This window comes from Pteropus medius, unplaced genomic scaffold (genome assembly GCF_902729225.1).
Source record: "Pteropus medius unplaced genomic scaffold, Ma_sr-lr_union100, whole genome shotgun sequence".
In the NCBI taxonomy this organism is placed as follows: domain Eukaryota; kingdom Metazoa; phylum Chordata; class Mammalia; order Chiroptera; family Pteropodidae; genus Pteropus; species Pteropus medius.
Window position 1 is genome coordinate 31,041,548 of NW_024354500.1, and position 144,179 is coordinate 31,185,726.

Consider the following 144,179-nt stretch of genomic DNA (forward strand, 5'->3'; position numbering starts at 1 on the left):
ATTTCCTTCTATAAAGCATTGTCTATTAAACTATCAGTTTGAATGCTTCCATTTTGGAAAAGCATCATGATGAAACATGGAATTTTTATGGCCAAAAAATAAAAGTTTAAATTTTTCCAATCTTCAAAACTTTTCTGAGTTGCAAATATCTAACTTTGTTGTATTACTGCTAAAAAGTATGCATGGAAAACAAAATTAAGACAAAGATTCTTTAGCATAAATGAGCGGGTCACCATAAACCTAGTTGCCTTAAAAACATAAACAGTCTTTTGAAATCTGCAGCCATTGTGTGAAATAGGTTCTCTGTAATCTGGGTCTTATCCTTACCCTGAGCTGGGTCTATGTTCTATTAAAATCATTTTTCTTTTATTGGAAATAGGTGGCCACAATGGAGCATTATCAAAATTGATTACAAGTGGCATTTTCTTACTTTTTTACTCACACTCTTGTTTACTCGTTACTTAAATGTCTTACATTTTCTTTGGTTGTTTGTTTTCTTCACAATTCTAAAAACAATTCTTCAGTTAACTCTGAAGTCGATGATTGTTCTATTTTAATAATGTCCCTACTAGAGATATGATTATTTTCAATGGTTGAAATACTATGTTTTCTAGCCAACTTTGTAACTGTCCCATATAAATCTGATCCACTTCTGCATGCATTCTTTCTTCTTTTCCTGAACATTGGAGAACTTGGTGTTTAGATGTCATATTTCTGAAAATTAATTTTTAGTATAAATTTGTAGGACATTATACTATGTGAATAAGCCAGTCACAAAAGGACAAATACCGTATGAATTCTCCTATATGTGGTATCTCGAGTAGTCAAATTCACAGGGACAAAGAGTAGAATGATGGTTGCCAGGGGCTGAAGAAAGGGGGAATGGGGCATTATTGTTCAATGGGTAGAGAGTTTCAGTTTTGCAAGATAAAAAAGTTCTGAAGATTGGTTGCACAACAATGTGAACATCCTTAACACTAATGAACTGTATACACTTATGATGTTACATGTATTATACCACAATTTAATGTTACATGTATTATACCACAATTTAAAATTTATATTAATTTTTTAAAAACTACAAAAAACATATAGCAATATATATGTAGCCATATAAATATTAACAATTACAAATAGCAGAATATTAACACACCAGGTTTCCAAACATATTGGTTAAAGAAGTAGTAAAAAGAATACTTTTTAATATAAAGATATGAAAAACAATGAACTACTTATCACTATTTTAAGTAAATAAAATTTAAAAGATTCCTGATAAGTATTTTTTTTTTTGGTTAAAAAATTTTTAAATAAAATGTTTGATTTTGATCAAGTGTTATTTCTGAAAAGTAAAATTATATTAATATATAAAATTTATATATTACCTAAGTGTTCTTAATATTTTTAAATCACACAAACATGTAGTTTTAATCAAACTTTTCCTTTTACATTGTAGTATTATAGACTATAGCTCTATGAGAAGGACTTGTCAGCTTCCGTCATGTGAGAACCGTGATCATGACTGTCAGAAGATATTTCTTTTACTTCCTTACACCTGCACCCTCAACTCACATAACTCTCAGGGTCATGTAAGTACAGGGTCAGATTCTGTTTTAAATTTTTATATTTTGTTCATCATGGATTTTTGCATTGATTTTGATTTTTAAATGTGCATTAATATTATTTATCTTGATTATTGAGTGTTTTGGTTCACTTAATTCTTGTCTGAGGTGAGTATCCCATTTGCCTCACTCTAATCCTGGCCCTGTTTTATTTTAGGGGTGTACCACACAGTTGGTTTGTCCAATTGAAGGTGAATTTTGTGTTATTTCAAGTTTGAGGTTATGAATACAACTAGCTGCTATAGATATTTTTATAAAAGTTTTTGTGAAAATGTACATTTGCATTTCACTTGAGTAAATAGATAGGCATAGAATTTCTTTGTTGTGTATAAAATGTGCATTTTACTTCATAAGAGACTGCCAAACTGTTTTCCAAACTGGCTGTAACATTTTGTATTCCCACCAACAAATTATGAGAGTTCCAGGTGCTCGGCATCCTCATCAGCACTTGATATTATCAGGGTATTTTTTTCTATTTATTTGAGTCATTCTAGTATGTGTACAGTGGTATCGCTTTGTTCTTTTAATGTGTGCTTCTCTAACGATTATGGTTTATCCACGTAGTGTTTTATAGCATGGGCCAAGTAAGAATATGGTATATAAACATGTGCTGAAAAAGAATATGGTATAGTATAATCTTTTTTTGTATACATAAACATATGACAACTCAATTGAAAGTTTTTAGAAGAGTATATAGAAATGCTAACAGTGTTACCTTTAGGAAAAAAAGAGAAGAACTTTAGACAGTTTGAATTTTTTTTATAAGCATGCTTTACTTTAATGGCTAAAAAAAGGTTTAAAAATCAATAAATAAATTGTCTAACCATTATACTGTATACCTTAAACTAACAAAATTTTTAAAAGGAAATAAATAAATAGATAGATAGATAGATAGATAGATAGATAGATAGATAGATAGATAGATAGATAAATAAAATCTATGCTTCTTAAACCCCATCAGGGGAAAAAAAAAAAAAAACCTCAGCAATTTCCTTATTTCCAGAATTGTAATCAGTCACATTCCTAATGCAGAATCTTAGACACGCAGAGGCACGGAGCAGGAACTCGATGGGATCTAAAGAAATCCCTGTGTCTGCTACAGGTAGCTTAGCACTTCCCGAAACTGCAGCCTGCAGAGAAGCAGCTCCTCACAGATGTGCCAAGGCAACATCACCTGTTCTAAGACAGCAAGGGAAAGAGGAAGGGCCCTGACAAATAAATTTGTTTCTTTTTACCTAGAGAAGTCAAAACTATTTCACCAGCTTCATCTGGAAGACTTCCACCTTTAGCTCATAGCTGAAACTAAGCCACGGGGCCACCCCTGCTGTCTGGGGAGACAGGACTATAGGAGTCATCAATAGCCATTGGGTCACCAACCAACTGTGTCTGCACACTGGGGCATTACGCATACTTGAAATATTGGTGTTTTTTAAATGCTGTCCAAGAATATCTGAAATATGGCTTTCTGAATGCCTATTTACAAATAACATTTAAAATTAGTTAGAAAAGAAACGAGTATGCCAAAGAAACATAAAACAAAGAAAATGCTTTTTCATGAAGATAAGTACAATTGTTCTTATCAGAAATATTTGTGGAAAATATTTTATTCATACTAGTATTGTAAATTTGTTATTATGCCATGTTGGGCCCTCTTCCTTTCCCCCTATTCTGTGAGAGTCTGAGAATAGAAGTATATGGTTACCTGAAAATAAGAACATTGCAATTCCTGGACATAAACAAAAGCCTGCTGTGTTCACACTGTGATATATACATTAAACAAATAGAAAAGTGTTCCTGCTAGAATTGAATCTTGTGCCAGATTGTGTGGTTCAAGACACAGTATAGAACTGGACAGCCACTATAGCTGAGGTGGGTCAACAAATTCTCCTCATAGGCAAGTTCTTTGCTTTGCTAATAGAGCCTGTGTCCCCTTCTTTTTCTTCCCACTTATTTCCAGGACAATGCTTGTCTCAATTCAATAAGCATAGAGAATGACATTTTAAACTCTTTTCTGGCACCAGATCCCCTATAAGAATAGAAAACTATAACTTGTATATTCTTTCAGCCACAAAGAAGGGGATAAACCTTCCTCCATCTTACCCTTTATTCTTTTGGAATCAGAAGTTCTGAGAAAAATTGTATCTCCTTAAACCAGAGGCTGGTCAAAAAGTTTTGTCCATGATTTAAAGAATGAGTTTGCACCAATGAATAGTTTCCAAATAATTTCTCCCAGAGAGGTCAGCCTTCTTTTGCCCTGGAATAGTCACATGAGTGACATTTTTGGGCAAACACAGGACAAGAAAACAGGCATTGTCCTGGGATTAGGATGGAACCCAAACTTGTGTTTCAGTCAAGCCTGAGATGCTTGTTATATAAAACTGAACACTGGGGACACAGTGGATCATTTTGAGTGAGTTCAGGGTCTTCTGAGAGGCAAGAAACTGAAGTTTTAACCAACTCCAGTTTCCCGATATGTCATGATAGGGAGCAATCAAGGTGGATCAGGATGACTCCAAAATTCAATTAACTCTACGATAGCTGAGGTTCAGGTCAAGGTCCTCAGAGTCAGTAGGGAAGGAATGCATTAAACATAGATCCTGCTGATGCTTGAATTCCTCCTGACCAGCCAGCAGGACATGGCGTTTGTGATGCAAGAAACAGAAGCTGAGCATGAGAGGGAGCTCCAACTCACTATCAATGAACTGAGGTGCCAGGAGTTGACTAGGAGGCTCCATTTCAGAGTGGACCATCATCATCAGTAGACTGGGGAGGATTCACTTTTTCTGTAACAGTGTGTGTGTGGTGGGGTTGGGAGTAAGGAGAATGGCAGCAGCTGCCGTATCACTTGTGAAAGTTAGACAAAGGACCCTTTCAGGCTTTAGAAGTACCGCAGTGCGTGGGGTTTTTATTTCAACAGTTCATAGAAAGGAACCTGAAAAGGGGACTATTAGACTCCCCATTAATGTGGCAACTGGCGTTCTCACGCTGTCTTAAACTCAGAATGAAAATGTAAAGGAACGTGATGAATCGTACTTAAATTCATGAGGCAGGTAAATCCAGTTATATCTATAACATAACCCTTCTTGGAAACAATATTTGAAGCAATGTCAGAGGCATAAATTCATGGTTAAAGGCATAGCATAGACTTTGAAGCCAAACAGGCTAAGACCAATTCTAGTTCTACCACTTATTTGGAAGGTAATTTCAGGAAACATCAGAAAGGGAGTAAAGAAATAAAATAGAAAAGAGAAGGAAGCTGATAAAGGATATCAAGTCAGCTAACACAGCGGGCAATTGGAGCACAGTCCTGCTGGAGAACCCCAGGAGATACAACAGAGCACACCTCAGAGCTGTCCTAACCAAGAACTAGGAAGCTGGGGTATTTATCCATCAATTTCTATCCACCATTGGTTCAGGGCTCTTCTTCAAGGAGTTAATTCTCTGACACTCTAGCTTGTCCCACGTGCTGCTGAGCGTGTTCCAAGGACCATAATGAAGCCCTCAGATAGAGAACCTCAGGTTTTCACAATAAGCGGGCTTGAGCATGTAGATCGGAGTGCCAAGGGGTATCATAGTGAGCTACTGACCACATCAGCCACACGGAAACAGGACTCACTTGAAAGTAGTTCAGAAAGCACTTTCAGAAACATTACCATGTTTTACCTTCACTACGAACCTAAAAGATAGGTTTTTATATCCTCATTTTACAAGAAATGAAATTGAGTATATAATGTCTATATATAGACATTAAATGACTTGCCAAAGTCACAGCAGGAACTTCAATTCAAATTTTCTCTTTCCGAACACCATTTTTTAAAAATCAACTACAGCAAGCTGTCTTATAAATTGAGCTTAAAAGGATGGAAAACTATTCACCCATGAGAATAACCAAGCCACCACCAGGCCCAGCAGCATGAGAGCTGTGGAGAGCTGTTAAAGAAGTAGAGTCCACTTTTGAACAAGAAGGTGAAGAAAATATTTAGAGTCTGGGCTAATATTGTAAATATATTTGGTGATAATGAATTGTGAATTCCAGAGAGAATGTAGAAGGGTTTTAGAAGTTGAGGGTGGTGGTGGTTAGGAGGTAGAGGGGGGCGGTCATGAGGAGTGGGGAATAGAAAAAGGGAGCAAAGAAGAAATACAGTGTCCTGTGAAATTCTCATGTTTGTCTCTTTTCCTGTCACCTCTCCTCTCTCACTTCACTCCCATCATACTGACCTCCTTGCTGCAATTTGACCCCTCCAGCTGTTTCCTGCCCAGGGCTTTTTCATTGGCTGTTTCCTTTGTCTGGAATGAGCTTCCCTCATTTAGCCACTTGACTGAATCCCTTATTTTCTTCAAGACTTTGCTCAAACCTCTCCTTCTCAAGGAGGTCAAACTCCCCTGGCCACCCTATCCAGGCCATATCATGTCCTGACCATAGACCTAACCTCACACTCTTGATCTCCTATTCTAATTTTTCTTTCCTCAACACTTATCATCTCCTACTTACTATTCAGTTACTCATTTACTGTGTGTATTGTGTTTCCCTCCTTGTATAAATGTAAGTTCTACAAAGGCAAGTCTCTTTATTTGTTTTTTTGTTTCTTTTTTCACTGATGTATCCCAAGCACCTAGAGCAGTACCTGGTTGGTGGTGACTGCTCAATAAACATACGATGAAAAATGGAAGAATAAATGAATGAATAAATGCCAACATTCATATAAGCCCACAGAGGAACAATCAAAGTGCCATTCCATACCTTCACCATCCCACACCTAACAAGGCCCCATGCTTCCAAAGAGAAAAATGAGGCTTCATTTTCCCTATTTCTTGCACTCCACCCCTTACACATTTCCCATTCTCCTAGCCCCAGTCTTTTCTCCTCATTTGGTCTCGCAACCAGAACACTCTGCATTTTAAAAGTAGGTGTTTTCTCCTCAGTTTACTTTCGAACGTTAGTTCTTTGCTTGCCTCATAAAGCAGATGGTAACAGTTTATTTAATAACTGGACTGTTTCTCTCTTTTAGACACAGTGGATGCCATGAACCATATTTTGCTCTTGGTATTATTTGTCAAAGAGAAGATGAGATTTGCTATATGGTCAGCATTCGTTCTGGACACTGCCCTTATAGTCAACACTATGTTTACTTTGATATATTCACAGTGAAAATATTTGCTCCAGTTCTAACAGTCGAGGTTAAAAGATAAGGATCTGAATGAAAGAAAAGGATAGAAAGTGGCCTGTGTGTCAAATGCTGGGGAAAGAACAGAGCTACTGGCTAGAGAGTAAGAGAATCTTATTCTAGAATGAAATCACTGGTAAAACAAAACAAAACATACATCAAAGCATTTAAATAGTTCTAATATGTAAGCTGAGAACTAAAAGTTATATTTCATGGAGCAGCATTCAAAATTGCCATGCACCCTGGTGAGGGTTGTAGTGTTGAGTTTAAAATTTGATTAACTAAAAAATAACTAGCTCCATTTCCTGAAACCTAAAATCATAAGCAATTAAATATGTGAAGAACATAGAAAATACACAATAAAGAAAAATCCTCAGAAACTTTCACTTTTAGTCTTTTTTTAATCATCCATTATACTTTTTCTCACAGTTTTTTCAAGGTATAATTGACATATTATATTAGTTTCAGGTGTATAAAAATGATTCAATATTTGTATATATTACAAAATGATCACCACAATAAGTTTAGTTAAATCTGTCATCATACATAACTATAAAAATTGTTTTTGCGATGAGAACTTTTAAGTTTTATTTTTTTAGTAACTTTCAAACATATAAAACAGACTTTTTATCTATAGTCGCCATGCTGTACATTATATGACTCATTTATTTTATGACTGGAAGTTTGTACCTTTTGACCACTTTCGCCCATTTCACCCACCCCTATCACCCCACCTCTGGCATCCATCAATCTGTTCTCTGTATCTATGAACTGTTTTTTTTTTCCTTTAGATTCCACATATAAGTGAGATCATACAGTATTTGCCTCTCTCTATCTGATTTATTACACTTAGCATAATGCCCCCAAGGCCCACCCATGTCGTTGCACTTTCAGTCTTAGAGTTAATAATCTTGTATAGAATAAACAGAGCCTAGAGAACTCCACAGGACACCAAAAAGTCATTGACAGAACTGTATCAGCTGGCTAAAATATGGAGAGATGGCATAGCTAACAAGAGGGGTCATCATGTTTTGTCCTTCACATCAAATAAACACATGAGGACAGAACAGTTCAACATTACATATTCAGTTCTCCTAACCATTTATCCATCTATCTCAACACTTTGATTGCTTACTAAAGGGCTAGCAAATGAGCTTAAAGTTATTGAGAAAAAAGAAAGAAGCAGCTCCTGGCACTAGGAGTTCCAGTAAAGTAGAAAAGGTTAGTCAGGGAAAGTTTCAGTAAAATGCAGCCAGGGCTCAGAATCACTGGCTTGTTTGTAATGCCTGCGTCAAAGTGAATGAAAGAGTAAACACATCAATATTTCTGCAGCATTCATGTTTTGTCACATTAATTTTCTTACAGAGCCTTCGTATTTATGTATTTATTTTGATCCAATTACTTCTTTTTTCACTAGTTTATAAATGTACCATTGGCGGAACAAAAGAGGTTATATCTTTATTTTCTTTATATTTTATTTTTTAAAATCCCCTCCACGAAGCAATTAGGATTTTCAACCTTGGCTCTGAATTGCAACAATAACAAAATAGTCAAGACACTATTCCATTGATTAAATAAATGCCTGCTTTATAGATAAGAAAACTTACATTCAGAAGCTTGCTCAAAGTCACCCACTACCAAGCCTAGAAAGCCTTTTTTTTTTTAAATCTTTTTGTTCCTACTTTATCTAGAAAAAACATGGGAATTTCCATAATGCTACATTATTCTGGGAGTGGGTGCCATGTTAAACGATTGAAAATGACTCAACCTGACCCTGTCCTTACGGTACACGGTCGGCCCCAGCAAGAAACTTGTGAGCACAGATGAAAGAGATCAAAGTGATAAGTGCAGCATTTGATAGAAAAATTTAGTTAAAAAATACAAGCAAGTCAGTAGACAACATTTGAACCTGGTTAATTTATGCTTAAAACTGTACTAAGTGCTTTCCCACTATAAACTCTAAAAGCAGTTAAGGAAAGAGTTATTACTGTAGTGACCTCACCTTTAGAAACAATAGGTTAAGGATAAGACATGGTACGTGCTAACCGCCATGTCTCACTTCTAGTTAGTTATCTGCTAAAAATTTATTAACTACAGGGATTTACTGGCCGGATCACTGCCTATAGGTACAAAATATTTTAACAATGACGCATTCTGCTTCTGTACCCCTGCTTGCTTACCCACCTCTTAGTTATCAGTTAATGAATGGAGGAGATATAGTCTTTTGTGTAAAGATTAAGGATGTGGGGGATGGAATCGAGGGCTTAAAACCTTTGTGCCCCTGCGTCTCGGGGCTGCTCCTTTGCAAGGACAGCCGCCGGCTAATAAACTGTCTCTTGGACTAGAGCACTCGAGTTGGGCCTGGTTATTTCGGTCACAACAATTACAATGCTTCATCTAAGACTTTCTCTTTATTTGGAGTTTATCTGGAAATTCCTGGAAAATGATAACTTGATTATATTACTACTTTTGAAATGACAAATGAGCAAACTCCTGAGGATTTGCAATAAAATCTAAATCCTTACTATGGTAGACTCCATGGCCTTTGCTCCATGACCACATCCTTCTTGGCCCCACCTCACTGACTAGCCTCTAGCCATGCTGCCTTTTTTTTCCATTTCTGGACTGCATTAAGTACTAACCCATCTACCCATCCCATTAATCTCTTCCCAGTTGTAACAACCAAAATGTTTCTAGACATTGCCAGATGTTCCTCAGGGGCAAAACCATCCCTAGTTGAGCACCACTCCTCTAAGCTGGTTCCAGCTCATCCTTCAGGTCCTATCTTAAATGTCACCTCTTCTAATTTGAGCCCAAATTCTTCTCTGAAGAGTAGGATATTAACTGCCAAAGCACCCTGTGGGTTGGGATAGACTTGAGGAATAGGCATGTGGATTATTTGGGACAGAAGTAGGGATAAAATATATGGTTGGAAATGGCTAACTCACAGCTCCACAATCCATTCCTTGTTTTCTCCTCTACCCTCATCTGCTGAAAAGGTCTCAGAGGATCCCCAAGCCAGTAGATGATGATAACATCTGTGGCAAAGTCTTCAGAACGGACCCATGGCCAAAAAATAATTAAACATAGCCATAAAGATTCCTATATTACTGAAAAGTTGAGTTTATATCAAGATTGAAGTCACAAACTTTGAGTGTCCTGACAGTAGTTCTGGCATAATGTTACAGCAAATTCTTCCTTGTACTTAATTTCACTAGGTGGGGCTGACATAAGCTAGTAAAAATTTAAACCGTTTCTGATTGAGCAACACCATAATGCCAGTCAAAGAGAACCTGTTGACATATCTGACTTACTAGGCTAGAGAGCAAAGAAAAGGAACAATTATCCTTGGCTTCTTCACGGTGAGCAAGCTTTTCTGTAAGGGGCCAGGTAGTAAATATTTTAAACTTTGTGGTCCATGTATTGTCTCTGTTCTTTCTTCTCCTTTTTCTTCTTCTATTTTGCCCTAAATCCTTTAAAATTTCCAAACTATTCTTGTTCCTAAGCCATATAGAAATAGTCACCGCTGTCTCACAGGCTGTAGTTTATTGATCCTGCTCTAAGCCAACAACTCACACATATCCGAGTGATGGCCTTTGAACTAAATTTCAGGCCAAAGTCCATTTATTTTATTTGAGATATTGTGCTCACTGGTAAAATTTTAATTATTCCTGAATAAGCTTCCTAATATTTATGAAAACTCATAGGGTGTTGGTAATTCCTTGAGCTTATATTTAAGATTTTGCATTTTACTATATAAGAGTGATATCTCAATTTTTTAAGGTTTATTATCATTAGTGTGTATTTATTGATTTGCTCTCTATCTGTATCAATCTTGCTTATCTTTTTATTTCCAGAACCATGCACAGCTTAAAGTAGGCATTCATTTATTGTATGTTATGTAGAAAAGGTGAGACAGAAGAATGGATGGTAGTGGAGGGAAGAGGGGAGGAAGAACATTATTGAACACAATAACCCAGGGCTAATAACTAAAACGATTCGTAAGTGAATGACTGGATTTCTTGAAAAACACCTGTTAAATGAGTTGTTGTGGTTACAGGGGTTCTTGACAGGTTTATGAGGAATGTGACTTTAGAAGTTATGACCAACTAGTCTACAGAGCCAGTAGAGATTTCCAAAATTCAATTTGATATCATGTTAATGTACACAATAGCTCTACAAGTTTCCATAAAATGTGAAGTGCTACAGAGTCGTATGTAAAAGTCATTTATTAACAAACTTTAAGAGTCAAGGAAAGAAGGGTGGCAGGCTTCCCTGCAGAGAAATGAGAAGTTTGAGGGCTAAGTGACCACCTGGCTCTGGAAATCACTGAGTCAGTGACAAAGCTGCAAGAACCAGGTTTAGGGTATCCCATCAAAGTCTCCAAAAAGAATACAGTTAAGCCTCCTGGCTGCGATTTCCAGTCGTTATGCAACCTGAGGCAAGCTGAGGCAGTAAACCTCAAATTGTACCAACAATGAAATTATTTATCTCATGGAAAAGCACCTTTCAACTCCAGGAAGCTTCCAAAGCAAGCACATAATGTTTAAGATAATCGAAGCCATATTTTGCTCCATTGAGACTAGGGTATGTGTACAAATTTCGTATTTTCTGCATCAGGAATACCTAGAGTTATGTCTATCAGTCTCAACTTTCTAATTAGACTTAAATGGGTAATTCAGTACTCAACATAGACTTGTTGTTTTTGGCAGAAATATTTTAAAGTTGAGAAATAGCACTGGAATGTTTAAGAGAATTTTAAGTTTGTTACATTTATAAATTTAACATATTGGATTTACGAGAATTATTTAAGCACTTGAGATGGTTTATTAGTCAAAAAATTTTAAAGATAAAGAACTAAAGTATATTAAATATATAAGTGAAGTGTAAAATGTTTGAAGATATTTAATTAACAAATCCATAAATATAACCAAATATTAGGCAAAGACCCTTAAAAGTTATTGCAGAATTTTGTTTGGTTTATGAATAAAGTAAGATTGTAAGCTGAATGTTAAAGCTTGAGGAAAAACTATGATTTTTAATCTGTCACTATAAAATTTATTATTTCATTTGAAAGCTTAAGCAAACCTCTGAACAGTCTGTTCTGCCCTTAAAACATCCCTAAGTACACTGAAAAATTCACTCTCAACATCTTCATCGCCAGCCTTAATTCCTCTGTAGTTCCTCTAATGACATAATTCAGACACATCTCAGAATTTCAGTTCTAGACTACAATTTATCACTGTGCCTATGGGCACTTATTGCAAAAATTCAAATTGATACTTATTGATTTGACATCCAAGGGGTGCTTAATAATTTAAAATCAAGTAATAATTTAAAATTAAGTCATTTAAAACCAAGATATTCTTGTGTAATACCATAAATTCTATAATTGAGATAAAATATAAAATAACTAAAATTTTGAGAAAACAGCCCAAGTTAATCTGCTAAGTTAGAGCTTCTTCGTGCCACAGAAGTTTAGCCATGCAAGTTGGAACTCTGACCAATTAGCACGATACATTCCTTCTATAAGCATATCCTGCCTCCAATTCCTTGAAGTTTAAATTTAGGGACCATTAGCAGAAACACTCCATTTAGAATAATCTGACAAGAGGATGCAGCAATAAAATAAAACCTAAATACATATGATTTCTACAGGCAGTTTTGAGATCATTTTTTTCCAATTTAAAAATATTGTTTAGCATCGAAAAATCATGCTATTAGCTTTGAGTTATTTTCTAGTAGTGGTAGTTTTAAAAGGATAAAATATATACATAATATTGTAATGGGTGTGAACATTTCCCTATAACTGTAGAAGAGCATAGTCATAAAAATTTTTTCCCCCAAAACAAGATTAAAGTACATGAATGGAAGAAGTCTCCAGTTACAAAGTAAAAGGACAGAGGGCTAATCCAATTAGCAGAAAAGAAAAAATAAATGTTAGATACATTTAATTAAAGGCTTTACACCATTTCATCTATAAATATGCTTTCCCTTACTGTAATTCAGGGTTTCTTAGCTATCTAATTCATAATTTTATGTAATTAAGAATAAAAAAAGAATAAAGAGAAACTGTTGTCTTAGTCATCTTTCTTCTTTTATCAGTTCAAATTGACTTGTTAACATATGTCCTCAAGCCAACCATCTCCCTTCTGTATTCTAATCCTATGACTAATAGAAAAGACATAAAGCCCTAACATAAATTTCTCATCTAGGTAAAATAAGGTACTGCCTCCTTTAGCCCCTCTTTCAGCAAAGGCCCTTCTTCTGCTTTGTTCTCACTGGCCACTCACTTCATCAGGAGAAATGTATACTTTGACAATAGAAGTGGACAAAATAAAAGAAGTCATTAAGTAAAAATTGTCACCATTCTCGCTGATCTTATACTATATAGGTAACCAGAACATTTGAATATGGGCTAGGAGATTCTATGTTGAATGGTATTTCATTAATTGAAATATACAGGGAAAGACACATGGCATGTTGATAGTGTCTTGACTCAAGAAGGCTTTGACAACCCAGGATAATACACCATAGTAAGATTCAGAGCAAAGCACTAGTATGACTTTTTAAAAAATGAAAAGAACAATTGAGAAAATAAAAAAAGAGGGCACACTAATACTGATATCTTGACCCAGGTGTGTCCTCAGCTGACCCAAATGAAGAGAAGAGACACTCGTAGAATTTTAGGGAAGGGGATGGTTTATCTTGTCCAGCAATTACATTTTATAAAAGTGGAAGCTGGAACCAAAGAAATTAAGTGGCTATCCAAGGTCACAGAGCCAGTGGCAGAAATGGGCCAAGGCCTAGGTCCCTAAACTTCACTTCACATTACTGTACCAAGTGTGACAGTGAAGACAATGATGTGATAATTTGTGTTATAAAAAGTATATAAACATAGTTTTCTCTGATACTAGCTTGGCTCTAGTAATGAAAACATTTAATGTCAAATGAAGAAGCAAAGATATTTTAATGTATGACAATAATCTGATTGTATTGTAATATAAAAAGAATAGAGTTTTCGTTCAGTGTTTTCTTTCATCTGTGAATGGCAGGCTATTTTTGAGAAAAGTTCAATATAACAATAAACTAATTACAGACCTTTTTTGATGTCACAGAGTAGTACCTACGGAGGTATTGACAGAAAAGAGAGTCCAGTGAGGGTGGAATTTTGAGTGGTGCTGAGGATGCGTAAGGGAGAGAGGATGAAAGCTGCCCTCACCTGATCGGCCCTATCAGGCTTTAAAAACTTTCACACTCATCTTTAATGAATGGAGCTTAAAATGGGACCTAAGCAAACAGGCCAAAGCACACAGACCAAAGGGTCAGAGTTAGCATAAACTTCTGGAAGGGTAGGACCACGACGCAGCCAAGATCAGGCTGACTTAGCTTAACAATCTTGCTTCCTAGATAAAGATTAAAAGATAAATTAGAAAAGATCTGTCTCTAGAATCAGCATCTCAGTCTAAAACACTCATTGCCTATTACCATAAGTCTAGAGATCTATATAAATAGTGTTTTTACAAAAATAAGTGTTTGTTTATATGGCAATGAATGTGAGGCTTGAAAAAAATAATAATTTATATTTAATTATTTAAGTGAATTTAGTAGTTTACACTTTAAATATATTTAAAGGTATTTTGACTTCCATTTTATAAAGAGGACACTGGAACTCAGAAATGTGAAGTGGTTATGTAGTATGTAAAGCACCCAAGACAAATGAGTCTTTAAGAGAATCTGGAGTGGGTGGGGTCAGGGATTATTGTCAGGGCTGCTGCATACACATGTATAAGCATGTCTTATGGTGGGTCCCTCAAGCAGAGCTTCAGACAATCAGTTACTCTATCTTGTGGGACCCTTTGACAACTCATATGAAATGTGTCTCAGAACCTTCCATACAGGTTTGTAAAGTGGGCAGAGTATTTATCCACCGAGCCCTTTCCCCCATTGGTCAACAGTTGCCTCATGGAGCATTATTAATTACCCCCTCCTATCTCTCCCCCGCAGCCCTGCCAGCTCAGTACTCTCACTCTTACACACGTGTAAGTGCCAAGTAGGTTTCTATAAGAATCGTCATGAAGGGAATCACGAAAGCCTCCAAATAGGAAGTGAAAGGCCTGGAGAGGTAGAGAAAGCACTATTCAGTGGCACCTTCGTGAAACTGGATGATGCATGGAACTGGTCACTGTAGCTGTAGCTGGAATAAGAGGTGAGGACAAAAGGATTTGAGGTGATACATAGCGAGTATCCATTACCTAAGAATATTCAGTCAAGGGAATTAGAAGAGCAGAGGTTCATCCTGTGCAACTACCCAAAGGAAGTGGCTCACTTCTCTCATTTATACAAAGATGCCGTATGAGGTAGCAAAGGCCCTGTTTTTTCCTCATCAGGTAATCTTATTTATATTGTTCAAAAATCTAAAACAAACAAAAAGAAATAAATGGTATCCAAATTAGAAAAGAAGGAAAAAAATGATCTGTTTGCAGATGACATGATCTTATATGTGGAAAACCTTAAACACTCCACACACACCTACAAAATTGTTACAACTAATATAAGAGTTTAGCAAAGTTGGAGGATAAAAAAATCAACACACAAAAATCAATTGCATTTCTATACACTAGCAATGACCAATTTGAAAAGGAAATTAAGAAAAGAACACTTACTATAGCATCGAAAAGGATAAAATACTTCAGCATAAACTTAACCTAGGAGGTAAAAGACTTGTACACCGAAAGCTAGAAAAGCTACATTGCTGGAAAAAAGTCAAAGAAGATACAAAGAAAATAAATAAATAAAAGGAAAGCCATCACCATTCATGGATTAGAAGACTTCATATTCTTAAAATGTTCATAGTACCCAAAGGGATCTATAGATTCAATCCTTATCAAAATCTCAGTGGCACATTTTACAGAAAAAGAATAAACCGTCCTAAAATTTATATAGAATCTTAAGGAACTCTGAGTAGTCAAAATAATCTTTAAAAAGAACAAAGCTGAGGCCTCATACTTACGAATTCAAACCATACTAAAATCAACTATAATTAAGATAATGTGGTTCTCACACAAAGATATATAGAGAGACCAATGAAACAGAATAGAAAACCCGGAAATAAACCCTTGCATATATAGCCAAATAATTTTCAACAAGACTACACAATAGAGAAAGGGTAATGCCTTCAACAAATGATATTGGAAAAACTAAATATCCACAAGCAAAAGAATGAAGTTGAATGCTTACCATACACCAGATGCAAAAATTAAGTCAAAATGAATTAAAGACGTAAATGTAAGACCTAAAACTGTAAAACTCCTATGAGAAAATAAAGAGAAAAACTTTCAAGATATTGGACTTAGTGACAATTTCTTGGATATGGCACCAAAAGTATAGGCAACAAAAACAAAGCAGAAAAATGGGAAGACATTGAACTTAAAAACTTCTGTTCATTAAAGGAAGCAATCAATGAAAAGGCAGTCTACAGAATGGAAGAAAAATTTTGTAAATCATATATCTGACACATAAAAATTAATATCCAGAAAATACATCCTTCTATAACAACAACACAAATAATCTGATTTTTAAAATGGGGAAAAACTTAAATAGGGAATTAAAAAAAAAAAAGATAAAGAAATGGACAACAGGTATATGAAAAGATGCTCAATATCACTAATCATAAGACAAATGAAAATCAAAATCGCAATGAGATATCACCTCACACCCACTAGGATAGCCACTGTTAAAGGAACAGAAAATAAAAAGTGTTGATGAAGATGCAGAGAAACTGGAACCCTTGTGCGCAGTTGGTGGGAGTGTAAAATGTTATAGCCATTATGGGTAATAGTGTGTAAGTTCCTCAAAAAATTAAAAATAAAACTACCATATGACCTAGCAAATTCAAAAAAATTCAAAACAGGATCTTGAAGACATATCTGCACACCCATGCTAATGGCACTATTATTCACAATAGCCAAGAGATGGAAAGCAACCCAAATATCCATAAAGAGATGAATAGATAAAGAAAATATGTTATATATGTACAATGGAATATTATGCAGCTTTAAAACAGTGAAATCCTGGCTCCAACCTGGATTAGCCTTGAGAACATTATGCTAAGTGAAATAAGCCAGTCTTAAGAAGACAAATCCACTCATATGCAGTATCGAAAGAAGTCAAAATCTCAGAAACAGAAAGTAGACAGGTAGTTTCCAAGGGTTAAGAGGGAGGGAGATTTAGTGTTTAGTGGTTATAGAATTTCAGTGTTGCAAGATGAAAAAGTTCTAGAGATCTGTTGCACAATGACATGAACATATGTAACACTATTGAACTGTACACTTTAAAATGGTTAAGGTGGAACATTTAACATTATACGTTTTTTACCACAGTAAAAAAAAGACCAAAAAAATCTAAAACAACACCTAAAATAGTTAACTCAGGATTATTAAAGAAATTAAACAATTGGTGAGAATGACTGAAATGATACCTCATGATGAGACTTTTACACAGTTCGCACTCCATAAACATGTACAACAAATTCTAAAGGACATAGAACATGTTTTAATATCTTTGCTCCTCTTCCATAAAATTCTTGGTGAGTGAAGACTAGTTAGGGTTCAGTCTGGTTTCCCTGTATCTCATGATATGCTTACGCCACTCAACCATTCAGGTATCTGCTTCTTGCTTTGGCATCCATTGGAGTGATTTAGGGGAGTTAGCTTTGTTTCTTAGCTTATTCACAAGAAATTCTGTTAAGACTGAGTTTTTATCAGCTGATAATGATGAAAGGCTTTGTTCATTATTGGCTGCAAAGTTCTAGCTGTGAACTGCTGAGCCCTGTCACTGCTGCATCTATGAGATCTGAAGTTATGGTGTCTTTTCTGCAGATCATCATTTCGCATGCTATGACTACATGTGTGTGGTTTTAAACCTTTCCTGGTTGTTAAGAATTACTTCCTACTTGGAATGAAAGCTGGAAATAAATTCCCTGTTGACTGTGTTACTGTTGAACATTCTTCTCCCCTTCTTGCTTCTTGTCGTCCTGCCAGCAGTTGCTTAGCAGTTGAGACAAAACTGTTTCTTCATCCAACATTGTGTGACTCACCATCAGTTGTCCAAAGTGATACATAGTAATAGTTGGTACCAGAACTAAAATCTAGGTTTTTTTCTGATTATACATCAGAAGTTCTCTCAAATATACTACTTGGCTATAGTTATTGGTTATTGGTTAGTAAGTTTAATTTTCCGAGAGTTTTAATTTTAAAAGATTGTTTTCTTTAAGTCACTTTTAAAACCTAATAGTAAAAAAAAAAAACTAAACAAAATAATAAAACTTATTATCACAATTTTATAATTATAGGCACACAGATGAAAATTAGCATTTATTGAGCATCCTCTATTTGACAGACCTGTACATACTTTATCTCATTTAATCCTCAGTACATTGGAAGGTATTTATTGTTAGGTAGGAATTTTCCCCTATACTTTACAGAGCAGGAGACTGAGGCTGAAAGTAGTCAAGTAATTAAAGCATATTTATTCACATTATATCTGGGCTCCCATCCCTCGTTGGTCAATGATTACCTCATGGAGTGCCATACTCCTGCACTTCCAGTTTATGTATCTGTCACAATGTCTCAGTGAGCTCCTGAAGATATCCCACACAGCAAGAACAAAGAAGTAACAAGCTAGCCATAGATATGCAGTACAGCTGAGGCAAGGTATTGCTAGGTTATATCTTCGCATCTGGTTGCTGATGCTAGATGGGGCACAAGAGGTATCCCATAGACACACTAACTACAAACACATCCATATAGTCCCTATATCTTGATTCTATCCCTCATATAGCTCTCAAATTGCATCACCATCTTCTATGGACCTATTGACTGGACACAGTACCTAATAAACGTTTAAAAACATAGGAAAATAAGAATCTTTGGAGAAGATATTCCCATAACTCATCTTTTTTTTCTGAGTTCAAAATGTTAGTGATAGCTACACATGGAGACTTCCAAAAGTGGTCCTCTTGATTTTAATGTGTTTTTTTTTTTTGAGAAAAAAGAAGAAAAAAGAAGCAGTAAAAGTAAGCACTTTTCAAAATTAAAAAACAAAAAAACAAAAAACTATGAGCAATGAAGAGTCGCCAAACAGCTGAAAATGTGATCTTTTATGTTACAAAACTATAATTTTGCCATGTACGCTTGACAGTTTGGGAGCAAAATATGCTAAGTGAATGTGGGGGTGAAAAATTCCAGCAGACTAGAAAAATATCTCTCAAGAATATGCGAGTAGTTAGAAAACAAAAATATGAGTTTCAACATAAGCAATTCAAAGCTAAAATTAGGGAGAGAAAAAAGTAAACTATGCTATTTATATGATTATTATCAGCTATAAAGTAGATATGGAGCTCTCAAAACAAAATGGAGAAATTATTCAGCTGTAGAAATTACTATATATGCAATTGGATAATATTTTTAAATAAAAGAGGTTCACGTACACACACTCACATTTCCATGCTCTCTGACCTTTTCAGATTAAGTCATTCAGAATAGGGGTCCCCAATCCTTAGGCCACAGACCTGTTAGGAACTTGATCACACAGCCCGAGGTGAGCAGCAGGCTAGCAAATGAAGCTTCATTTGTATTTGCAGCCACTCCCCAGCGCTAGCATCACCTCCTCAGCTCCACCTCAGGGCATCAGGCATTAGATTCTCACAGGAGCACCAGTCCCTGGTGCCAAAAAGGTTCAGGACAGATACTATTTGGCAAAATGAAAATAATAATGGAGTCAACTGTTCGGCATTTAGGTTTCAAAAGGCAGGGCCTTGGCTCGTTTAGAGACACAGATTATTTAGAAACTAGTGATGTCTGAGGTTATCCTAGACTTACATCTCCAGCTGAACCACTAACTATTTGTAGCTGTCTGAACCAGGACACATTTCGGAGCAGACCCAGACCAGAACTACCCTTTGGAAAGTGTGCATTAGAGTTTTTTCCAACCCACCGAACTGTGGAAAATAATAAATGTTTATTGTTTTAAGTCATTATGTTTTGGTGTGTTGTTCTGTATAAAAGCTAACTGATATAATAGTATTTTTTCATGTCTTAAAACTGCAGCCCAGTGGATGCAGCAGTTATCTCTACGCTGTCTTTCTTGCCTACTACTCAACCTACTTTAATCAGGTTCCTGCTCTACCATGCCAATGAAATGCTTCTCATCAAGGTCACAGAGAACTCTACTGCTAAATCCAATGGACTTTTTTCAATTTCTATTTTAATCTCTTAGCAGCATCTGACACTGTTTTAACCAATCCTTTAAGCCCTTTTTGAAGTATATTCCTCTCAAAGCTTCCACTACTCTACCTTATTCTAGTTTTCTCGTTAATGTACTATTGGCCAAGCAAGTCACATGACCAGCTTCACATTTATAGGGTAGAGAAATAGAATTTACCTCTTCATCGGAAGATCATAAGTCCACATTGCAAAAGGGCATGCATACAAGGATGAAATAATTTGTGGCTATTTTTGCCATCTATCACAACTGTCTTTTGCTTAATCTACAAAATATTTACTCTAAGAACTTCCTCCTAATTTAAGTTTAAAAGAATCATAAATATAATGAGTCATACATATACCATATATTCAAAACGAAGGTATTTTGCTGCTTCTTTTCTTTAGAGATGGTACTAAAGCACAATGGAGGAAGGGTATTCTGGGGCCTTTGAGCTCCTAACGGGTCGGGTCTTTGCCTGCCTCTTTTCTGTGTCTTCAGTGGTATGGAAACCTTATTTAAATGAATGAATGGTTTGTTACCTAAATTTACTAACATCAAAACAGCAAGGAAAAATGCATAATGAGGGATGCCAATTCTCATCATTCTTGAATTTCATGACATTCTAAGAATAAAAAGGAAAGAATTACATCAAATTAGAATAGACAATAATACACTGAGGCATATGTTTCTGTTTAATTTCATTGGTTTCTAGACTTTGAACTTCTTCAGAAATGTTGTTTATAAATGTTATTTTTTAAAAGGATTTTTTTAAAAAAACAAGCTAGTGCATATTCTTTCAAAGTTCTACATATCAGAAAGGTATTTACTTGCAAAACACATTCATTATATGCTGATACTTGTCAGCCTTTCACTTAAAGAGCTAAAGGAAATGGAACTTGGGGAGGGCAGAAACCTGACCTTCAGAGAATGCATTCCATGTAGGGTTATTCAGATTCTGGCCTTGGTCAGAATCTTCTTTCACAATGGCAATTCTTCCTTCGTTTCACCTGTGGGGTATCAAGTAACAGAATGCTTGTAAACAATCCTTATTCATCACATATGCATCTTTGGTATCAGTTGGTTTAGTACAATAATAAATTTAACTTTGTCGAAATATTGATTTGTTTCTGGTGATCTTTGGCTAGTGGGTTTTATAAGAAACAGTTCCTCAAACAAAAACAAACAAACAAAAAACATTGAAAATGGACTCTCTCCAAAGAGAAAGAAAATGTACCCTACCAAAATGATATAGGAGGAAGTATGCCAACAAGCCTTAAAATCATTCTTCTCTGGTCAAAATCATCATGGGCCTCAGCAGAAATCACTGGACCAAAGAAATTCAAGCTCATAGACAGTGGCTTTTACAGATGAATTTTGCTCTGACTCTTTTTCTTGTTCTCTTGTGTTGGTTCTCTATGGTGTGAAAAGAAAATTGGAAAGGAAGAGAAAAAATTCTCAGTGAACTTATAAAGGAGTTGATTCAGTCTGCAGTAGCAGTTTATTTTACTGTATTCAGATTGTCTCTCCATCATTTCTGTATCACATTCTCTTTCAAGTTCCTGAATCCCCAGATTTCCCTTCAACGCTAATAAGGAGTGAGCTCCATTCTTAACCTCTGGCTTCCTTTACCTCCTTCCCATAACCTCCTGGACCATATCAGTTTTTTCCCTCTCATACTGCTCAACTTGTTCCAGTCCGGTAAAGGGGCATCCATTAGCAGTCTCCTGAGAAGGACAGACTGGCATTGGAAGCCTAGGCACAGCCTTCCAACCCACAACTCTTAGATGGTATTTAATTGCCATCACACACCCTCCCTGCCCCTCTTCTTCCCTTCGTGAACTGAAATGAAGATAGCAGAAGAAGAAGAAACAGCAATTACGGTCTTCCAATAGGACAAGGATGAGCTACAGAAGGCAGTGAGAATGTGGTCTCTAGGTGGAACCTGAATGTTGGTGAAGACTTTAGTCTTACAGAAGGCATGAAAAAGAGGAGAAAGGCCAATACTGTGCTGCTGATGAACCCTCTGACTACCTCATGACCTTTTTCCTCAGAAGGTGGCTGCTGGGGCTTCTTCCATTTGTATCTCAAGTATGTATGACTCTCAGAACAGGAATGCTCATGGCCATTCAATCCGGAACCAACTATCCATTTTAGAGGATCCAGTAAAAATTACCTGAATTTCTGGCATGTGGACAGTGCTAACTTAGATTTTTCCTATTTGTGTATTTATTTGATCCTTTTGATAGGAATTTGGGAATTTGGGAGATGGAGAACCAACAATGATGTCTTGCCAACAGGATTTGCAAAATACAAATTCACTGTTTTCACTTCATCGATCACCCATAATTCTAACATTTGCCATTACATTCGTGTGACTTCCTTTTAGCTCTGAGCTTTTTCAAATTCCTTGACACATTTGACACTGATCATTGTTCCTTATTTATTTATTTACTTACTTACTTACTTACTTACTTACTTACTTACTTGCTAACAAATGCTTATTGAGTATCTTTTACATGCCAGCACTAGTCTGGGTTGTTGGGATAGATACAGCAATGAACAATATAGATAAAAATATCCCTGCCCTCATAAAGTTTACATTCTTGCAAAATCCATTTGAATTCTTTTACATTTCAGTTCTCCCATTCTTTCTCCAACCTTGCCGACTGTCACTTTTTCCTTTTGAAAATGACCCCTTTATCTCTGAATCATATATCCTCCTTTGGCCAAATTCATCACCTTCTATAGTTTCGAATGTCACCTCTAAACACTCCAAACTCCTACTTGTCTTCTGGGATCCCAGATAGTCTTTCCAATTACCAAGAGAAAGAACCTAGAGTGTTCCCCTACTTCCTGGGGTGAAGGAAGTGGCTATGCTTTCACCATCCCACATTATTTTTCTTAAGTCTCACCAAGGAGGTTTGTTTTCCAGGATTCAGATGGAAAACTCTAAATTCATGTTTTATATAAACAGGGCATATACATTTATGTTTGTTCATATAGCATTCTGTTTATGCCTAAAGCCTGATAAAAATAATTATCTAACTGGATTCAACAAACATGTACTGAAAACCTACAATGAGCAAAACACCGTGTTTGATCTGGGGAGGCAAACGGTGGATTTAGCCTAAAGAGAGGGCAGACGAGTAGAAAGTAGTAAAGAATGAATGGATAATTTGACACCACTTTGAAACAAGGCCAAAGTGTGAACATAGAACATCATACTGATGCCATGATATCTAAGGTTCAAGAAGTATCCAAGCAAAAGACAAACAAGCACAGATTAAGAAGATGACTTTGGAGATGATGAAAGAGGGCCAAATTTGAGAATGGTTTGCAGACAAAAAGAAATGGGGTTTTTGGATTGTGGCTGTGAGGATTAACAGACTATCAGAAGTTAGTGTTCAGGAGATATGTTCCTTAAGAGGAACATTCATATCCTTTGTCAAAAAAAATGAGATAATGGTTGAGAATTTTTGATTTGAAGGGTTAAAGAGACCATAAACTTGATATATGGTGAGACTCTGTGACCAGTGAGATTTCTAGAAATTGAGATGCACCAGACAATTGTCATTGTCACATGCACCATGTTGCTGGTCTTTTTTGTTTTTTTCATGTAAAATATAAAAGATTATTCTTGGTTGGTAGAGTAGACTACCTAAGCCATTTCTTCATCTAACTTTTTAATATTTTAAAAAGCAGGGAATCATTATTATAAAAGAAATAGGGCTTATGAAAGGGTTAAGTATTTTTATTTAGATAGTAACATATTTGATATTTTTATGTAACATTTTCAAAATCTGAAGTACTTCATACTTGAATAAATTTCTGATATTTTTATTCATTTTCACTCAATTATTTTATAAGTCCAAAAACTACAATTTATCCCAATCTTTTAAAAAATTTACATTGTACCATTCCTAACATGTCAACCTTAGAGATTTCTTAAGTCAATTTAGCTTGATATTCCCCTTGAAGCTCAGGAGAGCACCACGCCCCATCCTACAAGAACAACTTATCTTTGTTCTCTGGCACTTTACTATTGTCAAAGCACTTTCACACACATTAAATAATTTCATCCTCACAATGGTCCTGTGAAGAAAGTAAAATGGCCATTCTGATCCCAATTTTACAAGTAAGGAAACTGAGGCTCTGACAAGCTAAGTAAATTGCCCTAATCATGAGGCTAGTAAGTTGGAAAAGTCTTACTCTGAGTTTTCTGACTTCTAGTCTTTTGCTCTTTCCACTATCCTACTGTATCTTCTATCTTTCTGTGTCCCCACTTTCTGTACAGAGGGCCAGAATATGCCTGTTTCTATCAAAAAATAATTATTAGCTGTGGCTTAAACGTACCCTTCATGCTACTTTCATTTTCCATAAATGCCAGCCAAACTGTTCCCAAACCTTATGCATGCACGAAAAGTATGAAAACAAAACCTTATGAGCCAGTGACACAGAGATACTAAAAAAAAAAAAAAAAGTCCAAAGTATATTCGTAGATAAATATGTCAACATTTCTCCTCTCTACATTCCTAGACTTTTTTCCTAATGGGAACTACAGTTCTGGGGAGAATAGAATTTCAGGATCATTGTTCATTGTTCTGTGCCTCATGAAAAGATGGAAAGACATTTATTTCTCTTTCTACACATCTCTTAATGAAGGAGTGCAATAGATGGAAGCCATGTGTCCCTGCCTCCACATTCGCTGTTCTCTTTGCCCATCAAAATGTCAAAGGGTGTAAATATTTTTAAGATTCTTGACACATGTTACGGAATCATGTTGTCAATCATGCTTTGATAGGAAGCTGATTTCTCCAGTAAGGCACGTAACCTATTCTGAAGGCATCTGAAACTTTTTCACAGTAAAATGTGAATATCTGGGAGCCAAATGCTCAAACTTTAGTGAATGAATCGAGAGATGAGGAGATTAGTGGACAACAAAAATATAAGGGGAAAGAGGTGGCATAATCAGATAGCATTAACCTCAAAGGCATAGGAAATTTACACGAGGGTGGCCGAGTAAGCTGCAATGAGTTGGGAAGAAGACTGCAAACTGTCCTCGGGATTCCAACACCCAGGGAATATGGGGAAACTAGCAGCCTGCATTTGGGAAGCACTGTCCTCAGAAACAAGCCAAGCTTCAGGAAGGCAAGGAGATGAAGGGGAAAATGGTAAAAAGGCTGAAAGTATAGAAGAGATTGTTAATAATCACTTTGTGAAGAATTCTAGAGGAAGAACAGGAAGATGATAAAGGAAAGAGGGAGAGGGGTAGAGAGATTGGGTCAGAGGAGAGAAATCATGGGGAACTACTAGGAGTAAGGGAGGAGATAAATAGTTAGCGACTTACATTTTAGTGGTGACCAAGACCAATGGGCGTACCAACTTAAATAAAAATATCTTGATGAGACATCAATGTTGACAACTTGAACAGAAGTGGAACAGCAACTATATGAGTTCCTCTGGATGAAAGGTGGGAAATGAGTATATGGCAGTGGTTTTCAGCCTTAAGTGCACCTTCGAATGTCCTGAAGCATTTTATAAAATGCAGATATCAAGACCCCATTCCTAACCAATTAAATTAGAATCTTGGGAATAGACCTAAACACTGGTAGTTTTTGACAACAGTGTTCTTCTTAAGATCCCCAGAAGCAGCCAGCATTGAGAACCTTTCATAAACTACAGGGGTTCTTAAAGTTAGCCAGAACTACCAGCTTCATTGTAACCTGGGAACTGGTTAGAAATGCAAATTCTCAGGCATTGCCCCAAACTTACTGGATCATAAATCTGGGATGGGGCCCCCGCAATCCATGTTTTAACAAGCCCTCTGGGTGATTCTGATGCTTGCTAAAGCTTAAGAATCACTGGTATATGGAGTTGTGCTGGGAGTGGGGCTTCCTGCTATACAAAGGCTATGTCTATAAATATTGCTATGTCTATAAATACCCTTCATGGTCCACAGAAGTGTTGTTTCCATCAGCACTGTATGAGAATTCTCACTGCCAAAATCTTTTTACATGTGATTTTTGGCAACCTGATAGAGAAGGAAAAAAAATTGCCTTAAGAATGAACATTTTTCATATGCTTACAGTTAACATAAAATTTGCATATTACAGTTCAAACTCATTTCTTCGATTTTAGTCTAAAATAAAAATAGATACCAGCCAGTTGTTAGTGAGTGGAGGGGTAAACACAGCAAAGAATTGCAAGGGAGAGTTACAAAGGCTCCATCTAGCCTGCTTTATGAAGAATCATAGGGTAAAGATAGCATTTTAGTTAATAACTAAATATATGAATATATACAATAACATTTGTCCGTGGTCTCTATTTTTATAAAAAGAGAAAGGGAACCACTCTCAAAAAAAAAAAAAAAAAAAAAACTGAGGGAAAGAAAACTAAGAAGAGTAAATTTCTTAAACTAAACAAGTTTAAATATTGGCTGTATATGAATAAAACACACACAGAAATGTGGTATATATTTCCTGAAAATGTTAGCTGTTAAGTGGAAGGGATTGTGTTTCTGTATTCTTTTAACTAGAACTTGGCATATTCGGGGTGGTCCATAAGTTTTAAATAATAACAATTTGCTTTCCAATCTGGCCTCATTTAGCTTCCTTTTTCCCTGTAACATCTCAACTTTCTCCCAGTGCTTAGTTGGCAATTCACTCCAAAAAGAAAGAAATAGGGAGGGAGGAAGGGAGAGAGAGAGAAAGAAAGAGTAAACATAAGGAAGCTAAGAGTAATTGTATTTAGAAAAAAAGCAAAATAAAACAGCTTCTTCAAGGTTGGACTCACCTAACAAATAAGTCCTTTATACAGAAAAAAAAAATCTTCTCACTTCAACATACAGACCATTAATACGTATCTTTATTTCTGCTTACCTAGACTAGTAACTGTTTCCTTCCTCCTTTTAGAGCATTCTGCTGCAAGATTAACTTTCTTATAGCATAATTCAAAAGCTCTCAGTAGCCTATGTCCCACTGCTACCCCATAAAGTACAAACAAGATGTTTACCAGGCACAGGTCACAGAGAATCAGCTCTGGGGAAACTGCAGAAGAGGGAAGAATGCGTTTATCTTAAAAACTGAGAAATCCTTGGAGAGACTGAAAGCCATCATAAACTTTGGGTGGAGAGGCATGCAAAGATGGAATAACAGGTAAGAGAGTGCTGTTAGGTTCTTCTCTGAGTCTCTTTCCGATTTCCTTTGGATCATCTGCCTGCTCCATAACCACTCTGAGTCAGAAGACAGCAACAATAGCCCACAAATGTGGGGGAGACTGACAAGCTGCCCTAAGCACTCACTCCTCTGGTCCTCCTCACCAAGGCCATTTAAGGGATGATGGATCATGTATGAAATAATTGTCTTTTCCCTTTTAAAACTTGAGAGGAGGGAGCAGGAGAGAGGTAGATAGGGTAAAAGGGGTCAAACATGTGGTGAAAGAAAGAAATCTAACTATGGGAAGTGACATTTAAAAAAATAAATAAAAATTTAAAACAATAAAACTTTAGAGAGGAACCCCAATCAGAGGAATGCCTAGTGGAGGGGCAACAGCTGGGAGGTTGACTGCAATTCTGGTGTCTAGAACTCTCTGTCCTGGGGCTTATCTTCTAACCTCTTCTTAAAATCACAGGAAGCAATAAACTAGGGCTGAGCCTTGGCGCTCATCCTGGTACCTGAAAACTCAAGGGGAACATCAGCTCACAGCCATAGTACCTGAGGTTAGAACCACTATAGTAGGAAAACCACAAACTAAACAACATATAGCATACTAAGCCAAAATATTGGAACAAATAGATTAAGAGTTTGAAATAAACACAACCAATGTTGTCAAAAGACATTGGTAATATGAAGCAGGAAAAAGATTTTTAAAAAGAGTCAAATGGGAAGATAAAGTATTAAAAGAAAAACTTGAAAAAAAGTAAATTGGAGATTTAGGAAGCTCAATATAGCCAAAGGATAAATTGTAAAACTAAAAGAGCAGACTGAGGAAATCTCCCAGGAGGAAGAAAAAAGGATAAATAGATAAATATGGAAACAAAAAGTTAAGCAGCATGAAGGATAAAAGCAGACATACTGATGACAAAATACCAAAAATAGGAATCCAAAAAGAGAAAAAAATAAAAAGAGGGAAAAATATTTAAGGAAATTATAAAAATAAATATTTCCAAATTAAAGGAAGATGAAAGAACTCAGATGGAAATAATTGGGTGCCGAATAAGAGAGATTAAGAACCCAGATACAGTATTGGGAAATTTAAGTGCATCAAAAAGAAAGAGAAAATTCTAAGAGCTTCCAGAGAAAAAGAGCATATCTCCTAGAGAAGTACAATAAGTAGATTGGGATCAGATTTCTTAACAGCAAAACTTGATCCAAATAGGATTTTCCAGATATCATTCTGTTATTGATTTCTAATTTTATTTCACTGTGGAATTTGTATGACTTGAATCCTTTTAAATTTATTGAGACATCTTATTCAGCAGACACTTCACCAAAGAAAATATATAGATGGCAAATAAGCACACAGAAAAGATGCTCAGCATGATTGGTCATTAGGGGAATGCATATTAAGCTAGAATGAAATACTTCCACACAGCAACCATACCAAGTGTTGCCAAGGAAGTAGAGGAACTGGAACTCTCATTTCTGCTAGTTGGAATGTGAAATCCTTTAACAACTTTGAAAAATAGTTTGGCAGTTTCTTAAAAAGTTAAACATACACTACCATATGACCCAGCCATTCCACTCCATTGTATTATTCAAGGAAAAAGAAAATGTATGTTCATACAAAGGCTTATACAGAAATGTTCATAGCAAATTTACTTGTAATAGCCCAAACTGGAAACAATCCAAACGTCCATTAATAGGTGAGTAGATAAACTGCAGTATATTCCTAAAAAGGAATACTACTCAACAATTAAAAAGAATGAACTACTAATACACTCAATAACATAAATGATCTTCAAAATAATTATGTAAAACAAGGCAAACAACAAAAGAGTACATACTATTTGATATATTCATATAAACTTCAGGAAAATGCATACTGTGATAAAAAGCAAATCAGTGGTTGCATGAAAATAGAGACAGGAAAAAATGGGCAGGAAAGGGTAGGAGAACAGGATAAAACTTTTTGTGGTGATGAATATGGTGATGTTTCACAAATGTTTACAACATATGCTAAAACATTAAAATGTACACTTTAAATAGGTGCAGTTTATTGTATGTCAGTCATATCTCCAAAAAAAGCTGCTAAGAATGAAAAAGGATACGGAAAATAAAATTTTTGTTTGAAAAAGATATATGACATATGAACCCAATTTTTTTAAATTAAATTTATTGAGATAACATTGGTTAATAACATTATGTAAGTTTCAGGGATACAACTTTTATAAAATATCATCTGTATATTCCATTAAAAAAGAAATAAAGATAGAGAAAATAAATATATATATATATATTTATAATAATCTGGAACAAAACTTCTAGATAGTATCAACAGAGTGGTAGAGAGGAGAAGCTAAAGGGATGGGAGATGGGAGATGTCAGTTGGAGTCCAGTCAAGAGGCGGAATCACAAAGCTATTGTTAACAGAGAGAATTTAACATAATTAAGGAACTATCAGCCAGGTTTTAAAGAACTGAAAAATCAAAAAGGGAAACATTGTCACCACGACTGCCCCTCTTTTCTCCAGTATGGCAGTTTGTTCTAGTAGCAATAGTTGATTCCAGTTTTCAGTGTTCACAGTGTTCCCACAGCCAGCCTCAACCCACCCTTTAGAGAGAGATGCCCACTCTTCAGAGGTCCCAGTCCAGCTCTACAGGGCTCCTCTTCCAAATTTATAGATTTTAATAATTTCAATCTCTTCTAATATTCTGCAGAAATATTGGGGGAAATAAGAACACCACTTATTTAAGAAATAATTAAGAAATTTTCACTACTTTTTAAGCAAGATAATAGCATTACAATTGTTTCTTTTAAAAAAAAAAGTCCTTATCTTTTAAGGATTCATACTGAAATATTTACGGATGAAATGATATGATGTCTGTCATTTGCTTCAAAATGACTTGAGGGGAGGGACTGTTAAAATAGGCTGGGCTATAGATAAAACAAGATTAGACATGAATTGACAATTATTACAAATGGATAATACATAGTTAATTATAATATTCTACTTTTTTAATGCTTGAAATTGTCCACATAAAGAATATTTCAAAAGCATACACACAATTGTATTTATATAATAAAAACACATACAAAAGAGTACAAATATCAAGTGCATTGGTGGGAGTGGGAAGGGATTAGAAGTGGGAATAAAAGAAAATTAAAATGAATGAATGAGTAAATGAATGAAATCGAAGAGTCTTGCACAGATCAATGGCAAAACTATGCTATAACCCCTACGAAGTACTCGCTGACTAATGGAACTAGGAGAATGGAACATGACTGAGAAGCAGGAGATGACCAGATGTAACTAGACAAAGAGTTGCCATCTGTGGCGATGCCACCAGCACCAGAGGTGAGGAAGAGTACCAACACTCTCTGGAAATGCTACAGGTAATAGGGAAGGGATGGGGAAAAGAAAGATCACTGACCCCAATGTCCTCAGAACCAACAGCTGACTTTGGAGGAGAACTCTGGGCCCAGTGCCTTTGTTCCCTTATGGAGCTGGAAAAAGCAGGTGTCAGAGGGATGTCTGGAGAGCCGGAAGTGGAGAGGCAGGGTGATGAACATCTGCATTTGAACTGGGATTCTGCCATTTCCTAGTTATGACTTTGAAAAATTCACTTAAATTTTCAAAAGTTTGCTTTTTTTCAACTGCTGAATGGAGATATTATTGCTCACCTCATATGGTTGTTGTGAGAATTGAATGAGAGGATGCTTAAGAGTTTGAACACAGAGACAGACACACGCTATGGCTTCAAGTAATGGAACTCAGCCTCCGTCATTATTCGATCCTGGCCTTGAATTAGATGAATCAGCCTCCTTGATCTTTTCCTGTCTTGTAGTAGGATCATCTACCCAATTTCTTCCCAAACAATGAGATAGCATATCTTAAATATGCAAAACTATAGTGTTTTTAATTTTTACCGTAAGCCCTAATCAAAGAAATATTGTTCTGCTCCTGCTGTACCCTCATAGACTCAATTTGTGTATTGAGACACTCTGCAAGCTTTCTCATAAGATAAAGGATGCTCCTCTTACTCTCTGTGCTACCAGGACCTAAGCCCCAGTTGGAGACTACTTGAAATACCTCAGATATGGTTTTAGAAATAAGATGGTAAATGGGCCTTATTAATAATATCTATAAAGAATTTTCTTCTATAGAGAATTTTTCAAGGCACTTTCATATATGTTATGTTGTTTAACCCTCACAAGAACTGTGAGATGGGGCCAGAATTATAATTATTTCCAGTTTTTTTCTTACTTTTTTCTTTAATTTTTTCCCCCCAGAGCCCAGGCTAAGGTTAATTTATTGGCTCAAAGTCATATCAATGACACACTAATATTCGAAGGAATAAATGAGTGAGTTAATGAATGAGCTAGTAAGTAATCCAAGGGACTAATCCATGCTGTGTCTATTTTCTTCCTTTCCTTTCCCTTTCTCCCCTTCTTTCATTTTTTTTCTCTATTCTTTTTTCCTCTCTCCCTCTTTCTGGTAACTTCTCATAATCTACACCAGTTTTTATGTCCTTCCTCTGAGACTCTGGAATGCAATACTAACGCAATTACTAAACGCAATTACTAAACTACGAGCCTCAGAGAAAACAAAACAGAATAGCCATTGTTTTTTTATTATTTCAACAGTGTTCTTTCTAAGTACAGTTAAATGAAATGCAGATTTCATTAATCATGCAACAACGTGTTACCTGAATTGAGTTGTTAACTGACTTTAAATGTTTTCAGGCTTACGTTGGCATTTCTTGTGCCTTTTAAATAAACTACCATATATAATTATCTGACTATAAAACAGCCCTAAAACTGTATAAACTAGACATAACTTGAAAACTATAACTTGGAAACCTCTACACATATCATTTTACTTAAAATGTGATGACTCTGAATCTCCTTTTCACATCTAGAAAATACAAAAATGGATAAAAGAGAGAAAACTGTTGTTGAGGATTTCATCTTCAAGCAGAACTTATGTTGTTTTCTTATGAGGGGAAATAAAACAGGAATTATAAGCAACTCTGGATGTAATATAATTAATGTGGGTTAAATTAATTACTTCTTACAAATTTGACATCATAAATTGAACAAAATTTCTGGAAAACAAGACTATTTGTACTTTTTCTCTCTTGCTTTACATTCTAGCACACTGCCCTGTGCTAGGAACTTTATATCAATATGGTCTACTGCAGAATATTATAGTGTAATATTAGTAAAAGCATGCCATTGATTATTGTTTTCATCTCAAGTAAATTGTGAAAAAAAAATCTTAACCATATAATGAGTCAATTTAATCAACAGACTTAAAATATCAAATCAAATATTCTTTGACATTTTGACACATTTTGTCTTTCTAAATAAATCCTATCATAAATTTCTCAAAAACCCTTTAGGCTTTAGAAATTGTTTAAATATTATGTTTCTAAGGATCTGTAGACTTTTAACAGACACTAGGAATTATCAAAGTTACCTGAAGCAGCATTCCTCAACCTTTTGGCACCGAGAACCGGTACTCCTATGAGAATCTAATGCCTTCAATGACCTGAGGTGGAGCTGAGGGAGTGATGCTAGCACGGGGTAGCCACTGTAAATACAGATGAAGTTTCCTTCTTATCTCCCACTGCTCACCTCCTCCTGTGCTGCCCAGTTCCTAACAGGCCACGGACCTGTACCGATCCATGGCCCAGGGTTTGGGGACCCCTGACCTAAAGCATCTGTCTTTCAATAACCTTTCACACTGATTATCTCATTTTTAAGGAATTGAAGAAGGAAGCTATATGCCCAACCCGAAGGAAAAGGTGGAACGAATTCTCTCTACTTGAACAGACAGATTTTATCCCCAGCTGGAGCAAAGGAAAATTCTCTAGAGCTGGCAGATTTTTCAGCCTGTGAAATCACAGCATTGGTAACTAAATCATTAGCAAAACTAACCAGAAAGACAGTCTGGCACATGTAAATCATCATGATAACAATAGGCACCCTCTATTACTTTCAAATTGGCATCTAAAATGATGGAGTTTATTTTCTTGTTTATTATCCATCTTCTCCCTCTAGCAGAAAAACTCCATGAGAACAGAAATGTTGTCCTTCCTATTCACCCAGTATCCCCAGCACCAAGAACAAGACCAGCACTCGTAAATACTTGTTAAATAATCAAGCCCAATTTTAATACAATTGGCAGAGAATTGCCTTAGTTATATAATCATGGAATGTTATACATTGTCCAAACTTCTAAAAGTTCTTTTTAGCCCAGATCAACATTGGTACTAATTTCACAGTCAGTTTATGGATATATTTAATCCATGTTATTAAACATTAAAAAACATCTGTACAAGAGTTTTTAGCCACTTGTCTTGCATAGTAGAAACAAGATAGTACCTAAATCTAACTCCAAGAATAATCTTACCTTCAAGGACACATTCTCACATTCAAGGTTTTAGCTTTTGGAAGCACCATTGCAATCTAATGACTCAGAAATCCTACTGAATTTTCCCATCACACTGAGCAGAAGTCCAGGATTGTCTGTGCCCCTGACCTTGCTGAGGGCAGTGCAAGCAACGATTAGTTCCTTCTATGTGAAAATGGTTCACAGTCTCTCACAATAGCTGTATTTGGTTCTCCCACACAGAAAAAAAGGGCTTTGCTGTGTACTTTAGAGACAATTCTGGACAGAGAATTTTCATTTTCAATACCATGAATTTTAGTGAATGATATTACTAATATCATTCACTAAATCATTCACTAATATCATTTACTAAAAAGGAGTGGCCTGTTTTACACCCGTGGATTTACTCTAGTGATCATACTTAGTGAGGATTTTCCTTTAAAAAGAAATAATCTCTTGAGGGTCTTCTAGCTATAGTAAGTCCTACGCCTATTCTTCAGGTAATTGGTGTTCAACCTCTGCCTTTTGGTCTTCTTCGATTTCTTCCTCCATCAGCACATGACATAAGTATTATTCTAAAACCTCAAAATTATGGACAAAGAAATCAAAGGGTATAAAGAAAGAAATAGAAATGTATAAAAAACTTTAAAATGTCATCAAGTTCAAGAGTTTCTCTTTTAAAGACTTGAACCAGTAAAGATAACTATCTTATTTTGAAAGTCTCTACTAAATAGAAATTGCACCATCGTTCTTGGGGCAAGAAGATCCAGATATGCAGTCAAAAGACCTGGGTTTAAGTGCAGTTTTTATCATTCAACTTGTCTTTAGCTCAGTTTTCTCATCTCTAAAATGAGTTGGATTAAAATTCTACAAGAGTACATAATCCAGTTGTGAAAATGGGGCATATATATTAAGATATTATATTATATTGCATTACATTATCTATAATATTAAGGTAGCTTACTTATTAAGACCTGCAGGTAGAAGGTCAGATACGGATACTGTCAGGAAAGACCTTGTGAGGAGGAGACGGGGCGAACTTGGGCAATTGAGCCTTCACCCCCATGAGAAGGAACACTGACTGCACCGCACACCACAAGTCAGCTCCTCTACCCAGAGAAGAAAGTCACTTCCTGGGCCAGGTTTCCTTTTTAATTTACTCTTAAAAGACAGTTGACTGAGAATATTTTTTAAAAGAGAATCAGGGGACAACTATCTACTAAACTTCAGCTCTCGAAGAACTGTGTTTGTGATGAAATACTCACTAATCAATATCCATTGCCAAGTGCTGGCAGGGTTGGAGCAATAATGATATGTTCTAACCCCAACTTGGGCTTGTACTAGTGGTGTGACTTTTGGGCAAAACAAGTAACCTCTCAGTCTCAGTTTGCTCCCCTGTAAAATCGCCCCACTGCACAGGTGTGTTATAAGAATAAAATGGGATCAAATATGTGGAAGCTACACCATCATATGCAAATATGAGTTATTAGTGTGCTCATTCTTTGAGTCCAGTTCTTAGAAAGCTTGGAGCATAGAGAGAAAATTGTGAAAGGGCAAATAACATTTATAAAACATATCGAGGCTATCTACTATAATTTTACACATAAGAAATAAAAATTGTTAAGAAAATTAAATAAAATTGTTGATGTGAAGCACAAGATGTGGTATTGGTATATGAGACATGTACATTCCCTCACCCCTTAATTCCACCTTTATTGTCAAAGCAGTCATAAGCCATAAAGGTGTGTTCAAAATTTAGGTATTACTGTTTATGTGGTTTTGTTTTGTTTTTAGTAATATGAGGGAAGTGAAATGAACTTGGACTTTGAAGGCAAACAGACTTGGAATCAAATTCTGGTTCTGCTGTTTACTTGCTGTTTATAAGTATGACCTCTGAGTATGCTTCCTAATCTGTGAACTTCAGCTTCCTCCTCTGTAAAATTGGGTCAGTCCTCATAGTAGTCTTCCCCAACCTTTTTCATTACATTGCACACCTTGAAAATGAGAATATTTCTACTGAAAAAAATGTTTCTGCTTACAGTGAGATGTACCTAGGGGGCTCCAATCACCCAAATCGGGTTCTGCTTCGCCATCACAGGGGCTGAGGGTATGAGCATTTTGGCCCTTCATTACTATTCAGAGCACGTTTGCATTCTGGGCGTACATTTTGGGAAGCTCTGTATTATTTGGTTTGTGGAGAGGAATAAATGTGAGCCTTCCAGATCATAATAGATGTTGAATGATTTCTTAGTTCCCCTTCTTTCCCTAAATCAAGGACAAACAGAGCAATTTGCTTAGCTGGTGCCCAACACTGTGGCTGGACACTTCTCTGAAGGGTGACAGTTGGACTGTGCCAGAGCAGAGCTGCCACCCCAAGTGATACGTCACAGCAACACTCTCTTTGGTGAACTCACTGACCGTCCTGCCATATGAGCTATGTATAGCTTGCCTACCTTGAAGCTTAGTTCTACAATGCCCTTACCTGAGGCCATGGAGACAGCTGCTGACTAGTAATTTGTTCTTCTCTGCTTTGTTCAGGTTGCTACTTGGGGAAGAAGAAGGTAGAAGAGCAGGTGAAGTTTTGCCTGAATGACACATGCTTAAGAAACAGGCAGTTGTCTCAAAACTTCAAAAATTAAAGTGCCAAAGAGGCAACTTTTAGTGGACAGGAGAAAGCTTTTAACCCTGGCATTTCCAGGTGCTGGACTTTTGAGTAGCAGGGGAATATCTTTCCAGAAAAGTCTAAAATGTTTTACCATTGCAGCAGCAGCAGCAGCCATGGCTGGAAGGTATTTTCTAAGCTTACAGATACTTGAACATAGTAGTGTCGCTCCTCCTGAAGTCCTACTTTGCCTTGATTGGTGCAAGAACGGTACCATTTAATGAGCTCCCAATATGTGTCAGATGCTCTACATGTTATTTTCAATCTTTACAACCACTCAGCAAAGTATTACTTTCTCCTCATTATACACATGATAAAACTGAAGCACAGTAGCTTGCCTGAGGTTACAGAGCTAGAAGGGGCCGAGCTGGATTCCAACTCAGTTCTAACACTCAAATCGAAGCTTCTTCCAGTATCCATATTCCCTGTTCAGTAGTGACAAAGCTTCTAGGAGATCTAATGTGTTTTTTGTTCTTTAAAACTGAATTTTTAAGAAATCTAGACAAACGACTAAGAACTCTGAAGTTTAGTAATAATATTGGTACAAATATATAACTAGTCTCACATGGCCAGGAAATAAGACACAACAGAGAGTCAACCAAAGCTGGACCAGTAAGTGGCCATCAGAAAAAGAGAAAAAGAATAAAGAAGAGTTCCTAACCTCTCCTTATCATAGGTTCCATCAGCGCACAAAAGACTAGAAGTATATTTGATGGCTGTGTATATTTGTGCTCATCATAACTACACATAAAGTGATACTAACCATTGTATATATTCAGTTCTTCTCAACTAATCATTTTGATGACTTTAGAAACCCTTGCAAATATTTAAGGAAAGGCGCTCATATAATACTTAGAGCTAATCCTGATGCACGTAGAGCAAGGTTTCTCAACCCGGCACTGCTGACATTTTGAAATGGATGATTCTTTGTGTGGGCTGTCTTGTTCATTGTAGGATAAGTTTTAGATGAGTTGATTTCCGCCCCCCTCCCCCAAAGGTATCTAAAACATTTTGGCCTAAGTACTAAAATAGGTTGCAGGAGGGTATTGGGTGTGGAAAAATAAATACAATACCTTTGGGAAGTACAATTATGTTATTCTCCCCTCCCCTCTTTTTTTTTGCCTTAGGAAATAGCCTTATTAAAGAAAAATTGCTCAATATCCAGTACAATTGCTTTTCTGAATAGATGTAATTATGGTTACCACTTTTTCACATCTCATCATCCACAAATAATGGGTTGCTGTGTGCTAAAGATCAATTAATTGGCATTATCTAACCTAGAAAGAAGTTTACATATATTTACGTGAACCAAGCTGAGTGAAATGAGAGGAAAAGTGTGGTGACTAAGATTAAAAAGCTTTAAAAGGATAAATACTGCCTTACAGAGCTTACCTTTTGACAGTGGGCCTAATTTGACCATAATAATTATCCATGCCAGCCATTGTGAAATAGTTTATGCTACATGTGACAAGCATTGTTTTTTAGTTTTGTTTCATTTTTAAATACAATATCCCATAATTTTGAACAACAATAGCTAGAAAATTTGGAATTAAAACAACTGGTTAATGTTAACAGTCTCCAATTTCAGGATGAAGGAAATTAATTTCCAGTAAGAGATTAGCATATTGCTTATTCCTTTCCCTCTTCCTAGATCACCCCTCATACCAGTTCCCCAAACCATCCTTTATGTTCCTCTTTCTTTCTTTAGCCCTCACTTGAGATCGCACTCCAGTGAGATTTGCTTTAAACTAATGAAAGGGAGTGAATACCCAAAACAGGATTAGCCATATGGTGATTCTGAAGATGGGTAATAGATACATTATACTATGTTCTCTCTCTTTTTTTGTTCATTTGGAAATGTCCATAATAAAAAGTTGGGTTTCTTTAGCCATACTTCAGTGAAAAGATAGAGTCTATTGGACTCAGCTATCACCTATCACATTGATCTTGGCATCCTTACCTTCTCTCTAGCATCTCATAGGAAAATATTGATACCATTATGAAAAAAAAAAATCTCACCACTTCACAAATGTCTGGATCCCATTAAGTTAAATCTCCTGAGACACCTTGCTTCTAAAGGCAAATTTTCTCCCTCCCACATCCTTACTCTTACCCCTTGTTGACTCCTACCCATCTTCTTTACACACTCAGGCTTCCTCATCTTAATAAAGGCCTTCGTTTGATGAGCAGAGTTAGTTTCTAACTCTGCATGAAAAGGATGATTTTCGTATTTTTTTAAAAATCCATGTAAACTAAAAATTAGCTTTAAAAACCAAATTAAAAGAGGTTCTGTTTTGTTTTCTTACTTAAAAGGACAAGAGTGCATCTTAGCAACATATGTCAGAAATATCACATGATACAAAAAAATTTGCACAGTTTTTCACTGATTTAGTGGTACTGACATCAGAGAGTGTTTAGCTTGGAAGGAAAACCTCAGTTCCTTCCAGACTCTCATTTGAAGAGGTGAAGAGGGTGGGGTCCCTGATGAGAAACACAACTTTGCTTAAATTGACTAAGTAGACTACCCTCTGAGCTAAAGTGAAGACCCCCAAAAGACAAATATGAGTTATTAGTGTGCTCATTCTTTGAGTCTGGTTCTTAGGAGTGAGGTATAGAGAGAAAATTATGAAAGGGCAAATTTGATTTGTAAAACATACCAAGGCTATCTACTACAAGTTTATGTATGTTGAAACTATTAAGAAAATCAAACAAAACTTGATATAAAGCACAAGATACAGTGTAGGTATATGTCTACTCCTTTTGACGACTGCTCTTCTGTCATAAGGCCCTAGGGGCCTTGTTCAGTATAAGGAAATCAAATTCCAAGTATAATGCAATCGTAGGGAGAAAATCCTACATCTTTTGTATTTGTATTATGCACACTGAAGTTAAGAAATAACTGTGCATTTGTTTTTACCAATTAATTAAAACAAAAGGAAGGTCTTAAGCAGCTCACTGGCAGACCAGAGGTCTTTTAGGGAAAAGGTGTATCAGAGGAGAAGGGCTTTGTGGAGGCAGTATCCACACCCAAGAAGGGTCCCACCGAAGGAGGCCCTGAACTTTACTCCGGCCTGAGGTGGAGTAGAAAGGGCACAGACTTTGAAATCACACTGGAGTTCAAATCCCTGTGTAGTCACTACCTATTATTTACTATTTCAGCAGCCTCCTGCCACCCTCTCCAACTCCCTCCCCCCATTATTCAGGGTTTTGTTTTTCACTTTCTGGTTTCAGTTCCCTGCATCAACTTCAGTCTGAAAATATTAAATGAAAAATTCTGGAAATAATTCATTTTTAAATTGTGGGCACTGTTCTGAGTAGCATCATGAAATCTTCTACCGTCCTCCTCTCTACCGGACAGTCACTTAGTAGCCATCTCAGTTATCAGATCAACTATCTCACAGTGCTTATCTTATATTCAAGTAACCTTTATTTAACTTAATGGCCCCAAAGTGCAAGAGTAATATAAACTTTATTATATGTATGCATAAGAAAAACAGTACATATAGTGTTATGTACTATCTGTGGTTTCAAGCACCCACGGTGGGGGGGGGGCGGGTCTTGGAATGTATCCCCTACGAATAAGTGGAGACTACAGTACAGGAACTCAGCTGCCTCATCTATAAAACATGGCAGCAACCATGACTATTCTATAGATTCCAAGTCAAAGTACTTGGCATAAAGCAGGTGCACTAAGAGGAGGGTTATTGGGGCCACCCAAAAGACCACCTAGGGGGATGCTCGGGGTAACTCGAGAGCAGTAAGGTTTGGGGCAGGAGACAGCAAAGGGCTTGAACCTACAGGGTCCTCCCTCAGAGACTCCTAGGCACACCCACTCTGCTTTCCTCATTTGATCTCTGCTCAGCCAGCTGAGAGCTCTCTGAGGAGCTGCTGACTCAGGGAAACTGCGCACTGCATGACTACAGGGAAATGATATATATATTTTTTCTTCTTGCCAGGCCAGACAAGCCTGAAACGGCTGCTGCAATACCAGTAGCAGCAACAGCCCAGCGGTCAGGAGTGGCCAGCAGAGACTTTACAGTGCAGCTCTCTCTAGATTGACTTCTAGCACAGAGCCGGCACAAAGTGCTGAGTCACAGAGAGGCGGTGCTGGGAGGCGGGCCGCTGCAGTCACGTGGCGGGGGTTGTATCACAACAACCGCGCAGCGTGCAGCGCCCCAGCCCCACGCCGCTTCCTCCAGCGGCTGATCCGCTCTCCGAGCATGCTCAGCTCGGCCGCGCGATTGCGCGGAGTCCGCAGTCTCCTGGCTCCACGGTCCGGGTTTTCCAGACGGCCCTAGAGGCGGAGCTTACAATTGTCCCGGGCGCTAGGAGCATAGGATGCGACGGCTGAAGCGCCACTGTCAGGGCTTGATTCCGGCCGTGGACGTCTTGCATTTTTCTGCGGAAGAAATGAACAGGATTCTACCTTTCTTTGAGGCCTGGGAAAAACCTGATTCTGCAAAATATAAAAGCCTTCTTTTCTCTTTAACGATAATTAAAGCCCTGAACGTTCTACCCGAGGCTGTCTGCTGAATATCCACTCCCAGAACTGGAAACCCAATCCTAGTTGCAGTCTACAGAATGAAATTGAGAAGTAAACCTAAAAATACAAAACAGTCAAAGAAAGGGAAATGACTTGTTGAATATGACTTTCGTTGATCTGTGGTGGGTATCCCCCCCACCCCCAACAGTAATTGGCAGAGGCACTGTGGCGGTCATAGTTTAAATTTGACAAAACTGCCAGGTGATGCCACCACGCTGCACCTAATTTAGGATTGGCCGGGGCCCAGAGACTTTCTCTTGGGATGCTGGTTCGGAATTCGGGGGCAGGGTGGGAGAGGTGCCCTTCTTTGAGTGTCAACCGGAATCTGGGGCTGAGTAACTCGATTTATAGTATTAACTCTCACTACATTCAGTATCACGTAGAGCTTTGTTTCACTAGACTAGAATTTTGTCTCTTATTGAACCGCCCCTATCTCTGTTTCCTCATTAAAAACTGGCGCTCTCCCAAGAGACCAGCTTCACTGTATTGTGAGGAAATGCAGCAGGTGTACGAGAAAAGTGTGTGCTTTGCAAAGTGTAAATGATGTCTACACCTGCGCTGTTTTAATTAAGTGGAATGTGAGCCATATGTAATCTTAACTTCCATTAGCCACCTTTAAAAACTAAAAAGAAACAGGTGGATTAATTTAAGTAATATACTCTAAACATCTAAAATATTATAGCAACATATAATCCATATAAAATTATTAATGAGATATTTACATTCTTTTTTGTTTTTGCCCCAAGCCTTTGGATTGGCTGTGTGTATTATACTCACAGCACATCTCCCCAGGCCACTAAATTTTCACTGGAAATACTTGATCTGTATTTAGGTTTCATAAAATTAACATGAAAAACTGGATTCACATTCTCAATCTATTTCAAATTTACTTAAAAGTTTCCCAGTAACCAAATGGAATATCAATTTTGAAATTTACATTTAACCGGATTTAAATAAAACTAAAATTCAGTTTCTCAGTCAAATTAGCCACGTTTCAAACATTCTGTAGCTACATACGGCAGATGGCTATTGTTCTGAACAGTGCAGGTCAGTGCAAATGTAAGATGAGATTATAAGAATAACAAAATGATCCTTTTGATGCCTCACCTGTGCGTGAAACCATAACCAATGCTGCCCTCCCAACCCCCACATTACCGGCCTTCCACAGGAAGCTAACATTTATACAAAGCAGTTTTCTAGAATTAAAGATACAAAAGGCATAAATCATCCTTATCCTAGAGGAAGTCACTAGATAGTGTGGAGATGTTGTTTAAATGATTCTATCATAATGTAGTAAAAGGGGCATGTATAAATGCAACAGAGAGGAATAACTGGAATTTAAAGGATAAACAAGAATGTGTCAGGTTCTCACAGGTCTGGAGAGGTTGGCGGGGAGAGTACAAGGAAGAGTAGGGGCAGTGGCTCAGACTGTTGAGTCAGCTGTGAACAAATTAGAATGAAGCTTGGTTTTTATCCTGGCTGTGCACTGGGGATTGAAACTTCATCTCACTGAGCTTCAAATGAGAAGTGAGAGGTGGACCCCTCACTGCCGCCCCAACACCCCCATACTCACACACATCCACTGGGGAAATTACAGCCAGATCTTGAATATCTGTGTCACCAAGGCCTGAGATGGGCATATCCAATATGAAGGGTGTGGGAGAAGAGACTCCTACTATCAAATAGCCATCTCGCAGTTAATAAGTGCTTACTAAATGTTAACTTCATAGTATGAAGGAAGTGGGCACAATAAGAATACACACTTTCTAGCCTCGGTACATGTATGATCTAGTTGCCGACACTTTTTCCTTGACCTGTCATATCATTGCTGTCAACACATATCTATTGAACAATTAGTTTGGGGTGAAATACCTTGTTTCTTTTTCGCAAGGATAGTGCCAACAGAAGCTGTTTCTAATATCTTCTAATCCCATGGTAAGCTCACATGAACATCATTTTAATCACTTAATAGATGAATCTTAGGCTTGGATGGGGGATATACTTTTGGAAGTGATTCCTTCAAATGATCCATCTGGAGATAGTAACAAAGCCCCTTTTGTTGCAATGAATGATGTCTGTGCCATCCAAAAAAAAAATGTATGTCATCAGTTAATTTAAAGACTGCACAAATACTTGTAATATATACACATGTCTAAAAACTTGTAGACAAGTTGATTCCTCTTAATAACCGGGTCATTTATTGACCATTAACTATGTGCACATCTGCACTATGCACATTCTTACAACACCCATAAAAGAATTAATATAATTTTTTACAGGTTTGGAAATAACTTGTCTAAGGTCTCATAGAATTAAATGTGTTTCATTTGACTCCCAAGGTAACATTTTTCTTTCTATACCCTGCTGTTCTCACGCTGCTTTTATAAATGTGAGGCCCCTCTCACCTAAAAAATAATCTGGAGGGTTCTTCATTAATTCAAATAATCAAATTTCTTCTCCAACCCAGAGTTTATCTCTTTGGGTTAGAAAAAACGAATTCATACATATCGCGTCTGCTAAAGCGAGGCCGACCTCCCTCCCGACTCCTGGCGAGCTCCTTCCCTTTGACTCCGCCCTAATCCCGCCAGCGCACGCCTCCTCTGCAGCCCCCTTTGCTCCTTCGGGCGCTCAGCCACGCCTCCCTTCTTGCACCGCCTCCTTTTCCCCGCCCCCTCCCGTTCTTTATAAAACCCGGAGCGCTGGACCGTTCACAGGAACGGCGAGAGAGCGGATAAGAGGACTGGGCATGCTCCGAGGCGGCGTAGGTCTTGGTCACAAGTAGGAAGAAGCCAGTGTACGACACCGGCAAAGAGCAGCGGGAGCCGCTGCCGCACCGCGGCTGTTGGGTCCGTCGCCGCCGCCTCGGAGGCAGAGCAGGGCGCAAGCCAGAGCAAACGAGGGACGAGGCTGCCAGGCCAGGGGCCGCCCAGCTTGCCTTCTCGTCCTCTGCCTCTAAGTCCTCTGGGTGCGCCGGATCCCTGGGTCGGTCACCTGGGCGGCAAGGACCTCGCGCGGGTGAGCCGGAGCGGACCCGACCCTCCCTCTGTCGGCTGCGGCCCGAGAGCGCCCCCCCGGGGCGGAACAGCTGCCGCCGCCTTCATCTTCTGCGGATAGCCGAGTGTCCGGCTCGCGTCCCGCGCCCGAAGCGAGCAGCCGCCGTCAGCCCCAAGGAAAAGGAGGAGGGGGCGGCCATGGGGCTGCTGTCCCAAGGATCGCCGCTGAGCTGGGAAGAGACCAAGCGCCACGCCGACCACGTGCGGCGGCACGGGATCCTCCAGTTCCTGCACATCTACCACGCCGTCAAGGACCGGCACAAGGATGTGCTCAAGTGGGGCGACGAGGTGAGCTCCCACAGCCCCCGCCCCCTCTAGGCACCTGTGTCAGGCCACCCTGCGCCGCCTTTGTTCCGCAAGGCCTCACCTGCGACCCCGGCTCCAGGGCCCCACGGCGGTCCGCGTCCTACACTGCGCCCTGAGGATACTCGGGCGTCTCCCCGCCCCGGCGCGCGGTCCCTGTCCTCGTCCCGCGGGTGTCTAAGTCCGTCTGGGGTGTGGGGCCCTGCTCTGAGCCTTCTGCCCAGACTTCTCTCTCATTCATTCATTCGTAGGGGTTTTCTCTTCATTCTGCAAATGTGGATTGGACACGGGGAGGGCGCAAGCATGAAAAAGTGTGACATTTGGTGCTTCGGGGAGTTTACAGTCTTCTCCGCTTACCTGCCGTCCTCCTCTCGCGATCCACCGTCCGATCTCAAAATGTGCTTTTGCGATTAACATGGAACGAAAGTTGTCCTAGGAAGGCCCGTTGCTATTAGGAATCAGGTCCTCAGGATGTTTGCTTCGCCCCCCGCATCTAGTTATCTTTAAACCTCTGACTTCGCCTCATCACCCCCATCCCCCACCCCGCCTCCCCCGCCATAACACACGCACGCACACACGCACGCACTTTATAGATATAAATTGAAACAACTTACAGCTGGGTTTTCCTAAAGAGGAGAAACCTTCCTGGTTCTGTTTAATTCTAAATGGGAACTCTAGCGCTTAAAAATTAGGATTTGTTAGTGCCTTTCCATGGCCTCTATCCAGTATCTAAACTTTACAAATCAGTGCTTCAACATGTGTTCTGCCTGGAGGTGAAATGTCTCTGGATTCTCAATATGTTGAACCATTATTTGTTGTAATGCCCTGGAAAGCATTGCTCAGTGTTAAAGTTTTTGTCTGTCCTCCCTTCCCGTCTTTAAAAATCAAACGTTTGTACAGTTTAGATAATTAAGTGACTTCTCGAAAAGACCATCAATATTTTTTGTTTTCACCATTTGCTTTCGTTCCATAGCTGGGTCAGGTGTAAGTAATTTATCTTCTAGTCCGTGTTATCACTCTTGACCTAAGTGTCAAGGTGCTGCTTCACCAATAATCTTTCTCTCCCTGCAAAAAGTTAGTTTTTCTGCTTCTAAGATTGGAAGATAATTCTGCCTCTTGCAGTTGAAGGAATTATGCTGTTTTAAGTTAGAAAAGTATAATGACTTAGTAATTTATGGTTTTACTATAAGTGACTTGTCATACTTAGAAAAGGGTTATAGTATGTATTTGGTGATAATTCTCCAGTTTTAGTGTAAAGTTCTTCGTATACAGCAGCAGACATTTTATATATTCATTTGTGTATTATATGGTCTATCCTCTATCCCCTTAGATTTTTTCCTCTCCCACACCTCCCTTTGCTCTCCCCCCGACCCCCAGATAAACTAGTGTCTATTGGAGTGGGGAGTTTACTTTTTAACAGAAACCACAAAGTAGAAAAGTTGTCTTAGATTTTTAAAAAACCCACTGCTCATTTACTATTTTCAATTCTGCTTCAGTCACATCTCCTGCTTGTAAGTGTTGATAGTCCAGTTGGAAATAGGCAGCCGGACACAAGAGGAAGATTGAGGTTGTGAAGACTGCCCAGGTGGTTAAGAAAAAAAGCCCTACTCTGCTTTCTACTCCTAAAATGACACTTCGGTGAAACTTAGTCTCCCTCCAAGTTGGTTCTCTCTCCCAATCCTTGACCTGTGGTATGCAGGTATTAATTCTCCATTGTGGTAGCTCTATATCTCTACATATTTGGGGGCACACAGAAGGTATGACATTTTCAGGAGGCGGGGGAGAGGTGGATCTTACACCTGAGTATTTGCTGATGCTTCTATTTCTCTAGCATCATGTCAAAGTAATCACTCATATGTTACAGAGTATTATTTTACAAACTGCATCATGATCCATTAGCAGGTTGAAAAATAAATTTAGGTTTTAGAACTTAAAGTTCATTGTTTCTTTACAGCATCTGACATTTTATGTATTTGTATATTGTGTATATTTTATGATCTATGTTCTCTATCCCCCTAAATTTTTTTTCTAGGACTTTTTAAAAAATGGAGAACAATGAAGAATATCAATTTATCATACATAGTAAGAATATAACATCACACCTTTGAGTTATTTGAAGGGGTGTGTATTGGAAATGCATGTAAATTATTTTTTACCCTGGTTGCAGTTAGGAGTTTGAAAGCCAGTCTCATTTATCATGGAAGCCTTCCTTGATGAAATGAAGCTTTGAAAGAGCAGGAGAGAAGTTAACTACTCCAGTGCCAGCACTAATCCTTGCACATAGTAGGAATTCACTATCACATCTACTCAATAGAAGTTTTCAGGCAGGGGCAGACAGCAAGCAAGCTTGCTAGAATGCCCAAACCTTGAGCAATAACTGAGAAACAGACTGGGCAGATAAGAGTAGAGAAGGGTGTGGTGGGGTAGTATGGCCCCAGAGATGAAGGATGGCCTTGGCAGACAGAAAGTGGTGTTTGGGATGCGATACGTTGGACAGTGTTAGTTTGATACCAAAATACTGCTCTTCGTGGGAAGTTTTGGTGTCACACTTACAGGGCTACAGACTAGGATTAAAAAAGGAAAAAAAAAATGCCTTAAAACCGTGGTCTTGGATATGGTTGGAAGGAGCGCCTGCCACTGTAGAAATGCTCAGCCCTAGTTAGTAGGACAGTATTTACCTCTGATAGTATTTGTCAGAACCATGGATCTGGAGTTCCACTTGTGTTATATTCTAAGGCCTGCCAAACAGCCCATGTGATTCTGAGCCTCAGCTTCCTCATACGGCAAGTGAGAGGGTTGGACTCTTTCCATTCCAGCATTTACAGTTTGAGTAAGTACAGTTCGAATAAGACTTCTTAATGCACATCTTTCAAACCAGAATGTAAGTCTTTGAAATTCACCTGAAGATAGATAAATTCACCTGAAGATAGATCATCTTTAGACTACTGAGCAAAGAGAAAGCTATCACCAATTGCCATGGTAAAAATGGGTTGTATAATACAGGTGTGTATATGCTGGCTTCTTGGAATTCAGAAAGTGAGAACCTTATAAATAGGTAGATTCCCAGATCAACTTAAAGATGTGTTTCACCTTTAGTGTGACAAGTCTGGCTACCACTTATACTGTTTCTGTGGGAAATACAAGTTCCAATTCCTACTTACCAGAACTCTTAGGTTCATTTTGCCCCAGGATGGTGGGGAGTGGGGTGAGGGAAAGAAGTGATATGGATATTCGTGGCTCTACTGTTGCCTGCTAAGCATCGTATATATGCAAAAAGTAAGCACTTCTCTCTTCACGGCTCACACAACTTTTCAGGTATGGGTTTTGTTTATAACTTGGAGTATACACATTAAAAGACAAACCTAGGAAATCTATGCTGCAAATGTGGCAATAAATACGACTCGAATTTTTCTAATAATCACTCTAGTGTTAGCTACCTGCCAGGCCTTTTCAGCTACTTAGTGGCAGAGACATTATCAATTGAAATCTGTCTGACTCCAGGTCCATTTCTTAAACACATTGTACCAGGTTTTGGATTATTTACAGTGTATGAGATTTCATCAAATATCCATTTACAGAGCTCAAACTCTACAGGTTATAGAAGTGCCAGAAAACAACACTTAAAAGCAAACATAATTTTTCTAATTTTTTTTAACCCACTGTAGTGAGGCTTTCAAAGGCAGGAAGGTAAATTGTCCTCTAGTTAGCAGGAAAGTCTAAGTGAACTTTGAATGGAAAATATGTCTTTAATATTTTAGTTTTAATGCTTAAAACCAAAAAACTGAGGTGAGATTTAAGGGCAATATATCATCTATCGATTTTGATTGAACTAAACATTTGCTTGGGTAGGTTAAGTGTGCTTAAGTGACAATTTAGAAAATACATAGCTTGTTAATGACTAAGGTATGATACCATAACAAAAATAACATAATCCTGAGCTAAAAATCTAGAATGGACAAAAGTATAATTATTTAGTCTAATTGAATGTTTTTTGTACTTTGGACCAATTGCTTAATCTCTTAACCTCTTGTCATCTATAAAATGGGGACAATAATACTTATAGCTTTGTTAATATTAAATGTGATAATGTTAATTAAATATAGTACCTAGCCTTTTAAAGTACTAAACAGTAGCTTAAAATATCTAGTATATATCATTTAAATAGCATGGTCATTGGGAATGAGGCATTCCATGTATGTGGGGTTTTTTTAGAACCAATTAACTGAAATTTGCCTGTTTAGATATAATTATATTCCATTAGCTTAGTGATTTTCAATGGAATTTTTAAATTGCATTTCAAAATCTAAATTGTATTTTTATTATTTATTATTTTTGTTTATTTTTATGGTGACGTTGGTTAACAAAATCTGGTAAGTTTCAGTTGTACATTTTAACAGTAAGGCATATGTGTATATATTTACATTGTGCGTTCACCTCCCATAGTTAGATTTTTTTCCGTCACCACATATTTGACCGCATTTACCCCATCTACCTCTCCCCTCCCCTCTAGTTAAATTGTATTTTTAAAATGCATTATTTGACACTGTCTTCTTAGAATAAGATGTTGAGCTCAAATTATTTCTTGATAGTCATAATGAAGATTCAGGTTTCTTACATAAGTCATTGTGTATTCAGTGGCACATAAAACAAAGTTGTTGCTTCTTTCTCAGCTGTCACTGTGGACTTTAGTTTGACAGAATTTATTGACATGTTAAAGCACAGTTGTGAAATCAAAGAAAAGAGTGAAACATGGTTGGAGCCTTCTGGTATTTTTATTTTTTTCATAATTACCTCTTTTACATTTTTGAAGTTAAAGGGAAACCAGATTAACTGACCCTAAGTTTATATTAGGAATTGAGAATTTAAGCTTGGCTTAAATGTGAGCTTGACTACTACTTCTGGGCTAAATCTGTTTTTTTGTTGTTTTCCTGTTTATTTGTGTTATATATTTTTGTGTGGGCTTTCTTTGTAAACCAATTTCATTGAATTGTAAATTATATGCAATAACACATACCCATTTTAAATGTATAGTTCAGTGATGTGTAACAAGTATGTATTAACCAGATATCTGCCATCACAGTGAAAATTAAAAATATCAAACATTTGTATGTGTAACACTTCCATTCCCCTCCAGAAGTTCCTATGTTCCCTTTGCAGATGTACACGTGTGTATGTATGTGAGCGAGAAACACAGCACATCAGGCACCACCTTTGGGAAGGCTGCCCTAAGGAGAGTGTGGCTGTTAGAGGAGGAGAAGAGAAGGCATGCTAGGCAAAAGAACAATGTAATAAAGACAGAAGGGTGAGAAATAGCATTGGTATGTGAGGATTATGTGCACTTAGGTGTTGTAAGTGCAGTGAATAGAATAGGTATAATCAGTTTGTAGAGGTCTTTGTATAGTTCTGGATAAATAGAGGTTTTGCTGTACTCTAAAGGCATGAAGAAAATAGAATGGAAGAAAAACGTTTATTATTTATTCTGTACACCCAGCTCCTTTAGAAAAATGTTTCTGGATTTTTTACTAACCAATTACTATGACCCCACTATATCACTGTCTAGAGTACCACTTCTAATAATACTGCTTGTAGTTAACATCTAGAAGTGCTGTTAGAAAATATCCTTGCTAATATTCTGTGTGTAGCTTCATTTTGAGGTATAAATCTAGGTAAAGTTCAAAAAGACCCCGTACCTTGAGAAAATATGTCAGAATACTAATTGAACCTTTAATGTCAGCTTTTGTGTTGCTGAACATTTTTATAAACTCAAGTCAACTGAATGTATTGTTAGAAAACTACACATGGGGCATTACTGATGTTGTTGGTATTATTGGATGGACCATATTCTAATGAGCTTGCTAATTAACATTCTCTGTTTAAATGTTCATGATTTAACTAGGTTGTTTTTTTTAAGCACTTTAATAGCTTAATGTAGATGTAACTGACATACAGTAAACAGCACATATTTAAAATGTACAGTGTGGTAGTGATATATGTATACATCTGTGAAATAATCACCACAATTCAAATAATGAACATATACATCATCTCCAAAAATGTCCTTGTTGCCCTGTATAATTCCCCACTTTCATCCCTGCTCCCCTCCCCAGGGAACAACTAACTGATCTACTTTCTTTGACCATAGCTTAGTTTGAATTTCGTACGAGTTTTACACCTAGGAAATCATACAACATGTACTGTTTTAGTCTGGCTTTTAAACTCTTCATATATATTTTGAGATTCATTCATGTTGTTGCATGTATCAGTTTATTCCTTTTAATTGCTGAGTAGTAGTCTATTGTGTGGATATACTACAATTTGCTTATTCACTATTTGGATTGTATCCAATTTTAGCTATTACGAACAAAACTGTCTTGAACATTAACATGCAAGTATTTATATGGACTTATGCTTTCAATCTTGATTAATGCCTAGGAGTGATGTGTTTTAACTTTTTGAGGAAACTACTGAACTTTTCCAGGGTGGTTGTACTACATTTTACATTTCCACTAGGAGTGTATGCTGGTTCCAGTTCATCTACATCCTTGCTAACACTTAGTATGGTCAGTCTTCATTAATTTTCGCCATTCTAATAGACGTGTAGTGGTATTTCATTACGATTTTAATTGTATTTCCCTAAAGACCAGTGATGTTGAATATCTTTTCATGTGCTTATTTGCCATCTCTTTTTTTGTGAAGTGTGTTAAAATCATTTTTCTATTTGAGTTTTCTTATTACTGAGTCTTGAGAGTTCTTTATGTATTCTGGATATAAGTTGTATCAGATGCATGCTTTGCATATTTGTTCTCCCAGTCTATTTCATTCTCTTAACTGTATCTTTTGAAGAAAAGTTCATTTTGATAAAGTCCAATTTGTCTATTTGTTCTTCTATGGGTCATGCTTTTGGTGTGGTATCTAAGAAATCTTTCTTTAATCCCAGGTTACAAAAGTTTCGACTGTTTTCTTTTAGAAGTTTTATAATCTTAGGTTTTACATTTAGGTCTATGATCCATTTTGAGTTAATTTTTGTATATGGTAGAAGGTATGGATTTTTGGTTTGGGTTGTGTTTTGCATGTTACCTCATTACCATTTGTTGAAAAGACTTATTTCTCCAAAGGTGCACAACCTTTGCACCTTTGTCTGATATCAGTTGTCATTGTATATGTGGTTTTATTTCTGGACTCTTTGTACTGTTCCATTGATCTATTTGTCTATCTTTAGGCCAATACACTCTTTATTACTACAGCTTTATAGTAAATCATGAGATCAGGTAATGTTAGCTCTACAACTTTGTTCTTTTTGAACTTGTTTTGACTCTTCTGAGTTCTTTGAATATACACATGGATTTTTTTTAGAATCAGCTTGGCAATTTCTACCAAAACAAACAAAACAAACCCTGCTGGGATTTCAACTGGGTTTGCATTGAATCTATAGGTCAATTTGAGGAGAATTGACATCATAACAATAATGAGTCTTCCAACCTGTGAACAAGTATATCTCTCCATTAGTTATGGTTTCTTTAACTTCTCTCATCAGTGTTTTGTAGTTTTCAGTATACAAGTCTTTCACATCTTTGTCAGATTTATCATTGAGTGTTTCATATTTTTAAATTCTATTGTAAATGGTACTATTTTTAAGTTTTAATTTCTGATTATTCATTACTAATATACTGAAAATTTATCTTGTATCCTGCAGCTTTACTAAGCTCACTTTTGAACATGTGGAATACAGTTCTGATAACTTTTTTTAATATCTTTGATAAATTCTATTGTCTTTGTCATTTAAGTTCAGGTTCAATAGAATTTTTCCTCCTTCATTTTGAATATGTTTCCCTGCTTCTTTGCATGACTGGTAATCTTTGATTGGATGCCAGACACAAAATTTACCTTGTTGGGTACTTGATATTTGTGTATTTCTAAAAGTATTCTTAAGCTTTGTTCTGGAATATAGTTATTTGGAGATAGTTTGATCCTTTCAGATCTCAACTTTTACAGTTTATTAGGCAGATTTGGATAAGTCTCAATTTAGGGCTAATTATTCCCTCCTACTGGAGGAAGACCTTCATAAGTACTTTCTCTATGGCCCTAAATTAGGAGTTATTCCCTTCTAACTTGTGGGAACACACCCTGTCCCAGCTTTGAGTCCTTGCCTCCCATGCACAGGTTGATGTACTACTGAATCCTTAAGCGTAGGACCCTGTGCAGATCTCTAGGGTTTTCTGTGCAGCTCTCTTCTCTTCGTACTTGATTCTGTGATCTCGAATTGACTTGGTTTCCTCAGGCCTTCAGCTTCATCTCTCCAATTCAGGGAGTCCTCTGGGCTCTGCTTCACTTCCCTGCCTATTATCTGGAGTCTCTCCAGGCAGTAAGCTGGGGCAGTTGCAGGGCTCACTTAATTTTTTACCCGTATCTCAGGGATCCCTGCCCTATGTTATCTGATGTCCAGTGTCTTGAAAAAAACTATTCTTTTAAATTTCTTCTCTCTTTCTGTTTATTTCAGGTGGGAGCGTAAAATTGGTTGCTGTTACTCCATCTTGATCAGAAGTGGAAGTCTTTCCACTTTTCCTATTATTCTTTCAGCTCTGCTCTCCTTTGTCTGTAAACTTTGTTCAAAGGCTGGCTGTCCTCATGGTTATATCTCCAACAACCAAGATTTAGCCAAGTTTTTAAAGTCAGAATTTTCTTTGCCCTTATGCTGTAACATTCAATACCTGTTATCACTGTTATCCTTTGACCAGGTATTTGGTGAAAACACAATTATTTTAAAAGTTTACATACATTTTCTGAATGGATTTTAATTTGAAGATAGCAGAGTCCAGCTCCTGAGTCTTCCCCCAGATGGTTGTGTGGTCTTAGATACGAAACATAAATATTTGGACCACAGTTTCCATATTTGTAAAATGAAAAATCCTATCATTTGGTTTTGAATTTTGTGCATATATATTTCTAATTGTATCTTTTACCAATTTAACTGTTTCAGAATGCTTTAAACTTCATGAAAATCATCAAATCCATACTAGAAATGGTAGAATCCATTTCTTTGCCCTGTCATCTTTTGGGTTTTAGCATTTTTCTAAGATAACATATTGGCTATTGAAAAAAAAACTAATCATAAAGCTATAGATACTAGAATTCTAGAATTTTTTTCTTTAACTTCCTCAGTAAACCTATTTGAGCCTCACAAGTTTTTGGTGTTCTATCTATTTATTTATTTATTTATTGATCTATCTATCTATTTATTTATTTATTTTTATAAAAAGCAAGGTGGTATTGCAAAATGTCTCCCTCAGAAAAACTGAGACTTAACCTTTATTTATGTGTGGCAAAACACTAAGGGCTTCATTTCCATGATGGATGACGTTTTAAGTTAAGTGTTTATTGAGTACCTCCTACATATCAAGGACTTCCTGGGCTCGGTCTTGGCATTGAAAAGAGAAACCAGGAAAAGTGAGATGTTCTCTGTCTTTGAACGCCAGTGGTTGGTGAGGTGGATTCGCTCTATACCTAGAGATCCTGGGAGTTTTATTGATGGGGGAGACCTTGTGGTAGGAAGCAAGGAAAGGACATGTGCAAATGTGAATTATAGAGGTTCCTGACGTCGAGGGAGTACTTCCGTAACAGGACCGAAGCAGGGAACCAGGGAATGGTTGGAGGTGGAGGTTAGAAAGGTAGGTTGGGTTCAGGCTGTTGAAGGTCCTTTGAAATAATAGGTATTCTAAGTCCAGGAATGGTACAAGGGGATTTTTTTCTAGATATCTTTGGTACCAGTATGAAAAATGAATTGGGAGAGATTACTAGAGACAAGGAGCCCACACTGCAGAGTATACCTCTACAGAGGACAGAGAAGAGAGACTAGCCTGAGGCTCTAGAGTTGTTCATATTAAAAAGATACTTTGGAGGAGAAGTCTGAAGACCTGGCACCTGAGTGGTCATGTCTTTCACCCAGGTTCCTAGCTTAGATGACCAAGTGAATAAGGATCCCTGTGGGGATAGTTTCTGGAGTAACTGGTTTGGAACCTTTTAATTTAAGGAGCCCAGTGCTCATCCAGTGGACACCAGGTGGACAGTGAGGAGACAGAGCTAGAGCAACAGCTGAGCTGGCTGTATGTGTGCCTCGGCAGTCGCAGGCCTGACAATGCTTGAAACCAAGGTGTAGAGCAAGATATCCCAGAGGGGGAACACACTGATGGTGCCTTACAGCCCTGATGAGTGCTCACTTCAGGGACAGGGATTTCGTGTGGGGCCCTGAGAAGGAGCAGTGCGGGGCAGTAGGGCCGCTGAGCGTGGGAGGAGGGTGGGAACTGAAATGAAGCCATTGGAATTTGCCGGTTACACAGAGACTAGAGGCTTGGCAACAACCTATTTCAAACATATTAACTTGGGAAAAGAGCATAAATTGGTTTCTGGCCAAAATAAATGGCACGAAGCCCATGCATGTTTTCACAGCTTGTAGAGTCCTTGAAATCTTGATTATAATTTTCAGAAAGAAACAGAATTCAACTAAGAAAGCATATGAGTTTGGGTCACTTTAGTTGGATCTCGGTGGCTGCTGAGTTCTCTCTGTTGCATATTGAAACTGCTTGTAATGGATTCAGTATGTTTAGATGATGACCCTGAATCTCCACTTATAGGTTGGGTTTCTCAGATATTAAGAAAGTGGGGAAATGTGAATAAGCCTCAGACTTCTAGCCAAAAGAGCTTATTTTGGTTACATCTTTATAGGTATCTGGAAAACTTGATTGTCTAGGTCACTGTATCCTTGAAGAGTTCTTACGGCAAAGGTTCTACTTGGTTGGACATACTATGGAGAGCTTTCTGTGTTCTTAGATTTTCATGTCCGTTGTGGTCAGGATTTGGTAGTTAAACTTATTTCCACAATAAGATTATAAAAGAACCCCAAAACCAGATGTTTCTGATTACATAAGTTGTCACACAGACCCACTGTCGTCTTTGTCTCTCTTCCCCCAGCTCCTTTTTCAGTCCTTTGGATTCAGTTAACTTCTGTCTTTTTGAACTGGGTGCTGACTTAGCAGCCTTAAAAAAAAAAAAAAAAACTCTAAAGCGAAAGACACCATAACCCTTTTCCTGGAAATTAGTAAAACTCAGGGCTTTAACTCTGCCCCTTTTGGATCACCCACAAAAGTCATGGGCCAAGGTGCCCAGAGCTTCACATATTTTAATGCTCTGGAGGGATAGTAAAGATCTTGAAGTACCTGTGAAAGCTGGCCGGCACTTCTCGTAAGTTTTTTAAAGAGTTAGAGGTTGTAGCAGTTGACCTTAAACACTAGAAAGTTAACTTTAAAAAAAAAATCTTATTTGTAAAGTGCATATGCTGAGGACTGGAAGCCTTAGAAGAACCAAAAGAGGTTATTTGGGGGTGCTTCCTTCATTTCCCTCTCTAAATATTTACGTATTTACACAAATTGGGTACTTAGAAAGTATGTTGTTACCTAGCTACTTTCCAGCAGTCCTGCCTGCGGTAGGCGCGGTAGTCTTCTCCTCTAGGCCCCCAGGACCACCTCGGCCATGTTGAGTTGTATCTAGGGATCATCATCTGCTGACTCTGCTGCTCAAAGAGTGACACCTAGGAAGTAAACCAAGTCCTCTTAAGTACAAAGTTCATGCACTTTACTCCAGGAAGTGTGTCTCAAGCCCTTACCCAGAGATCACTCACTTTGTACAAAGTTCCTGCAAACTTGGTCATCTAGTTTCTCAGTGCAGGATGAACTACAGAACATTTGAGGCAGAAATGAGAAACCAATTCAGAGAGCAACTGAAAAGCAGACATGGATGCAGCAGCCAGCATGCCTCCAAGAGTCTTGCTCTGTTCGGACTCTAGTTAAAGAAATGAAATTGCTAATGAAGTCTGTGAAGTTGTGTTTAGTGTCCTATTAATAGCAGAAGAGGATGTAATTTTTAAAAAGATTTCCATGGATATATACATGCAAAATTTTTAAATGATCATATGCTTAAGAGGGGTAAGCTTTGGGTAACAAGAAAATGCATTTAAATAAAATTACATTACTGGCTACAGAGTTATGTATTTGAGTTGAAATAAAAATGGATAGTTATATTCTAAGAAGATTCTGGAAGAGTTTAATTACAGAAATAGTAGGGCTGGAGGGGACATTGTATTTATTCCTTATTTTCCAGATGATGAAACTAAGGCCCAGAGATAAAACACATTCCAAATGTCTATAATTGTAATATTTGTGAGAAGAGAGGAAAAATTAAGACTGCTCTGTGCAGGTTAAGCACCTTGCACAAGTCCAGGAGTGTGGTTGGTGCCCCTTGGGAGTGTGGACAAGAAGGAAGTCATAGTGTTGGGGCTAGAGGGTCAGCAAAGATTTCTCTGAAGAGGTGGCCTTGAGACCTACAGTAGCCAGCCATTTGAATGGCTGAGGCGAAATCTTTGCAAGCATAAAGAAGTGCATCAAGGCCCTGAAGCGGTTGTTGGAGAAACAGAAAGGTGGCCAGTGTGGCTGTAGCATGGTGGTCGTGGGTCAGGGAGGTGGGTGAATGCAGGAGGCAGAGGCTGGAAGATGAGATTAATTCTCTTGCTGAAGGGGGTGCATTTTTGCTAAATGGAGCCGTTTGAAAGTTTCAAGAAGGAGTGACTTAATCTGCTTAATGAAGAAACCCAGGTCTGCCTAACTGCAGAGTTAGGCAGTGTTCTGCACTAGTAGCATACACCTTTGGTGAGACTTATAATACCTGAAACAAATGCAATTTGAAACAGTATTTTGATGAAATAGTACTTTCCTGCCCATAAGTGACATATTTTGATATTTTATTCTCTATTTAAAATTTTTTGTGTGTGACGTTGATTACAACCCACCATGGCCCACCAAGGGGTTGTAACCATCTTTTGAAAAGCACTTATTTCAAAGACACTATTCTGCCTCAATAAATATATTACTGCCTTAGAGCTAGAAAATAATAACCACTGTCATTTGAGCGGTACTATGTACTTACTACTGTTTTAGGCACTTCACATACATTATTTTATGTAATCCTCTCCAGTGGCTCTATGAGGCAGGTATTATCCCCATTTTACAAAAAGAAAAACAAATACAGAGAAGTTACTAAGATTCCAAGCGATTGACTCCAAAGCCTACACTCCTAGCTGCTCTCCTACATACCACCTCTCAAATAAACAGGAGGAAAAGAGCTCTGTGACAGTTTTTGTTGGCTCCAACCCGAGTTGAGATTGGAAGTGAAAAGGGAAAGAAGAAAGAATAGAGGAAGGATGGTGACAACAAATAAAAGAGGCTTTTTTGTTTTTTGTTTCTGTTTTGTTGTTGTTGTTAGTTTCAAGTATGTAGTACATTGGTTAGACATTTATGTAGTTGATGAAACAGTCTCCCTGATAACTCTGTCATCCTTCTGGCTCTACGCATAGCCGTTATCTTAATGCTGTCTGCATTCCCTTTCTCCGGGACCCCTCTATCAACTACTAATTTGGACTTCTAACCCTTCACTGCTTTCTCTCCCCCCACCTCCCTCTCTTCTGGCCATGACCCGATTGTCTTCTATGTCTGTGGGTCTATATCAGTGAAATCATATGGTATTTATCTTTCTCTGACTTATTTTGTCTTAGAGCCATAAATGCAGGCTTAAGTATTTTTAGCTACCAGATGGCCAGTGAGTGATTCCCTCCTAGTGAAATGCCAATATTCTTTCCGAACTATAATGTTGAATATGCTTGGTAAATTTCTCGGTCCACAGGACAAATGCTAACAGGTTTAGTAATGTGATTGCAGCCTTCCCAGATAATCTTCTGCTGGCAATCGAGCCCTGTGAAAAGGCAGATTCAGATGAGCCCTTTATATGAAAATCAGGCTGACCTCATTTGATAGTTATGCAGCCTGTGCCAGCCTCATCCCAGGGCAGCAGGTAGTGGGCTAGAAAGAGAGCCCCAGGTCAGGAGCTTCGACTCACCTCTTTGAGATTTTGCTCCTTTAACATGAATTTCAAATATGGCAGGGAAGGAATTTATATTAACAGGAGTCTCCATCTTCCAAATCCTGTCTGAAGCAGGTGTGTTGGTAGGATCCACCCTGTCATCCACGTGCAGTTTCTGAGGGGGAGCCCTGCTGCTGCCTTTATGAGATGAGATCATGAAAGAGTATCTCTGCTGAGATTCTTGTGATGGTGAAATAGCATGAAGTTTGGAGGTCTTGAATCACTGTCAGTCACCTTGTCGTGGAGGAATAGGTGGGCCCCCTCCTGAGTATAGCAGTCATTTTGGAGTTAGAATTCCTCTGTTTTAACATTGGCTCTCAGTCTCTTTAGAAAGCACCCTTCCCCAACCACCTCCTTCTTTGTTAGGTGTGTTAGTCTACCACCAGTTCTTGAGAACTAAGACTTGAATTTTTCATATATCTCATAGGCAGTCCTTGAATTTAGGCCATCCTAATTTATAAACATACCTCCAAGGGAACGTGCTTGCTTTCTTGCTTGCTCAGCTCTAGGAGTGCGTCAGGCACTGAGCTGGGTTCCACCATGGAGGGTGGGTATTCTCTATAGCAATGCCCTGCTAAAGCCCTAAGCTCTTCTGCACCTGGTAGGAGCCATGTCAGTTTCTTGATGGTCCTTACCCGCTGTGGATTTTCGATGTTGCCTCACTCCCTCATACTCCCCCTACCCCACCTGCAGCTGAGCGCCACAGAGCAGTTGATCCAAAGCAGCCTCAATCTGAGGACCAGGATACTTTCTTTCTTGTCAGCCATGTGGTAACTGTGACTGTGGCAGGCAAATATGTTCTCAGGGAAGAGCCAAGGAATTCATTTGTCGTTAGAACCCAGAAATTATAAGTACTAAAGTACAGGTGTGTTGAGGTAAATAAAAACTTATGTGTACAATATTGTTTCTTTAGGACGAAATGTCTTCTGGTTTAGGTTTAGGTTTCTCAATTACAGAGTGTCTGCATAAAGTTGGTGGCCATAGTAAACATCACCATTGATAACTTTACCTGATGTGATGCTTTTTCTGGGGTTCATTTGTGTAAGAAGACTAGTTGGGTTCTGTTAGATCTGGTTCAGAAAAAAGGTAGGAGTGCCTTAATATGGTGTTTATAACCATCAGAAAATTAAAACTGACATGCCTAAAGTGTAGTGGTGTGGTTAAAAAAAAATTCAGCCAATGTAAATTCAGAGGCCCAGAAATTAAATGTCTTGTGCCATCTGTAGGGCATGAAGGAGCAGATCTTCATGCAGGGATTTCCCATGTGGTGAATTCATATGTCCAGGTACAGTTCCAGGATGCAGTTTCTCTTGGGTTTAGTCCAGTGCTGTCCAGTACAACTTTCCACAGTAATAGAAATGCTTGCACTAGCCAGCAGGGTAGCCATTAGCCATAGGACTTGGGAACTGAATTTTTAATTTTAATTTTAAAAATAAATAGTCATACATGCCTAGTGTCCACCATAATGGACACGTGATTTCTTTTTCTTTAATGAAAGGCGTCATTGTCCCTTGTATGAGATACACCATAATTTTCCTAGCAGCTCTCATTTCCTTTTTTAAAGTCTTAAAATTTTTCACTCAGGTTTCATATCATTAATCTTGAAGAATTAGTTTTCTATGTGTGGGCCGAGATAATAATTCAAGGAAGTTACTTCACATTATCATATAGGATATTCATTGATGTTATGAAAGGTTAAAATCGAGATTAACATAAAAAGCAGCCTGCTCTGTGAGCTGAAGTCCTAGTCTAGGATGCCAACAAAGACCAGGTTAGAGTGAGGCCATATCGATTTTGGTTTTTAAAAATGTAACCTTCACTAGAGTGTACCCTGTGTAATTCTGTGGTATGAAATGACATTTCATGGTAAGTAAGAAAAAGTCAAACTATATCAGATATTAGAAGAATTTGTTATAACTTTAAACTACTAAAACATTTGTTTTGAGGACGTAGGAGAATTTAAAATAACATATCAACAATTACCAGTTTAAAATATCACCATATATATGGCTGTACAAAAATATGTGTGTTGCAGTTTCTGCTTCACACATGTCCCCCCAGGTGCTCAAACATTACTTCATAAAACAGTGGTTTTGTTACTTCTAATGGCATCATCATTAGACATGTCTAACTAGGGAGTCCATCTGAGACCTATCAAAATTTTATTACATCTCTATTAGAATTTCCTACTTGAGTTTATGTACTATTATAAGAACAGCTACTTTTTTGTCATTCAGGTCTTTCCTATTTAAGTGTAGGTGCTTTAAAAAAAGTGTCATTGTGGCTGGCACATTTTTATGTGCTTCATGTTTGGGTATCATGTTTAGATATGGACATGGATGCCATCCAACTTGATGGTTTGAGAGTACTCAAAAATATCCATTAATATTTCGCCATGTGAGGAAATAGTCTTCTGGGCAGAAGACATGATTGCTGGCTTTAAAACACTTTGTAATCTAGAAAACTAATTGTGGCACAATCTCTGTGGGGTGGGACCAGTTTATCTGCATCTCCAACCATCCAGACACGTGATTATGCTGCAGTCAAAATGGGAGCCAGAGAAAGCTCAGGAATCCTGTGGGAAATTGTGTTCGTGTTGAGGCGTCACTAGAGACCTTCTCCTGAGCCTGGGCAGACTCTTTCCTTTGGGATGCCTTCTGATCTCCCAGACTGGCTGAGACCCTCCTACTACATGTGTACATCTCCAGCACTCACCCAGTTCATTTAGCTGTTTTGTGTTATTGGCTATTGTTGAGAATAGGAACCACACCTGTCTGGCTCTTCATAGTATTCCTAGCACAGGGCTTTATTGAGTGGGTGAAAGGACAAAGTGGGAGTAGGGGAGAGACAGCAGAGAGATGCAGCAAAATGCACTTTTGGCACTGATTTGGTCATCAACTCTGACTAGAGCCTTAACCCTCAAAATGGCTGTGGGCTTGTTTTGGAGTTAGTATAAGGAGAAAACTGGGTTTCTGGGAAGCAACAGGCGGTTCTAGTAGGAGTGAGGACTACAGGCTTGGGCCAGTGGAAGGGAGGAGCTGCCCTGAACTCTGAATTTTGAACTTCAGTAGAGTGGCTAGCTAGAGCCAAAGGAATTTTTTCAAAGTGCAACCTCCTTAAATAGGGAACTGCCTGTAGCTGCTTCTGAATCTTAAAGCACTAGATTTTCCTAATTAAGCATTGTTTTCACCTTCAAAGAGTAGAAGTTTTAAAATTTGTATTTTATAAATTGTTTAGCCTTTCCTTAAAGTCTAAGCTCCCTGAAACTCTTACCTTAATGGTGGATTATCAAAATATTTTTCTTGTTTTAAAAAGAAAAACTCTGATTTTAAACTTTGGTAAATGCCATTTAAAGACAATATAAATCTTAAAAATTTTTAACATTAACAGTTAATATTATCTTGAACTTTAATGCCATGAGTATTTCACTGCCTGCTGTATGTTCAGCATTGTGCTGGGTAATTACATCACCCTCAGTTAAGATTCCTTATATCGATTGGCCTCTTTTCAGATGAACGTATAATACACCTTGTGCCTGTGCAAACCTGCATTAAATGACTAGAGGGCTATTGCATCCAGGTTGTTCCTAGCAACACTTTGTAACACATAAATTACATAACAGTCTTTTGAATGTGCCTTTGTCTTTGATGCAACAGCTCAGATATTAGTGACTGTTATTTTAGTGGGATAAAATTTAGCCATTTAGCCTTTTAGCAACAGAATCTAAAAGGATTTAAATTTTCATTTGTAGAAAAAATAGTACACATTTAAAAAAATGAGTATCTCATAAAGTTGTCCGTTGTTGTTATTGGGCCTATCCTGCCCCGCCCCATTTAAAAAGATAACTGCTGGCACCAAATAGCAGTGTCTCCAAGTTACATCTAGGGCATTATAATCTGTATACTGAGAATTGGTACTTCTAGATGATATGTTAATTACACAAATTCGAACTAGTCACTATACAACCCATTTATAATGCTCTTTGGGCATATGCTTTCAGAATTGTGTATGTGTACAGTGCACACAGATGTTGCTATAACTGGATATATGGGCTCTATGCTATTCAAAGTTAGGAAGCTGGTACAATTTAATATTTGGATTCTGTGTTGTGTACAGAAGGGCCTCTGTATCCTGTTTTGTTATTTTCTCTTTGATTTTGTCTTTTCCTCTCATCCTTTGGATGGAGAAAGTTAGTTTAGGATGGGGACAAAATCCAGAAATAGTAAAATAAATCACAGTGGCTTTAGATATTTTATATTGGGAAAGCATTTTCTTAATATACCACTTTTTATTATCATTCAACCTCTGGGTTACTGAACCAAACGCCATTTCAGCTCTAGTTTGGCTCTTAGAGAGTTAATTATTTGAGTGTGCTCAGGTGGGTGGACTAGAATTGAAGATAAACATTAAATGTATTAAAGTAGGGGAAGGATTAAATAAGTAACTATAAAAGCTAAGAGGTTGAAGAACCATTTTAAGCACTGACATAGAAAGATCAAGGTGACTAGGGGACGATTCAGAATGCCTTAAATTTGAGTTTGAAAAATGTTTAGGGAATTCTCAAGGCTTCTAACTGAGCTTAGATTTTATCCAAAAGTAAGTTCGTAGTTCTTTCTCATTTGATAAATTTTCTAATGTTTTTCTCTTTCATTTGCTTAATGAGATCATGGATGATTTTATAAGGAGAGTTTGATTTATTAGCATTTTAAATGTCATCCATTTTGGCTGATATTTAAAACTCAAAACTAAGTTTGAGCTTTTTGTTCTTTTGCTCTTCCCATGCTTTAAACTTGTGGGCCAAGTGATTTCAAAAGCTAAGGATTTCAATTATTTAAAAACTAGAAAACTAACAAAGTTATTGCAATTTAGATTATACAATTGGTACAAAAGTTCTTGCTCATTTTGGTAATAGATATATGATGGAAACCCAGTAAGCTAGGAAGTTTCTTTTTATCTTTCTTTCAGGAAGCATGCTAATCTGGTTAAGAAGATAACCAGATAACAGATACCAGGCACATGTATGGAACCAGTGATAGAAGGAGGATGTACTGAAGGAGGAAGATTCCTTCTAGCTGAGAGAGTTAGGCAAGCTACAGAGATGGGCCTAAGAGATGGGCAGACCCATCTGTTTTTTAAAATATGTAACAAATAACTGTTACATTTCAGTTACTATGATATGTCAAGCCCTCTTTATAGAATTGAGGCGTACTCAATTTGAGAGATTTTTCATCCAGTATTATAACCTTTTCCTTCCTTATATAGCTTACAACCATTTTTTAAAAAACTTACCATCACTTACCAAGATTGGTATCCTCTGCAGTCCTAGCAGCAAGGTGTGCTGGGCCTTGAGGCTAGACAGGGCTGGGTTCAAATCCCTGCTCTGCCGCCTGTGGCCTTGGGCAGCTTACCTAGCCTCTCTGAGCCTCTTTGCCCATCTGTAAAAAGTGATCGTGATCATGCCCACATTGCATGATGGGTTTAAAGATTAGGGTCTATAAATGAAAAGTACATAACATACCCTTTCTCATCATGCTCATTTAGGGGTAAATTTTTTCTCATACCTATGATATTTCCATATATCCATCCAGAGACAACAAAGTTTCCTGTTCCTTCATGTTTTAGCTATTCAGGAATCATGGATGCTATCTGAAAACCTGTACTTAAAATTGGGAGCAGTTCCAGATCGTGCAGTCTACAGATTTCAAGCATTTGACATTGAGTGATTGTATAGGCGCAAATCTCATATTTCTGGTCTGTGTATCTAAATCAAATAGTCTTACCCATTTTTCGAACTAAAATATTCTAATGGAGAAGCACAAATGGGAACTTAAACTCATCAGTAAAGCAACTCTTGTCATTTCAGGCTGCTATAACAAAGACCATAGACTGGATGGTTTAAGCAGACATTCATTTCTCACAGTTCAAGAGGTTGGGAAGTCCAAGATCAAAGGTGCTGGGCAGAATCAGTTTCAGATAAGGGCCCTCTTCCTGGCTTGCAAGTGGCTGCCTTCTTGCCTAGTCTTCACATGGTGAGCAGAAGAGAACTCGTCTCTTCTCGTAAGGGCACTAATCCCATCATGTGGGCTCTACTTTCATGGCCTAATTTTCTCCCAAAGGCCTCACCTCAAATACTATCACACTGGAGGTTAAGGGCTTCAACATAAGAATTTGGGGGGCAGGGATGAAGGGGCAATGATTCAGTCCATAGCAACAACTAATATAAGTTAATTGATATTTTTTGTTGTTGTTGTTGTTTAAACCTGCCAGGTTATTTCCTGTGGTTACTAACATTTTTTCCTCTTTATATTTCTTAGCTGAAGGGCAAAACAGTCCCTTGAACGGTACCATTTCTGTAATAGGGATAGCTGACTCAAACGCCTTCCAGGACTGGGCAGGTACATGTAAACAAGGGAACCGGCCACTGCAGAGCACAGTGCACCCCCTCAAAGGACAACAGCCCAGCCCCAGCCCTCCAGGACTCGGGTCTAGTGCTGGGCTTCTGGAGAGTTGTTTTTGAGGTTGGGAATCTATATTTACATGTGAAATGTCAGGCAGGTAGTGGATGTATTGTTGCTTGCCCTTTTTTTTTTTAAATTGTAATACGATAAGCTAAGCAAAATACATCTGTGTACTGGTCTGCCTTGTGAGGCACCAGTTTGCACCCTCTTCTCCATCTTGGTGTCTTATGCAAAGGGGTACTGCCAAGCATTTACCTGAATGATCCAGGTAAACTTACATATATATGATTCACTTACATATATATGGGTAATGTTTTATTTCAATCGTAGTTGTTCATAATCTTCACTATTCACATCAAAAATCATGATGTAAAGCATGTGATTTCAGGGAAAACAAAAGCAGGTTCTATTTTTACTCTGCCCAGAAAAGTCTTACTTTGGTACTGAACTGTTGATTTTTATCAGAATTCCACCAGGTATTGTTATAAATGCACTAGTATACCTTGCATTGTAAATTTTATCAGGTTTCAGAGTGGGGAAGTCATCTTAAATTATTACTGAAAAAACCAAAACTAAATGGTTGAAACTCTTAAAATAACTGCTCCATTTTGGTGTGTTTCTGATTGAACTCTCCAATAGTGTGACTCACAGTAGGATTATTAACCTGCCAGTAAGTAAGAATGATCTACTTTGATTAAAATGCCCCAATAACCACTTCCATAAACTTATAGTAAGCCAATTGAGAAAATAAATTTTAAAATGCAGCCTTCTTGCAAACTGTGGTTTACAGAATCTTAGCTCTGAAATACTTCTCTCAAAGTACAACTCGTCAAAATGGGCATCTTAACCTTTCTGTTAAGTAGAACGGGAAAGGAGGACTGAGGTATAAGGGTTCTTGTCCTTAAACAGCGCTGCTACTGACTGATGGTTTCCTCCAGGTTTCCATATTATGCAAATGAAGTTATTATGTGCTATGGTGTAAGCAAAAGTGCCGGTCTCGGGTTGCAGTGGATCCTTTCCAATGATCACATTGCCCTGCCTTCTTCTAAAGGTCACACTGAGCACTAGTCTGAAGTAATGTTCATCTTTCTCTGCTTTATTTTCAATAGGTGGAATACATGTTGGTGTCTTTTGATCATGAAAATAAAAAAGTCCAATTGGTCCTATCTGGAGAAGAAGTTCTTGAAACTCTACAAGAAAAAGGGGAAAGGACAAACCCAAAGTAAGCTAATGTACTGAAGTCTTTTTTTTTTTTAGTGTTTTTGAAACTTAGAACTACTAAACTGGAATCTTTCCTTAGATGTATAGGAGACAGGATAGCATAGTAGTTTAGAACCCAGGCCCTGGTTCCAGGTTGTCTGGGTTCAAATGCCAGTTCTTCTACTTGCTAGCTCGCTAACCTTAGTCAAGTTACCTAACTTCTCTGTGCCTCAGTTTCCTTATCTGTAAGGTAGGGATAATAATAATGCCTTACAAAATGTTGACATTTTAAACCCATTAATATATTAAAGTATTTAGAATAATAAACTCAATATGAAGCCTCTTTACTGTTATTAAACATTTTTAAAAGTTGCCAAAGTGTTACTGAGGTGACAAACTCTGGTGCCACGTAAAACTTGCAGATGAATTTTGTTTGGGTTGGCTGGCGGGATGTTTATATATATATAATATATATATATATATATATATGTGTGTGTGTGTGTGTGTGTATATATATATATATACATGTGTGTGTGTGTATATATATATATATATATATATATATATAAATATGTATATATAAACTTTTTAAAAACTTCTGAAAATTGAGTAGACTGCAGCACAAGAATAAGATGGAGCGACATTTTTTTCCTCTGTAGCCATCCTACCCTTTGGAGACCAGAGTATGGGAGTTACATGATTGAAGGGACACCGGGACAGCCCTACGGAGGAACAATGTCTGAGTTCAACACAGTTGAAGACAACATGAGAAAACGCCGGAAGGAGGCAACTTCTTTATTAGAAGAAAATCAGGCTCTTTGCACAATAACTTCATTTCCCAGGTTAGTTCCTACATTAACGTGCCCCAGCAGACATTTTATAACTTTAGATTATAAAGAGAGCAAATCACGATCAAACATTTGACCCTATAATTCTCATTCTTTACAGACAGGTCATTCTTTACATACTGCCTTTGATAGAATCTGTAACATTAGAGCTGCAGGCAGTAATTGCATGCCAGCTTCACTGGGTGGATCGGGGCCCGGAGTTCTGGGGTGAGAGCGTTCATCTGGACTTGGTCGGAAAGACTGTGAGAACCACCGTGACTGATTAGCAATGTGGAGTGTCCACCCAAGGGCTGGGTGGAATGAGCAGAACGTCTGCCACGCGACTCTGACCCTGTAAGGAGCAGCCAAGTCTCCTGATGATTATTAAGTGCTCTTCTCACTCGACTGTAACAGTAGCACCTTCACATGTGTTTGTCTGCCAGCAAGTGATGATATTGGTGGCCGAGGTCACTGTTAGAGGGATGACATCAGTGCTCCCAATGCAAATATTGATGCATATTAACTGTGAACAAGGGGGGTCCTTAAGTCATGTTTAGACATTGTACTGCAAAGAAAATTTGAGATTTGTCATCAAATCTAGATAGGGCTAAAAGTTCATAAAAGTAAATAAATGCAATAAGTGAGATTATGGTCTTAGAATGAGGTACATAAATGTGCTATAATTATACATAGGACCTGTACGTAAGAATGCAGTTCTACCAAATCATCAATCTGACTTATCTTTGCTAGACGTCTTTAGATTGTGACAAAGTGTACTTACCTCCTCAACGTTCAGAAAAGCTTTGGGGATTGGCATCTACGTCCTGGAGCAGTTCGAAGTATTTTCATACTTTTTTTTTTCTGGTAAATGTCTGCAATGAACATAGGCATTTCGAGTCATACTGTTGGTCTGAGACGAACACTTAAGTGGAATTTTCTTTTTTTAAATTTTCATTGTCACATCAATGAAAGCAACTCATCAACCATTTAGAAAACATCTTATTTTCTGTGATGCCTTCATTTCATTTGTGTAGGCCACTCCCGCTCCCTGCCAGAAGAAAGAAAACCCAGCTGGGTGAGGGGGGACAGGTTTGCTTAGAAGAGAATTGGCACGTTCCTTTGCCCTAATGTTTGAAGGAGGAGGTAAAGAAATCATGACTGCCATTCACTCAGATGCTTGAGTGCCTGCTCCACACCAGAGCCACACAGTGATGAGATTCCAACACGAGTGAAAATAGGCACAGTCTTTCCCTCCATGGAGCTAGTGGAAGAGACAAAGAGTAATGAGGTACCCACAAGTCCAGTGACTGTAAACTTGGGCAGCAGTGTGAGGAAGAGATGTGGCGCGGAGAGAGTGTGACATGGTTGTCTGGTGGACTGTGCACGGAGGAGGGAAGCTTCTCTGAGTGAGGATGATTGGAGTGATGTCCAAAGCTCTAGCAGGAGTTTAATAGGTGTGGAAGAGGTAAGGAGTGTCCTAGGGAGAGAGAGCAGCTGGGTACAAGTCCTAGGATGAGCCTGGAGAGCATGGAGCCTTCTGAGAACTAGAAGAAAGCTGACTGGTGTGACTAGGATGCTGAGAGTGAAGTGGAAGTGTGGGGTAAGGTGACGCTGGGCAGGTAGCTGGTGGGCCAGATCCTGTTAACTAAGAATTCTGGTTGCTATCCTAAAAGCAGTAAAAGGCCTTGCAAAGTTTGGGTTGGGTGGATAGTATCATGTTTTTGTTTTGCAGCCCCTCACTTGCGCTGTAGTGTCAGTGTGGCTGCAGGATGGATGCCAGGGCTTACTGGGAGTTGAGCAAGGGGGCTCACTCAGGGGAGATGGCAGTCTGGATGAGAGTGGGTGGTGGGGATGGATCAAGAGGTAGCAAAATCAGCAAACCTGGGGATGGAGACCAGATGTCAAGGCTGTTGGTTTGGTAATTATTATGAAACTTTAGAATAATAAAGGCCACGAAGTAGATTACAGATGTTATTTGACAACTTTTAGTGAACTGAAAAATTCAGTATCTTAAATTTTCTTTATTTTTTCCCCCTTAACATTAAGAGGGTTGTACCTTTTATTTAGCAAACAAAAAAATAAAAATAAAAATTCTTAACACAAACCAGAAATATTTTATCTTATACTTTAAAATTCAGGAATATATTTTATTGTGGCACAAAGGGAAATTTCTGATAAACCTAATGGCTTTTATTTTAAGTGAGAATGCCCCCCGCATATGGGACAGCTGCCCTTTAAAATTTTTTTATAGATTTAGCTTTCTTATTATGATGGATAGTTGAGACAGAAATGTTTTATTCTAAAAATCTTTAAAAAAAGAAAAAAAAAAGAAAAAAGCCTAGCCATATATGTTTTATGATGGGAGAGTATTTTTGGAATTGAAACAAAAAAAGAATGATTATTGTTTAGTCATAGAAGCCTCACCTTACATCCATAGTAAATGATAAGGAAAGTTTTATTTTAGGATCAAGAGGGAAAACAGTACTTGGTTTCTTAAGTATAAACAGTGTGATTTTTCTCTCCGTAAAGAGGCAAAAACTAGTGTGGAATTGTAGTCCAAAACAATGGTCATAGGACTATTTAATTTTAATCAAACTCACATAAAATGAAGAGCTCAGTTCCTAATTCCCACTAGCCTCATTTCAAGTGCTCAATAGCTAGAGGCGGCTGGCTACTACCATACTGGTAATGGACAGTGCATGTATTAAACATTTCCATCATTGCAGAAAGTTCTGTTGGATGATACTGGAGTCTGAAGAGCTGAGTCTGACTTGCCAAGTACATTCTGGTTAGCTAAGAATTCCCAGGTTTAGTTTGTCACTCTCCTGGACTTTTCTGAAGGTTGCAGGCTCGTAGCAAGTAATGCGGAACCCTGGGAACTCTTTTCTAGATAAGATCAGTAAATTCAATTGTTCACAAGACCATTGTGGGCAACCAACAGGTACTTCATTTTATAAAAGGTAGGGAGGGGTTGAAGAGAGGGCATGGGCTAGTCTTGGCTCTCAACTAAAAGTTTCCTACCACTGATCTAAAACCCTGATAAGAGCCCCCTTGTTTTGCTTTCGCTAATTTTGTTTTTGTTAGCCTTTGTCCACCCTCACAACACACTTAACAATGACCTTAAAATTCTCAACTCGAAACACTTGGTGGTGTCACTGCAAGTGATGTGGAATTTGAACTTTACATTTAAGGATAAATACAGAGCCTCATTTTTCTGTGTTAGAATTAAAAATCGCCTTTAGGTCAAATAGATAACAGAGTTGGGTTTCAGACTTGAGAAAGAGATCTCAGGGGTGAGTGGGGACACCCGTAGAGACACAACTTGAGGTATTCATGAGGTGACCTGCAGAGGCCAAAAAACAGGAGGCCACTTCGAGATTCCAACAAAGCTTATCAGTAGGTTGGGGACGGTAGCAGTATACAGGGGTCAAAAAATAAGTCGAGAATTTAGAGCTAGTAAAAGAGGAAGCCTGAGAAGCTGCATAGAGGAAAACCTGTAATCCCTGCCAATTGATGTGACCAGGGGAAGGAACTGTGCTGTAGGTCATAGCTATTGAATGGGGAGACGGGTGGGACGTAAGTCAATGCTCTGTAAATAGTGGGTGAAGCTCTCTGATGAGGTCAGTAAAGAGCTGGAATCACAAAAGAAGATGTTGGTGAACAATACAGAGTGCAAGGGATGGTCGTAAAGGGGCACAGTATTTACAGAACATTTGTGGAATAATAGACATGCGGTATTTCTTAACAGGTGCAGTAATGGTGAGGCATAATTAACTCGTGAAAACAAATCCTATTTAGTTCTTCAATTTGTTGTAGATTAGGCTGTCCTGGGTTCACGCTGCCTGAGTTCAAACCCAACCCAGTTGAAGAAGGTGCTTCCAAGTCCCTCTTCTTTCCCGATGAAGCAATAAACAAGCATCCCCGCTTTGGGTGAGTATGGCTAAACACAGGCGCCCCTCAGATCCCTGCCTTCTGAGAGGATGGTTTTTCTGCCCGGAAATCCTTACTGAGCATTTACTGAATCTTGACTCCTTTTGTAATTAACCAGGAAAGGCAACACGCACAGACACACACACACCTGTTGACACGCTCACTATCCCCAAGACTGCTTGATTGTTGCTTCTGGTATCCAGGCTTGACTTATCTCAAAGTCATTAACTTAGCCACTGTCCTCTCCTTTAGTGAGCAGATTTCTTTTCAGTTGTATTTCTATAAACTCTTATTTTGGGAAACTTTCCTTTCCTTTAATTATTCCTACCTTTTTCTCCTATACATTACCACCAGTATGTGTGATCTACTCATCCCATTCTATATACTTTGATAATAAGGTAAAATATTTACATCTGCATTTAATAGGCACTCTCTACCTTCTAGTTCTATTAGTTTATAGTTTAATTCTTGGGTTTTAAGTTGCTTCAGGGTCCACCCCAGTCTGATCTTGACTTTGTACTTTGAGTCTCACCTGTCATCCTGAATCCAGTGTCCTGATCTAGAGTTGGGGATGTTGGGACTTCTCAGTATTCATTTTTTTTTTTTTAAAAGCAGCTCTGCACACCTGCTATATGCAAAGTCTTTGGGAGGAGACAAAGATTTATAGGCATAGTTCCCAACTTCAAATGTTATAGTGTGCTAATGGAAAATAGAGAAACTCACCTGCAAGAAAAGATAGATTATGAGGATATCAAAAAATGGTAGTACCAGAGATCCTTCTTGGAGAAAGGAGGGTGCTTCTGACTGAGGGGAACAAACAGGCTTCATGAAAGCAGTGGCTTTTATATTTTATTTAACTCTATTTATTTAAATTATTTCAGTTTATAATCTTAATATTTTTAAAGTATTAATAAGAAACTTTTTGTACTAAGCTTTCAAAATCTGATGTGTTTCACAGCATCTTGTAATCAGGACTAGCCACATTTCAATGCTTAGTAGCCACAGTTTGGTAGCTTCTGCGTTAGACATTGCAAGTCTACAGGATACGTATTAATGCTACAGGTTGGGGGAGGGAGTGATGAGGTATTTGGGCTCCAGAGACACCTGGGGAAAGCAAGTATTAAAGTTTGGTTAAAGTCTTTGGACTTAATATGGGAAGTGTTAGAAATGTAGGGTGAGACTAAATCATGGCAGACCCCAAACTCTTGAGCTCGATCTGGTGAGTTACAGGATGCTGGGGAAGCAGTGATTAAGCATTCTTAAGAGCCCAAGGAAGTGGTATTAATGCAAAGCCTTCTTTCAGAGTATCCCTCAGAGCATTTTGATCCATATAAATTTTCTATAGGGTGGCCTCAGAATTAGTTTGAGGTAGGATTTCATTCATTTACTTATATGTGATCAAATTCTTCTTTTACATGATGGGTCTTAGGTGACTCATTTATGACATTTGGTTGTCTGTTTCAGCACCCTAACAAGAAATATCCGACATAGGAGAGGAGAAAAGGTTGTCATCAATGTACCAAGTAAGTCCACAGAGAGGTGGCGAGTGGGAGAGATCCCTGTTACATTGTTTAATTCTTGGCTCTCACTCATTTCTTTCTCTTTCTTTCTTTTCTTTTCTTTTTTTTTTAAATCAGTTTTTAAGGACAAGAATACACCATCTCCATTTATAGAAACATTTCCTGAGGATGATGAGGCAGCAAAGGCTTCTAAGCCTGATCATATTTACATGGATGCCATGGGATTTGGAATGGGCAATTGCTGTCTTCAGGTATTGTTTCAAATGTACAGAGAGGCAGAGTGTCCTCATCCATTTCTGTTTACTAACTTTCTATAGCAAGTTTCCTTTATATAGCATGTTTCCCCATTGGATCCGGTTGCAATGGTAGCCGGTAGGCCTTTCTGAAAACCGGTGAAGTTATTTTAGTAACTTCATTAGAAGCTCTCTCTTCACAGAGAATTTACAGAATCTACAGTTTATTGCAAAGATAACTTAAAATGTGAAATATTTTGAAGTCACTGTCTCTAATCTTTTTGTATGCCTAATTTTGCTGCCATCTAGTGACAATCTAGCTTTGAGCTTGTAAACATTGCTCAAATCTCTTAACTGTTTCTGAAAATGAACTCTGATGCATTCCAGTGATTTTGTGATCCAAGGGAAGGACTTAAGATTCTTATATTCATGCAAGGCCATATAATGGTATAAAAAAATAAATATTTATCAGCCCGTGTTTGCCTTGCTCCTGACTAAGTTACACAGAAGGTAGAATAGCCTTTCTCTGTTTACTGTTAAAACTTTCCCTGGATCTAATGCGATCACTGGTGCTTCTGGCAGTGATCGTGCCCAAGCTCACTTAAGACCTGGATGGGAGAACACAGAACTCAGCAGGTAGCACGTGGGCCTGCATTTGGGTTTTGTCTGTTTCTGGTATTTGGGTAACTCCTTTCACATTTTTTTGGCCTTGGTTTTTTCATCATTCTAAAAAAAGGTTTATATTAAAGCCCCTTCTAGGTCCGACTCCAAGCTAATATTTATTTCATTGTTTTTATTAACAGAAGTATTTGTTTTAACCTTTAATTTGTTTCAAATCATTTCAGAACAGGAGTAGGAGTTGCACAAAATATACATTTTCAAGTTGAAAAATTCAAATAAAAGAGAGGCCTCTTGTTAGGAGATTTTATCTGGTTCTAATTACTTTGGCTGATCGGTGTCCTTAGAGGCCGGGAGCAGTGCACAGCCCGGCCCCCATGCGAGGCGCCCTGGGCCTCCAGCCGGAGCATGCTTGGTACAGAGGCCAAGAAACCCAGCATCCCCATCATCTCAAACAGCTGCAGTGTAGACATGTACCTTCTTGCACATATATCTCTGATGTGTTTATTTTTACAACTATATATAACCAAATTAGAATGCCAGAGTCATGTGTTTTAAAAAAACCATAGCCAAAGGTAAAATTTTTTTCCTGCTTTTCCTGCTGTATATGTTTGGTATAAAATATGTAGCTTCCAAACAAACACAGGCCAGAAAGTTTTCTTACAAATGGTCATGCCTCATTAAAAAAAGAGACTTTTTGACTTTTAACGGCATATCTGCTTTCCTATCTTAATTATAAATATTTCCAAAGAGAACTATTAAGCTCTAGAACTTATAGTGCCTGGCTTTAAAATTATATCAGTTCTATTGGAATACCGATTGCCTTTCTTGGTTTAATATTAAACCCCAGGGTGTTTTGCCAGGAACAGCACAATTGGCTTTATTCCAAAGGGCTGTTCTTTCCCTTGAAACAATGTATTTATACAAATAAATGTGTCCTAATGGTAGGTAGTTAACATTTTTGTTGCCTGTAGATATAATTTTACATCCAATTTAAGATTCGTCATGGATTTAGGATTCAATTTTTTTTTCTCAATGGCACGTCCAGCACCCCAGTTTCAGTACTCACAAAAATCACAGGTCATGTGAAGTGTGTGGTAAATGAGACAGATTCCACAAATCCCCACAGAAATCCCTGCTGTGTCTCTTAAGTAGAACACTAGAAAGTGTTTTACAGTAAAACAGAAAAAATAGCTTTAATTTTTTAAGATTAATGGAAACCTTACTGTATAAAACAAAAAGCATTTTAACCACATTTAAATTCTTCTCTTGGGGAGCTTTTCAAGAATCATTTAATAAGTTCATGTCAGTAAGTTCGTGCATGTTGTAAGAGGTCTCCCCACCCCCAAGAAAATCATGTGGCTTAAAACTGCATTCTAGATAAATTTTAGAGTAGATGTTTAGGTTTCTAACATCTGTTTTTCATACTTCTCTTTTTTTCCCCACCCTCATCAGTTTCTAGTGACATTGCTTCTCTTCTCTATGTACTTTAAAAGGATACCAGGAGCCAAAACTGTTTACATATTTATACCTTTTTAAGGTATTAGAATTTTTTTCTTCCTCCTCCTCCCCCCAACCATAGCCATTATCTGCAGCAATGTTCCATTTAGTTTAACAGTGGCTGTATCAGCTCTAGAGTAAGGAAGCCAGTTACTAAATATATTTAGGATAAGTCTCTTCACTGCTGTAACAACTGTTGGATCCCAGGTACTGTTTTTAAGCATACTTTTCTAGGGTTGGCTTTTCCAGGGTTGTCTAGTATGTACTAGGCCATCTAAGAGAAGCCAGGCAAAAAACTGAGAAACGAAATCTCATCGTAAGACCTTTTTAAAGACAAAAATAACAGACACACAACTAAAATACCTAAGAGTGAAGAAAAGGAACCTAAATAAACTAAGAGCTTCATGTTCAAAAGAATTCAGCAGTCAGAGCACTCGGAGAACATTTAGGTATTTTTAATCTCAATCCATGTATAAATCTGGCCTATAAGGTCACAGTTTTTCAAGTATCTCCCCATCTTATAAAAATAAAACTTACCTTTGCTCCTGTGTTCTCTTTAGTACCCTTTTTCCTTCAAGATACTCTCATTTAATAAATATTTATTAAGTACTTAGTGTAGGTGGCAGATACTGTTCTACACACTTGGGATAAAGAACAAGGCAGTAGATCTCCTACCTTCCTGAAGCTTTTAGTAATGGGGTCACAGCACATAAGTATGTAAATACTTTGCTTACTATCTCCCATATCCTCACTTCTCATTTAATCTTTACCCATGCACAAACTGACTTCTGAGTTTCTACCTTTTTGCAGAAACTACCCTTCCTGATTATCAGTGACCTAACTGCCAATTCATCTCAATCTTTATTTTAACCTTTGATACTCTTATTCCTTGATATCGGGGACTCAGCTCTTCTCCATGTTGAATTAATTTGTAGTGGCTGGTTATTTTAATGAAAATATAGCACTGACTTATAGGAATTATAGGAAGAATGGAAATTATAGGAAGAATGGGTAAGACTGGAGGAAAGCAGAGCAGTTAAAACACTGCAACCATCAAAGGAAAAGTTGAGGAGGACATGGGAAGAGGATATAATCACTTTTGTAAATGATTTTCTATAGTTAGTCACCACACTGACATGAAATGCTGTCGTAATTCAGCATGTGGACTGTGACTCTTCCAGTAGAAGTTCTCTGCTTGTAAAAAATGCAAAGTTGAGATCTGGCTAAAACTATTGGAACTAAAATGTTGGGATTATGACAATAAACATAATCAGTCAGCTGCTATTTCAAGCATTAAGCACCTAAATCATTTCCTGTACCAACACTAAATTTAGACTGTCATTATTAAATAACAGTAACAGGAAATTTGAACTGTTCCCAAATTGCAGTTAATACAAAAGCTAACAACCATGACTTGTATTCCTTGCCTCTCTTCCACTCAACCCCCATGCCAAAGGAGGCAGCACTTTTTTTTGTTTGTTTTGGGTAATTGTTTATGGAGGATTTGTACTAATTATGTAATATTTTTCTCTAGCTAACTTCTAAATATCCTATTTACCACTCTTCTGCAGATTTTCTTGATGATCTACCCATCTTCAGTACATCATCTGAGCCTGTTCCCCCAATATTTCTCCAGTTTATTCTTCTGGGCACCAACCCTGGAGACCCAGCCCCTTACAGGGCTTCTTTGTCTGTTCCTTGGCCTCGGAAGCCCACCATGTCATGGGGCCTCTTCTTTTTGTCTGTCCTACGAACACCCAAGCCAAATTCTAAGTGACACACTCACTTTCTATATTCCTGGTTAGCAGAGCCTGCTGCCTTGATTCTGATGTGCCTCTTCCCATCAGCCCTCCTCAGCTTTTCCTTTGATGGTTGCAGTGTTTTTAACCGCTCTGCTTTCCTCCAGTCTTACCTATTCCAAGCTATTTCTCATACTGCCACCAGTGAATTCTGAAATCCATCATTAGCATCTCCAAATTCCTTTTTACCAAAAGTTATATAACCCCTCAGCTAACTGAAGTAAATGGGAAGCTATCGAATGAAATAAGCTAGAAGAAATGCCTTACTGAACTTCATTACTTATCTTAGTGTCTTATTTTTTCTTGACTTTTAAAATCTTATTTAGCTTAGCAACATGTTATTTATATTAGTTGTGAGCATGGTTAAATACCATTTTCTAGCAAAATTCATCCGAGACAGCTTTTAAATAAAACTCCTGTATTAAGTGTTGTCATCGATGGAATAACTATTACATACCATGCCCCCTTCCTTCTCCAATCTTTCTTAGATTTTACTCCTTGGGGAGGATGTGGGTGATTTTTTTTGTTGTTGTTAATAACTTGCAATTCTTAAATAGGTAACATTCCAAGCTTGCAGCATATCTGAGGCTAGATACCTTTATGATCAGTTGGCTACTATCTGCCCAATTGTGGTAAGTAGAAATTACATCTTATTTTAAGTACTTTTTTGTATAAAATAAAGACTACATGTGCAAAATTTGCTTACTATGTGCTGTTTAAGTCCAGTTAAGATTTCATTCAGAAATGAACTAACACAAATATGCAGATTAAGAGCCAACAGACTGAGTCTGAGCTGTAGAAGTTTACTGTTACTAATAAGACGTTTATGTATTAAAGTGTCAAGTTCAAGTGTAGCCAGCTTCCTTCTCCCATTCTTCATGTCCTTACGTTACAGTGAGGATGATTTAAATGGATCAGATCCAGGGATCTGAGTCTCCTTCTGGTATATTTCACCATAAGAAAGCAGGCACAGGTAGTCGGGCTCTGTATGAGTTGCATAACTGATTCTTCTTGACCAGAGGTAAACTGCCTGGAGTTATTTTTCAACACGTGACATTTTGAACCTGTTTGTTTTCAGATGGCTTTGAGTGCTGCGTCTCCTTTTTACCGAGGCTATGTGTCAGACATTGATTGTCGCTGGGGAGTGATTTCTGCATCTGTAGATGATAGAACTCGGGAGGAAAGAGGACTGGAGGTGGGAACGATTTTCCTTCGCAGCCTTTTTATGTCAAGCTGATAAAATGCAGTTGTAAATACTTGAGATTTTGAAGTTTCCCTTAAATTTTTATCTTGAGTTAATCTCATGTGGGAAGAAATTTATGGGTTATAAACCTGTCTTTGGCTTCGTAGTGTTTGTTTTAAGGTTTTCGTTTTTGCATTTTTTTTACAAGCAGAGAACTTTATGTGGGAAATGCTGTTTTGTTTGGGTGGAAAGATAATTTTCATCATTTGTTAAAATCTGTATTTGTTTTATCTTCTAAAATTAGTGCAATTTTTAAAAAAATATTTCGGAAGTCATTACAGGCTTTTTTACTGCAAACTTAGTCTTTCTCTTCCTAGCTTAATAAGAATGAATGTGATCTGCTTTTTAAGAAAATGTAAAAGTATATTTAAATTATATCAGAAAAAGGCTACTTAAATTGCCTCCAGGCTTTTTAAATAAAATTTTCCCTAATAAAACATTTTAGGGTTAACTTCTTTTTCAGAGTCTTATGTTTAGGTTGCACATTTTAATGTAATTATATTATTTTTTTTAAAAAAAGAACATTTTAATATAATTATTTTGGGTATTAATTTATTTCCAGATCATTTTATTTGGCATTCATTCACTTTTTTCAATTGTAGCCACTGAAGAACAATAACTACAGAATTAGTAAATCCCGATATGATTCAATAGACAGTTATTTATCTGAGTGTGGTGAGAAATATAATGACATCGAGTTGACAATAGATAAAGCAATCTATGAACAACTGTTGCAGGAAGGTGAGAATCCATGCCTTTTTTCTACATTTGATTGTACACCTTTAGTTCTTCAAAACTCTTAAACTTTTTTGCTGACTCCTGGTCTGATTTCTGTTTTTAGAGTGAAGTCTCTCACTTTTCTTATGAGGCTGCTTGTTCCTAAAGTTTTAAGTTCCAAATACTTGTGAGATCTTCTTAACTTTTAGCAAAAGGAACTTACTTTGGAGATCCATATATAGGTCCCCACCAGTGCAGGCACTATGTAAATAGCAAATAAAACTGACACTTCCCCAGGCCCCATAGGATAAAATCCTGGGCAACGTGAGAATACTGAACAAACCAGCCATTGCCTAGTCTTCTAGATACCCTCTCTTCAAACTTCCTGATCTGTCCTGTCGTCTTACTGGACTTAGAGAACAGTACAATCTTGAGCTTTGAAGTGAGTCCAGTGTGACCTCTCTTTGCAGGCATTGATCATCTCCTGGCCCAGCATGTTGCTCACCTCTTTATTAGAGACCCACTGACTCTGTTTGAAGAGAAAATACACCTGGACGATGCCAATGAGTCTGACCATTTTGAGGTATCTCCTGTTTTAGATGCATTTTTACTTTACTAACCAAGGTTGAGGCAGTTTTCTATGCCTGTGAAGAATTAGTGACAGTAGAAATCTTATGCCTTTCATTACCCAGTACAGTAAAGAACTAAGAAAAATTTTAAATTGGTTTAAAGTACTTTTATTTTATGGTTCTTCTTGGTTATATCTCCAAATCTAAATTTCTTGGTCAGTATTTTCTCGTTTGCATAATGATGAAAAATTCAGGCATACTGCATAAAAATAACTTGATCAGTTATTTTAGCGCTGCTGACATATCACTCAACTTTTGTTAAACACTTGCTGTTTGTTTTCCTAGCAGGTCACACTCCAAGAAAGTCTAAATTATACCTTTTTGTATTTGTAAATTGAAGAGTACTAGGTATGGACAGTGAACAGTCTTCCCTTATTAAATATCAGATCATCTTAATACTTTCCTGGACACATGGCAAGTTGGTTTTATTCTTTTTTATTATAGAATATTCAGTCCACAAACTGGCAAACAATGAGATTTAAGCCTCCTCCTCCAAACTCAGATATCGGATGGAGAGTAGAATTCCGACCCATGGAGGTAAGACGTGCGTCGGCGGGAACCACCTCAAATGCACCTGTCCTCCCACAGCCCGTCACCTTTCTGGTGCTCTCATCGGAGGTGCTCACACTGATTGGAAGGCAGTGCAGAATCAAATGTGTGCATGTTAAAAGCAAGTCGGAAAGCTAAGGGAGACTCATATCTGAGAACAGATTGAGGGCGGAGGGCTTCTAGACCCAAATGGGGCATTTAGAGATGCCTGGGGAATGACATGATCCAAGGAGGGGCGTGTTGGGGAAAAGCACGTGTATGTGGTTAGTCCACAACTTCTCTGGTCTCCTGCTTGTCTAGGTTCAGTTAACGGACTTTGAGAACTCTGCATATGTGGTATTTGTCGTGCTGCTCACTAGAGTGATCCTTTCATACAAACTGGATTTTCTCATTCCGCTGTCAAAGGTAAGAATGAGTTTAAGTATGGTGATGGGTCTAGATATCTAGATTACTATCTGTTTTTCATTTATATATACTTATTTCAAATCTGACCTCATTTAGAATTGTTCACCCTTTAGAATAAAATGTTTCTCTACCTTATTCTTTTTAAGTCTAACCTTATGCTAAAGATTCTGGTGCTACATTGGTGGAGGTTCCTAAAAATGGGAAGGGGGGTGCTAATAGTAGTTCCTTAGCCCATTTGAAAGAGATCTAGGGTTGCATTTGAATAACCACTTTATTTCTAGAGGCTTTCGATTCAAGACGATGGTTGCAGTGAGTCCCACCAATTGATTTCATCCTCCAGTTCCCATTTTGGTTACAGTATTAAAATTAGGATGGGAAGAGTGTAACTGCGAAAATGCAAGGAAAGGTCACCTGAGTGGAACCGAACTGAAGATGTTTCTGGAGAACGTAGATGGCACCAAACTATCAGATACACAAATCAGAGTTAATCAGCCTCAACCCAATAAATACCAAAAAAGGAGCTTTCTGGAAGCAGTTTCCTGGCAGAGCCTTGGAACATTTCCAGGTTGTGAGGCAGCAAATAAAAGCCTTTGGTTCCTGGCCCTGTGGGTCCTTTAGCACAATGAATGGTTTGGAAAGGCTGCTACACACAGCAAGGGGTCCAATGACATTTTAGGGCCAGAGAGAAGAGAAGTAGAGCAGCCCTGTCACAGCAAGCATGGAAGGAAGAAGAAAACTGCCTAGCCTAGCATCTGCTCCCATGATACTATGCTCCCTACTCCCTCCACCAAGGGGTACTCCAGCCTGCATCTGTGTCACCCCCACACACTGCAGTAAGTGTGGCTGTCATCTTGTCTCTGCCTGCTCTTCACATCAAGGCCAAAGATAACCCATAGAATTCTTTGGGCCCCCTTTGCCCATGTGAGTGTACCTGCTGGGGAGAGCAGCCCTTCTAAGGGAGAGTTCGTGTAAGCTACCAATCTCAGCCTTTGTTTAAAAATATAAATAGATATTTAAAGGTCGGTAGAAAACTAAGAACTTTTAATAGCCTTAAAAAGAAGGGCCCATCTGGGCCTGCAGAATATATAATCCTCAGTGCAACAGTTAATTTAAGAAACTGGAAAGAATTGTTAAAGAACTTCTAAGAGTGCCCTCGAAGAAATTCTAGGGAAAGGATCACATCAATAAAATAAACAAGCACTATGGACCAAAGAGCATTTGGAGAATAGGAGTTCTTAGAAACAAAGAAGATAACAATTTTAAAACCCAGTATATACACCAGGAGAGCAGATGTTAAAGAGCAAAATCAGTGATTTAGGAAACCAAATTGAGATTTATCCCAGTAGGATGGCAAAGAAATGGAAACTGAAACATGGAAAATTGCTATGGAAAGTTCAGCATTTGTGTAATAACTTAGAAGAAAAGAATGATCGGTGTAAAAGAGATATGAGACACAATAATCCAAGAAATAGAATTTTCTTCAGTGAAAGAGTCCATTAAGGATGAGACATGTATTTAAAGAGGAACCCAAATCTACATATTTCTGAATCTCAAAAGATCAACTGTCTAGACAAGAAAGTTAGCTGCCAAGAGGGGAAAAAATGAATTAATATCACCTCTCATTTATAACATTACATACTAAAAGAGATTGAGACAAGTCTCTAGAATCCTGAGGGGTAAAGAATTACAGCCATAGAATTCTCTTCCCAGCCAAACCATTCTTTAAATTCCAGGTAATTCTAACAAAATATAATAGATTATTAGAGCTAAAAGTATGCCAAAATCTTATTTAGTGAAGGGATAATGGAAAGAGACAGATGGCTGATACTCTTTAATGCTTGACATTTAGAGAGGTGATTTCAAAATTACATTTAATAGTAAGAAAAACTACTAATAGTATAGAAATTGGATTTATTACTTCTAACGTGCTAGCTAACAGGAATGGGAAAAGACAAAGAGACTTTGCCACAAAAGAGGTGTGGGCCAGGAAGTAGTTAACAGTATAGCCCAGAGAACATAAAATTGTTAAAAAGCAAAAACAAATTCGAATAGACTAAACTCTCCTATTAAAAAGTTAAAACAGATATAGCAACATAATGGCGTATGTTGTTTGCATAAGATGTACCTAACATAAGGTGGAAATGTGGAAAATAAAGATCTATGTGATGACTTTTTAAGAAAAGAGCAGGAATGATAATAGACAAAATATTATGTGAGATAGAAAGTATTAAATGAGATAGAGAAAGCAATTTTCTGTGCTCTTTTAAGATAATGTTAGAGCCATCATTTTTTAAAGACACTATAGTGGGTAAGGTATGACTTTGGTGTAAGCATTGAATTTATAAATCACTTGTACTACTTACTAGCTTCTTAACCTGGACAAGTTACTTATCCTTTCAGTGCCTCAGTTTACACATGTAGAATGGGGAAAAGTGTGGGCCGTTGTAAGGCCAAGTGAGATTCAGGATATAAGTCACTTAGTAGTGTACCTTGCATCTTAATAATTGACAGGTCATATAATCAAAGAATGAGAAAGGCCGTAGGGATATTCAACGACATGGAGTAACAGGCTTGATTATGTAACCGCTATCACAAATCTCATACCACAGAACATCTTTTTTCAAATGCACTGAGGAAGATTTATAAAAATTAAGGAAGGTCTTCTGTTCTCAATAAGATACCATACAGGATGCATTCTCACCAAAATTCAAAAAGAAAGTTGAAGAGCAATGTAACTGTTGGAAATTTAAAGTGTTTTTCCTAATAGGTTTTAGAATAAGGCAGAACTAGGATTATAGCTTGTATAGGAAAGTGAAAGGCAGTGGGATGCTGGCAAAGTTCAGCTCTGAGGGAAAAATCATAGCATTAAATGCTTTAAAAGAAAGTTGGAAAATAAACCTAAGCAGTCCAATTGAGAATCTAAAGAGTAATAATAGTAAAATAATTTGTAAAGGGGAATTCATGAAAGCAGAAATTAAAAAGTGATCTTAAGTTTTGTCAAGATTAAGAAAAAAATTATTAGAAATGAAAGATGATCATAGCCATGGTAGAATTTTAGACTATTTGAATATGCTCCTAGAAGTATCTAGATTATTTAGGTCATATGTGTCTTTTTAAAAAACCACAATAACAACAAATGGAATTGAGTATGGTAAAGAGGCTTAATAATCAAAGGCTTTGTACCATCCACCTTATTTGAGTGTGACCCTCTAAATTGTGTCTTTTATATATTGAGGTTCCCCTGAGATTTCATTATAAGAAATAAGAGACAACTACTAAGATGTTTTAAAAACTCTACTTTGAGGGTCTTAAATAATTGGAGAAATGGAGAATTCACAAATGAAGAGGAATTTTTTGGCCTCATGAATAAGTTGACATGGCCAGGGCCACCAGGTAGGCAGACAGCATTGGTGACCCTCTGCCTGGAGGGCTAACCTTGTGCCAGATTTGACAACCTGCTGACTCTTTTTTTTCACCACCAAAGAGGCAGCAAAACCCCAGTGATTTGGGAGGACAGAGCACTGAACTGGAAGTCAGGAGGACTGTGTCGTGTCAAGGAAATCAACCACTTGCCTCTGAGACTAGATTTCTTGCAGGGTTTGGTCTTAAAGGTGCTTCGAAATGCAGACAGCGTACGTGAATATGTTTTTTGTTTAAGATAAGCTCTTAAAATTTTCCCGTTATTGAAAAGCACATACCAACTTGTGATTGAGTGACACAGGCCCCACATAAAGTAAAAAGTCTGTTATTCTGAGCAGAAAGCATTGGAGGAGACAGTTCTAATTGCAGAAGTGAGGAAGGCACTACAAACTCTGGTGAAGAGTGTTCTGACTGGCTGTGATGATTTTTCTCCCTTAGGTTGATGAAAACATGAAAGTAGCACAGAAACGAGATGCTGTTCTGCAGGGAATGTTCTATTTCAGGAAAGACATTTGCAAAGGTATTACATTCTCTTGGATTTCTAGGGTCACTTTAGCTACGACAAGCCACCAAAGCTCCTGTGCCCTCTCCTCTGGCAGGTGGCAGCGCCGTGGTGGACGGCTGTGGCAAGTCCCAGAACAGCGCGGAGCTGGCGGCGGAGGAGTACACCCTGATGAGCATCGACACCATCGTTAACGGGAAGGTAGGGGTCCTGTGCAGCGTGCCTCACCGCTCACACCTGGGGCAGGCAACTGATGACGTGTTCTGTTCCTTGTAGGAAGGTGTGTTTCCTGGGCTGATCCCAGTTCTGAACTCCTACCTTGAAAACATGGAAGTGGATGTGGATACCAGATGTAGCATTCTGAACTACTTAAAGCTGATTAAGAAGAGAGCATCGGGTATAGTATTCTTAGTTTTCTTTCTTTGAAAGAATTTCATAATGTAGGCAGAACCTCACAATCCTACAATACTCGATTTCTTAAGGTAGTCTTTAAAAGTGTGTGTTATCAGTGCACACTTTTTCACGTTTTGACATTTCTGCAGTCGGATACGCCTTACAATCTGATAATCACTGTCTAATTAGCGGTGCATTTTTTTTCTTACTGGTTCGTAAAATAGTGATGCATCTTTAAGTCGATAGCATCTTAGTGCAATGCAGTATCTAGATCGCTTATTTGTCATTTATGTCCAGCTGTGTTTGTTTTGCATCATCATGGTCTCTTTTTGTAGGGTTTAGTAACTCTGTAGGTTAAATAAGTGACACAGCTAGGATGTCTGGCTCTTCAGCCTTCCTCCTTACAGTGAGCACCCCAAGGACCCCTTATTTGTTAGCTTTGAAGATATCATATCAATGGTGCTAACAGGTTCCCGGTACAGGGAGCCGTCAGCTGTGAATAAGAGCAACAGGAATGGTAAGGGCCTCTGTATTTCACTCAAGGCTTCTGTAAACTTTCTGGAGTCACAGAGGATACACCCCTCGAATGGTATATGTGCTAATTTCTCTTAATTCACTCTACTTACTATTCTTGATTCTTTCCACCTCTTTGAAGATTGCTCTGGCAAACTCAGGGTGTGCCGTCCTCAGACAGCTCAACAGCTCATGACACTGGCATATGTGGTCTTAACCCTCTAGCCAAAGGGGAGGACACGTGCTCTAGTACACGCGTGTTGGCTCCCGTTTTTACGAGATGGCAGTGTATTGTGTGGGTAGCATCTAACAGGTAGCAACAGGATGGATGTGTTCTAGCTGTCTGCCTGCAACCTAAAGTTCCTTCCCTGGAGAAATTCTTCTCAAACACTATGGAAGACGTGTTGTTCCCAACACCTGTCATATGGCTCCACCAAAGGTCATGCTGAATTTTCTTCAGGGTTGTGTTTATCCTCGTCTCTAAATGTCAACTTAATTTTAAAAAGCATTACTAGTAACTTACGTTGTCTTTTAAATTTTTTTTTTTTTCTTCAGGAGAACTAATGACAGTTGCAAAATGGATGAGAGAGTTTATTGCAAACCATCCTGACTACAAGCAAGACAGTGTGATAACTGATGAAATGAACTATAGCCTTATTTTAAAGTGTAACCAAATTGCAGATGAATTATGTGAATGCCCAGAGTTACATGGACCAGCATTTAGGAAAGTAAAATATAGTGGAAGTAAAACCGACTCCTCCAACTAGACCTTCTGCAGAAGGAAAAATGCATTACTGTTTTATCGAAGAACTGACTGCAGTGCCCTCAGCCATGTGTGGTATGAAAACCAAATAAAAGAACCATAGTGTTTCCTGGGCCAGTAGGCCAGAAATGGATTTAGAGGCTTCCTTCAGTAGGTAAATCCAGAGTTTATACAGTGAACATGTACATAGTAAAGTATTTTTATGATTAACAGTGTATTTTAATAACATATCTAAAGTCATTGTGGACTAACTTGTACATTTTTCAATTCTTACTGTGGAGCAGCTAGCTACTGCCTAAGTAAGCATTTTGTAAATGTAATGCACTAGTAATTGTTCTATACCTGCATTCTGGAATTCAAAATGTTTACTGTAAACTTTTTTTTTTTATATAAGATTACATGGGACCTGATTCACTGAAATTTATCACTTAAAAAGTTTGCCCTGTTTATTTTGAGTTATCTCCTTTTTTTGTGTACATAAAATCACCATTGACTCCATTGAAGGACTTCCAGGGTAACCTTGGATTTCTGGGCCTTACCTAGGATGTTTCTTTTGTGATCAGAATGGCTGACCATTGGGGCCACCTTGCTCCATGCTTTCCCCTCTCAATAAAACCCATTGAACTCTGATGGCTGTTAGAAAAGGTACTTTCCTTCTTTATTTAAATTTGATGTTTCAGGCATTAAGTTTAAAGACAACTTTGTAGGAAGGCAGATTTACCTTGCCATCGCATGTAGTGATTATTGGGGATGATTTATTTTTAAAAAGAGGAGAGTCGTTTTGCTTCCTGTGCATAATGTACAAAAGAGCTCTTCTGTTGTGGCCCTGTTTATTCTTATTGCTGCTGTGTTTAAATTTTCAAATCAAATGCAGTTGCTGCAGTTTTTGTTTTGTTACTTTTTCTCTAGTTTCCAGTACACATATTGACATACATTCTTCTAAAAGTGATTCATTCTAGATTCTACCTGGTGGATATTCCACATACTGCTTATTATCTTCTTTATGAAACTGATAAATCATGATATGCACTAAGTTTTGTGAATCAGGACCTTAAATGTTTAATTGTAAATAATTTTTCACATAATTAGAGCTTTTTGTTGAAGTTTTTCTTTCAATTAGTTAAGTTTTAACTGCTTTTGAAATAACGTTTGCATAATCTACAGTAGTTAACAGGCATCAATATTTAAACTGTAATGCTAATTTTAAGAGATTGCGATAAAGCTGCTTCAGCTAAGCCTGTTTATGTATAAATACTAGGGTTTATGTTATATTTCACACATGCATTTTGGAGGATTAAAGAATGCCTGGTTTTCATTTGCAATTTGCTTGTAAATCAGGTTGTAAAAGGCAGATAACATGTTTGTGGTATGAAGAAATAAAAGAATGGAATTAGCATTCTGAAAACTCTTGATTGTGTGAGTTGTGTAGCTAAAGGAATGTGGTGGGGTGTGTTTTTTAATTAGTACAGATAGTCTGTGAAATTAGTTTTTCATTGTGATCTTCAGGTGTTTTTTTAGAAAGAAGCATCGTGGTAAAAGCAGGCGCCTCATCTCTCTTAGTAGCTGTCATTCCTTGTGGGGAGAGGAATGATTTGGTGTTTGGAGTAAAACAAATTCACTAGCAGTGGTCATTTCAGCCAGGCTACTGCTGTGCTGAGCCACTGGTCACATGGTGAATGGCGAGGAACTTGGGTGCTGTGTGCACTCCAGTCTGAGCTGGAGTCGCTTAGACTGTGAATCAGCAAGTCCTGCAGAGAGCTGTTTTCAGTCCTTGTCTTTGGATAAATCTCCCTCTTTCACCGCACTCTCTTCCCCCTCAGGTGTTATAATATTCCTCATGGAGCCAATCTGCTTTTCTCAGCGCTCTATCCGAATGATCCTAGGGCAATGCTTGTCAAACTAATCTGCATACAAATCTCTTGGGGGGCTCTTAATAAAGGGCACACTATGGCTCTGTGGGCTGGGGTAGCACCTGCATTTATAACAAGCTCCCAGATAATGTGGTGCTTCTGGTCTCTGGGCCACATTGAGTAACAAGGACTTAGATCACTTTCTGTACCTAAGTTACAGAAAAATCAATTTTAAGTCTCAAATGGGACTTGCTTTTCATTTAATGGGTTGTATCTAGATTTTTCTCTTGTTGAACACTGGGTAATGGTACTCTCTCCAAGATGAGAAAGTGAGTACTTCCTTTCATGAGCTTTACTACCTGAACACAGCTGAGGATTCAGAATTTTAAGAACAGAACTATAAACAGTGAGATAAGTAAAGAGTGTTTTCTCCTTGGTGTCTGAGTCCGGACTCAGACCCTCACTTAGAATACAACTTAACCCACTTCTAACCCAAAGTCTAGTTTCCTGCCCATCAATTTCCCTGGATTAGTACGATTTCCTCTTCATCCCAGAATGCCTCTTCTCCTACCACTTGGCTCATCCCTGAAGCTGTTTGTGAGCCTTTTCCACTCAGAAAGGGAGTATGCTTTGGCCACCTCCTTCTAAACTGCCACCTGACACAAAGAAATTAACCAAGTGACATGTGGAAATCCAGGATGTGGTTCGGGTTAGGACATGTCTCTGAGGAAGTGATGGAAGAGTGCTTGGGGACCTGACACCTTGCAGAGAAAAGGTAGACATACCCTTCAAGCAGCTGATAGTGCTCAATGCAGGGAGGGACCATGGCAGTGTGCCTGTGATGACAGGGTTTTCAAAGTTCTGGGTTAGCTAAGGGGCCCTTTTTGGAACTGCAAATAGCTGCTCAATTGCAAGGTCTTTAGAAGTGCTGCTAATCTTTTTATTTAGGTTGACTCCCCCACCCTTGTTTCTCTGAAAATGAGCAGCTGGTAGAACTCGGTGAGTTATCTTCTCCATTATGTTTTTGTGTAAATATTTTACAGTCTCTGTAAACACTCCTGAACATACATGCCGAGTGATAGTTAGAAAAGTAAACTAGAAGGAAACATAAGGTCTGGACTAGAAGTGAGGAGACCTTGGCCGGGGAAGATATGCTCTTCAAACTATTCACATTTTCTTGGTAAGTGGAGCTGAAATAGGCTGGATAATCCAATCCCTAAAGCCCCTTTCACTCTTCATTCTATGAAATGAAACATTACAAAGCTTAAGTATGGAAGATGCATTAAAGAGCAATGGTGCTTCAACTTTGTTATTTCAAACTATATTACAAAGCTATAGTAATCAAAATGGAATGGTACTGGCATAAAAAATAGACATAGATCAATGGGACACAATAGAGAGTTCAGAAATAAACCCATCGTATATGGTCAATTAATTTACAACAAAGTAGCCAGGAATATATAATAAGAGAAAGAACAGTTTGTTCAATAAACGATGTTAGGAAAACTGAACAGCCACATGCCAGAGGACAAAACTGGACCACTGTCTTATATCACACACAAAAATTAAAGTGAAAGACTTGAATATGAGACCTGAAACTGTACAGCTCCTTGAAGAAAACATAGCTCTTCGACACCAGTCTTGGTGATGATTTTTTTCATCTGACACCAAAAGCAAAAAACAAGTGGTCCTACATTAAAAAGTTTCTGCACAGCAAAAGAAACCAACAAAATCATATATCAGCAAATTATGTATCTGATAAGCAGTTAATATTCAGAAATATAAAGAACTCATACAACTCAATAGCAAAAGAGAAGTTTAAAAGTGGGCAGAAGATCTGAACAGACATTTTTCCAAAGACACATGGCCTACAGGAGCATAAAAAGATGCTTAACATCTCTAATCGACAAGGAAATGGAAATCGATCCACAATGAGGTATCACCTCACACCCATTAGAATGGGTATTAACAAAAAGACAAGAAATAAAAGTTGCTGAGGATGTGGAGAAAAGGGAACCCTTGTGCACCATTGGTGGGATTGTAAGTTGGTATAGCCATATGGAAAACATTATGAATGTTCTTCAAAAAATTAGAACTACCATATGATCCAGCAATTCTACTTGTAGGTAACTATCTGAAGAAAATAACAACACTAACTCAAAAAGATATAGGCACCCCTATGTTTATTGCAGTATTTATAATAACCGAGATAATGGAAACAACCTAAGTGCCCATTGATGGATGAACAGATAAATAAAATGTATATAGGTACAAGGGAATATTATTCAGTCGTAGAATACTATTCAGCCATAAAATAAGAATGAAATCTTGCCATTTGCAACAACACGGATGGCCCCTGAGGACATCATGCTAAGTGAAATAAGTCACAGAGAAGACAAACACCATATGATCTCACTTATATGTGGAGTCAAAGACAACAGAAAAAAGCAAGCTCATAGATACGGAAAACAGATTGGTGGTTGCCAGAGGTGGGGCGAGGGGATCAAAAGGTACAAACATCCAGTTATACAGTAAATAAGTCATTGGCACTGTTAATTCCATTAACAGACTCACAAAGTTAAATAATGCAAGTGTTATATCAGTGTTACCACATGTTTCACATAGGAAATAAGTTACTTATAATAATGGTTTGACTTTTTTCGTCCAATTCATGGGACTAGAGTAAAGTTTTACAAGTTTATTCTCTTGAAAGCAAAATATATAACAGCAGTGTGAGCGAATGCTATTAAAGTATTCAACGTTGGAGCTAAAATATTTACTTTTTTGCGGTGGTAAAAAAGATCAGTGTCGTGGTAAAAACAATGGCTTACTTAAGTGAAGGATCTATTGACCAGAAATATATTTGGAGTTTCTTGTGGCACACAAATTAATGATTGTAATTAAACTGCAGTTAAAATTATAAATTTAAATACTTTATGTACAGAGATAGAAAAACTTAAGTATAATTTATGTGTGTTTAAGTTGATGTTGCATTAAAAAACCATTGCAGTATAAAAAAATTAACTCATTGGGATGTAATGTACCACATGATGACTATAGTTTATGATACTGTATTGCATATTTGAAAGTTGCTGAAACTAATCTTAAAAGTTCTCATCACAAGAAAAAATACCTTTTTTTGTAACTGGTGATGGAAGTTAACTCGACTTTCTATGATCATTTCACAATGTGTACAAATGTCGATCATTATGTTATACACCTGAAACTGTTATACATCAATTATACTTCATTGAAAAAAAGAACAGACTATATAACACAATGATAGAAAAGAAAGAATCGTTACATGTAACATGGATGATTCTCACAAATGTATTAAGAAGCTAGGCAAAATAAGAATGAGTACTGTATGATTTAATTTATAAGTTCAAGAACAGGCAAAACTAAGTGACAATTATCTAAGTCTCACTAGAGGTTACCTCTGGGTGAGAGTGAACTAGTACCGACTAGGAAGACATAAAAGAAACTTCTAGAGTGCTACACATATTCTACATTGTAATCTGGGTGATGATTCATGGATGTAAATATTTTTAAAAGTCACTGAGCTGTACTATATGTTATACCTCAAAGAAAAAAAATGTGGGTAAAAACGATTCAGAAGGGAGAAGGGACTAAAAGTTTTCTAAGCAAAAATTAGCTCTACCTGTGGTGTGTGTGTTGAATAACTTCATTTTTTATACCTATTGAAAACATGCTTTCATCACAGCCTCTTAATGAAAGCAGTTTAACAGCTAACATCTCAATTAAAAGCATTGTGATCTGAGGTTCCTTGAAAATTTGTCAAGGAAATTGACAGGGCAACTGGTACTTTTAGCATAGAGGCAAGAGTATAGACTTGAGTTCATATGTTATATTTATACACACTAGCTGGGTGACTTGACGCAGTGACATAACTTCTTTGTCTCTGTTTCATCTATAAAAGAGACATGACCATACTTTGAAGAGTTGCACTGTGGTCAAAGTACATAAACTGTTCAGGTAAACTATTTTTACTCCCTACCATTTATCCCTAGAGAGTCAAAGGACATTATTGTATTAAAGGTGACACAACCTTCATCTGCTTTCTACCAGCATTTTTTTTTTTTTAACAGTGTACTTTGAAATAACCTACCTTTCCAAGAATGCAATGGAGAAGTCAGCAGAGAAAAAAAAAATTATATCGGTAACTTAGGAACTAAAATTTCTGGGGGGAAAAAATGAAAATGTCATCATGTTTTTCTATCCTTAGTTATCACCTCCCAAACATAGTCTTGATAAGTTTCCTAGAATTTTTTTTCTTTTTCCAAAATAAAACCCTGTGTTCTGAGTACTATTGACCTGCTTGCAAAGTAAAGAAGCTTGGCATATTTAAGACTCTCGGGTACAAGTGATAGAAAACCTTTTACCAGCTGGCTTTAAATAAAAAAGGAAATTTACTGGTTTGCGTAACTGAAACATCCAAGAGGTCACACCAGCTTCAAGTACAGCTTATTAGAGGCTCAAATGCTACCAGGTCCTGATTTTTCTGTTCCTGACCCGTGCTTGCCACTATAATCGTTCCACTCTCGGGCAGGCTTTCTCCGTAGGAGTACATTCTCCCTCCCTCCTTGCCCACCTGCCCACAGCAGATGCAGCACTTCCAGACCTACATCTCAGTAACTGGGCAAACATAGTGGTAAAGAGCTCATTGCCATAAGCCCGTCAGAAAAGTCTGGGTCTGTCTCTGCTTACATGAAGAATTATGATGTGCTATGAGAGTCTTGAGACTGGGTTCTAGTTCTAACTCTATTGTTATTTGTGTGCTGTTGGGCAAGTCATTTGCTGCCTCTGGACCCCAACAGTCTCATTCTCAAAATAAAGGGATAACATCTCAATGCTCAGGTCTGTTTCAGAGCTATGATTTCTTCAGTTTCCACAGTAAAAGCTTTGTCTTCTGGCGTTAGATAATAGTGCCCTCTAGTGATCCATTCTGTAGTTGGCTTTTTATTTATTTCTTGGTTTACAAATATTTTCCATTTCACAGACGCACATTCTGAGCAAAGATAATGTAAAATGACATGCCATATTGAATATATTTTATTTCTATTATCATTTTAAAATGAAGGTAAGCTTGTATTATAGCATGAGCAGTTAAAGCTATGGATTTTATTTTATTACTATTTTAGCTGTAACCACCCATTTTCTTATATTTTCACTGCTGTTCAGTTATGAGAATTTTCTAATCCCTTGTGATTTCCTCTTTGATCCATGAGTTATTTAGTAGTGTGTTACTTCATTTAAAAATCTTGGAATTTTCTAGATTTTTTTTTATTGATGTCTAACAATTTTATTGTAGTTATAGAATATTCTATATGATTCACTGCTTTAAATTTTAGACTTGTTTATAACTTAACATATGGTCTTTGATGAATATTCCATGTGCACTTTAAAAGAAAATGTATTTGACATGTACAGTGTTAGTGTTCTTTACTAGGTTAAAATATTTATAATGTTCAAGTCCTCTTTATCTTCCCACTTTCCTTTGTCTGCTTTACTATCAACTGCTGAGAGTGGAACGTTGAAATCTCAAAATATGATTGTGGGTCTGTCTATTTCTCTGTTTAGTTTTGTCCATTTTTGCCTCAAATACTTTGAAGCTCAGTGAGTAGATACTTTCACATTTAGAATTGGTATTTTTTTTGATTAATTGATGCTTATATCATAAGAAAGTACCCTCTTTTATCTCTGGTAATACTCTCCATGTTTTAAAGTTCACTTGGTCTGCTATTAACATAGCCACACAAACTTTCTTATGATTAGTGCTTTCATAATTAATAATTTCTATCATTTTACATAGTACCTATGATTTTCTATTTAAAGTGTATCTCTTGTAAATAGCTCATTAGTTGGTCTTTTTTTAAATCCTTTTTTCACTGAAGTATACATAGTCGGTTAACATTTACTGTAATATAATAATATGGTTAGGTTTAGGTCTACCATTTTGTTGTTTGTTTCCTATTTGTTTTTGCTGGGGTTTTGTCGTTGTTGTTGTTATTGTTCCTTTAATCATCCTTTCTTGCCATCTTTTAGAATTCCATTTTATTTCTTCTATTGACTTAAGTATATGTCTTTGGGCTTTTGTTTTTAATGTTTTCTCATTCCCTACTACAATATGCATCTCTAACTTATCACAATTTAGCATGGCTTAACACTGTATCAGTTCACTTATAATGTTAAGAACCAAATAACTATACTTTTATTTACCCCCTCCCATTATTTGTGCTATTGTCATATATTTTACTACTATATATGTTATGCTACTCATAATCCAATGTCGATGCTATACTTTAAAAGTTAAATGTCTTAAGGCCTTACATCTAAAATATATAAAGAACTCAAAACTCAAGAGTAAAAAGCAAATGATCCAATTATAAAATGGGCAAAATACATGAAGAGATATTTCACCAAAGAAGAGAGAGGCAGATGGCAAAATATCACATGAAAAGATGTGATTTCATTAGGCATTAGGGCCTGCAAATTAAAATCACAATGAGATGTTACTACACACCTATTAAAAAAGCTAAAATAAAAAATGATAAAACTAAGTGCTGGCAAGGATGCCAAAAAACTAGATCACATATATTGCTGTAAAATGGTATAGTCGCTCTGGAAAACAGTTCCACATTTCCTTATAAAACTAAATATATACAAAATAAAGAGACAGCCTACCAAATGGGAGAAGATATTTGCCAATGCTACACCCAATAAAGAGTTAATATCCAAAATATATAAAGAACTCATACAACTCAAAAAAAAAAAAAAAAACCCGCAAACAATCCAATTAAAAAATGGGCAGAGGACCTGAATAGGCACTTCTCCAAAGAGGATATGCCTATAGCCAACAGACGAATGAATAGATGCTCAACATCACTAATCATCTGGGAAATGCAAATTAAAACCACAATGAGATGTTACCTCACACTTGTTAGAATGGCTATCATCAATAAATCAACGAATAAGTACTGGTGAAGATGTGGAGAAAAGAGAACCCTCATGTTTGTGGGATTGTAAATTAGTGCAGCCACTATGCAACAGTATGGAAAGTCCTCAAAAAATTTAAAAGAGAGCTCCCATACGATCTGGCGATTCCACCTCTGGGTATTTATCCAAAGAAAACAAAAATGCCAATTTGAAAAGATATATGCACCCCTATGTATGTTCACTGCAGCATTACTTGCAATAGCCAAGATATGGAAGCAACCTACATGTCCATCGTTAGATGAATGGATAAAGAAGATGTGGTATGTATATATAATGGAAGATTATTCGGCAATTAAAAAAAAATGAAATCTTGCCATTTGTGGCAACATGGATGGACTCAGAGGGTATTGGGCTAAGTAAAATAAGTCAGGCAGAGAAAGACAAAGATTGTATGATTTTACTTTCACGTGGCACCTAAAAAAATGAATAAACAAAACAGAAAGAGACTCAGAGATATGGAGAACAAACTGACAGTTGTCGAAGAAGAAGGGAGTGGGGGGGATGAAAATAATAAATAAATATGTAATTACTATTCAGCCCAGTAGTTGTGCCCTTGGGCATTTATCCCAGAGAAATAAAAACATATTTACACAAAAACCTGTACCTAAATTTCCATAGCAGCTTTATTCTGAGTAGTCAAGCACAAGAAACAACCCAGATGTCGTTCAAGGGGTGAATGGTTAAACAAACAGTCATACATTTATATCATCAAATACTACTCAGCAATAAAAAGGAACAAACTGTTGATACAAGCAACAATCTGGATGAATCTCCAGTGTGTTATGCTAAGTGAAAAAGCCCAATATCCATTAGTGGTCAGCAGAGTTTAGGGACAGGGGAGGGAAGAGTGCAGGAGAGAAGTGGGTTTGGTTATAAAAGAACAGTACAAGGGGCGTTTGCAGCTGATGGACCTATTCTATATCCAGACTGTAATGATGCATACATGAACCTGCATGTGTAATAAAATTGTATAGAACTGAAATCACACACACACACACACACACACACACACACAAGTACAATTAAAACTAGGAAAATCTGAATCACATTGGTGGATTACATCAATGTCAATATCTTGGTTGTGATACTGTACTTATAATTCTGCAAACTTCCCACTGGAGAAAACAGGGTAAAAGGTATATGGGATCTGTCTTCTCTCTTTATTACAAGTACATATAAATCTATCATTATCTCAAAATAAAGGTTTAATTTAAAAGAAAGGTAATTGTGCCAGGTGGCAGAATGTATAAAGAGGTAACATATGTTTTTGCCCTTAAAGAGTTTATCGTCATGGAGACCAAGAGTTAGAAAACCAGGGGTTTTAGAGATGGCAAAGGCCAGTTGGTCCCATTCAGGAGAGAGTTTACTTGTAAGACATGAACTCTGTTGTCAGATAATCATACTAGTTAACCTCCATTGCACAGTTCTAAGTGCTTTATATATGTAACATCTCATTTGATCTATACCCCCAGAAGTAGGATATTACTATTATCACAACTTTTGCAGGTAAGGAAACCATAACAGATTCAGTTTAAATAACTGGCCCAAGTAATATTTTCAAGACCTCAGGTGGTCCTGATTTGGCCAATCTTGAGCAATATTTCAGCATTATAGAAAGGGCACTGGATTATTTGTCAAAAGTCTTAGGTTTTAATCCCAGTCTGCTACTGATTCACATTTTATCTTGAGAGGTGATTCCACCACTCAGTTGCTCCATTTGAAAATAAGAAATTGGAGTACATGTCTAGAATCCCTTCCACATGAGCATTCTATTTTTATAATTCTCTGACTCTAAGATGAATAGTAATTCTGTCCTCATTTTGACAATTAGAGCTACCTCCAGTGATGTCATTCCTTCTCCCTCCCCCAGCCCTTCAAGTGTTTATTGAACACCTGCTCCAGGACATATGTTGAGTATTTGGTTTTATTTGGGTTACTGATGCCCCCCCCTCCACGGTCACCTTTCATATCTCTTCCTGCAGAGCACTTCCCTAACGCTTTTAGTCGTGGCCACTTAATTTCAGGTAACAGTAGCAGTCATTTATTGAGTAATCTCCAAGTGCTGAAGACTGGCACAGGTAAAGCCGGCTAGTCAACATAAAACCGGGTAAAATGGATTACTATCATGGCATTTTGGCACTTAGGGCTTTAAAAACCCGAGTGGCTGGTCGAGTGGCAGGTTGAGGCAGGTGTCAAACCCTCACTCGGCCACACCTGGCAATATTGTCTATTCCTTTAAGCCTTGCAGAAGGTCATTTTTAGGAGGTGGATTGTTCCCTTATAACTTTTCTTTACTTGCTCACTTTTCGAAACTTTACATTTGATAACAAATGATTTTAATCAGAAGTGCCTTGGAATTCCAGAAGTCCCCTCATGGTGGCAGTATAAGACTAATTCACGTGCATGCCACACGGCATTAAGGAGCTAATCTGCAAGCAACGTAATTTAACAGATCAGCTTGGGGTCGGCTCTGGACTTATGTAAAATACAAAAGTAGGGCAGTTGGAAGGGAAAAAAAAGGAGTTTTGAGCATCCAGGATGTGCACCCTGACACAAAAGAAATTCAACAAACTTGCAAAACAGAAATAACTTCCTATGGGGAAAAGACAAAGTGCCTACTTGTTGCTGCCCACCCACTCACCCATTTAAGAACTGTCCTTGGGAGTTTTCCAGCAGCAAACACAATAGCCCCGGCCACGCATGTTTTCCTAGTTTCTCTGTTCCCTTGAACCCAAGCATTTTAGAATAAATAGTCTATTTCTCCTTCCTTGATTTGCTCCAATGGTTGTAAACAAGGGGACAACTGGCGTATAGAAACGCCACATATTTTTCTTGACCACATATAAACCTCTGTCTAAGGACTAAATGAAAATCAGAATGATGACTCAGCCAAGGTTCTCCAAGTTATTTGGTCAGGACAAAAAACAAAACACAACAAAAAAACTACCATGCAATAAACATTTATTGAGGTACAGCCAAATACGATAGATATTCTGGGCTTTCTGCCTATCATAGGACTGTTTTTTCAGAAAACTATTTCATCTATCCACACACTTTGTGCTCGGAAGCCATGTTTTTACTTCATGACTCTTGGTCATAGCTGATTAGAATAGAGGTGAACACCTGATACTGGAGGAGGCAAGTCATTGTCTGGCCAGGAACAAGTTAGGTTCTCTCTCTTGAGGACTCCAAATAAGAGACAGAGGTATAGGCCCTGAGCTCCCTCCTGGGTGGAGCATCAGGGAGAAAGCCCAAGGACCCCTGCTGCTATGCCCTGGTTTCAGCCTTCCTCAGATCCAAGGTAGTACCCAGTATCCTTCCCAATAAATTCACATGTTTGTTTAGTTTAGTTTGAGTGGGTTTCTGTTACATACATTCCCTATGAAAGACACCAAGGTCCTGTGCAAAGTCCAGTGGGGGTATAAAAAAAGAATTTATGGTGTGTCTCCTGCCCCTATAGTAATGGGCAATATTCCTTGCTTGAGAAGAGAACCAGATCATTGGAATTCAACCCAGCTTCCTGACCCTGTGAACGTCCTTTGTTTCTCTCAGAACCTCAGCTTTGTTCTCGGTAAACATGGAAATGATAACATCTGCCTAACCAAGTCATTTCCAGCAGGAAGTACCCATCTAGTCAGGTGCCTGGCACACACAAATGCTCAGTAAACGTCAGCCTGCACTCTGCCTTGCAAGTACGTCCTTTGGCTGGTATCAAAGGTAAGTCACACAAGCGCTGTGGGAGTTGTTAATAGAAAACACATCTATCGTTCCTATAAAGAAAAAAGAAATACAGCCATAATTATAGCTGTTTAGCTAGGGATAGATTTTCTCTGTTCGGAGGCTGAAAGCGTGGTGGGCAGGCTGTCACTGCTCCTAAGAAATAGGCTTGTGAATTGACAAGACCAGGGTCTGTTTTCGGAAAGAAGAGGTGTGAGTAGCTCCTGTATGTCAAGCCGGTGTTGATGTTTGGGTAGGAAAGTCTGGAGGCACTGTTGAGCCCACGTGCTTTCTAATATTGGAACAGGCGAATCTAATCCTCCCAACTGGGCAGCTGTTCCCTCCTGCTAGTGGTCTCTCTTACAAAGAAAATTTTCACATCATCAGCTCAGTTTCATGAAGGACTCAAGAGCACAAAGTGTATATCCCTTCTTTAGGAAGCATTTTCAAAGAAGTTAGTGAGGATAACACAAAAAGAAAAAAACTCCATGGAATTTCAGGCACCATGGGGAAACCTTTTCTCTTAAGGTGGCTTTCGGAGTATCTTTGTATCACCCTATTAAAGAAAGGGCAGTAAGTCACCTGCTCTGCCCACAATAAGGAGTGCCTTACTCTGGAGCTGCTGGGAACTTACTTAGGGCCTCAGTGCCATATTACTGAGAAAGCGTTGACAGTGCAGTGCTAAGGTACATCTGGCAGCCAACAACTATGTATTGAGTGTCCACTCAATGCTGGGGACTGCTGAACTTGAAATGTGGGGTGACCTAGGCAGATAGTTTCTGCTCTCAAGAATCCTATATTCTCGCGAATATATACCAAGTGTCACACACAGCTTTTTCACTGTCCAGTCCCTCTGGATTCATGTGTAAGATCTAGGGAGAGCACAGAAGAACTGTCTCCTCAAAGCTCATTAGAACAGTGGGGCACCAGTATCTTTCTTATTTCTTAAAGAAAATAAAACACCGACGGCAAAGGACTTTCTCACCCATTTTGCAACTGAAAGTTGAATAGCTTTGCCACCTCAAAGGTTTCAACACAACATGCGTTGCTGTCACTTCCTAGGTATTACATTCCTACCTGGGCCCCACAGTTTGGCTGCTCAGGTCAGACAAGTATTGGAGGTGACAGACTTGCTTGTGAGTATGGATGAGACAGCCACTTGCAACATACTGATATATTATTACCTACACTCGCTATAAAGCAATGGCCAATGAAACATCAATTACATAATCAAAGAGAGAGGAGCAACTTTTTCAAAATTAAAGGACTGTGTGTACGTAAGATTTTCTCTGAAAAATAAACAAGATCTGAGATAAGATATGCTTTGGTATCATGGTGGTAACCAGAGTGGTATTCACAATCTTTTAACTGTTTTCTCCCTCTTTTGAATATATGCCCCAAATAAAGTGTGTTTGAATTTGTTCAAGAATGATAGATAGAGAAGGGATGGATTTAGCACAGCACTAAGCTTAGAATAAAAGAATAAAAACAAAACTAGGGAAGATTCTCTCCTCTTTTTTTCTGGCTCAGAGGAAGTTACAATTAGTGAAGTGAATGTTTGGTATTCTCAGCGTCACTCACAATACATCAGTGTTTGCGAAGAGCACACCAGCTTCAGAAGTCATTTACCTGACAGTTATTGAAATAGTGCTACAAAATCTTAAATAAATTGCTTAATGGTCTTTTTTCCACAGTGTGTTGTCCCCACTTCGTCCTCCCCTCCCCCCTGCCCTGCCACTACGCTAAAATACATTTTTGCTCTATGGGCAGGCTCAGTTCTCCCCCTGCTAGGAACAAAATCTCTACCCTTGCTCCCCTCATTTACACCAAGAAACTGGAGCTGATCTTGTCTCACTGCAGCAAGATATCATGTCTCCTGGTTAGCAAAGACCCTACCTTGAGCTTGCAAAGTTTTCCTGCTCCTTATGTATTTTCCTTGATAAATCTATAAGAAATTTAAATGGACATGAGTGAAGAGAAAAAAGCATATGTAAGGAAGGGAGGCAATAGAGCATAGAGATCAAGCAATTAGGTCTCTGACCTCTAACTGCTTGTCTTTAACTGTGTGCCCTTAGAAAATTTACCTAATCTTCTTGTGCTTTAGTTTTCTCATATGTAAAATAGGGATGGTAATAATAGCACCAACCTCATAGAGTTCTGAGGGCAAAAGAGCTAGTCTGTGTCAAGCACTTTAGACAGTGCCTATAGGATAGTAAACACTCAATAAATCTAGCTCTTATCCTGAGTACAGTTATAAAAATTATCCTAAATGTATTATGCTGAACACCTGAAACTAATATGTTATATGTCAATTACAGTGCAATAATTTATTACCCTAAATGCAAAAAAAAAAAAAAAGATATTCAAACACTGCTGTAAATTTTAACTTAATGTAACACGTATCAAAACATGATCAGGGGTGGTGGGGTAAGGATCTGAATGGAAATAAGATACATTCAGAAGAAAAAGGGCTGCTGTATATATGAAACTTTCTTTTGCATAAACCTATTGGTAACCACACACACACACACACAAATCTAGAACTGAGACACATAACATAAAAAAGAGGAAACAGAGAAAAAAAAATCATGGAATACCACCAAACTAAAATAATAGACGGAAATACAAGGGAAAAGAAACAGTGAAGACACAGAGCTACCAGAAAACAAAAGATAAAATGGCTATAGGAAATCCTCATACATCAATAATCACCCTAAATGTAAATGGACTGAATTTACCAATAAAAAGCCACAGAGTAGCAAATTGGATCAAAAAACAAAACCGAACCATATGTCGCCTTTGGGAGACACCTCTCAGCTATAAGGACAAACATAGACTCAAGGTGGAAAATGATACTCCGAGCAAATGGCATCAAGAGAAAAATGTGTGTAGCCATACCTATATCTGACAAAATAGATTTCAAGATAAAAAAGGTAATGAGACAAAAGATGGACATTTTATAACGATATAGGGGACAATACATCATGAAGACATAACTCTTATCAATATATATGCACCAAACATAGATAAAGCAACAACTAACAGAACTAAAGGGAGAAACTGACAAAAACACAATTATAGTAGGGAAAATAAATACTCCATTTACAGCTATGGATAGATCATCCAAACAGAAAATCAGCAAAGAAATATCAGCCTTAAATGACACAGCAGACCAAATGGACATAATTGACATTTACGGAACCTTTCATCCCAGAATACCAGATTATACATTCTTCTCTAGTGAACATGGAGCATTCCTAGGATAGACCATATGCTGGGACACAAAACTAGTCTCAACAAATTTAAGAAAATTGAAGTCATACCAAGCATATTCTCCAACCACAATGCTTTGAAATTGGAAATCAACTTCAAAAAGAAAGAGGGAAAAACTACAAATATGTGAAGATTAAACAACATATCACTAAAGAATTACTGGGTCAAAGAAGAAATAAAAGGAGAGATCAAAATATATAGAGAGACAAATAAGAATGACGATATGAAATACCAAAACTTTTAGGATACAGCAAAAGCAGTTATAAGAGGGAAGTTTATCTTATTACAGGCCTATTCCAAAAACAAGAAAAATCCCAAATAGTCAACTTAACATTACATCTTAAAGAACTAGAAAAAGAAGAAAAAATGAAGCCCAAAGTCAGCAGAAGGAAGATAATAATAAAAATTAGAGAAGAATTGAATGAAATAGAGAACAAAAAGACAATGGAAAAAATTAATACATCAAAGAGCTGGTTCTTTGTAAAGATTAATAAAATTGACAAACCTCTGGCTAGACTCACTAAAGAAAAAAGAGAAAAAACTCAGACAAAATCAGAAATGAAAGAGGAGAATTACGACAGACACCACAGAAATACAAAAGACCATACAAGAATACTATGAAAAATTATATGCCACCAAATTCAATAACCTAGAAGAAATGGACAAGTTCTTAGAAATATATAGCCTTCCTAGACTGTATCACAAATAACTAAAAATATCTATATAGACTGATGAACAGTAAGAAAATTGAAAGCCTCCCAAAAAATAAAAATCCAGGCTTCACTAGTAAATTCTAATAAATTCTACTAAACATTCAAAGATTTAACACTTATCCTTCTCAAATTCTTCCAAAAAATTGAAGAAGAGGCAATACTTCCTAACTTATTTTATGAATCTAACCTTACCTTGATATCAAAACCTGGCAAAGGTAACACAAAAAAAGAAACTACAGACCAATATTTCTGATGAATACAGATGCAAACATCTTAAACAAATTATACCACAATGTAACAATACTCAAAACGGCATGGGGGGTGGGACCAGACACACAGACCAATGGAACAAAACTCACATATATGTGGGCAAATAATTTCTGACGAAGGAGCCAAAAACATTGATTGGAGAAAAGAATGCCTCTTTAATAAATGGTGCTGGGAAAATTGGAAAGCCACATGTAAAAGAATGAAACTAGACTGCTATCTGTCACCATATACCAAGATTAACTCAAAATGGATCAAAGCCCTAAGTATAAGACCTGAAACAATAAAATACATAGAAAAAAAATAGGTACCAAATTTATGGATCTAGGTCTTAGGATTTTATGGATTTTCTTTGCCTCAAAGGCAAGGAAAATAAAAGCAAAAATAAATGAGTGAACCTGTATCAAACTAAAAAGCTCTGTACAGAAAAAGAAATCATCAACAAAACAGATAACCAACTGAGTGGGAGAAGATATTTGCAAACAACACCTCCAATAAAGGGTTAATATCCCAAATATATAAGGAACTCATACAATTCAACAACAACAAAACAAACAATCCAGTTAAAAAACGGACAGAGGACCTGAACAGACACTTCTTCCAAGAAGACATACAAATGACCAATAGATATATGAAAAAATGCTCAGCTTCACTAGCTATTGGGAAAATAAAAATAAAAACCACAATGAGATACCACCTCATACCTGTTAGAATGGCTATCATCAACAAGACAAGTAATAATAGTTGTTGGAGAGGTTGTGGAGAAAAAAGAACATTTATACACTGGGGAATGTAAGTTAGTACAGCCACTGTGGAAACGGTATGTAGATTCCTCAAAAAATAAAGAATAGAATTACCATATGACCCAGCAGTCCCTCTTCTGAGTATCTACCCCCAAAATTTGAAAACATTGTGTTTACAAAGATATGTGTACCTTGACGTTCATTTCAGCATTATTCACAGTGGCCAAGAAATGGAAACAACTGAAGTGCCCTTCGATAGATGATTGGGTAAAGAAGATGTGGTACATATACACAATGGAATACTACTCAGCCATAAGAAGAGATGAAATGCTGCCATTTGTGACAACATGGATGGACCTCGAGATAATCATGCTAAGTGAAATAAGCCAGACAGAAAAAGTTGAAAATCACATGATATCACTTATAAGTGGGATATAAACCTAAAAGCAACAAATGAACAGGACAAACAAACAGAGACTCATGAACATGGACGATAGACTAGTGGTTACCAGAGGGTAGGGGGGAGGAGGAAGAAGGGAGGTAGACAGGGTAAAGGAGTCAAATATGTGGTGACAGAAAGAAATATAACTATGGGAGGTAAACACACATATAAATATATATACGTCTTACTGTTAAAGTGTATGGTTGAAACTTATTGGATTTTGTTAAGCAATGTCTCCATAAAAAAATAAAAAATAAAATAAATTTTAAAAAAACTAAAAAATATCATCAAGAAAATGGAAAGGTGAAAAACTAGCTGGGGGAAATATTTCCCACAATATGACAAAAGGTTAATGTTCTTAATACATAAAGAGTTTATAAAAAGTGAGAATTACAGATATTAGGATGCCTAGAAAAAAACACTTTTCATAAAAGAGATAAAGCTTAGAAAGACATTTTGTGTTCATCAACTGGAAAACTTAATATCATTAATATGTCAATACTACTTAAAGCAATCGACAAATTTAGTGCAATTTCTATCAAAATCTCGATGTATTTTACAGAAATAGAAGACTCTATCTTAAAATTTACTTGGAATCTCAAGGAACCCCAAATAGCCAAAACAATCTTGAAAAAAAGGAGACAAAGTTAGAGGTTTCATATTTCATTATTTTAAAACTTATTACAAAGCCACAGTAATCAAAACAGTGTTCTTGGCATAAAGACAAATATTACAGGCCAATGGAATAGACAGCCCAGAAATAGACCCTCATATATATGGTCAAAAGATTTTTGTCAAAGGTGCCAAGACTATTCAAAGGAGAAAGGACAGTCCTTTCAGCATATGGTTCTGGGAAAACTGAATATCCACATGCAAAATAATGAAATTTGACCCTTACCTTATAGCATATACAAAAATCAACTCACAGTAGACTGAAGTCCTAGATATAAGGCCTAAAACTATAAAACTCCTAAAAGAAAACATGAGGGAAAACCTTCATGATATTGGATTTGGCAATGATTTCTTAGATATGACACCAAAAGCACAGCCAATAAAAGCAAAAATAGATAAATGGGACTATATCAAACTTTAAAACTTCTGTGCATCAAAGGAAATAATCAAAAAATGAAAAGGCAACTTACGGAATGGGAATATTTTCAAATCATATATCTGGATATACGTATCCAGAATATATAAGGACCTCTACAACTCTACAACAACAACAACAAAACAAATAACTCATTTTTTAAAAATGGACAAAGAAAATAGACATTTCTCCAAAAAAGATATACAAATGGCCAACAAACACAAAAAGGTGTTCAACATCACTAATCAGAGAAATGCAAATCGAAACCACAATGAGACGTCATCTCGCCCCCATTAGGTTGACCACTATAAAAACAAAACAGAAAACAACAAATAATGGCGAGGATGTGGAGAAATTGGAACCCTTGTACACTGTTTATGGGACTGTGAAATGGTGCAGCTGCTGTGGAAAACAGTATGGCAGTTCCTCAAAAAAATTAAAAATAAAATTACCATATGATCCAGCAATCCCACATTTGAGGATGTAACCAAAAGAATTGAAAGAAGAGTCTCAAAAAGATATTTTTACACCTAGGTTCATTGCAGCACTATTTACAATAGCCTAAAAGTGGGAGCAACCCAAGATGGATAGATAAGGAAAATGTAATATGTACTTACACTAGAATATTATTTAATCTATCCAACCCAAGATGGATAGATAAGGAAAATGTAATATGTACTTACACTAGAATATTATTTAATCTTAAAAGGAAGGAAATTCTGACACGTGGTATAACATGGATTAATTTTGAGGACCTTATGCTAAATGAAATAAGCCAGTCACCAAAAGGTAGGTACTGTATAATGCAACTTATATAAGGTAGTTAGAGTAGTCAAATTTAGACACAGAAAGTAAATGGTTGTTGCTAGGGGATAGGGGGAGAAAGAATGAGTATAGTCTAATGGGTATAGAGTTTAGTTTTACAAGATGAAAAGAATTCTGGAGATTTGGTTGCATGACGTTGTGAATATTTTATTAACACTACTGAACTGTACACTTAAAAATGGTTAAGATGATACATTTTGTGTTTTATATATTTTACCACAATTAAATTTTAATTATTTTAAAGATAAAGGAATGCTAATGAGTTTAAGAAAAAATATACAAATTCATTTGTAATTAAGGAAATGAAAATTAAAATGGAATTAAGTTTGGCCAGTCAAATTAGCAGGTTTTTTTTTTTGAGTTTCATACTTGCTACTGCTATAGATACAGCAAAATGGGCACTTTCCCATACTTCGATAAGCACTAAGCCTAAGAGCCTTAAATATTCATATTTTTATCCAGGAGTTCTATTTCTAGGAATCTATTCTAAGAAAATGATCAGAAATGCAGAGTGTGTATATATATGTATATTTATATATGTTATTATAAAAATATCTCCTTACAGTTTTATTTATAATAAAGAAAATTAGACAACCCAAACTTACCAAAGAAATGCTTTCAAATGTTATGATATGGTATGTAGCATTTTGCAGCCATTAGAAATGATATTGATAAATAATTTCTAATAACTTGAGAAACTGGCTATGATGTAATTTAAGTATATAAAACAAGACATAGAATTTAAGGTGCAATATAATTACAATAATGCAATAAATATAGGAGAGCAGAGTAAAAAGAACGACAGCGATTTGAGATATGCTTTCCTCTAATTGGTCATACTTAGAGTGATTTTTATTCTTTATACTTTTCTGTCATTTTCATTCTTTTAGTGGATCTCAGGTCACTCCAGGGCCTCAGTGGAACATGCCATCCTTATCTTCAATCTCATACCAAATGAGATTTAACCACTGTTAGCCCGTGATTATCAATTAGCCAACCTTAGGGCTATTATCGATTAGCTCTTCTTCAACTCTCAAGTTCATATTTGTGTCCTAGACTTAAGTCATAGAATGTGTTCTTAACAATATTACTACAAGTTTTTATTTACCTTTTTGCTGTTCTGTAGTAAAATACATATATGAGTGTTATAATTTTTCAATGACAAATGGCATTTTTTTTGAAAGAGCAATTAAATATACTAACAACATCACTGCAATTTTTATGTTGCCATAAATCAACTTTTTTTTCTACTTTATTCCACAGAGCATTTTTCTGAAAGGCCGTTACAGGTAAGCCAAAGAGAAACAGGTTCTAAAATAAAATAAGTTTGGAGAACCCTGATACTTTTTTTGTTTCCAAACTTATATATGAACCTCTTATCAAGTAACAGTTGTGAAACTGTGTTTCCCTAGGAGCCCATTTGTAAAATGCTGCAGCAATAAATGTGATAACAGAATGTTGGTAAATGTGAGAATGAGTTTCTTGGAAAAAGTTGGATTTTTGTCTCTACCATAATACAACCTAAAATGCTTAATCAATGGCGTCACCAGTGTTATGGGCTGAATTGTGTCCCCATCCTCAACTTCATATATTAAAGTCCTAACCCCTAGTATCTCAGTGTGTGACTATATTGGGAAATAGGGTCTTTAAAGAGGTAAAGTTAAAATGAGACCATTAGGGTGGGCCCTAATCCAATATGATTGATATCCTTATAAGAAGAGAAAGTTTGAACACAGACACACCAAGAAAGAAGACACGGAGGAAAATGGTCATTTACAAGCCAGGGTGAGAGGCTTATGAAGAAACTAACACTGTCAACACCTTGATCGTGGACTTCTTAACTTCTAGAACTGAGAGAAAATTAATTTTCATGGTTTAAGTCACCCAATCTGTTGTTATGGCAACCCTCAGAAATGAATAGAAGTGGTATACCAACTTGTACATGATTGTACAGGTGGGGGTAGGAAGACCGTGGTAGGAGTGGTCCCCTGGTAGGAAGGAATATTTGACCACTGATGTTTAGAACTCTGGAAGAATAGTAATGATAAAAAATACTGACTATCAGTTGGTTTTATTATTGCTTTTTAAACTCTCTATGGACAATGCATCCCTTACCTTCTGTACCTGAGTAGATTGTGGCCTTCACCAGCCCTCTTGGCACACCACTGATGTAAATCAGTATTGTGAGCTGAACTGCCCCCCAAAAGGTACATTGAAACCCTAATCTCCATTCCCTGTAAATGTGAACTTATTTGGAAATTAATCTTTGCAGATGTCATTGAGTTGAGGTCATTTTGGATTAAGGGAGGTCCTAAATCCAATAACTGGTGTCCTTATAAGACAGAAGTTTGGAGACACACAGGGAAGGGGTCATGTGAAGATGGAGGCAGAGATTGGAGTTATTTTCCCCTGAGTCAAGAAATGCCAAGCATTGCAGGCAACAAGAAGGGGCAAGGAAGAGTTCTTCCCTAGAGCCTTTAGAGACAGCATGGCCCTGCTGACACCTTGGTTTAAGATCTCCAGCCTCAAGAACTGTGAGAATAGATTTCTGTTGTTTCAAGCCACCTAGTTTATTGTACTTCATAATGGCAGCCCGAGGAAGCTAATAAAACCAGAAAAACAGCTGAAACTTGTCGATTATTGGATTAAACAATTCTCTTCATATTTTAAAGTTTACCTACCTTTTGGAATAACAATTATTCACCTATTCCCTTCTAGTCTGAGGCCCCAGTTGATTGGCCAATTAGAAAAGACTGACATATCCTGAGCTCGGTGAATAATCTAGGCAGGCCCTCCCTCTGCTCTAGAATGTTCTATGATGACATTACTACAGTATACCAAGTGAGGGAAAGGACCTTTCCCAACAACATCCTTTGATTCCTTTCTTATTCCATATAATATGTAAAATACGAAACAGCAGAATATATGTTTAATGCTATAACTTGACACCTTGGACAATGCCAGGCACATAGGAGGCACTCAATAAATTTTGGTCAAAGAAATAAATGAATACATAATTCCCATGGTGTAAGGCAAGTACTAACCAATCACACCTCTGTTTCCCATCACTTCAGTTCTTTGGTCAGATCAAGCACTCTTCTAAAATTACTTTCTTTGTAGTCAAAAAGAACCAAGGCACAGTTTCTAGTCTTCATTCTCAGAAGGAAGGCCTATCTTTGCCTTTACCATCTGACCCCTTGCCCTCTAATCTGGCCTTTAGAAACAAGTACCAAAGTGCCTGATACAGAAGTCTTCGAATACCTTGTATGGAGGTGATACATAAAACCCAATCAATTGAGACCAAAGCAGAACCCTGGACTGCAGGTAGACGTGGAACTCAGTAAAGATCAGACTCAACCATTGCACAATTTTTCCATTGGCCTTTCCAGTTCAGTACATGGAGAAAATTCCCTGTTCTGTACTTAGATCACTTCAAGATGCCTGGCCTGTGGAGGGCTGATGTGAAAGCAGAGGTGAGATACTTGAACAGAGATAAGGTTGTAACAGGCTTGTGGGAACAGGCCTTACTCAGAGAAGACTGGGCATTGTCAGAGACTGCTCCATGGGTTCCAGCCCTGCTTTGGGCAAGGAGCCTGGCACTTTGTGTTTTTCTCTTTTGTCTATACTTCTGACCCAAACCAATCATTTGTTCATGAACCTTTTTCTCTTCCTTCAACCTCCCTGATCCAAGGGCATTGGCCTCCACCCTGATGTGTAATCTTTTCCATCTCAGGGAGTGGTAGCATCCTGGGCCTTTGCTTCTGAGCTCAGTAAAGAGAACATAATGGCCACAGAAGAAATCGTGCAGGGTCTGGACCAACTATTCTTTTTGTCAGAGATAGTATAGATCTAAACTGACCCAACCTGTCAGAACCTGCTGTCACACCAGGCTCATCTCTCGCTCAGGAGAACACTCATGGTTACACTGCAAGGGGGGCTGGCCTGGTGGCAGCCCTGTGGACCTTGCAGTGTACTATGGCCTGGCCCCAACCTCCCTCGCAGGCTCACCTCTCCCTAACCTGGACTTTACCAATATCGATTCTTAGAAACTCTCCCTGAAACATAAGACCAGTTTCGGCTCTGTGCCATTGCAGAGCTGTTTCCTCTGCCTGGAATTTTTCTTTCCCCTTATCTGTTGGATGATTCTTATCATTTTTCAAAGACCGAGATCAGTGTCTCTTAAATTTCAAAATTCTTACTTTGGCCTGCAAGGATCACGGTGACCTGGCCCAGCTACCTCTCTACTCTCATTTCATAAAACTCTCTTACCTCACTGTTCTCAGAACACACTGGGCTCCCTCCTCTCCCCTCGGTTTCCAAACAAGCCCTGCCCCAGGGCTTTCGTACTGGCCTTTCCCCCTGCTTGGCTTGCTCTTCTCCCCACTATTCACATGACTCATTCCCCATCTCAATCCTCTTCCTACATAAATATAGCCCTCTCAGGAGGCCTTCATCAACCTCCATCTAAAACAGTGTGCGCCCACTCCTATACATACATCGGTTCTCTCTATCCCTGCCTCGTTTGTCTTCATGACGTGTATCACGATTTGATTTTATGTCATCTATTTCTGTTATGTTCATAGTCCGCTCCCTCAGCAGCCCCTGCAGCTATGTAAGTCCCGTAGCTGCAGGGGCTTTTGTGTTGACAGTACATTGTAAGCCCCTAGGACAGCACCAGGCATGCAGTGTGTTCCAGTAAACAGTGGCTGAATAAAGACGGTTTCCGGTTTTTTTCTAATTTGATATTCTTCTGCCTTCCGGCATGTCCTGCAATTTTCTCTCCTTAAGGATCCTAGGATCAAGTCCGAGGAGAAACCTTGAAGAATTCTTTTTGAACCTGCCCCTTGGGCTGCTTTGCAAAGATTCGCGTTTCCTAAGCTCTTTTATAGTCTACTCTATCAACAGCCAGGTCATTGCTTGGGGGAGCTAGGACACTACTCTGTCTTTGCTGCTAAAATTTCTGAAGAACAAGTCTTTTAGAGTGAGGAAGCCTTTTCTTAGAGAACCAAAGCTAAAAATTCTCCTATGGCAACCTGAAATTTTATAAACTGCTTCTCTTTACTTCACTACTTGCAAACTCCAGCCCACTTGCAAGGTGTCACAGTGCTTGGCACATAGTAGGTCCTCAATAAATAATCACTGAAAGATTATAGGAAATTTCTCTGAAAGGAAAATGAAGCAGTAGTCTGAGCCATCTTTCTTGCTATGATTATACCATGCTGTTTATTTTCTTTTGCATTTTCCTTCTGTATTAAGCTAACTGCTGAATCTTTAGCAGGAGGATATTTCTAAAAAGCTTGGTTTAGCTAGAAAGGGTTTTCCAAGTCACTTATATGTTCTGCCCTCAATTTTATATAACTATACATATATATTTGTGTTCTGTTTCTTTTGTAACTGTAAGCTCTTTGGGGATACTGTGACAAGGTCTGTTTCACTTTAGTGGATACCACAGTAACTAGTTCAGTGTCTTAAATATAATATAGCTTCTTATAATTATTCAATCCATAGATAAAGAGGCAAAGGAGCATCTTACTGAGTCTTAAATAAGTCTGCCAATTCCTATCCAGTATTCATGATGAGGTCTCATAGTTCTGAATGTTTTGCTTCTATGTTCATTCTCTCTGTGTCCAGCCTTAGCCAAGAGATGTGATTCATCTGCTCCAAGATTAGACCCTTTAGCTGTATTCCTGCTTCAGGCCGTCACACCCTCTCCAGAGCAGCCTCTTCGAGCAATCTTCCTATCAAGGAGCCTCCCTGTAAACACAGTGCCCCTTTCTTTTTTCTTTCTTTTATGCAGTTTTCCCCTTTCTTTGTATTGTCTTTTGAATAAATGGGCTGTACTTTACTCATTTGCTCATTTAACATCAGGGCTGGCTTCATGGGCATGTGACGAGTGCGGTTGCACAGAGTTCTGTGATCAGATGTGGCCCTGTGCTTGGGGCTTAACTTTGCTGTTGCCTTAGAGTTTTTAATAATTTTATCTTCGAATTTGTCAGGTGGGACAATGGTACTTGGAGCCTTGGCTCAAGTACAGTCCTGCCTCTCCAGCAGCCCTGGAGCCTGAGCCACACAGGAGGTCTTGGTGTAGGGTGCCAGGAGGGCTAAGGGCCCTGCCTGCTGAGTCTCAGGGCAGATCCAGTACCTGCAAAGGTCTGCACTCACTCCACGAGAATTCTCATACTCAACACGGCATGATTTAAATTAAAAAGTTTTAACGAAACCCAACCAAACAAATAAAAACCAGATCAAGACAGATCAAGAAAGTTGTAGTGTCCAAGAGATCAGTGGAAACAACAGTTCCCAAAGAAGGAATGGTGACCGTGTCAGATGCTACGTGAAAGTCAAGAAAGATGCTGGGAAGAGAGGTTTAGATTCATCAGACGGGCAGTTCAGTTAAAAGATTAGAAGCAAAAGCCAGACTTCACCGAATTAAATGGAAAGGTAAAAAAACATGGAGGCAGAGTGCTTCCTTCTCCATGCTCAGTTCTCCCCCAGTTGGAATAGTTGGAGAGTGAATAGAATGGAGGAGTAGGACTGGGGTTAGGTGTTCACCCTTTAGTTAACTTGTTTTTGTTTCAAAAAAGGTAAAGATAAAAACAAAGAAGCTGTCAGTCCACGTACAGGCTGAGAATCAATGCAGTGCACTATCCTGCTATCTGCTGGGTACTTGGCTGGACATCTGTAAGACATCCCACACAGCCCATCTGTGGAGACTGGCTACCTCCTTCAGAAAGGCTGGTTTGTACTGTTTGACAGGGAGGGTGGAGTTCAGGCAATCAGAAAGAGACTGCAATGACTTTTAACTGGCGGGGGTGTGTGTGTGTGTGTGTGTGTGTGTGTGTGTGTGGCATGTGGTGTGCGTGCGTGTTCATCAGCTCCTTATTTTTGGAGTGTGAAATGGTGAGAACATCTTAAAAATCATCATTTATTTACTGAAATGAACCCCCTTTTTTTCCTTTCTCTGAAACACATGAAGGTGTGAAATAGTGGAGAAAATGTACTTAAAAGGGGGTTTGGGGATCGAGGATACTGGAAAATAATATTATGTTAGGAAAGAGAAAAACATTTTAGTGAGAGGGAGCGGCTTCATTTGTTTGAAATGTATACATAGATAGGGAAGTTATATAAAGTATACAAATGATTATTCAAATAAAGAGGGAAGAGGACATTAGTGGCTTGATATATCATGTGTGTTAACCTAGTGCTTTTTTCTAGAAAAATTTCCTCCCTGATCCTTTCCTTCTGTGGGATCCAGTGATCTGGCTCAGAGAAGGTGTGAGAGAGGAGCAAGAGTACGACAGGTTTTGAGACCACCTGCAGGCATGACAGGGGACTTCTTCAAGCCAGAGCAACCTGAGTGCCTACTCATCTTTCAGATGAGTGACAGTGCTACTGTTGAAGAGGTGGATAGCCAGAAACAGACATGAAAGTCATGGCAGTTCTCTCAAAAGAGTGTCAAAAAAATGAAAAATGGATATACTTTTTGACTCAGCAATTCAATTTCTGGGTATTTATTCAAAGAAAACCAAAATAATAATTCGTAAAGATCTATGCACTCCAATATTCATGGCAGCACAATTTACAATAGCCAAGATATGGAAGCAACCTAAATGCCCATCAACAGATGACTGGATAAAGACATTATGGTTCATATATACAATGGAATATTACTCAACCATTAAAAAAATGAAATCCTACCATTTGCGACGATATGGATGGATCTAGAGGTTATTATGCTGAGTGAAATAAGTCAGAGAAAAATAGATACCATATGATTTCACTTATATGTGGTATCTAAGGAACAAAAATAACAAACTAATCGAAAACAGACTCACAAATATAGTGGACAACTTGGTGATGGACAGAGGGGAGGGGGTGGGAGAATAGGGTGAACGGTTAAAGAAGTAGAAATTAGCAGTTGATAGTTGGGCATGGGGAGCATGGAAAAGTGAATGCAGTTAGCATTAATATGATGGCTAAATGGAGGGCCAGGAGAGGGAGGGAGCAATTGGTAGGGGTGGGGGGTCGTTTTATGAACATTATAGATGTCTAACCAATGTACTGTATACTTGAAAATAATTTAAATAAATAAATTTATTTTTAAAAACAAAAGAATGTCAGAAACTACATTTCCTTCAGGTCTATCCCTCTAATATACTTCAAATGAACACGGCATAGTCCCCCTTTGTTGTTTTTTGCAATGTGTTTCCTAGTTAGAGCAGCTGGATTTTGCAAATAAAAATACAGGATATCCAGTTAAATTTGAGTTTTACATAAACAACAAATAATTTTTAGCATAGGTACAGTTTATATAATATATGAGACATACTTATCCTAAAAATTACTCTGTTTATCTGGAATTCAAATTTAATCTGACAACCCTACTGACCCCACTTTTTCTTTAAGCTTCTTCTAAAATAAGGATACATGAGTTCAATCAAATTTAATAAATATTTTAGCCCCTACTGGGAAATGTCAGTGAGGTAATGGAGAGATGTTCAAAGGTGAAGACGATATAATCTCTGCCCTAGGGGAATTTTCAACCTAGAATCTAGACACAGATACAAAAATAACAAATACAAGGTCTGCTTTGATTATTTTCTGGGAAAAGGCAAGGTAGAAATACAGAGTATACATTGCATCGGAGATATAAACATATAATTTAAGAGCTCAAGGGAAATGAAATCACATCAATTATATTTGCTAGGTTGGTCGTGTGAGGTTATGGCAGGAAGAATGACAATAAGAAGGGTTGGTAAAGTGGCAGGCTGGTTACTTGGGGAAAGTGCCTTTTGAAGAGAGGTGGGATTTCAAAGAAGTGAGGTTAGAGCTCTGTGTAAAGAAAACCACAAGAGCAGAATCACAGGGTAGGGGAGAGAGAAGAAGGCAGGGCTGGGTAGTGGGGGATGTGGGTATCCTGTTTCTGGATCAGAAAAATTGTCAAGTAGGGTCAAAGCATATGGTAGGAATGGTGGAAAGTTAAATTTAAAACTAGGGTTAAGGCCACATTAGGGTAGGCCTTAAATTAGAGCCTGATACATTTTTCTTCTCCGTAAGACCAACTTCAGCTACATGGTCACTTGCCTCTCTGCTCCTACTCAGTTCACTTCTCTCGGATAAATAGGAAGCTATGACACGTTGGGATGGAGGTGGCATGCAGATGGCAGCCTTTGTCTCAGTGTCCACTGGTCTGTACAGAAGCATCATCTAACTGATACCAGAAAGTAGGAAAGAGAAATAGGTTGAGCCAGAGAAGAAATGAAAGAAAAAATTACAGAACACCTCTTATGTGCAAGACACTGCACTTCTTATTTATGCATTATTTCATTTAATCCTCACAATAACTATAGAAGGTAGGTATAGTCCCCATGTTCCAGCTGATGACACTGAACTCACAGAAGCCACGTGGCCAGTTAAGAGTCAGGATTTGAATCCATATCTAACTCAAAGTGAGAATATAGAATGAGCTAAAGAATAAGATTTCTGAAAGAGGGTGGGAGGAAAGGTGACGACTCAGTCACACTAAAGCACCAGAGAATGGTTTTGTTCTGAGTGGCTTTAGAGCAGTTTTGTGAAGACTCTCCTCCTACCCACACTACTTTGTTCTTTTTTCCTCTTACGCTCTAACAATGAACTAATAATAATAGCTCTTCAAATATGCTGGGTGTATCTTCGATTGCCTATGAAAATCCATCCTTTATTGAATTTATGAGGACATGTTTATTCTTCACTCTTTCTGCCACACACACACACTGCTCACTACTGTTGGTTAAGCATTAGTAATGTGCAGGCACATGTTTACACACATTGTGTTACTGGTTCAGATGCAAATGTGGGCTGTGCTACCCTCGGGTACTGTGAGGATGAAATGCAAAGTTTGTAAACTAGAAAGGACTATAAAACTATGCCAGTTATTCTCTCAAGCCTTTGACCTGGGAGACTTTACTGCAGCATTCAAAAAGTCATTCATCCCAGTTCCTTCTCATATAGTTGAGAAATAGTAAAAGCTTGATCTGGTTTTTGGTCAACTTTGATAACAGTTATCAGAAGAGTGACAAAAAACAGCTCATCTTATATTGATTATAAGGCCCATTTCCATCCTTAACACAACTGTTGAAGTTTTTCCTACATTCGATAAATGATGCCAAATGAAATGTCTCTTTTCATTCCTCACCCTCCTATTACCTTTGTGAAAGGCCGATTTGTCACAGATATGATCGAGCCAATTGCTCATTTAGCACAGTATGTGAGTGTTCCCAGAGGAGTTCTATTTATTTCTAAATGATTATGAGAAGACATTCAACACAAGAGTTGGCTTACTTTATATTTTCAAACTTTCAAATAAGAAGTCTGTCGATGTCTCTGAGGAGCCCTTTATTCTTTCTACAGTTGTGTCTACCAAGTGAATCATCCTAAATTAAGAAGTCAGAAGTCAGTGGGACTTGCCATTCAGGAGAGGCCCATACCTGGAAAGGGCACATGAGGACTGAAATGGAATGTGTGCTTGGGTACATGCCCAGCTGTGGACACAGGAATGAAGCTGAAATCAAGTTATATGCAGGCAAAGTGGGACATGAGGCAGAGAACCATGGTAGGTTGAAGTAACTGTAGCTGAGAAGAGAAGATAAAAGGGCAGAAAACCTGACATGTCACCGCAAAGATTTGACAGCTTCTAGTCTTAGAACAAATCACTTATGATCATGGAAATTCTCCAAGTCAGGATTCATATAACTGGTGAAAATGTGGCAATCATTTTTCCAGCATTTCTTGGCCATCTCTAGGGTCAATATCAAACTTATTGGGCAGGACTTACTAAACATACATACAACAACATACCATGATGCACCAAAGGTCATGTAATCAGTGCCTTAGTTCTCTCTCAGTGATGAACCACACTAGAGTTTGGGATAAGAATGAAATTGAAGATGTTAAGCAGCAGAAGAATCAAGAAGGGAGTCAGGTGAAATTCTTCCCATTCCCATCTTTTAAGAGGGTTTAAAGAAGAGAACAAAGTTATTTGCCACATACATGAATGTTCAATGCAGCACTATTCACAATAACCAAAAGGTTAAACCAATCCAAATGTCCATTAGTGGATGATGGGTAAACACAATGTAGTGTATACATACAGTGGAGTATTATTCAGCCATAGGAAGGAAGGAAGTCCTGATACTTGCTACAACATGGTTGAATCTTGAAAGCATCATGCCAGATGAAAGAAGACAACACAAAATGACACACATTGTCTGATTCCATTTACATGAAATATCCAGAATAGGTAAACAGAAAGCAGATTGATGGTTTCTAGGGGCTGTGAGAAGGAGGCCATAGGACGTAAAACCATAACATTAACAAGTACAGGGTTCTACTCTGGAGTGAGGAAAATACTTCAGAATTAGATAAATGTAGTGGTTGTACAACATTGGAAATGGGCTACTGTCACTGAATTATTCATCTTAAAATGGTTAATTTTCATTTATGTGAGTCGTATCTTGATTTTTTTAAAAGTTATTTGCCACAAAAATTGCAGTAGATGATAGTTGACTACTTCCCTCGGTCATTTTGTTTTTTACTTCCGAACCCATTATCGCTGGGCCAATGTCCCTTTAAACTGCATCCGTCCGGCCACATAGGCCAAGTGCCCACTTACTCTGACACAGAAACCAAGGCCTATGGTCCAATAAAGGGAATTTTTTTTTTCTTATTTGTCAATTTATTCCTATGAAAAATAAAAATAAAACCATGTTTACTTATAAAGGATTGATTTTTATTAAAAATGAAAAAGTACATGAAATCAGAATCATCCTGCAAATTCTGGGACCTACATTTGCAGCATGTCCTTAATAAAATGTTTATAATCTTCATGCTTCATCCATTATTTTAAAGGTCTGCGCTTTTATTTATGAGGATAACCTCACTCCTGAAGCTTCATCATGCTTTCCTCTCTCCCTCTAGACAGATACAAACACCTGCAATCTGACACCCCAGTGACTCAAGAGCTAGTCCCTTCCTAGCCAGCCATCATAGGAGGAGCCTATCTACCGTGTAGGATGCATGTACTAAGCATTTTTTTTTTAGTGGCTGGGGTACACAATTGTATTTTCACTAAACTGTCCAGATTTCCTTATTTTCTGTTAATTTAGGACCTAAAAATTCCATAACTCTACAAAGATTTGAAATTATATGAAAAATATTATAAGCATATATACATTTTTCTGATAAAAGTGTCTATTTTATTAAATCAATGGTTCTCAAATTTAGTTTGTGTCCAGATCAGTTGGGGGTCTTACTAAAACGTAGATTCCTGAGCCCCACCCCCAGGGCTCATGATTCAGAGGATCTGGGGCAGAGCCCAACATTTTGTATTTCTAACAAATTCCTGGGTAGTACTGCTGCTGGTGGTTAGGAACCATGCTTTGTAAACCACACCATTGGATTCTCAAAGGGATCTGTGATCTAGGATTTTGGGGACCCACAAAACTATAGGGCTTCAGCCTGGGTTCTGATTTGCATTACAATTCCCTACTAGAATAGGAGTCCTGTCCTCCATCACAGCACATTCAGAATCTACTTAGCCCTTGACACTAATATAGGGCACTATTCCAAAACAGATTCATATTCTCACAAGTTGGACAAAGCTAAGACACCTTTACTCATCTGGCTACATGTCCCACCAACCTGACCCGAACTCCACAGTTTTCCCTGGCTTTTCAGACAAATTATGGTGGCAGCCAACCTTGGGATGATCTGCCCCGCCACCAAGGCAGTGTCTTTATCTCCAACACCCTCTCCATTACTAGATTCTAACTTGCAAATTATGACCCATTAGTAAAGCAATTCAGTGTATTGCAAATATATTTTGTTTTTAATGCAGTAGAGCAGAGAAGAGAAAATATCTTAGTACGTCATTTCTAGAGTATTGCTTCTTAAACTTTTATTTCCACTACATGTGCACACACATACGTATGGGTGTAGGGGTATATAAACTAGCCATGGTATAAAATGTACTTCTCACTGTGCATCGCAATCAAAAATGTTTGAAAGCTTCTGCACTACCTGCTAGCTGGCCTTGAAGGGCAAGCAAAGCAACAGGTTTTGATGTTGTTTTTCGTTAGATAAAACTATTTGCCTAAAGAATCTAGAATGTCTGCTTGAAGTCTACAAAGTCATCAGCGCTTCTCATCTATCAACTAGCATACTGGGGGACTTTTCAGCACTTCAGTGCTTCTTGGACAACAACCATCTTGCTTTTCATTTCAAATTACCATCAATCATTAGCTCATTTCCTTGGAAGCTAGCTGATCCTTGATTATTCCTCGTAAAAGGGGACATGGCTACATGTAAAAGTTGAAATCCATAGTGACCTAAAGCTTCCCTTCAGGTGATTCTCTACATCCTTCTCAAAAACTAAGATTGAACAGAAACATAAAATGGTCATATTCTCTGTCCTTATCTCCTTATCACCCTCCCCACTTTGTGCTACCTATTCTCCTTCATAGGATCACTATGGGATCCCTCACAGTATAGTTTTTACTGACTCAGATATGTGAAATCCCAAAAAGGCAAGCAATGAGGTACTGTTTCTTTTAATTCCACCTCACCTCAGACCGTTTCTCCTTCAGACTTTATCAAGTCCAGGGCTGAACTTGGCCCCCAAGTATTCTGGGTGTGTGAGCCAATAGTCTGAGATGGAAAGTAATAATGTTTGCTAACAGTGGTCTCTGTCTTTGATCTCTGATTATGTAGTTCCATGTATGATGACCTAGACTCTATGATTAGACTTCATGCAGTCCCAAGTCCTTAATCCAAGGTCAAATATGTTCCAACGTCATTAAACACCAACTGGTTAGGGAGATATGAAGTAAGCAAGGAGGCCTAGTCAAGATATTCAAACTTATACAAGAAAGCCTCGAGAATGGAAAGTTCATGGAAACATCTTACCCACATCACCTCAGAATCTGAGGCTGCCATCAATGTCAGGCCAGAACTGGCTTTCCTGAATGAACTACAAACTATATGCAGGAAGGTAGGTAGGTAGGTAGGTGTGTGTGTGTGTGTATGTGTATGTGTGTTTGTGTGTAAAGTTTTAGAATCAAGACATCTATGAAAATGAGAATTTGATGTCTGCTGGTATTTTGTCCTATGTCCTAATAGCTTCCATTGATAAAAATATTAGTTTTTGTATGTGTCACACAGTGGATGATTTAAAAAATTTTTAAACTATTTACTTGAACATCCATTGGCCCCTATGCTCATAATTCCACTTCTTCTTATAACCAAAGAGTAATAAGATCCCATCCTAATATGAGCTGCTGGAATTTATTAGCATGTTCTTTGAGTCTCACCTTTCTAATTGCCCTTATGTGTAAAGAAAACCCCAACTAATGGATTACTTAAGTCTGTGAAGCAAATGGATGCAGCTGCCTACCTTACCTAACAAGCTATCTTGGCTTAAACTATAAAGATTTAGTAGAAGTTACAGGAATGCTAATTAACAATTCATAGCTTTTTGCTTAGCTTCCTTATGTGCTTCAAAAAGACAGGTGATAGGGCAAAATATTTTAATTTTTTTCTCTCTTGTAGGTACTCCTAATAGCCATTACTAGAGCTGATATTTATCTTCCCACTAATGAAGCTAAAACAAAATTTTAGTACTATTAAAACAGATGCTAGATTAAGAAACCGAGATCTTTTATTTATCAAGAAGAAAACTGTGTCTGAGTTCTGAGCACCCTGAAGGCCTGAGAGCTGTTTTCCTCCTTAACTATATTAGGGAGCTGAGGGTTTGGGGGTCAGAAGTATCCCGGTTCACATGCCTACAGTCTCAAGGCACTGCCTGTGCACAGCTGACTACCGGCACCCCTATTCCTTTTCTCTTTTAGGAAAAAAAGGTGTACCTCGCTGCCAGCATTAATCTAACATCACACGTAGGGATGCTCTGTTTTCTAGGATTTGACATTTTAAGCCATCAAGAATTACTATATTTTGTAAATAGAAATACCACTACTAAAAACAGAATGCTATAAATAGAATGATGTCACTTATTTCCAAAGACTATCGATATATTAGAGCAATGAGAACATAATAATAAAAGTGAGAGATTTTGTGGCAAATTTTGAGGGTAAGGTGAGGACTGCAATCTGTAAATTATCTTGGGCTAAACACTGTAGCCACAAGCACCACCATGGAAATGAGAAATGGGCTATTTAGGGCCTGCTGGAGTAAATTTGACTTTTGCTATAGTCCAATAGTTCCTCAAACACAAGTAATCCACCAATCCTTTAAAAATATATTCCTAGGAAAAAACCTTCAAGATTTTTATTACAAATATCACGTTGGTACTACTAAAATAAAATGGCTGCATTATAGTTAAGTTGTAGCTGCCAACTTAAATTTAAGGTCTAGGCTGTAGCACTTCAGAGGAGAATCTGTAACCCAAGTGGTATTTGCTTTGTGGGGCCTCTGGCTCTAAAAGGAATGCCTTGTAAGACAAACCAAAAAGAATTTTCCTGATTTGTGAATTTATTTATATGAAAGGTGTAAGTTAAATCACATTTGTTTGAAATTGAGATTGTCCCAGAAAATGATACTGTTTGATCACTGTACACTTTAGTTTTGTGTATATCTCTCCATGAAAAAAGGAAATTGGGGTTCATACAAATATTTCTCTGCTTTAGAATAGAAAAAAGTATTCTATATTCTTCCCATGATTAAGGGGCTTGCTTTTATTTCTAAATTCTTAGGCATAAAAATCTAAAAAACAATGTTTGACCCAGGAAACTGTGAGTAACATCGTCTTGATGGGAGAATGATCATATAACCTCTTAACCTTTTGATGCTCTGACCCCACCTTGACCCCTCACCACGGAACATTCTTTTGTAGGATGCCACTGAAAGTAAATCCAGTTCCAGTGAAAATAAAACCCTCGTCTATTCTTAGTCTTTTAACAAGACAGCATTGTTGACACTCAGAGACCTTCCTGCACCACTGTGCAAGTCTTTGGAGGCCTGAGGAAACAGCTGTTTTATGATCACAAGAGCATGCAAGCAGAGGTTCCACACGGAAAGTTCTGTATCTTTTTTTCAGGTTAGTAAGCCTCAGCAGCCATGATACTCTTAAGAATGGTGGAGTTGCCGAGCCAAATAAAGGTTACTCCCTCACTTATTTTTTGAAGGCCGACTGAGTCCTAAGAGTACTAGAAAAAGTAAGACATGATAAAGGAAAATTCACAGACAGATACAATAAAGCGGGAGAGAGGAACAACAAAAAGATAGTAACATAACTCAGAAGGATCACAGATCTAATGTAAAATGCAAAACTGTAAAACTTTTAAAAGATAGATGATAAATCTAGATAAATTGATTTTTATCTAGATACATATTTATGTATTTATCTAAATAGATCTAAGTGATCTTAGGTTTAGCAATGGCTTTTCATATATAGCACCAAAAGTATAATCTTTGAGAGAAAATATTGATTACTTGAACTTTACTAAAATTAAAAACAACTGCTCTGCAAAACACACCATTAAGAGAATGAAAAGACAAGGCACAGACTGGGAAACTTTATCAGATGTTAGTTTTAAAACACATCTGATAAAGGACTTGCATTTAAAACGGACAACGAACTATTAAACTCAACAATGAGAAAACAACCGCATTTAAAAATGGGCAAAAGATCTGAACACACACTTCACAAAGAAAAATATGTAGATGACAGATAAGCACATGAAAGATGCTGTACATCTTTGTACTTAGGGAATTTCAAACAACAATGAGATATCATTACACACTCATCGGAATGGCTAAAATTCAAAACACTGGCAACACCAAATGCTGATAAGGATATAGAGCAACAGGTACTTTCATTCATTGCTAGAAGAAATGCAAAATGATACCCACTTTGGAAAATATTTTGGCAGTTTCTTATAAAACTAAACGTACTTACACCATACAATACAGCAATTGCACTCCGTGGTATTTCAACTACCCACAGGAGTTGAAAACTTCTGTTCGCACAAAACCTGCATACAGATATTTATAGTAACTCTATTAAAAATTGCCAGAACTTGTAAGCAACTACGTTGTTTTTTAACAGGTAAATGGATAAATAAATTGTGGTATATCCAAACAAAGGAATTTTATTCAGTACTAAAAAATGAACTTGCATCCACAGAAAGGTACAGTGGAAACTTAAATGCATAGTGCTAAGTGAAATAAGCCAACCTGAAAAGGCTACATAATGTGTGATTCCAACTATATGACATCTGGAAAAGGCATATGACAACATTAAAAAGACCGGTCGTTGAAAAGAATTAAGGGAAATGAGGAGAAGAATATATAGGTGGAGGGCAGGACACTTTAGAACAGTGAAATTATTCTATAAGATAAGGTAAAGGCAGATGGATACAGGACATTATACATTTCTCAAAGCCCATAAAACGGTACAATAAAAAGGAAAACCTAATGTAAATTATAAACTTTCACTAATAATAATGACACAATATTGGTCCATCAATTATATAAAAAATGTACCACACTAAAGCAAGATGTTTGAAGATAGGGGAAACAGTAAAGAGGGCATGGCAAGAGGGAGTATACGAAAACTCCCTAAAAATTGACACAATTTTTCTATAAGCCTAAATTGCGCTGAAAAATAACTATATTTAAAAAGAATGATAGTGACGAACTATGTTCAGAACATTATGGGGCACTGAGAAATGAGTGCTAAAGGGGAGAAAGAAACTGAAAGAAAACGGTACTACAGGTAGACAGGATAACGAGTGTAGTATGCTGAATGACGGCCACCCAAAAATGTCAAGTCCTAATCCCTGCACATGTTATCTGCTAAGGAAAAGAGGTCTTTGCAGATGTAATTAAATTAAGAGGCTTGACATGGGTAGATTATGGCTCATATATACGATGGAATATTACTCAGCCATTTAAAAAAATGAAATCCTACCATTTGCAACGACATGGATGGACCTAGAGATTATCATGCTGAGTGAAATAAGTCAGACAGAGAAGGATAAATACCATATGATTTCACTTATCTGCAGAATCTAAGGAACAAAAAGAACAAACGGATCAAAAACAGACTCACAAATATAGTGGACAATTTAGTGATGGACAGAGGGCAGCGGGGTTTGGGGGGCTAGGAAAATGGGGTGAAGGGTTAAAGAAGTACAAATTAGTAGCTGATGATGGTCACAGGGATGGGGAGCATGGCATAGGAAATGCAGTTAGCATTAATATGCCGGCCAGGTGGAGGGCCAGGGGAGGGAGGGAGCAACCGGCGGGATCGTTTTACAAACTCTATAGATGTCTAACCGATGTACTGTATACTTGAAGCTAATTAGAATTAAGGAATTAATTTAAAAGAAAAAAACCTTCTCTAAAAGCGAAAAAAAAAAAGAAAAAGACTATTTCGTGCTGGCATAATGACAGCTACATAATACACTGGAACAGTATTGAGAACACAGAAATAAACCCTCACATACATGGCCAAGTAATTTTTGACAAAGGTGCCAAGACCATCTTAATGGGGGAAAGAATCATTTTTTCAACAAATGGCGATGGGACAACGGACTAGCTATAGGCAAAATAATGAAACTGGATATTTTTCTCACACCATCGACAAAAATCAACTCACAATATATTGAAGACCTAAGTTAAGAGTAAAATCTATTAAAGTGTTAGAAGGAAACATAAGGCTAAATCTTCATGACTGTGGATTTCGCAAAGGCTTTTTTAGGCTTGACACCGAAAGCACAAGCAACCAAAAAAAGGTAAGTTGGACTTTACCGAAACTGAGAACTTTTGTGCTTCAAAGGAAATCATCCAGAAAGTGAAAACACAACACATAGAATGGGAGAAAATATTTGTAGTCATACGCATGTCTGAAAAGGAACTAGTATCTAGAATACATAAAGGACTCTTACGATTCAATAATTAAAAATAAATATCTCAATTAAAAATTGACTCACTAGAGGGATTGTTTTAGAAACTATATAAATGTCTAACCGATATACTGTACACTTGAAATTAATAATAAGATTTTTTAAAAAATTGACAAAGTATTTTGCATTGGTCAGCTCAGGCTGCCATAACCAAATGCCACAGACTGGGTAGTTTAAACAAGACATTTATGTCTCACATTTCTGGAGGCTGAGAAGTCCCAGATCAAGGTGCCAGCAGATTCACTTTCTGATAAGGGCCCACTTCCTGGCTTGCAGACAGCTGCCTTCTCATTGTGTCCTCATATGGTGGACAGAGAGAAAACGAGACCCGGTCTCTCTTCTCTTCCACTAAGGACACTGATCTCATCATGGAACCCCACCCTAATGACCTCATCTAAACCTAATTATCTCCCAAAGTTCTCACCTCCAAATACCATCGGATTTAGGGGTTAAGGCTCCAACGCTGAAGTTTGGGGGACACGCATTTAGTCTATAACAGATCCAGATAGACATTTCTCCAAAGAAGATATGCAGATTGTAAATGAGTCCATGAAGAGACGTTTGACATCATTAGAGAAATGCAGATCAAAATCACAGAGATACCACTTCATACTCAGTCGTATAGCTAGAATCAAAATGTCAGATAAATGTTAGCAAGATGTGGAAAAGTCGGAACCCTCACGCACTGCTGGTGGGAAGATAAAGTAGCGCAGCCACTTTGGAAAACAGTCTAGCAGTTCCTGAAATGATTAAATACAGTTATCATATGACCCAGCAATTCCACTCCTAGGTAAATACCCATCAAAAATAAAAACATATGTCCACACGGAAATTCGTAACTGAATGTTTATAGCGGCATTGTTTGTAATAACCAAAAGATGGAGACAACTCGATTATCTATGAATGCGCAAATGGATAAACTAAATGTGGTATATTTATACGACGACATGTATATTATTCAGCCATGGTAAGGAATGAAGTACTAATATATGCTATAACATAGACGAACCTTGAAGACATTATGCTGAGTGAAACAAGCCAGTCACAAAAGACCACATACTACATGATTCCATTCACATGAAAGCCTGGAATAGAGAAATCTACAGAGACTGAAAGTAGATTAGTGGTTGCCTCGGGCCGGGCAGAGGGATGTGGCAGATGGAAATGACAGCAAAAGAGTAAGGAGCTTTTTCAAGGTGATGAAAATGTTCTAAAATTGACTCTGGTGATGGTCGCACGTACCTGTGAATATAATGAAAACCATTGCATCACACAGGTTCCCTTCCCTTCCCTTCCCTTCCTTTCCCTTCCTCCCTCCCTTCCTTCCTTCCTTTCTTTTTTTTTATTTTATTTTGTGGAGCATACAGTTTATTATAAGACTTGGGGAAAACCAAGTACTTTAATAAGAACCACCCCCTTCCTCACGAACATGGAAGAAGAGAGGAGCAGAGGCGGGGAGAAGGGCCCCAGGAAAAACAGTCCAGTCTCTGAAGTGTCACCCAGGTGGGGTTCCAGGTGTAGATCTCCAGTGAGGGTCCTCTCCTCTTGTCCCTCAGCGAGTTCCAGGCCGTCCTCCAAGCTCACCAGGGTACGATGCTCCTGAAGGCCACGGAGATGCCCAACACCGTGCTGATTTCAATCCTGTGCAGAGAACACTGAGACAGTTTGCTCACCTCCATCGTCCACTGGACCAAGTCCTTCACAAACTCCTTGCACTGTTCTCACCCATGGTCGTTTGCGTCCAGCCTCTGGCTGATCTCCTGCGCCACACTGCCAGCCTCCCCGGAGCTCAGCATTTTCGACTTTGGCATTTAAAATGCAGGGAGAGCGGCTTGAGCGCCCCTGTGGTTGACTCTGACTCTGCCTTGGCCGTCCACAATTACATTGGTTTCACCTGGGCCCATTTACCCAGTTTGCCACGACGCTTCTTCCAGCAGACGTGCCTCACTACAAAGTTCCAAAACCTCCTAGCCAACCTCCGACAGCCCTGGCCATGGCCCAAGGAAGAGGTCGGGGTCACACCATCAGGCTGCTCGGCAGGAAGGGCGTTTTCCCCGTCGATTCCCTCTGGGGCTTTGCCACTGCAGTTGCTGCCGGTGCCATGGGTAGACGAAGAGCCCACTGGGCCACGCTGCAGGGCTGGGCCGGCGGTGGCAGTCCGCAAGTCCAGGCTGGCTGGGGGAGCGGCTGGCTCTTGGGCCTCCTGGCCTGATGGCTGATCGCCGTGGGTCCAGGAAGGCCCGTAGCTGTCGAGGAAGGACTCCGCAGCAGGGAATGGCCTTATTCTGATAGTGCGGCACTTTACCTTGGGTGTTTTGTGTTTCAAAATTAGGTATGTGGCCAATACGCTGTTGTACTTTCCACTTGTGACTGCCTCTTCAATTTGTCGCTGCTCAAAGCCCAAGGGCAGCATCTCCTGGATCACCTGGGGGTTTACGCTGTCACAGGGCAGCTCCGTATATGGCTGGAGCTCCTCCTCCTGCCCCATGTTTACCCACGGGTCCTTCATCAATTCTTCGAGAGTTCCTCGGTTTTGCGGGTCGAGTGTCAAAATTTTCTTCAGAATGTTCTTGCACAAAAAGGACACGAAATAGGGGACCTGGTACTGTCCTTTCAGGATCTTCTGCCGTAGCACAGTCACGTCTAAAGCCATAAACGGCAATTTTCCGGTAACAGTTTCGTAAAGGATAACTCCCAGGCTCCATACGTCGGCTCCGGGGCCATCGTAGCCTTGTCGCAGGAAGACCTCTGGGGCGACATAAGGAATGCTGCCACAGAACAGATGCAGCTTGCGGCCAACATACCCACTGCTGAGTCCAAAGTCTGCAAGTTTCACATTCAGTTCAGCATCCAAAAGCACATTCCCTGGCTTCAGGTCCCTGTGGACGATGCCCTTCTGGTGGCAATAATGCACAGCCGAAATCAGCTGTCGGAAGATGCCCTGGGCCTCGTGCTCCTTCATACAGCCAAAACGCTGAAGATATCCAGATAAGCTCCCTCTGCTCGCGTGCTCCATTACGAGGAAGATGGTGTATTCGGTGTCAATCACCTGATATAATTTTACAATATTGGGGTGGTTCAGGCTTTTCATAGTTTTTATTTCTTGTAAAGGTCGATAGGCGCCCCGCCGATTAATGACTTTGACAGCCACCTCTATCCCGGTAAGAATATGTCGGGCCAACTTCACCTTGGCAAAGCTGCCCTCACCAATGGTGTGCAAGAGCTGGTAGTGGCCAATAGAGGTGGCTGCAAGGTCATGTGGCATGGTGACCACTAACTGCACTAACTGATAATACTATCACTGTAAACTATACTAGCAGACAATACTAACTATGCTAACTGTGCTAATACTAATAAATGAAGCTAACTATACTAATTAACTGTGCTAATACTAATAAATGAAGCTAACTATACTAATTAACTGTGCTAATACTAATAAACAATGCTAACTATGCTAACTGTGCTAATACTAATAAGCAATGCTAACTATACTAACAATACCAATACTAACTCTACTGAATGCACTAACGATGCTAACTCCCAATACTAACTGAAAAAAAATTTCAAAGAAAAACAGAAAAAAAAATATGAGAAGAGAACAAAGAAAAAAACTGAGGAAAAGCAAATGAGAAAATTAAAACGAAATAAAAAAGGACAAAGAAAAGAGAAGGGACAAATAAGAAAAATGAGAATTAAAAAAATGAGAAAAAGAAAGTAAAGGCAAGAGGAAAAATAAGCAAAACAACAACAAAAAAAGGAGAAAACAAGCTAACTAGTCCAAGTCCAACAGGTCACCACAAATCAGCTTCCTGGGCTCTCTAAGGACAAAAACCTCAGCCCAGTCAGGGCCTTTTATAGGAGTTTTTTCTAATTCCATCACAATGGTGCTTTATGAGGTCAGAGCAAGACATGGACCAATCATGGCCGGATATGAACCAGGGGTTTCCTCACTACTTGGTCTCAAGATATTATATTTTTTACACTTAAAAAAGTATAAACAAAACAAACAAAACAAAAACAAAAACAAATAAGGACCCCAAAGAGCTCTTTGTTTATGTGAGACAGTAAAGATTGATATTTACTTTATTATAAAGTAAAATCTGTAGGATGCTTCAGTGACCTTTTCATTTATAATTTGAAGATCTGCAATAAATTTTGTCCTTTAAAGACCTTAGAGTATCTACACTTAAAATGTTCAATTCTTTTTTCTTAAAAATGATGCTACAAGTTAACTGATATCATACTATAGGAAAATGTTCTGTTGAATAAGATAAGGTACATTATTAACATCTGTAAAGCTGAGAGGAGGTAGCTTCGTCATATTTTTCCAATAAGATAATGAGCATTTGCTCAACAGAAACCCTGGAGACCAGGGGGCAGTGGGTTGATGTATTCAAAGAGTTGAAGGAAAAAAAGCTATTAACCAAGAATCCTATATCTGGCAAAACTGCCTGAAAATGAGGGAGACCTTAAGACATTCCCAGATAAACCAATGCTGAGGAAGTTCTTTACCACTAGACCCGCCTGGAACGTAGCACATCCTTCAGATTGGAATAAAAGGACACTGGGCAGAGACTCAAAGCTTTATGAAGAAATTAAGATCTCTGCTGAAACTCAGTGTACAGACAATTATAAAAGCTAGTACTCTATGGCCACACCACCTTGAACAAGCCCCATCCCATCTGATCTCGGAAGCTAAGCAGGGTCGGGCCTGGTCAGTACTTGGATGGGAGACCACTTAGGAAGACCAGGGGCTGTAGGCGTAAAAAATAAAAAAATAAAAAATAAAAAAATAGCATTGTAAGCTGACAAGGTCCTTGCAATCTGTGAGGTCAACCGAGAGTTGCCTCGCTTAAGAAAATAAATAAAAATAAATAAAAATAAATAAAGTTTAAAGAAAAAAGCTAATACTGTTGTGACTTTGGTTTGTAGCTGCACTGTTTGCTTTTTGACTTAAGAGACTAATGTAGTAAAAAGAAATTATTAGTCTATGTTTTGGGACACACAATGTACAAAGATGTAATTGGGTGACATCGACACCGTGTTAGGGTCAGAGCTATGAAGGAGAAGAGTTTTTATATGTTCTGAAAGTTAAGCTAGTATAGATTCACTACACGGGCGTTACAACTTTCAGAGGTTAGGTCATTCCAGTGACAAAAAATATTTCTCTTATATATATTCGTTCTTCTTGTGTGATTTTTGCCTCATGTCATCCAAAACCCTTGGAATTTCCTGAGTGATCAGTGCAATGTGCCCATTTTTTATTATAATGTTTGGTCTCTTTCCTCAGTTCCTAGAATCATGAATGTGAAATAATTTTCTTATTAATCATGATAAACCCCTTTCTTCCACAACTGGGTTTCTGGTAATACGATGACTTTAGACAGCACCCAAGGATGAGGGCTAGTTGCCAGTGGAACCAGTTATAAGTAGACTTTTAGTCCCACCCCCTATTTCTGGGGGCAGTGATGGAGGTTGAATCCATCGCCTGTGAGTTAATTAACTATACCTGTGTAATAAAGCCTGTGAGTTACTTAACTATATCTGTGTAATAAAGCCTCCAAGAAACCCAAAAGTACAGAGTTCAAGGTGCTTCCATGCATGGGAACCAAAATGCTTCTGTATACCACAGTGCCAGGCCCCAAACTCCTCAAGGATAGAAGCTTCTTTGTTTGGAACTTTACCCTATGTACATCTCCATCTGGCTGTTGACTTGTACCCTCGAATATCTTTTATAATGAACCAGTATCTAGTAGTCTGTTTTCATGAATTCTGTGAGCCTTGCATTGAACACTTTAAAGAGGTTAAATGGGTAAATGTTATGGTATGTGAATTATATCTCAATAAGGCTTTTTTTTAAAAAGCTTTATACAGAGTTATTTTGTTTAGAATATTATAATTCCAGTGTATGATGTCCTTTGGGTTCCTTTCTCACCTGTAAAGGCATGTTTCTTTGTTAGTTTGTTGGTCTTCACTTATTAGCTCACATTTAGTTGATCTTTATTCCCAGAAATCTTGAGCCCTTAAATGGGGCATGATCTTCTCCAGAGATGATTTGCATTATTCATTCTGCCCATAGCCCAAGGGCACTATTGATCTGGGAACAATTTGATTTCCTTCAGGATATCCAGCTTAATTTAGAAGTCTTAAATTCATCGCCCCAACTCTATGCAGATCTTAGAGTTGGTCTCTTGGTTTCAGTGCCGATGTTGGCATTTAAGGCAGCCTGATTTATGTTTCTGTTAACAGTTCACCTTTCAAGTTTCAGTTCACAGATTTATTTGGTTGGGTTGGGTTGGGTCTGTGGGTTTGGAGATTTATTTCCCTTATTTCCTAATCCAGAACTGCAGTAAAACTTGTCATGCAGGATCTAATTGTTTTGTAGGAGTGATTTTTGAAGAATGTAAGGTTGTACTACCCTAATTGGAAGTCTTTCATTCAAGGTTATTATTTTTGTTTTTAACATCAATGTCCACAGGAAATTTGTTTCATTGAATAGGACTGATTTGGCATGTTATTTCTGCCTTTTCAAGCACCTACGAGAATATCATGAATTCTAGACTAGTCTTTCTTCCAAAGGAAGGCATGAAGGCACTTATTTAACAGAATACTACATGACATATATAGCAAATATAAAGTAGGTATTTCCAAACCAAGGCATTCATCAGAATTATCTGGGAAACTATTTAAAAAATATGAATACTAAGCTTCCACTCATGGCAAGTTTGTTTCAATAAGTCTTGCTAGCAACTCACCATCCCCATCTGCTGAAAACTTACTGTGGGAAAGAAGAAAAAGAGCCTAAAGGCCTAGAGAAGGCATACATACTGAAGGTCTCGACCTAGAAGGAACACACAAGTTCTCTGATTCCATTGAAGAGAAATGAGCCACATGGCCACACTTAACTATAAGGAATCCTAGGATGTGGGGTAAGGCTAGGCAGCCATGTGCCTGGCTAAAATTCCATCACCATGGAAAAGGTGGAGAATGGATACTTATGCAAGTAAGATTAAGAAACTAGCCCTTTAGTCTAAGACCACCATCTCTCATTTGGACTAGTTACCTGATCTCTCTTTTTCTGCTCTAAATCACTGTATTACATTCCCCACACAGCAGTCAGAGTAATTCATTATAAATATAAATCAGATTGTTTCATTCATCTGCTCAAAATTCTTTATGGCTTCTCCTCTGACCCAGAATAAAACCCAAAGTTCTTAACATCGCCGACAAGCCATACCCCATGTTGCCTCTGACCACTGCGCAGGCTTTATTTCCTCTCCCTTATTCCCATTGTTTTCCCTGCTCCAGCCACAGTGGCCACTCTGCTCTTTCTTAAGCATGTCAAGCAAGATACCACACCTCAGAACCTTTGCACTTGCTGTAAATAAGAAGCCCATCAAGAGAAACTCAAGAGAAAACATATTACAGGCAGAGGAAAGGTCTGGAACAAGTCAGACGAAAGTAAGACTGACATGTCTAAAGAATCAAAAGATGTACAGTGCGGATATAGCAAGTAAGAAAGGCAGTAGGTGACAAAGATGGAGAGTTGGGCCAGGGCCAGGTCCTGTAGGACTCTGGATTGTACCAGAATACAATGATGGGAAATCACTGAAGATTTTTAAACAGGAGAGTGACATTTTCTATTTTAAGTTATAAAAGAATTGTTCAGGCTGATGTGTAGACAGTGGTCACAAACCTGGAAGCAGAAAGATAATTAGGATGGCTTGCTATTACTCATTCAAATGTCTGCACCTATTCTTAACTAGTCTTCTACTTATCCACACAAATTCTCTGTCTCATTGCCTATTTCCTCAGGTATAATCTCATATATAAATGAATGAATGAATGAATTTGTATCTTAACATTAATACACCATAGGAACTTATTCACATTCAATAAACATTTAATGAACATTAAAAAAAAAAATCTGCGAGGCACAATGTTCTGCTGTGGTTAGTACAAATATAATCAAGTCACTCTCCTTGAGTTTAAGTTTTTAGTTCATTAAAGAATATGTTCCATATATCTGTAACTAAAACACCAGCAAGAAAGAGTTACAAGGATGTGGTTCCATAGTGTAGCGGTTAGCACGTCTGCTTTACACACAGAAGGTCCTGGGTTCACACTCCAGTGGAGCCATGGTCCATGGTCTATGGCCATGCCACCCTGAACAAGCCTGATGTCCGATCTCAAAAGCTAAGCAGGGTCGGGCCTGGTTAGCACTTGGATAGGAGACCACTTAGAAAGACCAAGTGCTGAAGGCATAAATAATAATAAATTAAAAAAAAAAAGAGAGAGTTACAAGTTAAGTTCTATGGAGAGTTCAAGGAATGGATGACAATTTCCAGGTGGAGAAATCACAAAAGATGTCATACTTGAATGGAGTAAGACTTGAATAAGTCAAAATGGTCAGGAAGGGCATTTAGGTCTATGAACATATATTGACTTAGAATCTTGCAGCAGAAAGAGAAATTAAAGGCCATTTAGTCTAAAACTGAGTTTCCATGAGTATAATCAAATTATAGCATTTCATGGCCAAACAAATATTCTTTTAACTTCACATTTTCCCAATAAACCTTAAATGCAATTTGGTAATGAGATTACAACCTTAAAGAACCACAAATTCTGGTGTGAGCTGAATTATGACTGGACCAGTAATAAAAATACAAAATAATAGTCTTGGAAGAAAAATGTCTATTAAAGTCCTCTCTATAGTTTTTCCCTGAAGGTTTCTGGTTCTCTTCCACCTGTCCTTCTCTAATTCAAATATAACCTACTTTGATACTAGTACAGAGAAAGCTGAAATTTAACTTCTGCTTGTCTTAGAAGCTGAGCTAAGTCAATAATAAATCTATACTTTGGAATTTTGTCTATTTGAACATTTGTAACCCTTTAAAAAAAAATCTTGGAAGTTTTAGAGTAATAAAGAAAAATCATCATAATACTCACTAGAGAGAAAAAAAATAATTGATTTTTAAACTTATGGTTGATGAAATACATAGAATATGTTCAACAAAAGATTTATGAGTTACTACAGATGAGCTGAAAGGTGGAATCATGCTCCCTATCTTTATAAGAATGGCTTAGAAGAGTCTTTAATCTTCTAACACAGTGTCTACTTTATAATCGGCTTTTGGTGAATATTTGTTAAAAGGATGAGGCTTCTGCTACTTTCCCAATGCATTTCCTTTTTTAAAAAATACCCTCTATCCAGTTCACTCATATTCTCATATCTTTCATGAGATTGTTTTCCATCTGCTGCTCTCATAGTCACCAGCAGCATTAGCAGTTCACTGGGAATAGCTATTGAAAAGCCCACCGAGATGTGTGGATTGATGAAGCTCAAAATGAAATGACTCAGATCCACTCAAAGGCAAGTTAAAATAAAGGGTGATCATGGTTTGGAGTAGTCAATTATCATTGGTAGCTGGGACACTAACTTCCGGGAGAAAATTGGAACCGTGACCTGCCAGCTCCTACCAGCTGGAACTAAGTGTATACAAATAGAATCACACTCCACTCCTTGCCTGAAACCCTAAACAATTTTAGGCTCACATCCATGCTAAATGCAAGGGCAGCTCCAGAGAACATTGTGAAATGGGTTCTTGCTCTTTGGTGCTTTATTATCCTTTACTTTGCTTCTCCCTTAGGAGATTTCTCTGCCCAATTGTTTTTTTCTTCAGGCCAACTATGGGATTTCCAGAGCCGCCTGTCCAAGGTGAGTGGACCTCTCCTTTGGCCATATAAAGGCACATAATCATTGCTAGAGAAAATGCAATTTGCAGGTTGATTTCCTTGTATTCATCATAACCTCTATTTCAAAAGGAAAATAGAAGTCATCTCCCCTCCTGCCATGAAATATATACTTACCTGCATATACATGCTCATCAACTCCTTTCCTACCATTTCAGTATAGAGTTGTAGTTAAGACCATAGAATTAAACTACAAAAGCACAGCTATACCACTTACTGGCAACGTGATTTTAGCTTCTCTGGGCCTCAGTATCCTCAGGAGTAAAATGGTGGTAATTTTAGAACGCACCTCATTGTGTTGTTGTGAGCTTACAAGGGAAAAGCCAATAACCACTATGATAATTAATAAAGCAAGATCTAAATTTACTTGAAAGACAAGGGAACTTGTACTAGTAAAGAGGTTCACTGGGGGTGGGGTATTCTATAAATAAATGAAGGGGCCGGGGGCTTCCCAGTGGTTATACTAATTAAGAATAAAAAGTTTACACTCTGGACAGAGAAGAATGACTGTACAGGTCTACAGAAGCCCACTCTTTATTGGTCAAAAATTTTTTCAGTTAAATTCTATGAGAGTCTGACATAAACATTCACAGAATTCTTAGTCATTTTTCCAGCTTCCAGTGGTTAGAACCAGTTATAGTGAAACACAGCATTCAGTTTTGGTACTTCGTAAGCAAGTGATATTTTAAGTAGGAATGTACCCTTATTCAGATGATTAAGTTATTTAATCCACATAAAGCATATAGAATACTGCCTGGCATATAATAAGCCCTCAATAAATGTTAATTTATTATTAATTACTAAAATATTTTGAATCTTATTCTCTCTTACCATCTCAGGTATTTCACTCCCAAATTTTCAGCTCTCTCCATCTCCACTGGATCATTCTCGTCAGTATTTAAATATATTCTAGAACCTCCATATGTAAAGCCTTCTCTTTTACTTAGTAAAGATAAAGATGAAAACTTAAATTCAATGGTGAAAAGATAAATTGATTTTATAAATAATTTTGGGAAACTGGGTAGCCATCTAAAAATAAAACTAATGTTGTATCAACACCTCCCACTTTACATCAGCAAAATTTCCTATTGGGTCAAAGATTTCAGTTTAAATAATAAAATTATAAATGTGCTATAAGAGATCATGAGGCCCTAAAGCTTCCACCAAAAAACTTAGAACTGATAAATGCAGTAAAGTAGGAGGACACAAAACCAATTTCCAGAAATTGGCTGCCTTTTTATACACCAATAATGAACTATCAGAAAGAGAAATGAAAAAAAAAATCTCATTTATGATTGCATCAAAAAAAAAATACCCAGGAATAAATTTAACCAAGGAAATAAAAGACCTGTACTTGGAAAATTATGACATGAAAGAAATTGAAGAAGATACAAATAAATGGAAGCATATACCATCCTCACGGGTAGGAAGAATATCGTTAAAATGTTCATACTACCCAAAGCAATCTATAAATTTAATGCAATCTTTATCAAAATACCAATAATATTTTTTCACAAAACTACAACAAATAATCCTAAAATTTGTATGGAACCACAAAAGAACCCTAATAGCCACAGCAATCCTGAGAAAGAAGAACAAAATTGACTAATATAAAATAATATTGAATGTCAACACTAATTGAAAAATAAAATATTTTTTAAAAAGATGAAGGCATCCTGCTACCCGATAGCCAACTATACTATAAGACTATAGTAATCAAAGCAGCATGATACTGGCATAAAAATAGACACATAGATGAATGGAACAGAATAGAAAGCCCAGAAATGGACCCATGCCTATATGGTTATTTAATCAATGACAAAGGAGGCAAGAATATACAATGAGATAAAGACAGTCTATTCAATAAATGGTGTTGGGAAAACCGAGAAGAAACATGCAAAAAAAAATTAAACTGGACCATCTTCTTACATCACATACTAGAATAAACTCAAAATGGATTAAAGACTTAAATATAAGACCTGAAACCATAAAACTCCTAGAAGAGAATATAGGCAATAACCCTCTGACATTGCTCTTAGTAATATTTTTTCTGATATATCTCCCCAGGCAAGGGAAATAAAAGAAAAAATAAACAAATCGGACTACATCAGACCAAAAAGTTTTTGCACAGTAAACTGTCAACAAAACAAAAAGACAGTCTACTGAATGGGAGAAGATATTTGCCAATAATACATCTGATAAGGGGTTATTATCCAAAATTCATATTAAAAAAAAAGGAAGGAAGGAAGGAAGGAAGGAAGGAAAAAGGAAGGAAGGAAGGAAGGAAGGAAGGAAGGAAGGAAAAGGAAGGAAAGGAAGGAAGGAAGGAAGGAAGGAAGGAAGGAAGGGAGAGGAAGGATGAAGGGGAAGGATGGAAGGAAGGAAAAGGGAAGGAAGGAAGGAAGGAAAAGGGAAGGAAGGAAGGAAGAGGAGGAAGGAGAGCTCAGCCTACAATTCACCTGTGCAAGCTCCCCAACAATCCAATTAAAAAAAAATGAGCAGAGGACCATTCCTGAGAGGGACAACCTGAATGTGTGGGACACATGTATGAATCCCATCTAAATCATCTCAAAGAATCCTAAGTCGCCTTCGAGCAGAGGCCCTTCCCTCCGCCTGAGTGGGATGATGGCTATCATCAATAAATCAAAAAACAATGTTGGCAAGTATATGAAGAAAAAGGAACCCTCATGCACTGTTGGTAGGATTGCAAATTGGGCAGCCACTATGTAAAACAGTTTGGAGGTTCCTCAAAAACTTAAAAATAGAACTACCATAGGACCCAGCAATTCCACTTCTGGGTATTTATCCAAAGAAATCCAAAACACGAATTTAGTGAACCCCTATGTTTACTGCAGTGCTATTTACAATAGCTAAGATATGGAAGCAACCTAAGTGCCCATCAATAGATGATTGGATAAAGATGATGTGGTACATATATACAATGAAATTACTCAGCCATAAAAAAAAAAGTGAAATCTTACCATTTGCAACAACCCCTAGAGGGCATTATGCTAAGTGAAATAAGTCAGACAGAGAAAGACAATACCATATGATCTCACTTATATGTGGAATCTAAAAAACAAAACAGAAACAGACTCACAGATACAGGAAACAAACTTATGGTTGCCAGATGGGAGGGAGGTTGAGGGGAGCTGAGTGAAAAAGATGAAGAGATTAAGTATAAATTGGTAGTTACAAAATAGTCATGGGGATGTGAAGTACAGCATAGAGAATGCAGTCAATAATATTGTAATAACTATGTATAGCGCCAGGTTGGCACTACACTAATTGGGAGACCACTTCATAAATTATATAAATATTTAACCACTATGCTGTACACCTGAAACTAATATAAAATAATATTGAGTGTCAATTTTAATTGAAAATTTTTAAAAAGAAAGGATTTCGAGAGCAATAATGTGATATTTGATTCAAATAAACAAACAAAAAAGAAATCATGAGGAAATTCTTTAATAAACTCAGTGGAAAAAGCCTCTCTATGACATAAAGCTCACACCCATAAACAAAAAAAAATTATAAATTTGACAAAATTGAAAATCAAATATATCTGCAAAGTAAAAGCCACTATAAACAAATTCCAAAGACAAACAACAAACTGGAAAATATATTTGTAAAGTTATATTGCGAAGCTCATTTTCTTTTAATATACAAAGATAGCATGCATAAAGTGCTAAGAAAAAAGACCAACAACTCAATTTTTTCAAATGGGCAATCCCCAAAAGAGGAAATACAAATGTCTCTTAAATATGAAAATGTTCACTCGCAATAATTAAAGAATGCAAATTAAAATTATCTTGAGGGGGAGGTAGATGGTGTAAAAGGGGTCAAAATTGTGGTGACAAATCTACGGCCATGCCACCCTGAACAAGCCTGATCCTGTCTGATCTCGGAAGCTACGCAGGGTTAGGCCTGGTTAGTACTTGGATGGGAGACCACCTAGGAAGACCAGGTGCTGTAGGTCTAAAAAATAAAAAATAAGGGATTGTAAGCTGACAAGGTCCTTGCAATCTGTGAGATAAACCAAGGGTTGCCTTGCCTAAAAATAAATAAATACATACATATATACATACATACATTCATACATACATACATACATACATACATAAATATATAAATACATAAATACATAAATAAAAAGAATGAGGCTGGAGGCATCACTCTACCTGACTTCATATTATACTATAAAGCAACAGTAATCAAAACAGCATGGTAATGGTAAAGAAATAGACACACGGACCCATGGAACAGAATCGAGAGTCTAAAATAAACCCATATTTATATGGGCAAATAATTTTTTTAAAAAACGCCAAAAATATGCAGTGGAGAAAGGAAAGCCTCTTCAATAAGTGGTGCTGGGAAAATTGGAAAGCCACCTGCAAAAGAATAAAACTAGACTATTGTCTATCATCACACACTGAAATTAACTCAAAATGGATTAAGAACCTGAATATAAGATCTAAAACAATAAAATGCATAGAAGAAAACATAGGAACTAAATTCAAGGACTTTGGGCTCAAAGAAGATTTTATGAATTTGACCGCAAAGACAAAGGAAAGGGAAGTAAGAGCAAAAATAAATGAATGGGACTACATCAAACGAAAAATCTTCTGCTCAGCAAAAAAAACCATCAACAAGATAAAGAGACAACCATCTGAATGGGAAAATATATTTCCAAGCAACACCTCCGATAAGGGCCTAATATCCGATAAGGGCCTAATATCCAAAATATACAAAGAACTCATACAACTCAATAACAACAAAAACAATCCAATCAAAAATTGGGCAGAGGACCTGAACAGACATTTCTCCCTAGAGTACATACAAATGGCCAACAAACATATGAAAAAATGCTCAACATCTCTAGCTATTAGAGAAATGCAAATCAAAACCACAATGAGATACTATCTCACACCTGTTAGAATGGTTATACTCAACAGGACAAGTAATAACATATATTGGAGAGGATGTAGAGAAATAGGAACCCTCATACACTGCTGCTGGGACTGCAAATTGGTACAGCCACTATGGAAAGCGGTATGGTGGTTCCTTAAAAAACTAAGAATTGACCTACCATATGATCCAGCAATCTCTCTACTGGGTATTTACCCCAAATACTTGAAAACTCATATTCAAAAAGATATTTGCACACTGATGTTCACAGCAGCATTATTCACAGTTGCCAGGACATGGAAGCAACCGAAGTGTCCTACAATAGATAATTGGCTAAAGAAGCTGTGGTACATATATGCGATGGAATATTCCTCAGCCATAAGAAGATATGAAATATTTCTATTTGCAACAACATGGATGGACCTTGAAGTAATCATACTAAGTGAAATAAGCCAAAGAGAAAAGGTTGAAAGTCATATGATATCACATATGTTGGATATAAACCTAAAAGCAACAAATGAACAGGACAAACAAATAGAGACTCATGGACATGGACAATGGACTTGTGGTTACCAGAAGGGACGGGAGCGGGGGGAGAGGAAAAATAAAAAAAATAAAATGTTAAAAATAAATAAATAAATAAAAATATCATATAAAGGTAAAAAAATATTGTGGTGACAGAAAGAAATCTAAGTATGGGCCGCGAACACACAATGCAATATATATATGACTTACTGTTGAATTGTACACTTGAAACTTATTAGATTTTGTTAACCAATGTCACCATAATAAATAAATAAATAAATAAAATTACCTTGAGCTATCTTTTTTCACTTATGAGATTAGTAAAGGTCAAAAGATAGATAATAAAGACTCTTGATGTGGTTATAGGGAAAGAGGCATTTTCATATTGCTGATGAGAATGTAAATTGTTACAACTATGTAGGATAATTAGGATCCACCAAAATCAAACTACTTATATCTTTTGACCCAGTAAATTTTACTTTGAGAAATTTATCCTGTTACATGCACATATACTTCCAAATTACATACACGTACTTCTCCAAAATGACACATGCATGAGGTTGTTCACTGCAACACTGTTTTAAATGAAAATATTAGAAATAAAGGAGAAATGAAATTATCCAAGATAGGTTCAAAGTAGAAGAGAATTTAACCTGTAATGTCCATATCCACAGACCATGAAATACTACTTCACACCTGCTAGAATAGCTATAACAAAATGAATGAATGAATGAATGCATGCATGCATGCATGCATGCATGCATGCATACATACATACATACATACATACACACACACACACACACACACACATTAACAAGTGCTGACAAGTATCTGGAGAAACTGGAACTCTCATGCATTGCTGGTGGGAATGTAAAATGATGTAGCACTGTGGAAAACAGTTTGGAAGTTCATCAAAAAGTTAAAAATAGAATTACTGTTTTCTAGCTATTCCTCTCTTAGGCACATAACCAAAAGAAAACAAAACACACAAAAACATATACATGAATGTTCATAGCGGCATTATTCATAATGGCCAAAAAGAAGAAATAATCCTAGTGTCTAAACAAAATGTGATATAGCCATACAATGGACTATTATTCAGCAATAAAAAGGAATTGAGTACTGATACATGCTACATCATTCATAAATCTTGAAAACATTATTCTAAGTAAAATAAGGCAGACACAAAAGGCCACATATTATATGATTCCATTGATATGAAATATCCAGAATAAGCAAATCTATAGAAACAAAAAGTAGATTAGTGATTGCTAGTGGATGTGAGGAAGAGGGCATTGGAAATGTCTGCTAACAGATACGGGGTTTCTTTTTGAGGTAACAGAATGTTCTGGAATTAGGTAGTAATGGTTGCACAAAATATAAATATGCTAAAAATCATTTAATTGTATACTTTAAGATGCTGAATTTATGTTATATGAATATTTCATTTAAAATATCGCAAAAAAATATTTTCGGGGAAGGGAGTGGGGAAGACAATTAGCAAAACACAGCTGCTACATTCCTCACTTCTCTAACTAGTTACAAAGCCGAATTTGAGAATCATGGCTTCTTTCTTCTACTACTCATTCCACATTTCCCCGGCCCTCTGCCAGCACCTCAGCTCAGTGAGGTTCTTTACCTGATACGGTGTTATGGACTGAATGTATGTGTCCCCCCACCAAACTCACACACTGAAATTCTAACCTCCAAGATAATGGCATTAGGAGGTGGAGCCTCTAGGAGGTGATTAAGTCATGAAGGCAGAGCCCTAGTGAACAGGGTTAGTACCCTTATAAAAGAGGCCCCAGAAAGAGATCCCCCATCCCTTCCACAGCAGAAAGACTGTGCATGAACCAGGAAGTGGGCTCTCACCAGATACTGAATCTTGGACTGCCATAATCTTGGACTTCCCAGCTTCCAGAACTGTGAGAAAAAAATGTATCCTGTTTACAAGCCACCTAGTTATTTTTTTGTAGCAGCTCAAACAGATTAAGACATAGTCTGAACCTCATTCCTCATATTCAAACCTCGTTCTTTTAGTATTTCAGTCTTTGAGGGTCTTACCTTGATGAATTCCCTAGATTTCAAATAAAGTCCATTTTCTCATTGTAAATTGAGATTCAACACCCCAACTAGTAGAGTCACCATTTTATCTGCCTCTTTGAAGTCAGAACAAAGCCTGGCTCGAGTCCTCATTTTGATAAAAATAGGTACAGGAATGCATGTGAATAATACTATGTAGAAATCAAGCTCAGACCTTGAATGAAAGTCAAAATATTGATTGAAAATTGTAGTCATAACCATGAATTCAGCTTATTCATTTGATATTTAAAATTTCCAGTAATTATTTATGCCCCCACCCCAAAAAAAGTCGGGGGAGGGTGGCAAAAATACCAGAGGAGGTCTCGATTTTCATTTTAACAAGACTGCCTGACTATGTTCCCTGGAAAAATATTTCTCCCTTGGGCACCTGGACTTCCAAGCTCGCTTATTATGGTGATAGAAAGGGAAAATGCTGAAAGTAAATTGTAAGAAATAATGAAAGAGGCCATTCCCACCTCTACCCTTTGGTTCTTGAACCTCTGGATTCTGACTATAAAGCAGACACCACCATAGAGTGGTCCCTGGGTTAAGGTATATACCACATTCTCTGGAACAGCACCTCGACTTTCAGTGGATCAGTCCATCATTCTTTTAAGCTAGCTGCTTTTGGGTGATGGGAGATATGGTAAGACCAATAAATTCTCAGAGCATGAGTCCATTGTTGTACGCCTTTGTAAAGTGCATGATTCTGGTCAGGGTCAATGTTAAACAGTGTACCATGATAAAGGATAAAACTTTCTTTAATTCAACAAATGCTGGAAGAAGCAATGTGAGAAGGAAAAGCAAATCCATAACTTGAATATATATTTATCCATTACAAATAAAGTGCTGCCCGCTCCATGGTAAAAGGGATCGCATGGAATCAACTTGCCACCAGGTGCCTAGCTGACCCCTCCAAGGAACGGTGCCACATTAAGGGATCACCCTGGGTCTCTGCTACTGATAGGTTTAGCATTCAAGCTGTGGTGACAGCCAGATCACCCAGATGAGAGTAAGACCCTGCTGTCACAGTCATGCTATACTTTGTCTCATTGAGCAAGCAAGCCATTTGCCCATATTTACATTCAACTGGTACAGTGATCAAGGCACCCAACTAGGCAGTTACCATAACTTTCTGGGAGATAAGCAACATATCAGGGATTATATGGAATAGGACAAATCTCCTTGGGGTAGCATGGCCAACTGTTGAGATAGTTAATCACTAACTGCTCATGGAAGTCCCATGAAGTCCTCAGCAACAGGAGACCTCCTGGAATAGAATTTCTTTGTTGTTATTAATGAGCTGAGAAGAGTTTCCCAGGAAGGGAAGACTCTATTGAAGAGAAGGCTGATCCAGCAGTCCTGATACTAGTGCAAGCTTTCAGTGATCACTGAATAATTTGCATGCTCAGCCTGACAATTTAGTACTCAAGATAGAGGGGTATTACAGCAAGGCACAGATTATCCTAAAGATTGGCATAAGGAAGATCTCAAAATTAGTAAAGTAGGCAACACAAAACAAAAGAACCTAACTTTGTACTTTGAGTGGACCCATTATTTCATTGGGAGTTACGAAATTGTAATAAGTCTAATTTTTTCCTCCTTTTTTATTTTTCCATAAAGAATTTTTCTTCATCTAGTCCTTGTATGTCTTGAGGTATACACAGCAAAGGTAAGAAAATTCCTAGCTCATCTCATATATTTTCTGCTACAGACCTGACCCATGCATTTCTCCAAGGAGTTTTAGTACTTTTTAGTGAGAAATTATGTTCAGATACTATAATATGGGCTTAAAGGTGCCCATTGATTCTAAATTGTTTATTTTGTTATAAGCCTTTCTTGTGAACAGTTAGGAAATATGTATTTTTTAAAGGAGAAAATATATTAGAATTTCACTCTGACCTTTCCAATTCAAATTTAGGGTTAGAGTTTTTATTTACCTATCTTGATTTAATGTTTATATATCTTTTTTATTTCTGCTGAAAATCTTAATTCTTTATGATATAAGATAGCACCACCATCAATTTGCTCTATCTTAGCTATCAAGATTTACTTATTGATCACAAAGAAAGAGGCCACCAGACTTGATGTGCCTCCTGATATAATGCAATAGGAAATCTATCATTACCTAAGAAATATTCTTATTAAAAATTCCAACCTTAATGTAGAGTAAATCTAATTATTGGTTTTCATGAAATCAGGAAACAAAAGAACATGAGAGGACCATATGGATGCAATCAGCGGAATCTAAAATGTGAAAAACCCTATAGGACAAATGACCAGGTTTCTTCAAAATTAAGTTGCAAGGAAGAGAAAAAAGAGTGAGGAGGAACCTATAAATTCAAATAAATGTAATAGGTATATTAACCAAATGCAATGTATAGATATCACTAATTCAAACAAACTAACTGCAAAAAGTTGTTTGAGACAATTGGAGAAATTTGACAACTGACTGGATATTTGATGACATTAAGGAATTTTATTTACTGTTTTAGGTATGATAAAGATGTGTTTCATAAATAATTTTAGAGATACATATCAAAGTAATCAAAAATGAGCTGATAGACTTTGAGGGGTCATCTATAAAACCATCCAATAGTGAGGAGGTGTGAGGGAAGTTATGGAAGAAGTAAGTTTGACCATTTGTTGATCATTGTTGAATCTGG

At 37.7% G+C, this 144,179-nt stretch overlaps 1 protein-coding gene, 1 long non-coding RNA gene and 2 pseudogenes across 2 annotated transcripts; 3 read left to right on the forward strand and 1 right to left on the reverse strand.

The window, feature by feature from the left end:
- The first annotated feature begins 43,514 nt into the window (after window positions 1–43,514).
- Window positions 43,515–86,751, forward strand: GCLC (glutamate-cysteine ligase catalytic subunit). The gene is made up of 16 exons (XM_039853123.1): window positions 43,515–44,150; window positions 65,695–65,807; window positions 66,445–66,627; window positions 70,429–70,542; window positions 72,007–72,065; window positions 72,180–72,313; window positions 76,770–76,844; window positions 77,291–77,407; window positions 78,058–78,196; window positions 78,643–78,755; window positions 79,246–79,338; window positions 79,651–79,755; window positions 83,614–83,695; window positions 83,775–83,878; window positions 83,954–84,074; window positions 85,139–86,751. The coding sequence occupies exons 1-16, from the start codon at window positions 44,001–44,003 to the stop codon at window positions 85,348–85,350; spliced, it is 1,914 nt and encodes a 637-aa protein (XP_039709057.1). The 5' UTR covers window positions 43,515–44,000; the 3' UTR covers window positions 85,351–86,751.
- On the reverse strand, window positions 66,566–75,339 carry LOC120594930 (uncharacterized). Its single transcript, XR_005650741.1, has 3 exons — window positions 74,951–75,339; window positions 67,394–67,484; window positions 66,566–67,177 (listed from the first exon to the last, which is right to left on the reverse strand). It is a non-coding gene; the product is annotated as an uncharacterized LOC120594930 (long non-coding RNA).
- A 42,132-nt stretch (window positions 86,752–128,883) lies between the features above and the next one.
- Window positions 128,884–129,002, forward strand: LOC120595089 (uncharacterized; annotated as a pseudogene).
- Window positions 129,003–137,855: 8,853 nt separating this feature from the next.
- LOC120595264 (uncharacterized) lies at window positions 137,856–137,974 on the forward strand (annotated as a pseudogene).
- The last annotated feature ends 6,205 nt before the right edge of the window (window positions 137,975–144,179 follow it).

Coding starts and splice junctions, on each gene's coding strand:
- GCLC (XM_039853123.1), top strand. CDS start 44,001: ATGGGGCTGCTGTCCCAAGGATCGCCGCTGAGCTGGGAAGAGACCAAG. Junction 44,151..65,694: donor TGCTCAAGTGGGGCGACGAG/GTGAGCTCCCAC, acceptor TATTTTCAATAG/GTGGAATACATGTTGGTGTC. Junction 72,314..76,769: donor TGGGCAATTGCTGTCTTCAG/GTATTGTTTCAA, acceptor ATTCTTAAATAG/GTAACATTCCAAGCTTGCAG.